The sequence below is a fragment of the Grampus griseus genome (genome assembly GCF_964374135.1).
Source record: "Grampus griseus genome assembly, chromosome: 1".
NCBI classification, from domain to species: Eukaryota; Metazoa; Chordata; class Mammalia; order Artiodactyla; family Delphinidae; genus Grampus; species Grampus griseus.
The window spans coordinates 75,065,510-75,209,688 of NC_139017.1; the positions used below are offsets into that span (position 1 = coordinate 75,065,510).

Consider the following 144,179-nt stretch of genomic DNA (forward strand, 5'->3'; position numbering starts at 1 on the left):
GATCTCATAGAGAAAGCCAGGGCGTTGCAACAAAAACCCAAAGCAGCTAAACAAACAAATAAATAAATAAATATATTTAAAAAAAAAAAAAGATGAAGTACTTACCCATCTTTAGAGACATTCCCACATGTGCATAAGGAGACACACAGAAGAATGCATTGCAGAATTATTTGAAAGAGGAAAAGAACCTAGAACAATCTAAATGTACAGCAAGAGAAAAATGGATGAATATATTGTGAAACAGATATGCTACGGAATATCATACAGCTGTGAAAACAAATAAGCCACAGCAAAAATTTCCACGTGGAATGGAAGTGAAAAACTGACTTTTGGCTGTGAAAAGTCCTAATAATGTATACTTTATTTATCTTGAAAAGTTAAAAAAAAAAGAAATTAAAAAAAACGAAAAGACTTGTTTATCCTCTAGTCTACAGGAAGTAAGTTGACAAGTACTTTTGATATGATTTGTCTTGGCCACACTAGCTGCTGAAGGAGACTAATTATGATTTTGTAAATCTTTCATCTATTAAAAACAAAAATGTAAAAAAAAAAGAATTATACTAAGTTTCAGGGATTAAATGGATATAAAAGTATTTCAATATTTAATTCTATCTGTATGGGGACCAGATTAAGTGACACATGAACCTATGTCTTGAAAAATACCTTAATGCCCTTTCTGAGGTTCTGGAACCTAAAATTTTGCTATCACCAAAAGAGGAGATTGAAACTCTTTATAATGATTCCCGAGCAGTATCAATTCTAAAAGAACTTAGCTGGCTAATAATAAATCAGCACAACTGGTTTTGCCATTTTTCACAGAACGTCTATTGAGCATCTGTTATTACCACTAGAAAGAGTTCACATTTATTGAATGCTTACCATGTGTCAGGCGCTACTTTATTTCTTGCTGTGCAAAAATTATTTATTTTTGTGTGTCAGTATTTATTACCATGTGGTAAGCAGTGTATTTAAAGCTACCAGGATGAAACAAATTAGTAAGACATGGCCCTGACTTCTATGAATGTTATAGACTAGTGACAGGCATATAAACAACTGATATCAATATTATTAATAATATCAACCATAATAAAATAAACATGAATTATGGAAGCTCAGGAATGAGTCATTCTTAATCGATTTTAGATGTGGTTTCATTGAAAACAGCTTTGAAAAATCTCAGTGAGCAGAGAAGATTAGGGATTGGAGTGGATGAGGGATTGGAGAGATTTGGGTTGGGGGTGAGGAGTAGGGTTAGAGGAGGGAGGGCGGCATATCAGGCTGAAGGATCTGGGTGAGCAAAGGCACCAAGAAAGCTGTGTGTGTGAATGGTAAGAGCTGCAGTGGCTCTAAATATAGGGTGCACATTCATATACATGGTAGAGCTGAGGACAGAAAGTAGGTTGGAGGTGAGTCCTGGAAGGCCTTGAAAGCCTCTCATGTCCCTAGAAGTTCATATTTTATTTTATAGACACTCAGGCATTTAGTGGGCATCAAATATTTTTTAGTAGGAGAAAGACACTATCAGATCTATATTTTAGCAGTATTCCTCTGGCAGTGGTGTAAAGAACAAATAACAGATGAAGAACAAAATGGAGATGCAAGAAATTGGAAAATCAACATTTAGGAGACACTGCACATACTCTATTTCTTCTCAAAGAAAGAATACTTAATGGAAGAATGACTCCTGAACTTTTTTGAAGCTTGGGTATGGGTTTGGCAGATTGGGAGCTGTAAAATGGCATTCAGACACAAAGAACAGTATACTGAAATGTATAGGCATGAGAGACCACATTCGATAATCTGCAAGTAGTTTTTGTTGAGCTTTGTAAAGACCAAAGACAAGCTTGAGAGATGTCTGACTTCCAACTAGGCAAATTTACACATTTCTATTATTTTGATTTCTTTTTTTTTGTCTTTCTGCCTAAAGAACATCCCTTAGAACTTCCTTTTGTATGGGTATGTGGGCAACAAATTTATTTCATTCCTGTATGTATTTGGGTTTATTTCTAGATTTTCTATTCTGGTACATCAATATGCATATCTATCCTTGGCCAGTATCACACATTTATAATGTTTTAATATCTAGTCAGGTTAGTCTTCCCCTTATTACTCTCTTTTTTTAGATTTTTTTCCTGAAGATTCTTGCTTTTTATTTTTTCCATGTGATCTATTGAATTAGCTTGTCAAGTTGTCTAAAATTCTGCTGGTATTTTTATTTGGATGACATTAAATTTATATCTCTAATTAGGGAAAATTGACCTCTTTATACTATTGAACCTTCCTATCTAAGAATAAGAGGTGCCTTTATATTTTGTCAAGTATTCTTTTGTGCCCTTCTTATAGATATTGCCCATTTCTTGCTAACCTCTTTTCTAGGGAGTTTATCTTTTATTTTTGCAGTTTAAATGGGGTCTTTTCCAATATAATTTTTAATTGGATGTATATTTGAAAGCTATTGATTTCTATTATATTAGTTTTTGTACTCAGCTACCTTACCTTGAATTCTCTTTTGGTTTATACATTTTTCAGTTGATTCTTTTGATTTTTTTTTTTTGAGTATGTAAGCATATCATCCACAGAGGTAAATTTTACCATTTTCTTTCTCATTTTTACCTCTAATTTCTTTCTTGTCTGTTTGCATTATGTAATATCTCCAAATGATGCTAAGTGATAGAATTGATAGGTCTTGACTTAGAAATATGATTATTTTTATAGATGCATGAAATTCCCTTATAAAAATGTATATAATTTATTTAATTAAACTCCAGTAAATGAACATCTATATTGTTTCCAGTGTTCTCAGTTACAAATTATACTGTAATTAATGATTGATATTTTGACACAAAGAAGTTTTAAAATTACTGTAAATCAAATCTGTTATTACATATTTCTTTCATAATAACAACATTAGCTAACATTTATTGAGCTTAACTATGCAGCCCATACTGTGTTAAATGCTTTACATATCCTTATTATTGCCATTTTACAGATATCGAATAGCTTCCCCAAGGTAACCTAGCTAGTAAGAGGCTGAGCCAGGAAGCAGACCAAGTCTTTTTTGTTTCTCTCTCTCCTTTTATATATTTTATTTTTTATTTTTATTTTTAACTTGGTTATAGAATATTTTAAACATATATATGAAAGGTGAGAGAGAGTAGTAGAGTGAGGCGCCATGTACCCATCATCCAGTGTTAACAATTATCAACATTTTCCAGTCTTGTTTCATCTATCCCGCCTCATTTTTTTTTCAGTATTTTAAAGCAAATCCTGGATACTACTTTACTCATATAATGAGGGATTATGTGTAATCCCTCATTATACATCTCTGAGTCAGAAATTTTTTAATATAACCACCATGCCATTAGCACATCCAACAAAATTAATAATTATTTCTCAATATCATTTAATATTTAGTCCATTTAAAAGCCTCTCCAATTGTTTAAGGTGTCTTTTTACTGTTCATTTACTCAAATTAGTATCCAAACAGTTTTACACACTGCATTTAGTTGTTAAGTCTACTGTATTCTTTGACAGTCACCTCCTCACCCTACACTCCCCCCAGACACACATACTTTTTTTTCCCTTGTAATTGATTTTATGGAGAAGCCAGGTCATTTGTCCAGTAGACTCTCTCATGCTCTGGATTTGGCCAATTGCTTGCTCTTTCTGAATCCAAGGTCCTAGTGCTCTTAGCTACCACAATATACTCTATTTCTCATTATCCTTCATAGATGTTGTGAGGAGTAAATGAAAACTTACAAGTGACAGCCCAGTAACTTTTTTAAATTTAATTTTATTTGTTTAGTTTTGGCTGCTTTTGGTCTTCCTTGCTGCGCGTGGGCTTTCTCTAGTTGTGGTGTGCGGGCTTCTCATTGCAGTGGCTTCTCTTGTTGCAGAGCATGGGCTCTAGGCACACGGGCTTCAGTAGTTGTGGCATGTGGGCTCAGTAGTTGTGGCTTTTAGGCTCTAGAGCGCAGGCTCAGTAGTTGTGGTGTACGGGCTTAGTTGCTCTGCATCACGTGGGATCTTCCCGGACCAGAGATTGAACCCGTGTCCCCTGCACTGGCAGGCGGATTCTTAAGTACTGCACCACCAGGGAAGTCCAGCCCATTAACTTTTAGTGGCACAGGTATTATAATACTCCTGGGAAATTTTATTTTTTTACAGTACATATCCTTTTTGCTGAACCTTTAGGCTCTAATGCCATTGAAAAGCCTTTATGAGTCAATGACAGCCTTCATAATACTTACAAACTAAGTTTGTCCACGGACTTCAAGAATCTAATTCTTCACCTCTGGACACTTATAGCCTAAGGTCTTCTTTCCTGTGTCGACTTAAAGAAAAACACACAAGGTAAAAGTTGTGAGTTAAGTTAAGCAGTAAAGAGGCTATTAAGTCATTTATATAGGGCAGTTCTTCGGGGTCTTTGTCTTCCTTCTGGCCAATCCTGTCCCCCCTGGCTTATTTGTTTCAGGACCCTCCCCCTAGGTGCACACATACCTCTCAGCCTAGATGGATCTCGATGAAAAGGCATCTGGGAGAAGCAAGACTCATTATGGCCTGGCATTGTCCCCGGACTTTTGACCCCCGAAGGAGCCTTTCTGCGCATGTATAGTGTCTCCCTTGCCCCAACGAGAGGGGGGGAAGCTGAGACTCTTGATCCTTTACTCAAACGAGGTTTTGCCCCTCTTTGTTAGTGCCATGACTGTTATCTTAAGGTGTCCACAAGAGACAAAGCCTGGCTATTTACCCTGTTTCTGTTGTTACTTCCATTTTGGAGGGCAAACAGGAGGCTGATTGTAAATGCCTAACCTGGAGCCCACCTACCTCCTGTCTCAGGAAATGCAAACAGGAGGCTAGTTGTGAGTGTCCGACCTGAAGCTCGTCTTTTTCTCGCCCCAAGAAATATAAATAGGCGGCCAGTTGTAAATGTCTAACCTGGAGCCCATCTATCTCCTGCCTCATGGGGATATAATGTACAGGATAACAACTATAGTTAATAATACTGTATTGCATATTTGGAAGTTGCTAAGAAAGTAGATCTTAAAAGTTTTCATCACTAGAAAAAAAAATTATGTAACTGTGTATGGTGATGGATGTGAACTAGATTTATTGTGGTGATTATTTTGCAATCCATACAGATGTTGAATCATGACGTTGTACACCTGAAACTAATGTAATGTTGTATGTCAATTATACCTCAATTAAAAAAAGAAGAAAGAAAAAAAGAAGTGCAAAACTTATACTCTGAAAACTACAAAACACTGTTGGAAAGAAATTCAGAAGACCTAAAAAAATGGAAAGACATTGCATGTTCATGGACTACAAGATAATATTAAGATGTCAATACTCTGCAAAATTGATTGATCTATAGGTCCAAAACAATCCCTATCAAAATCCTAGCTGGCTTCGCTCTCGTGGTTCCTCTGGGGAAATAAAGATGAAGCAGGGAGCGGGGCGATTGCACAGGGGGCGGATCCAGCCATGGCTTCTGCCACCTGCGCCACCACCATCTCTGTGCTCGTGGCGTGGGAAGGGAGATGTGAATCCCGGGCGCGAGACGGCGGCTGCGCTGCTGCTGCAGGGTCGGCGGCCGGAAGGCGATGGCGGATACAGATAAACTCAACATCGACAGCATCATCCAACGGCCGCTGAAAGTGAGAGGGTCCAAGCCTGGTAAGAATATGTAGCTACAGGAGAATGAAATCAGAGGACTGTGCTTAAAGTCTGGAGAGGTCTTTCTCAGTCAGCCTATCCTACTAGAACTTGAAGCACCACTCAAAATATGTGGTGATATCCATGGGCAATACTATGAGTTGCTTCACCTTTTTGAGTATGGTGGTTTCCCTCCAGAAAGCAATTACCTGTTTCTTGGGGACTATGTGGACAGGGGAAAGTCTCATTGGAGACTATCTGCCTCTTACTGGCTTACAAAATCAAATATTCCGAGAATTTTTTCTTCTTAGAGGAAACCGTGAATGTGCCAGCATCAATAGAATTTATGGATTTTATGATGAATGTAGAAGAAGATATAACATTAAACTATGGAAAACTTTCACAGTCTGCTTTAACTGTTTATGGATAGCAGCCTTGGTGCATGAGAAAATATTCTGCTGTCATGGAGGTTTATCACCAGATCTTCAATCTATGGAGCAGATTCAGAGAATTATTCGACCAACTGATGTACCAGATCAAGGTCTTCCTTGTGATCTTTTGTGGTCTGATGCCAATAAAGGTGTCTTAGGCTGGGGTGAAAATGACAGAGGAGTGTTCTTCACATTTGGTGCAGAAGTGGTTGCAAAATTTCTCCATAAGCATGATTTAGATCTTACATGTAGAGCCCATTTGGTGGTTGAAGATGGATATGAATTTTATTTTGCAAAGAGGCAGTTGGTCACTCTGCTTTCTGCACCCAATTATTGTGGAGAGTTTGACGATGTGGGTGCCATGATGAGTGTGGTTGAAACACTAATGTGTTCTTTTCAGATTTTAAAGCCTGCAGAGAAGAAGAAGCCAGATGCCACGAGAACCCGTAACACCTCCAAGAGGTATGATCACAAAGCAAGCAAAGAAATAGATGTCATTTTGACACTCTTTGTTGGGACTTATAATATACAGTATATAACCTTCATTTTTAAAACTGTAATGTGTGTTGGTCAGCTTGCTCAAATAGTGTTTGTGGCCCTGCCCCCTTCCATTTTTGACTTAATAAATGGTATTTGCTGGTTATAATAGCAAATGACTCTCCACTCCCAAGGAAAAATGTTTTGTTTTGTTTAGTTCTTTGTTCCTTTTGCAAACAACTTTAATGAAGGTGTTAAAGCTGTACACCCCAGGACAGTTTATCCTGTCTAAGGGGTGAGTGTACAACTGATCTTTTTTTAATTCAGTACAGCCCATGAATAATGTAAATGCTCATTTTCTTTAGGATATAAAGAGAGCCCTAGGGTGCCCAATCTGTTCCTGTTATTGTCATAAAATGCATACTATTGGATAAAAAAAAAATCCTAGCTGGCTTCTTTGTAGAAATTGACATGCTGACCCTAAAATTCATATGAACATTAAAGGGATCCAGAATAGCCAAAACAATCTTGAAAAAGAATAGAGTTGAAAGAATAAATTTCTTGAAAAAGAATATACTTCCCAGTTTCTAAACTTACTACAAACCAACAGTAGTAACCAAGACCATGTATTACTGGCATAAGGGTAGATTTATAGATCAATGGAATAGAATTAAGAATACAGAAATAAACTCTTTTATTTATGTTCAGTTAAGTTTCAGCAAGGGTGCCAAGACAATTTGACAGGGAAAGGAATAGTCTTTTCAACAAATGGCGCTGGGACAACTGGATGACAACATGTAAAAGAATGAAGTTGGAGTGGTACCTCACACCATATATAAAAATTAATTCCAAATGGTTTAAAAAAACTAAATATAAGAGCTAAAACTATAAAACTCTTAGGAAAAAACATAGGGTCTTCCTGACCTTGTCTTAGACATGACACCACAAGTACAAGCAGCAACAAAATAAATTGGACTTCATCAAAATTTAGAACTTTTGTGCATTAAAGTGTCTCAAGTGAGACACTTAAAGTGACTCAAGAGAGTCAAAAGACAACCCACGAAATAAGAGAAAATGTCTGTAAATCATATATCTGACTTTAAAAGTAATATCCGGAATATATAAAGAGCTACAACTCAAAAAACCCAATGCAAAAATGGGCAAAGGATTTGAACAGACTTTTCTCCAAAGATGGACAAATAGTCAATAAGCACGTGAAACTATGCTCATCACTAGCCTTTAGAGAAATGCAAATCAAAACCACGATGAGATATTACTTCACACCCATTATGGTGGCTATTACAAGAAAAGCAAACAATAGCAAGTGTGGGAAGGATGTGGAAAAATTGGAACTCTGGTACATTGCTGGTGGGAAGATAAAGTGGTGCAACTGTTGTGGTTTTGAAGCTTCCCCCCAAAGTTAAACATAGAATTACCTTTTTTTTTTTTGCCATGCTGCTGGGCTTGTGGGATCCAATTCTCCAACGAGGGATCGAACCCCGGTCTTTGGCAGGAGAGCATGGAGTCCTAACCATTGGACCGCCAGGGAATTCCCTATAAAATTACAATACTGATCTAGCAATTTCACTCCTAGATATACATCCAAAAGAATTGAAAACATGGACTTAGACAGATACTTGTACACCAGTGTTCTTAGCAGCATAATTCACAATAGCCAAAAGGTAGAAACAAAGTGTTCATCACCAGATGAATGGATTAACAAAATGTGGTATATACACACAATGGAATATTATTCAGCCTTAAAAAGGAATGAAGTGTTGATACATACTACAACATGTAAGAACAGTGCAAACATAAGTGAAATAAGCCAAACACAAAAGGACAAATGATTCTACTTACATGAAGCATTTAAAATAGACTAATTCATAGAGACAGAAAGTAGAATAGACTAGAGGTATTACCAGGGGCTTCAGGGGGGGGCAAAATAGGGAGTTATTTCTTAAAGGGTGTAAATTTTCTGTTTGGAATGATGAACAATTTCTAAATGAGGGAGGTTATGAGTATGTGGGGTCGAGGAGTATATTGGAACTCTTTGTACTTTCAGCTCAATTTTGCTGTGAACCTAGAACTATTCTAAAAAATAAAGTCTATTTTTTTTTTAAAAAAAGTTCTGGAAATAGACTGTGGCAATAATTATACAATATTGTGAATGTACTTAATGCCACTTAATTGTATACTTAAAAATAGCTAAAATGGTAAATTTTATGTTATGTATTTTTTACTACAATAAAAAAAAGAACCAAAGAGAGAAGTTCTAGTAACTAGTTAAAGCTTTATTATCTAGCCATGTGATTTTGAATTAAACATTGCTGCATGTTTAATAACAACTGTTTTGTTGTTATTCCTGTCTTTTCCGCTTCTCTTACAATCCATATTAGAAAATTCCGTCCCTCTGTCTTCAAAATATAATATGAATCTGGCCACGACTTTACATCCACCACAACCCACACCCTCCAGTTTAAGTCCCCGTCACTTCTCCCCTAGATTCTGTGGTAGGACTACTAACTTCCCTACTTCCACACTACACTTCCTCTACTGTAGGCACACTACAGTCTATTCTCTGGACAGCAAGCAGGTCATATCACTCCCCTGTGCAAAGCCCTTCCATCATACTTTCATTTATTTAACATGCTAGACTGTTCTGGGACAGTGACAAAAATCCATGACCTCATGGAGCTTAGTGAATTTAGAATATAATACAAAATTCTTAAGCGACCTACAAGTATGATCTGGTTCCAGCTTACCTCTCTGACTTCATTTTAGCCCATGGCCCTGTGGAGAGCATTTCTCTAAACAAGATTAGAATTCTGTTGGAAAGGAAGTAAGGGGTGAATGGTTGTTAAAAAATGTTCATACCTACATTAAAAAGTGCTTACCAAAGTTCCCTCCCCAGTGAGACAACCCAGGGCCTTATCTGGTTACTGTGTTCAGCTCCAAGACCAGAATTTTTGGCTGATGTATATAGTCTTCCTCGTCAAGTTTGGATATGGCCCCTTGAGGCCTGGCAACCTAAAACTTAAGTTATCTATATCTAAGCTATCTTAAAAATGATGGAGAAGAAGAAATAGTATAACTACAGTGAAAGTCTAATTCTGGAAAGGGGAGAATGGATGAAAAAATAGTTCACAGTTATCATTGATCCATAGCATACCTTATACCAACTAGGCAGGAATACGGAAGACTCCCTCCCTGGGGGTGGAGTGAGTTTTTTGGCCAGCCAATTGGGAACCTCCAAATTTGTTCTCTGTGGGAATCTTCCTTACTGCCACCATGGCCCCTGTTTTTTCCTGCTAGATAGATGGTCTTGCTTGTCCTTATTCTCCATGGCTATACCAGAGGTGGGCATGGAGTAAATGCCTTTTCTGGAGATGGACTACTCAACTTTAGCTGTGGTACAAGTTGGGAGCCTAGAAAGGCAATAGACTGTTAGGCTTAGGGATTCTTTGGCACTAGTTTCTGTGACAGCTCAGTAGCCTTTGGTTCAATTCCTTCTGCTAGTTCCCACAGCCAAAGATTTTTTTTCCTAGTCACTGTAGCCAGAAGGATACAAAGCTCTGATGGGCTAGCCTTGGGACCTACACGTACCACTGGAACTAGGGGAGAATGTTGCTTCTCTCTTAATCCCGTGAGTGTGTGGGGGGGGGAGTTCCCCATTTTAAAATCAGGATGCTATTGCCACAAGAAGAGGAAATGGAGGCTAGGTGGCAAATAATATACACTTAAAGACATGCTTTAGCTCAAGTGTTCTCCACCTCTATAGAGAAGACTGATATTCACATTTGTGACACATTTCCATGGATACACTCACAAAATAATGTCAGTCTCTGGTAGCTATCTATAAACCCCCCTATCCTCTCCCAGAAAGCATATTGAAGTGTACTTATATCAAAGTGATGTTATTACAGAGATAACCTTAATCTACTCTAATTTTTAAATGTGTCACTTGCAAATTTTGACACTTTATCATTACTAACAAATTTCTTGTGACTTACCTTGTGTTACCTTGTGACACAAGTGTGTCACAATTGTTATACATTTGTTGGGGGAAGGGTCTTATCTGTGGCACCCCAGTACTCCTGAGTTATGTCTTGTTTTGATCTCTTAATAAAATTAACCTTCCTTCTTTGAGCACACATTGCCACGTGACAGAGAGAGGCACCCAGGATAATGGGGGATGTCTATTGGGATCAAATATCTCCAGAATAATGCACCAAGCAGATAATCTATACAGAAAGTATTAGAAATACCGTATGTTTTCAATTAAAACATTCCTATCTTTCCCAATGATTCAAGAATCCTATTTTCTTTCTTCAGAAAATATAAACTAGATAATTAATTAATTTTCTAGTCTCCTATACTCTATTAAGGGTGTTCTTCATCTCACATTTGTGTACTTCTTGGGCAAAAGGGTCAGTAACAAGCGAGCTATCTTAACTATAAAAATAATGTACGTTATTAAATTCCTAGCATAAAGTTAGTCACTTGGGTAAATTAACAGAGAGTAAAACTAACATCAGCCTCATCCTAAAATTCAGAGTCCTTTTCTTTAAGACCAAGTAAGATAGTTCCTCAAAGAAACTTGAAGCAGCTAACTTTCAGGGTCCATAAGCCTGAGAGATGGTGACTTTAAACCCTGGAGAAGGGGGATTTCCCTGGTGGTGCAGTGGTTAAGAATCTGCCTGCCAGTGCAAGGGACACAGGTTCAAGCCCTGGCCCAGGAAGATCCTACATGCTGCGTGCGGAGTAACTAAGCCCGTTAGCCACAACTACTGAGCCCACATGCCACAACTACTGAAGCCCACACACCTAGAGCCCATGTCCCAACAAGGGAAGCCACCGTAATGAGAAGCCCGCACACCGCAAGGAAGAGTAGCCCCTGCTCGCCGTAACCAAAGAAAGCCCTAGCACAGCAATGAAGACCCAATGCAGCCAAAAATAAAAATAAATAATTAAATTAATTAATTAAAAAAAAAAACCTGGAGAAGGCACTAGGCTTCCTTATTTGGCTTTCATTTTCCTTTTTGATATCATTCAGGAAATGTTTCCTCATCTGTGATGGAAGGGAGGCAGCATTCTAGAGAAGATTAAGTACTGTACTACTGCAGATTTCCTCTCTTTAAAAAAAAAAATCTCTAGTTAAATTTGCAACAGCAAGTTTGCCCCATTTCAAAGGAAACTAATGTGCAAAAATCCAATTTACAGGTTTAGAATGTTGCAGAATGAGTTTTAATTTTATGAAATGCACTAAGTGTACCTGAGGATAGACTATATAATGATGTGTTCCCCTAATGTTTTTAAATACTGTAGTATGATTGTTTACAGACTTTTATATACGAAGAGGAGAGCAAAAGAAGCAGAGAAACCTAAGGCTAAAAGCCTTAGAAGCCATGGCCGAATGGGTGATGAATCAGAAGTGAAGATAAAACATGTAGAAGATTATAATTAGAAAATTAATCCAATAAATATTTATTTGTTTTTGCCTAAACATGTATTAAACAGAATACAAAGATAAGTAAGACAGGATCCTGTATTCTCAAGTCAGCTGGTGAGATGAAACCATCTTATGTGATGCAAACAGAGAATAAGTTCAAAACTGCATGGTACAATTTGTTTCTTAAAAGTATATAGAATATATGGGCTTCCCTGGTGGTGCAGTGGTTGAGAGTCTGCCTGCCGATGCAGGGGACGCGGGTTCGTGCCCTGGTCCGGGAAGATCCCACATGCCGCGGAGCGGCTGGGCCCGTGAGCCATGGCCGCTGAGCCTGTGCGTCCGGAGCCTGTGCTCCGCAACAGGAGAGGCCACAACAGTGAGAGGCCCGCATACCTCAAAAAAAAAAAAGTATATAGAATATATGTGTATGTATAACTGAATCACTTTGCTGTACACCTGAAACTAACACAACACTGTAAATCAAATATACTCTAATATAAAATAAAAATTAAATTTTAAAAAAGTATATAGAAATGGAAGATGGTGAGGTAGTCAGAGAAGACTGGGAAAGGCGATACTTGAAGTAGAACTTGCAAAGTAGAGAGGCCAAGGAATAGAGAGAGTCATTTCAGAAAGACACGAATGACCGTGCAATGTGGGGGCCCATGAGACCAGCTTGACTACAACAGAGGGTGAAAGTTTAAAAAAATCTACTCTAAATTGAATTAAGTGCCTAAGGATGGGCCAGATTATGGGGAAATGCAGCAGGCAACAGAGAGCGTTTGTAGAAAATAGCTTGATTAAATGTGGTGTTTTTTATTTTATTTATTTATTTATTTATTTTTGGCTGCATTGGGTCTTCGTTGCTGTGCACTAGTTGCTGCAGGTGGGGTCTACTCTTTGTTGCGGTGTGCGGGCTTCTCATTGAGTGGCTTCTCTTTGTTGCAGAGCATGGGCTCTAGGCGCGTGGGCTTCAGTAGTTGTGGCACATGGGCTCAGTAGTTGTGGCTTGCAGGCTCTAGAGCGCAGGCTCAGTAGTTGTGGCGTACAGGCTTAATTGCTCTGAAGCATGTGGGATCTTCCCGGACCAGGGCTTGAACCTGTGTCCTCTGAATTAGCAGGCGGATTCTTAACCACTGCGCCACCAGCGAAGTCCCTAAAAATGTGTTTTAAGAGAACAATTTGGCAGTGATGTACAGAATGAGATTGCAAGGTAGATTGGATTGAAGATTGTTGAAATAATTTAAATCTTGTCAGTAAATATTTATTGAGTGCCTACTAACTATATCATTGCATTCTATACTGTGAAGGATACAAAGAAGAGTAAGATATACATAACTCCTGTACTGAAGGGGCCAACAGGTAGACTTGTATGACAAAGACATAAATTAAGTAGAGAATTAAGAGGATGATTTTTCTGGTCTCAGAATCTTTGAGTTTGCCATAAGAGAGCCTCAAAGTACTGTAGAGGCTCAAAAAGAGACATTAAGTTGGGGATAAAGAAAGGTTTTTTTGAAAGAGGTATCTTTTGAGATGGGCCATGAAGGAGGAGCAGGATCTCAAGAGGCAGAGATGAGGGAAGGAAATTCCAGACAGTGGGAAGCAAAATGATTCTGTTGGGAAAGTACTACTTTAAAACTGGGTTCAATCCCAGGTCAGCAACCAGTTCTGTCCTCTTGAAGAAACTATACAGCCTCTCAGAACTTTAATTTCCCCTCTGTAAAATGAGGATAATATTTGTCCTACCTCACAGTGTTGTAAAGATTAAATAATAATATATGAAGAGTATAGCATGCTCACTGGCATATAATTGGCGCATCCAACAAATGTTAGCTAGGACTGTTATAATAATAAAGTGAGTAAAGAGTGCAGAGGATAATAAGCATAAATGTCCTGGAAACATGAAGAAAACTACCTGCTTTGAGTGTAAGATTTATGTGAGGATAGTTGTCTTGGTCTGTTTGGACTTCTATAACAAAATACCGTAAACTGGGTGGCTTATAAATGACAGAAATTTATTTCTCACAGTTGTGGAGGCTGGGAAGTCTAAGATCAAGACACTGGCAGATTCAATGTCTGGTGAGGCCCTCTTCCCGGTTCACAGATGGCTGTCTTTTCGCTGTGTCCTCACATGATGGAAAGGCAAAGGGAGCTCTCTAGGCCGGAACTGTTCAACATAAGCCTGCAATGGGTTGTCATGTTAGAAAGAAAAGAATCTATTAAAGAGCACTAATCTCATGCCAAACACAGAGACTCAGGATTCAGAAGCCAATTTGAATGTTTTCACTGACCAAAGATGGGACAATATGAATATCAATAAGGATAAAACTGCATTGAATTGAAGCGCATAAAATTTGGTTAAATCCATGAATTCATAATGATACAAGAAAAACTCAATGGTTTTGCAATGTATGGACCTTATTTGGATCGCAATTCAAACAAACCATTTTTTAAAATGTATAAGATAGGGAAATGTAAATACTGGCATGTTTGAGGACATTAAGAAATTATTGTTAATTTATTTTAGATGTAATCATGGTATTGGGGTTTCATTTATTTCAGAGTCTTTATGTTTTAGAGATACACACTGGAATATTTACATCTGAAAGAATCTGATATCTAGTATTTGGTTCAAAATAATCTGGGTAGTGGGAGGGTAAATAAAGCAAGACTGGCCACGTATTGATAATTTTTGAAACAGGATAATGGTCTCACGGGTGTTCATTTTGCTATTACTGCTCCCATTTACCATCACAACAAAAAGAATAAAATACCTAGGAATAAACCTACCTAAGAAGACAAAAGACCTGTATGCAGAAAACTATAAGACACTGATGAAAGAAATTAAAGATGATACCAACAGGTGGAGAGATATACCATGTTCCTGGATTGGAAGAAGCAACATTGTGAAAATGACTATACTACCAAAGCAATCTAAAGATTCAATGCAATCCCTGTCAAACTACCAATGGCACTTTTCACAGAACTAGAACAAAAATTTTTACAATTTGTATGGAAACACAAAAGACCCCGAATAGCCAAAGCAATCTTGAGAAAGAAAAACGGAGCTGGAGGAATCAGACTCCCTGACTTCAGACTATACTACAAAGCCACAGTAATCAAGACAATATGGTACTGGCACAAAAACAGAAATATAGATCAATGGAACAGGATAGAAAACCCAGAGATAAACCCACGCACATATGGTCACCTTATCTTTGAAAGGAGGCAAGAATATACAATGGAGAAAAGACAACCTCTTCAATAAGTGGTGCTGGGAAAACTGGACAGCTACATGTAGAAATTAGAACACTTCCTAACACCATACACAAAAATAAACTCAAAATGGATTAAAGACCTAAATGTAAGGCCAGACACTATAAAACTATTAGAGGAAAACATAGGTAGAACACTCTATGACATAAATCACAGCAAGATCCTTTTTGACCCACCTCCTAGAGAAATGGAAATAAAAACAAACAAATGGGACCTAATGAAACTTCAAAGCTTTTGCACAGCAAAGGAAACCATAAACAAGATGAAAAAGCAACCCTCAGAATGGGAGAAAATATTTGCAAATGAAGCAACTGACAAAGGATTAATCTCCAAAATATACAAGCAGCTCATGGAGCTCAATATCAAAAAAAACAAACAACTCAATCAAAAAATTGGTGCAAGACCTAAGTAGACTTTTCTCCAAAGAAATATACGGATTGCCAACAAACACATGAAAAGATGCTCAACATCACTAATCATTAGAGAAATGCAAATCAAAACCACAATGAGGTATCACCTCACACCAGTCAGAATGGCCATCATCAAAAAATCTACAAACAATAAATGCTGGAGAGGGTATGGAGAAAAGGGAACCTTCTTGCGCTGTTGGTGGGAATGTAAATTGATACAGCCACTATGGAGAACAGTATGGAGATTCCTTAAAGAACTAAAAATAGAACTACCATATGACCCAGCAATCCCACTACTGGGCATACACCCTGAGAAAACCATAATTCAAAAAGAGACATGTACCCCAGTGTTCATTGCAGCACTATTTACAATAGCCAGGACATGGTGCCAACCTAAATGTCCATCGACAGATGAATGGATATAGAAGATGTGGCACATATATACAATGGAATTTTACTCAGCCATAAGAAGAAATGAAATTGAGTTATTTGTAGTGAGGTGGATGGACCTAGAGTCTGTCATACAGAGTGAAGTAAGTCAGAAAGAGAAAAACAAATACCGTATGCTAACACATATATATGGAATCTAAAAAAAAAATGGTTCTGCTAAACCTAGGGGCAGGACAGGAATAAAGACGTAGATGTAGAGAATGGACTTGAGGACACGGGGAGTGGGAAGGGTAAGCTGGGATGAAGTGAGAGCGTGGCATGGACATATATACACTACCAAATGTAAAATAGATAGCTACTTGGAAGCAGCCGCAGAGCACCGGGAGATCAGCTCGATGCTTTGTGACCACCTAGAGGGGTGGGAGGGAGACGCAAGAGGGAGGGGATATGGGGATATATGTATACATATAGCTGATTCACTTTGTTATACAGCAGAAGCTAACACAACATTGTAAAGTAATTATACTCCAATAAAGATGTTAAAAAAATTGTTTTCCATAATAAAAATCTTTTTAAAAAAAAAACTAGATGGGGGACTTCCCTGGTGGTCCAGTGGGTAAGACTCCATGCTCCCAATGCAGGGGACCTGGGTTTAATCCTTGGTCAGGGAACTAGATCCCACATGCATGCCACAACTTAGTTCGCATGTTGCAACTAAGAGTCCGCATGCCTCAACTAAGAGTCCACATGCCGCAATGAAGATCCCGCGCGCCGCAACTAAGACCCAGTGCAGCCAAAATAAATAAATAAATAAATAAAAATCTTTTTAAAAAATGAATAAATAAAAATTTAAAAAGCTAGATGGCTACAAACATGAAAATGTCTGCTACAGGTAAGAATATTCAACATTGTAATGATACTGAGTCTCCACAAATTTATCTATATGTATGTGTATTAAACTTTATTTATAATACATATAGTAATTTAATATAAATATATCAATTTAAATAAAAACTCAGAATTTTTCAGGAAGCTTGATAAACTGATTTTTAAAACTCATATGGAAAAGTTAACAGGCACAAAATGTTAAGACAACTTTGAAAAAGAAGAACAAACATAGGAGTGGCAGGGGTAACTTACCCTATTAGACATCGAGACATATTCAAAGCTATTTTAATTAAAACTGTATTGAAGGGACAATAGATTAAAAAAACAGATCGGTGGGCTCAGAAACTGACCCATGTATAAATGGGAATTCTCACCTGGGTGAGAATTAGACAACAGTAGATCATGGATGAGTTGTGTTAAAAAGAATAAGGTGGATTTTCCTAGGAAATCATGGAGGAAGCTGGGATTTCAGGAACTTAATCCTAATCTCTTCATAGCTAAAGTTTTCCATCTGAAAATTGTTGTTTCTAGGTAAAGTGAATAATCAAAATGATGAAAAATTAAAGGGTAAACATGTACTGGTGTTATTTTGCTGAGCTTTTTCTACTGATCTCCTCTACTGGGGGCTCTTTTTGATGGTTTTCTGCACCTGCTTTATCTCCAAAACTGCAGCAAGAGAGCCAGATGTAGCAAATCTAGTTAGATTTTAAATGAAACTGAAATGAAAGTTCACTTCCTCATTGTGGATACCTCATGTGACAAGTTCCAATTTCTTTTTAAAGTCACTTTAACTGAAGTCTCTTGCTGCCTTTGAAATCTTTGGAGAGAGCCCACCATCAAGCATTCTTAGTATGGGAGCACCTGCTGGTTCTATCATGTACGTACTTTCTGTTCTTTTTCTCCTACTTGGTCCTTAAATCCTTCATTTGTGTTTTTAGCTTACTCTGCCTGCCAGGTTTTACATCGTTTGTTACAGGAAGTAAACTACAAAAATCATTGTTGCTCAATTTGCCTCTTCTTTTTTTGACTAAAAAGAGTCTATTTTTGAAAAGTTAATGTCTGCTTAAACATCTAAAGCCTGAGGCGGACACATAGCTTTCTTTGGAATATAATTTGAAAAGTTACATGGTTAAAAATCCAGCTGTTTTGAATTTTAAAAAGTGGAAAAGAAAGTAGAATCCAGTTTGAGGGAGTTAGTCACTGAATTTCTGTTGAAGTCTCTTTGTATTAAATATACAAGTGGTGTTTTCAAAAGCAGTTAACCTCTTCTTTTGAAATAGATATTTTGATTTTTAGGGGAAAAGAAAGGTTAAAAGGTAAAAATGATCCAAGTATGGGAAAGCAATACACAGGAGTTGTCTTTTAACTATCTCTGAAGGTTGTGGATAGACCAGTTAAGAGGAGCTTGTGTATTCAAAAATTATGAAGATAAACTGATTTTTCAAAGGTATGCCTTCTTCTTAAGGATTTTTTTTTTTTCTGGAAAGGAGGAAAGAGGATTTCCCTTGGTTAGATTTGTTGTCAAATCCTGTCAAGTCCCTGCTTCCTCATCTCCACATCCCCCCAAACTTAGATGTAAATTTGGCTTACCAGATATCAGGAAACTTTTTGAAAATCACTTTTAAAGTGCTACTAAGAATTGGAAGTGGTATTTCAGACAAAAATCTGCATTACTCCCTGTCACTGTATAATCCAGAAAGTTTCCTGCATAATTCTGCTTTGTAATATTCTGTCCCCTTGACAGACTCTGCATTCCTACTTTTTGTTGTGAAAAAAATATGGTCACAATAGATGCAGCTAACAGCTACTCTTCCTATGTTACCTTTCCTTTAACAGAATGAAATGGCTGGTGTGGGTGCTCCTGCTGTGCTCCTCTGTGATGGCACAACAGCACAGAGATTCCACTCTGGATCATCACTGGGATCTCTGGAAGAAAACCTATGGGAAACAATACAAGGAACAGGTAGATGGGCTGCCACTTGAGCAATTTGCTTTTACTCAAGTACCCTACATATTGTGACAAGCAGTGTTTTCAATAAATGTTACACACTCCTCTCTTGCCAGATTCTGTTCTTGGTACTAGAGATACAACAGGAAACAAAATAAAGTTCCTATTGTTTTTTTTAAAAAGTAAATTTATTTCTTTTTGGCTGCGTTGGGGCTTTGTTGCTGTGCACGGGCTTTCTCTAGTTGTGGTGAGTGGGGGCTACCCTTTGTTGCGTTGCGTGGGCTTCTCATTGCGGTGGCTTCTCTTGTTGCAGAGCACGGCTTCTAGGTGCGCAGGCTTCAGTAGTTGTGGCATGTGGGGTCAGTAGTTGTGCCTCACAGGCTCTAGAGCTCAGGCTCAGTAGTTGTGGCGCACGGGCTTAGTTGCTCCGCAGCATGTGGGATCTCTCTGGACCAGTGCTCGAACCTGTGACCCCTGCATTGGCAGGCAGATTCTTAACCACTGCGCCACCAGGGAAGTCCCAAAGTTCCTGTTTTTATGGAGCTTATATCCTAAAAGGAGAGACAGGAAAGAAGTAGAGAAAAATAAAGCAAGGCATGGGGGAGTTGGAAGGGTCCTGTGTGATGGCTGTGAGGGGTTGGGAGTGATTATTTTATACATATGATAGAATGGTCAGGGAAGGCTTCACATATAAGGTGACATTTGAGCAGAGAATGGATAGAAGCCAGGGAGCAAGCAAAGTAGAAAACTGGAGTGAGAGTCCCAGGCCAAGAGGGAAGGAGTGCATGTCTGAGAAGCAAAAAAGGCCTCTTTCAGTCCCTGGCATAGAGAAGCACTGGCAGATATTATTTCTTGACTCTCACTTCCCAGTTTTTACTTTTATTTTTATTTCAAAACATACTTCTTGATTGATTTTAAGATTTTAACCCTGGTGCTTCAAATAACTAAGTCCTATAACTGTATAATATTTCTGAGTTTGTAAGCAAGGATTATATATTTACTTATTTGATGTATGGTTTTTGTATAAAAATGGTCTGAGTTGTTTTCTTAGTACTGATGAATTTCACCCTCACCCACTCCCCTTTAGGACCAGACCTCTAATTTCAGCGTTGACTAGAGTTAGATGTGCAGTTAGCACTACTATTTGGTTAAATGAATATTATCTCACTTTTTAATGATTCTAGTCCATCAGGAGGAATGAAAATGACTTTTGATTAGTATCCTACCATTAAAATGTATCTCAAAGTTCTCTTCTTTTTTTTCTTTCCTATACTTCATTAGATTTATTTTTTCTTTATTTCATTTTTTCCCTCTAGTGGTTTGGAAGTATATCTGTACATGTCCATTACTGGGGTAACAGTAAAATCTTGCTCCAAGACAGAGTGACTGCATCCAGACTTACTACCTAGAGCCAGGGCCTAGGCCTGGGTTCTAATACTCAATGAAATGAGGCAGAAAAGAGTTATTGCTGACTGCTCATTGGGCTACGGCTTGTCGTAAACTCCGGCCTTGGGGGTGGAGGTGAGGGTCGGCGATTCTAGGAGGCACCATGTACATTGCATTCTATGTAAATGAAGCTCCTGGAGGGCAAAAAATCAACAGTCTGAATATGAATTCACTCTGGATAAAATTAGGATAATAGGACCAAAATTATTTTTAAAACTATGTATAATGGAATAACATCTGCATGAATGAACAAGAAATTGTGAAATGTATTAGAAATCCAATTAGAAATCTCAGAAATGAAAAAAATATAGTCATTGAAATAAGAACTCAATTAAAGGGATAAACTCCAGACTGGAAAGAGCTGGATAGAATCAGCAATCTGAAAGATAGTACTGAGGCATTCATCAAGAAGGCAGCACACAAAAATAAAAACGAAAAACTATGAAAATGCAGGTAAAGAGATGAAAGAGAGTTTGTGGCTCCATCTGATGGAATAGTGGAGAAGCAATATTTGAAGAGATACTGGTTGAGAATTTTCCAGATATGAAAAAACATGTTCCTGAGTCCTCCAGTCAAAAGTGCTTTCTGGGCATCCCTGGTGGCACAGTGGTTGAGAGTCCGCCTGCCGATGCAGGGGACACGGGTTCGTGCCCTGGACTGGGAAGATCCGACATGCCACGGAGCAGCTGGGCCCGTGAGCCATGACCGCTGAGCCTGCACGTCCGGAGCCTGTGCTCCACAAGGCCCGCAACAGTGAGAGGCCTGCGTACTGCAAAAAAAAAAAAAAAAAAAAAAAAAGAGCTAGGAATTTATAATCAGCTAAACTATTTTTCAAGAGTGAGGGTAAAAGAGAAAATATATATATATATTTTTTTATTTTTATTTTTTTTGCGGTATGCAGGCCTCTCACTGTTGTGGCCTCTCCCGTTGCGGAGCAACAGGCTCCGGATGCGCAGGCTCAGCGGCCATGGCTCACGGGCCCAGCCGCTCCGCAGCATGTGGGATCTTCCCGGACTGGGGCGCGAACCCGTGTCCCCTGCATCGACAGGCGGACTCTCAACCACTGTGCCACCAGGGAAGCCCAAGAAAATGTTTTTAAAAAACCTATAATCATTAAGTGAGTTTACCACTTACAAAGGATATACTCCAACAAACTGCAACTTCTAAAAAAAACTTTTTAGCAAATTGAGGAAGTTCATTGTGTATATCTAAAATGATATTAATCACCATCAGAGCAATTAAGAGGAAGAGTTAAGATTACTGTGCAATTTTACCAGTTATATTGGATATATTCATTTATTTGTATGCTCCCAAACAGATCCACACTTAATAGAATGGTTCATAATATGTTTATTTTCATTATTGAACACATTTTTGAAGGATTCAGTATAACTATGTTCTTCTTCCTTATATTTTAGAATGAGGAAGTAGCACGGCGTCTCATCTGGGAAAAGAATCTAAAAACTGTGATGCTTCACAATCTAGAGCATTCTATGGGAATGCATTCATATGATCTAGGCATGAACCACCTGGGAGACATGGTAGGTAAATTATAAATAATCCTATTTTCATCTCTGGATAAACAGGATTTCTGTCTCCCCAAAGGCAATTTGAAGGCAAACAACAAAGGAGTGTTTTCTGTATGTGTATAAAATTAGAAAACAGAATTCAAGGACATAAGAATTTGTACAGATTGCTTCTTTGGTCCTACTGTGATCACTTTCCTTAACAAATCCCTTCTTTAAAGGAGTATTTTTAACTCGCAGACCACTGTTACTTTTATTTTTAGTAATTCTAGAAAGCATTGCCTAAAGGCTACTCAAAATATTTTAGAATAAGTTAACATAGTTATGTAAGTCTAAATTTATAATTTAATATGGTCCACTTGCTTTCTTAATGGGGGAGTGTGGGTATTTAATATCACAAATCATCTCCCATTAGTTATTAGATTCTGTTCTACCCTACAAAACTTTTTCACTGTGGCCAAAATTAAGAATCATAGTACCCCTTGGAAAGGAACACCCTAAGTAGATTAAATGCAGGAATCTCTTTTATAATTCTTTCTCACAAGGAAAACCAGTTTAGTCCACTTTTTAGACAACGCTTTTATAAAATTCTGCCTTGCTTTGAACCAAAAATCTGCCTCTCTGTAACCTAGTTTTTATCATTTTCTTCTTCTCCTTCCCAATGCCTAACTGTGATGCCAATGGCAAAGTGTAAGACTAAAGAGACCCAGATAATTCACCTACCAGATAGTTACCTATGTTAGTCACAGCTACCACTTGTTTCTCTCAGTTGTTAAATATATTCACAGTTACAGTTATCAGGATATTGAAAAGAAGGGTATAAGTGAAAGGAGCTATGTATATATCTTTGTAGACCAGTGAAGAAGTGATATCTTTGATGAGTTCCCTGAGAGTTCCCAGCCAATGGCAGAGAAATGTCACTTTCAAGTCAAACCCTAATCAGAAATTGCCTGATTCTCTGGACTGGAGAGAGAAGGGGTGTGTTACTGAAGTGAAATACCAGGTGAGTATTGTCATCCCAGGCCTCTGTACCCCAGATAGAGATCTCTCTTCCTTAAATACTGAGTCTAGCTACATAATCTGGCAGTGAATCTCATAGTCCCTTAGGTTCCTTTCTAAGTATGTTTGCTATTCTTGTCTTCCCAACTACATTGTGAGCTCCTGAAGGGCCAGGACCACATATGATACTTTTTGTATTCCCCACAGTGCTGAGAACATCAAAGGTTAGAGCCATCAATATTAGACTAAGCAAAAAACTGTGAATTAAGCAAGTAGGTCTTTAAGACAGACCTTTAGCGTTCATGCTATCCATCAACTGCACTGGACCCTCCACCAAGCCGATTACTTGAGAAATAGTATCATGTGTGTGAGAGAATTTCAATCAGGAAGTTTACTCCTCCAACTCACTTATGAATTTCAGGGTTGAAGGAGAGGAAAAACTAGAGCTAAGGGTGGCCTGTAAATTGTAGTGGTCAAGTTAATTCATGACTAGGCTTATGTTGTTAGAATAAGAAATATGGACTTTATAAATTTGTTCCTATGTTTTTGTATTTCCTTTAATTTGCTGTAAAAAAAAAAAAAGAAAGAAAGCTACAAAATCCTAAATTAGTTAGGGATATCTAAGGATAAAACACATGTATCACCTTAGAGGTCAGGATAAGGGAAAAGAATCAGTGTCCTGAGCAGCTGCCCCAGCTTGTGACCAAAGAAGAATAGAAAAATTAAGAAGTGAATGATACTGCTAATCTCTTATTCTTTTCCACCTAGATATTTTTCTTTCAACTAGTTTTGGGTTTCTTACTGGAGCTTCCCTAAAACAAAAGTATAAGAAGACCCAATAAACTACATATCTAAGTGTTAACTATAAATAATTTAATGAGATCCTTTCTCTGGGTGCTTGCATTTTAGGGGGTGATTTTGCTTTGACCAAAGGCAAATTGAATTTGCTTCCTTCCACTAGAGAGCAGAGTGGGATGAGGTGGAGAGAGAGAGAACAATTATGATGTGGCTTAGAACACTCTGCACCTTTTTAAACTAAAGCAACTTTGTGTTTTTCTGTTTGTTTATGCTTCCCTGTAAAATATCTTATGACCAAAAAAATTCTATAGCTAAAAATGTCTGGAAAATGCTAACCTTATGTTTCAGGCATTATTTGGCAGAAGGAAGAGTATTTTAGGTCAAGGGAATCATCCCAGTTCCTCTCAAAAATCACTTTACTATTAGCATTTATCTCCCTTACTATGGGGTGAAAATAGCTGGGATTTGGTACATGCTCAGTAAGTACTGTTTCTTAATATATTTGAATATGGCAATTATGCTCTGAGCTCAGCCATTCGTAAATATTTATTAAGGTTAGACCTTGCCCAGAGAACAATCAAGTATTTGGTCTTCATTGCCATGGCCTAAGGGAAGAGGAAACTGTAGTGGGGGGAGCTCTTCCTGGATCTGCTGAAAGTGCTGTCATGTTGGGAGTTGCCCAGTTTGTGTTATGGAGGTCATCCTTACTGACTCTGTGATTGCCCTTGTGACTTTGTCTCTGTTTTAGGGCGCTTGTGGTGCTTGTTGGGCTTTCAGTGCTGTGGGAGCCCTGGAAGCACAAGTGAAGCTGAAAACAGGAAAGCTGGTGTCCCTGAGTGCACAGAACCTGGTGGATTGCTCAACTGAAAAATATGGGAATAAAGGCTGCAATGGTGGCTTCATGACAGAGGCTTTCCAATATATCATTGATAACAACGGCATCGATTCAGAAGCTTCCTATCCCTACAAAGCCATGGTGTGCCACAAACAAACTTTTTGTGCCGCCCCTTGACCTCATGCTATCCCTCCAACTCACTGTACTAAACTTATCACCAAGCCAATTGCTTGAGAAGCAGTGCTGCTTGGTGTGTGTGTGTGTGTGTGTGTGTGTGTGTGTGTGTGTGTGTGTGTGTGTGTGTGTGTGTGTGTGTGTGTGTGTGTGTGTGTGTGTGTGTATGAGAGAGAGAGAGAGAGAGAGAGAGAGAGAGAGAGACTGAACCTCCATCAAGAATTCCTAAATTCTCAAGAGTTCTCTTTCTTATGCAGCAGCCTACTTAATTTATCAGTGGCACAATGATTTTTAAACAAGCAAGCAGAGTTCATGATTAAAAATAGATTTTCAGGGACTTCCATGGTCTAGTGGTTGAGAATCCGCCTGCCGATGCAGGGGACACGGGTTCGTGCCCCGGTCCGGGAAGATCCCACATGCCGCGGAGCGGCTGGGCCCGTGAGCCATGGCCACAGAGCCCGCGCGTCCAGAGCCTGTGCTCCGCAACGGGAGAGGCCACAACAGTGAGAGGCCCGCGTACCCCCCAAAAAAAATTTAAAAAAAAAGATCTTAAAGCTCTAGTCTCGAGTCTTGATGTAGTATGCCCCTAACAATCCCCTTAGAGTCTGAGAGACATTACCCTGGCAAATTTGCACATATGAAGATGTATACAATTTAAAGCAATAGAACGGTTCTGTATTTCCTCTTTTATTGGTGAAACATAGAACTATTAGGGTTTGGAAGATTTTATGTTTCTTTCTTTAAAAGGAAGAAGGATCCTTAGACACTTGAAAAGACTAAATGAGGAAAGAAAGCATATTTGAAATCCAGACTTAGGATACTGTCGATTTATAAAGGAAGTTGAAGTATACTTCTTTATCTGATTTATCCTTTTCCCACAGGATGAAAAGTGCCAGTATGATGCAAAAAATCGAGCTGCCACATGTTCAAGGTATATTGAACTTCCCTTCGGCAGTGAAGATGCCTTAAAAGAAGCTGTGGCCATCAAAGGACCTGTGTCTGTTGCTGTAGATGCACGCCATTCTTCTTTCTTCCTCTACAGAAGTGGTAAAAATCCAGACATGTTATCCTCATGCTCTATACTGCCCTTGCACCATAAGAAAGAATATTCTTCTTCCCCATCACTATGTCTCTGGATGCTTAGATTAGGTTAAATGGAATCCTCCACCTCATATCATTTCATATACATATTTTTATACCCAGTTCTAATTAGTAAAGTAACAGTTGTCAAAATTTACTAAGAGTACAGGCCAGGTACTATGCTAAATTCTTTCTGTGCATTATCTCATTTAATCCTTACAATAGCCCTATTTTACAGATGAAAAAATTAAGTCTTAGGTTAACTTGCCTAAAGTCATACAGTCTGCAAGCGGTCAGTTGGAATTAGAAACCGTGCTGCCTGACTCCAGAGCCTGAGCTCCTAGCTGCTGTAGCCGCTGTGGAGTGTAGGTACAACACAGTAGTGTACAAGGAGGGCGCCCACTAAGGGTAGAGAATTGTATTAGACAAACTAGAAGGTTATCATCTTTTTTTTTTTTTTTAAACCTCACCTTAAAGATCATTTAATTTAGTAAAGGATGACAATGTATAGAACAAACAATTTAGGAATATATACATAGAAATACAACAATATAAGTTAAAAAATAATCAGGAAAAGGTGGCAGTTCATCAAAGAAGATTTCTGAGGGAGCTGTGATTAGACTGATGCCAAACTTGGCTAAACAAACAAACAGACAAACAAAGCAACAACAACAAAAAAACCCTGACAAATACAGCATTGATGGCAAAGAATCATGAACTCTAAATAGTTTAAATGTGAGAGTATATGTTCCTGACATATACCCAAAACAGTCTAATAAAATAGCATTTTCAAATGTCCTTCATTGCCACACATCACTTACTCTTGTTCTCTACCCATATTTTATTCTCAGGTGTCTACTATGACCCCTTGTGTACTCAGACTGTGAATCATGGTGTACTGGTGATTGGATATGGTAACCTTAACGGGAAAGACTACTGGCTTGTGAAAAACAGGTACTCACACTTTAATGTATATTTAAGTAAAATCAGGAATTTGAGGGAACCTCAACCAATGCTTTCTTGTGATTATGATGATCATCATCATGATACTGAAAATGGTGAATATTTATAGCTTCTTATAAAGTGACATTTTAAATTACTCAGAATTCTTCACTTCCTATTCTGCAGTCAGCTCTTGGTTTTCATGATTTATCTTCTACAATACTTCTCTGATCATTCCTTGTTGGTCTCCTTTATGAATACCCATTCCTCTGCTTAGCCCCCAGTTGTTGGTCTTTCCTCCAGGGCTCCATCCTCTGCCCATTACTCTTCTTATTCTACATCTTTCTTGGATACAATCATTCCATTCTTATGATTTCAGCTATAACTATATGCTGATGGCTTTCAAATCTCTAGCTCTAGCTCTGACCTCTGCCCTGAACTTCAGACTTATTTATCTGGACACTTGCACTTCCACGTATCTTAGTTTCTCCAAACTCAGCATGTCCAGGGAACCCAGTGCCCTCCCTACCATTTCGTTCCTTCTCAGAACTTCCCATCTCACTAAAAAGCAACACCACACAACATAGTTACCCAATTAGGTACTATGGATTTGTCTTAGATCCTCCAGATCCAATCAAGCAACAAGTCAAACTAATTTTACCTCATATCTGTCCTTGATTCTGCCCCCTCTCCATTTCTTCTATTATTGCTCTAGTTGAGACATCTCTTGCCTGGACTCTCCCTGTAGCCATCTAACTGGTCTCCTTTACTCTTTCTTTTTCTTTTTAATTAAAAAAATATTTCATTATTTTACACAATTTTTAAAGGTTACTTTCCATTTACAGTTATTACAAAATATTGGCTATATTCCCTGGCTTGTACAATACACCCTTGAGCCTATCTTACACCCAATACTTAGTACTGCCCACTCCCCCACCCTGCCACTGGTAACCACTACTTTGTTCTCTATATCTATGAGTCTGCTTCTTTTATGTTATACTCACTAGTTTATTGTATTTTTTAGATTCTACATATAAGCCATATCATACAGTATTTATTTTTCTGTCTGCCTTATTTCATTTAGCATAATGTCCTCCAAGTCCATCCACGTTGCTGCAAATGGCATAATTTTCATTCTTTTTTATGGCTGAGTGGTATTCCATTATATATATACCACATCTTCTTTATCCATTCATCTGTTGATGGACACTTACGTTGTTTCCATATCTTGGCTGTTATAAATAATGCTGCTATGAACATTCGGGTGCATGTATCTTTTTGAATTAGTGTTTTGGTTTTGGTTTTGGATATATACCCAGGTCTCCTTTACTCTTTGTTTGTTTTTTTTTTACGGTACGCGGGCCTCTCACTGTTGTAGCCTCTCCTGTTGTGGAGCACAGGCTCCGGACGCGCAGGCTCAGCGGCCATGGTTCACGGGCCCAGCCGCTCCGTGGCATGTGGGATCTTCCCGGACCGGGGCACAAACCCGTGTCCCCTGCATCGGCAGGCGGTCTCTCAACCACTGCGCCACCAGGGAAGCCCTCCTTTACTCTTAAATCTGTCTTTTATACTGCTTCCAATCTGGTTTGTCTAAAATATAAGTCTGGGCTTATACCTCTTATACTTAGTACCATTCATTGTGAGATGAATGTTCCCTAGTAGAAAAGATGAGTCGCCTATGTCTGGTCCCTACCTGTCTTGCCAGCCTCAATTCCTGGCACTTGTCTCACATTTTTCATTCTAGTTATATTGAAACATACACAGTTATAGTTCCCATACATATCATTTTACCTTTAATATCTTCATATCTTGGTTATGCTGGCCCCTCTGCCTGAAACATCCTTTCTCCTCACTTGGTTTATTCCTCCTTTCCCTTCAAAACCAGCTCAGGCATTATCTATACCAGAAAGTTTTCCCTAAATTCTTGGGCTAGGCAAAATGTCTTTTTTTCTATGCTCCTAAAATATCCTATGCATACTGGAATATTTTACACATTATATTTAAATTGTATGTTCACCTAACTGTCACTCCACTATTCTGTATGTGCCTTTGGGGCAGAGATTATGTCTTGTCTTTGAATCCTCAGCACAGTATGTGGCACCTAACAGCCCCTCAATACATGAATTAGCTGACATCCATAAAACCCACAAACAAAAGTAATGTAGCTTTCAGAGGGAAAAAAAGAGGGAATGTGAAGAGTTGAGAATTAAACGTGTCTCCTTGTATTAGTTTCCAAGTTTCTCCTTGTATTAGTTTTCCAGGGCTCCCATAACAAAATATCACAAACTGAGTGGCTTAAACAACAGAAATTTATTGTCTCACAGCTCTAGAGGCTAGAAGTCAGAAGGGCTGTGACTTTCCTCTAGCTTCTGAAGTTTTGCTGGCAATCTTTGGCTTTCCTTGGCTTGTAGAAGCATCACCTGATCTCTGCCTTCATTTCCACATGACATTCTCCCTGGTGCATGTGTATTTCTGTCCAATGTTCTCTTTTTATAAGACTGGTCATATTGGATTAGGGCCCACCCTAATGACCTGTTCTTGGCTAATTATATCTGCAATGCTTCTATTTCCAAATAAGGTCACATTCTGAAGTACTGGGGGTTAGGGTTCCAACATATTAATTTGGAAGGGACATAATTCAACCCATAACCCCCCTCAAATCTTTACTGGAAGTACCTAGTCTACAAATCATAAATAAACAAACAAAAAGGTACTTTCTTATCTTTTTCATGTTGTGGCCCACAAAGATTATAATATTTGCATGGCCCATTGGGAACGTAGTTGAGGTGATTAATATCTTGGTTCATTTATAACCCATTCACAGTACTGATCAGCTTGGGTCTAGACCGGTGATAACTTTTTAAAATGGAGCAATACTTTCACTTATATATATATATCTTGTTTACTCCCTACAGTAGGTATTGTAAATCCTCTTCTCTATTGAAGTTTCTTCTTGAAGATTATATATCTTTTAGGGTTTTAATTCAAAACCTCTTCTTAGCACTTACTAATTTAACAAGCATTTTCTAAGCATCTACAATGTGACAGACATTATCTAGTCCTTGGAAATACAAAAATTAATGAGAAATCATCCTATCCTGTAAGGGCTCACAGTCCACTTGGGAATTAGATATCTTTAAGCAATAAAATACAACACATCATGGTATAATATGTCTAAATGGCTATGGGGCCATAGAGGAGATGCCTAACTGCCTAAAGCTCCAGAGAGAAGGCACTACTTGCACCAAGTTTTCAGATGAATGGAACTGCTCATGTGTTGGAGGAGGGAAGTAAGTTGCCCAATGAACCAAAAAGGATATGCAATGGCACAGAAATGTGAGAGACTTCTCTGCTTTATAAACTCTCTACTGCATTTAGTTCTATGATATCTATGACATATCACTTTCCTGGCTTGTTTTGCTATATCAGCTTTAGCCTCATTTCTTAGGTTATTTTCTTCCACCTGTCCCTTACACTCTAGCTCTAGCCATGCCAAAGCAAACTCCTCTGATCCTTGAGCTTCATCTATCACCATTATGTGCATTATACCCAGTTCACAATTTCTAAAAATTACCTTTCTACTAAGCAACAGACTTCTATGTCCAACTTCCAACTTTAGCTCTTCTTTAAAAATCAAAATTCCCCACCCACCTGCCCTACTTCCACTTACAACACACACACACTCACACACACACACACACACACACATTCTCTCTCTGTCTCACTCAACAAATCTAAAATCAAATTCCCCCTCTCTGTATCCCAACTTGCCCTAAATCCCCCATCCACAAAAATGATTTCAGAGTAAGTTCAAGGAAAAATTATTCTCTATTTTGAGTAATACATCATCATCTTCAGATCATCAAAGCCTTGGTATCATCTTGGGCTCTTCCTTCTCTCCCTAAACCCACACAGCCCTGTCCTTTAGGCCTCTGAATCATACTTTATATGTATTTTCTCTTTTCCATTCCTAATGACATTAATTCAGATTCTCTTCTCACCCAGCTATGGAAGTATCTTCTTAAAATATGTATCATCCAAACCCAAGGTCAAAATTCTAAACAGTCTACCATTTTCATCAAAATAAAGTCCAAACTCCTGGCCAGGCATTCAAGGGTCTCCACTAGGTAGCTTCCAACGTAGCCGTTTACACTTTTCGTCCACTGTATTCTCATGTACCCATACTCACACTCTGGCCACAGCAAACTACTTTCTCATCATTCTTTAAGTTTAGAGACACTTAGCTATTTCTTTTTTCTTCTATTTTTTTCTAATGATATTTTATTTAATTAATTAATTAATTTTTGGCTGCATTGGGTCTTCGTTGCTGTGCATGGGCTTTCTCTAGTTGCGGCGAGCGGGGGCTGCTCTTTGTGTGGTGCACGGGCTTCTCACTGTGGTGGCTTCTCTTGTTGTGGAGCATGGACTCTAGGTGCAGGCTTCAGTAGTTGTGGCACAAGGGCTCAGTAGTTGTGGCTCGTGGGCTCTAGAGCACAGGTTCAGTAATTGTGGCGCACGGGCTTAGTTGCTCCAAGGCATGTGGGATCTTCCCAGACCAGGGCTCGAACCCGTGTCCCCTGCATTGACAGGCATTTCACCACCAGGAAAGCCCTACTTAGCTATTTCTAATTTGTTACTTGTGCCGTTTCATCTTTCTGAAATGCCCTTAAAGCCCATTGCTGCCTACAGAAACCCCACTGTCTGTGATGAAATGGGCACCCTTATACATTCTGGTGGAAGAGTAAAGTTTTACAATCCTTCTTGAAAGCAGTTTGATAATATGAATCAAGAACTTTTTAAGTGTTCATATTCTTCATCCAATTATTTCCATTTCTTGGAATCTATATGAAGAAAATAATCCTAATTTGGGGCAATCTTCACACCTGACTTATGTAAATTGTATAGCATTCTTCTCCTTTAATAGTGAAAACTAGTAAGCAACCAAAAATGCCTAACAATAGAAATAGTGTTAAATAAATTATGACATAATCATTCCATGTGTTAGAAATTGTATTTATTCAGACCATTATTAATAACCTAATAAAATACTTGGAATATATGTTTAAATGAAAAAATACATATAAATACAACATTTATATACAGTATAAGTATTAAGTTTAAAATAGTATACATCATTTCTCTGATATATGTTATACTAAAGGACCAGAAGGAATTATACCAAATGTTAATAATGGTTGTCTTTGGGACCTCCCTGTTAGTCCAGTGGTTAAGACTCCGCACTTCCACTGCAGGGGGCATGGGTTTGATCCCTGGTCAGGGAACTAAGATCCCACATGCCACAGCTTGGCCAAAAAAAAAAAAAATCTAGGATCCCACCTGCCCCGCGGCACAGCAAGAAAAAACAAAACAAAAAAACAAAGGTTGTCTTTGTCTGCCTATACGTATTTTCAAAATTGTCTTTAACAAACCACTTATTACTTTTAAAATGAAAAAAACCTTAAAAATCCTTAAAATATCATTAAAATCCTATTCATTCTTCAAAAAAATACCTACCTCAAATGCTGTCTCTTCCATACCCCATTCATTTACTCAGAATTGTTTCTCTAACTTCTAAGCTTTAGCAATGCTTTATAAATTCTATTATAGCATTTAACAAATTGTACCTTCTGTTATAGCTATTTCTATAAATCATGTTCCATTCACTAAAATATAAACTCCTCAAAGGTAGAACAGTCTCTTTTGTATCTTTGTTCATACACTGATTCAACAAACATATATTAGTACCTACCATGTGCCAAGCACAGTGCTAGGCAATGAAAAATACAGCCTTCCTATCATCCTTCAAGATACTCACAGTTTAGTACATAGAGTCAAGGAAACAGGTGTGTGCATGTACAGACAATTGCAATAGAATGTAATAAATGCTAAGATGGAGGTATGCATCCATTGCAGTGGAAGCACAGAATAAGAGTACCTGGCATAGCCTGGGGAGTCTGGGAGAGCCTTTTAGCCAGATTATTTGATTGAATCTTGAAGGATGAGAAAGAAATAACCAGACGAAAAAGGGCAATCAGAACAGAGGAAGGTAAATGTGACAAAGTCTAGAACTGAGAGAAAGTAAATGAGTTAAGGGAACTGCATGTTCTTTTATAAAGGTAGTAGTATAAGAAGCCTATTAGAGAGAGACGTGGGTTAGGAAGGGAACAAATTATGAACGACCACAGCGATCCTGGCACTAAATCCCAGCAAGGACAGGTTGGATATGGTCATGAATTCCAGGCTCCACAGAGGTTGACTCAAGCAAAACCCTCTTATATTATCAAACTTGTTCTTAATGATCTCTTAAAAGGTTAGATTCTATGTCATTCCAGTGCTACCAAGTTAACCTTAAGTAAAAGAATGTGGAGTCTTCCTCTATTTGGCCTCTTCTTTTTTATCTTCCTTTTGTTTACACTTAATCTTTTTGGTATATATATAACAATGATCCAATGTCCCTGAATTTTTCTCCCTTTCTGGACATGGGTATTTAGCTTCTTTTTATAATACAGTATAGCATAGCAAGTAAAAGCATTTACTTTGAAGCCAGGCAGAACTTGCTTAGAATCCTAGCTCCTTTACTGTCCATGTGACCTTAGGCAAGTTATTTAATATCTTTAACTTTCAATTTTCCCATTTGTAAAATGGGAATAATAGTTTCAATATTACTATAAGGATTTAACAAGATAATGTATGTAAAACACTTAGCACATAGTGTCTGGCACATAATATGTCCAATAAATCATAGTTATTATTTTTATTATTATTCCTCCTTTGAAGCTGTATAAAGAGAATACAATCTAATGCAGAAAACTATGCCCTTAGTAATATCCCAACAATAAGTGCAGCTAGAAGTTTTACAGAATGCTTTCAGAATGTCTAGCACATAGGCAAATGATTTAATACCAAGCATAACTGAGTAAAAATTATTTTATGGGGACCAAAATAATGCAAAATACCTTATTATACAACCCTCTGATGGTTTGACTTAATTCAGGAATAAAACTAGAGCATCTAAGTGAGGAACGATGAACTACATATTTTTCAGGGACATCTCCCTAAATATTAGGCAGTAGAGATTTTGAGGTTAAACTATCTGAGAAGATCCTTAAGTATTTGGATAGTCTATGTTTCACTGATGAGCAGATCTATAAATTTAGAAAGCTAGCTGAGCTAGAGATACAACTGCTATGTACTTAGAAAAGTTTAGGAGCCTAAACTTGGTCAGAAGGCTACCCCAGTCTAAGGAACTGCCCACAAGATGGGCCAAGATTGTCTTTGCAAAAAAAAGGGAGGAGTTTAATTTAACATACAGATCAATGAGTAATGAAGGTTCCACAGTTACTGGGCATGAGACAACTTTGGCCTGAGGAAAAAATATTAAAGGTATTAACTATGTGCCCATTAGAACCTTAAACTCACACACACACACACACACACACATGCATGCAAACACAAATACACATTCATGCATGCAAACACACACACCAAAAAACTAAGTAAGCACCCAGGACACCTTTAAGCAATATCTGGTGAACTCTCTAAAATAAACAGTTGCAAAATAGATGGGCCTCTAGGTCATGCGGTAAGTTGATGGATTGAGTTGGGGGTGGGTACAGAAATGACTCTTCTTCATCCATAAGTGGCATTAAGTTATTAAAATATAAGTTAGAAGAAAGAACATATTCCATTTTCCTTCACTGAAAACTGTTGAATGATCTTTCAAGAGAGCCTGATTTTTTTTTTTTTTTTTTGGCTGTGTTGGGTCTTTGTTGCTGCACGCGGCCTTTTCTCTAGTTGTGGCGAGCGGGGGCTACTCTTCGCTGGGGTGAGCGGGCTTCTCATTGCAGTGGCTTCTCTTGTTGCGGAGCACGGGCTCTATGTGCGCAGGCTTCAGTAGTTGCGGCACGTGGGCTCAGTAGTTGTGGTTCACAGGCTCTAGAGCGCAGGCTCAGTAGTTGTGGCGCACGGGCTTAGTTGCTCGGCGGCATGTGGGATCTTCCCAGACCAGGGCTGGAACCTGTGTCCCCTGCATTGGCAGGTGGATTCTTTTTTTTTCTTAATTTTTAAATTTAATTGTATTTATTTTTTTATACAGCAGGTTCTTATTAGTCATCAGTTTTATACACATCAGTGTATACATGTCAATCCAAATCGCCCAATTCATCACACCACCACCACCACCCCCTGCCGCTTTCCCCCTTTGGTGTCCATATGTTTGTTCTCTACATCTGTGTCTCAACTTCTGCCCTGCAAACCAGTTCATCTGTACCATTTTCCTTGGTTACACATACATGTGTTAATATACGGTATTTGTTTTTCTCTTTCTGACTTACTTCACTCTGTATGACAGTCTCTAGATCCATCCACGTCTAAACAAATGACTCAATTTCGTTCCTTTTTATGGCTGAGTAGTATTCCATTGTATATATGTACCACATCTTCTTTATCCATGCATCTGTTGATGGGCATCTAGGTTGCTTCCATGACCTGGCTATTGTAAACAGTGCTGCAATGAACATTGGGGTGCATGTGTCTTTTTGAATTATGGTTTTCTCTGGGTATATGCCCAGTAGTGGGATTGCTGGATCATATGATAATTCTATTTTTAGTTTTTTAAGGAACCTCCATGCTGTTCTCCAGAGTGGCTGTATCAATTTACATCCCCACCAACAGTGCAAGAGGGTTCCCTTTTCTCCACACCCTCTCCAGCATTTGTTGTTTGTAGATTTTCTGATGATGCCCATTCTAACTGGTGTGAGGTGATACCTCATTGTAGTTTTGATTTGAATTTCTCTAATAATTAGTGATGTTGAGCAGCTTTTCATGTGCTTCTTGGCCATCTGTATGTCTTCTTTGGTGAAATGTCTATTTAGCTCTTCTGCCCATTTTTGGATTGGGTTGTTTGTTTTTTAATATTGAGCTGCACAAACTGTTTATATATTTTGGAGATAAATGCTTTGTCCGTTGATTCGTTTGCAAATATTTTCTCCCATTCTGAGGGTTGTCTTTCGTCTTGTTTATGGTTTCCTTTGCTGTGCAAAAGCTTTTTTTCTTTTCTTTTTTTTTAAAGTGAATCACGCTGTATGGACACAGCAGGGTTTTTTTGTTTCTTTTGTTGTTGTTTTTTTTAAGAAGATGTTGTGGGTAGGAGTTTATTAATTTATTTATTTATATTTGCTGTGTTCAGTCTTCATTTCTGTGCGAGGGCTTTCTCTAGTTGTGGCAAGTGGGGGCCACTCTTCATCGCGGTGCGCGGGCCTCCCACTATCGCAGCCTCTCTTGTTGCAGAGCACAGGCTCCTGACGCGCAGGCTCAGTAGTTGTGGCTCACGGGCCTAGTTGCTCCGCGGCATGTGGGATCCTCCCAGACCAGGGCTCGAACCCATGTCCCCTGCATTAGCAGGCAGACTCTCACCCACTGTGCCACGAGGGAAGCCCCAGTGCAAAAGCTTTTAAGTTTCATTAGGTCCCACTTGTTTATTTTTGTTTTTATTTCCATTACTCTAGGAGGTGGACCAAAAAAAGATCTTGCTGTGTTTTATGTCAAAGAATGTTCTTCCTATGTTTTCCTCTAAGAGTTTTATAGTGTCTGGTCTTACATTTATATCTTAATCCATTTTGAGTTTATTTTTGTGTATGGTGTTAGGGAGTGTCCTAATTTCATTCTTTACATGTAGCTGTCCAGTTTTCCCAGCACCACTTATTGAAGAGACTGTCTTTTCTCCATTGTATATCCTTGCCTCCTTTGTCATAGATTAATTGACCATAGGTGCATGGGTTTATCTCTGGGCTTTCTATCTTGTTCCATTGATATATGTTTCTGTTTTTGTGCCAATACCATATTGTCTTGATTACTGTAGCTTTGTAGTATAGTCTGAAGTCAGGGAGTCTGATTCCTCCAGCTCCATTTTTCTTTCTCAAGATTGCTTTGGCTATTCGGGGTCTTTTGTGTCTCCATACAAATTTTAAGATTTTTTGTTCTAGTTCCGTAAAAAATGCCATTGGTAATTTGATAGGGATTGCATTGAATCTGTAGATTGCTTTGGGTAATATAGTCATTTTCACAATATTGATTCTTCCAATCCAAGAACATGGTATATATCTCTCCATCTGTTGGTATCATCTTTAATTTCTTTCGTCAGTGTCTTATAGTTTTCTGCATAGAGGTCTTTTGTCTCCCTAGCTAGGTTTATTCCTAGGTATTTTATTCTTATTGTTGCAATGGTAAATAGGAGTGTTTCCTTAATTTCTCTTTCAGAGTTTTCATCATTAGTGTATAGGAATGCAAGAGATTTCTGTGCATTAATTTTGCATCCTGCAACTTTACCAAATTCATTGATTAGCTCTAGTAGTTTTCTGGTGGCATCTTAAGGATTCGCTATGTATAGTATCATATCATCTGCAAACAGTGACAGTTTTACTTCTTCTTTTCCAAGTTGTATTCCTTTTGTTTCTTTTTCTTCTGTGATTGCTGTGGCTAGGACTTCCAAAACTATGTTGAATAATAGTGGTGAGAGTGGACATCCTTGTCTCATTCCTGATCTTAGAGGAAATGCTTTCAGTTTTTCACCATTGAGAATGATGTTTGCTGTGGGTTTGTCGTATATGCCCTTTATTATGTTGGGGTAGGTTCCCTCTATGCCCACTTTCTGGAGAGTTTTCTTCATAAATCAGTGTTGAATTTTGTCAAAAGCTTTTTCTGCATCTATTGAGATGATCATATGTTGTTTTTTTTTTTTTTGCGGTACACGGGCCTCTCACTGTTGCGGCCTCTCCTGTTGCGGAGCACAGGCTCCGGACGCGCAGACTCAGCGGCCATGGCTCACGGGCCCAGCCGCTCTGCAGCATGTGGGATCTTCCCGGACCGGGGCAGAACCCGTGTCCCCAGCATGAGCAGGCAGACTCTCAACCACTGCACCACCAGGGAAGCCCGATCATATGGTTTTTATTCTTCAATTTGTTAATATGGGGTATCACATTGATTGATTTGTGTATATTGAAGAATCCTTGCATCCCTGGGATAAATCCCACTTGATCATGGTGTATGATCCTTTCAATGTGTTGTTGGATTCTGTTTGCTAGTATTTTGTTGAGGATTTTTGCATCTATATTCATCAGTGATATTGGTCTGTAATTTTCTTTTTTTGTAGTATCTTTGTCTGCTTTTGGTATCAGGGTGATGGTGGCCTCATAGAATGTGTTTGGGAGTGTGCCTTCCTCTGCAATTTTTTGGAAGAGTTTGAGAAGGATGGGTGTTAGCTCTTCTCTAAATGTTTGATAGAATTCACCTGTGAAACCATCTAGTCCTGGACTTTTCTTTGTTGGAAGATTTTTAATCACAGTTTCAATTTCATTACTTGTGATTGGTCTGTTCATATTTTCTGTTTCTTCTGGTTCAGTCTAGGAAGGTTATACCTTTCTAAGAATTTGTCCATTTCTTTCAGGTTGTCCATTTTATTGGCATAGAGTTGCTTGTAGTAGTCTCTTAGGATGCTTTGTATTTCTGTGGTGTCTGTTGTAATTTCTCCTTTTTCATTTCTAACTTTATTGATTTGAGTCCTCTCCCTCTTTTCTTGATGAGTCTGGCTAATAGTTTATCAATTTTGTTTATCTTTTCAAAGAACCAGCTTTTAGTTTTATTGATCTTTGCTATTGCGTTCTTTGTTTCTATTTCATTTATTTCTGCTCTGATCTTTATGATTTCTTTCCTTCTGCTAACTTTGGGTTTTGTTTGTTCTTCTCTCTCTAGTTCCTTTAGGTGTAAGGTTAGATTGTTTATTTGAGGTTTTTCTTGTTTCTTGAGGTAGGCTTGTATAGCTATAAATTTTCCTCTTAGAACTGCTCTTGCCACATCCCATAGGTTTTGGATCATCGTGTTTTCATTGTCAGTTGTCTCTAGGTATTTTTTGATTTCCTCTTTGATTTCTTCAGTGATCTCTTGGTTATTTAGTAACGTATTGTTTAGCCTCTATGTGTTTGTGTTTTTTTACATTTTTCTCCCTGTAATTCATGTCTAATCTCATAGTGTTGTGGTCAGAAAAGATGCTTGATATGATTTCAATTTTCTTAAATTTACTGAGGCTTGATTTGTGACCCAAGATGTGATCTCTCCTGGAGAATGTTCCATGCACACTTGAGAAGAAAGTGTAATCTGCTGTTTTTGAATGGAATGTCCTATAAATATCAATTAAATCTACCTGGTCTATTGTGTCATTTAAAGCTTCTGTTTCCTTATTTATTTTCATTTTGGATGATCTGTCCATTGGTGTAAGTGAGGTGTTAAAGTCCCCCACTATTATTGTGTTACTGTTGATTTCCTCTTTTAGAGCTGTTAGCAGTTGCCTTATGTATTGAGGTGCTCCTATGTTGGGTGCATATATATTTATCATTGTTATATCTTGTTCTTGGATTGATCCCTTGATCACTATGTAGTGTCCTTCCTTGTCTCTTGTAACATTCATTATTTTAAAGTCTATGTTATCTGATATGAGTATTGCTACTCTAGCTTTCTTTTGATTTCCATTTGCATGGAATATCTTTTTCCATCCCTTCACTTTCAGTCTGTATGTGTCCCTAGGTCTGAAGTGGGTCTCTTGTAGACAGTATATAGATGGGTCTTGTTTTTGTATCCATTCAGCAAGCCTGTGTCTTTTGGTTTGAGCATTTAATCCATTCACGTTTAAGGTAATTATTGATAGGTATGTTCCTATGACCATTTTCTTAATTGTTTTGGGTTTGTTTTTGTAGGTCTTTTTCTTTTCTTGTGTTTCCCACTTAGAGAAGTTCCTTTAGCATTTGTTATAGAGCTGGTTTGGTGGCGCTGAATTCTCTTAGCTTTTGCTTGTCTGTGAAGATTTTGATTTCTCCATCAAATCTGAATAAGATCCTTGACAGGTAGAGTAATCTTGGTTGTAGTTTCTTCCCTTTCATCACTTTAAATATGTCATGCCACTCCCTTCTGGCTTGTAGAGTTTCTGCTGAGAAATCAGCTGTTAACCTTATGGGAGTTTCCTTGTATGTTATTTGTCATTTTTCCCTTGCTGCTTTCAATAATTTTTCTTTGTCTTTAATTTTTGCTAATTTGATTACTATGTGTCTCGGTGTGTTTCTCCTTGGGTTTATCCTGTATGGGACTCACTGCGCTTCCTGGACTTGGGTGGCTATTTCCTTTCCCATGTTAGGGAAGTTTTTGACTATAATCTCTTCAAATATTTTCTTGGGTCCTTTCTCTCTCTCTTCTCCTTCTGGGACCCCTATAATGTGAATGTTGTTGCAATTAATGTTGTCCCAGAGGTCTCTTAGGCTGTCTTCATTTCTTTTCATTCTTTTTTCTTTATTCTGTTCTGCAGCAGTGAATTCCACCATTCTGTCTTCCAGGTCACTTATCCGTTCTTCTGCCTCAGTTATTCTGCTATTGATACCTTCTAGTGTAGTTTTCATTTCAGTTATTGCATTGTTCATCTCTGTTTGTTTGTTCTTTAATTCTTCTAGGTCTTTGTTAAACATTTCTTGCATCTTCTCGATCTTTGCCTCCATTCTGTTTCCAAGGTCCTGGATCATCTTCACTATCATTGTTCTGAATTCTTTTTCTGGAAGGTTTCCTATCTCCACTTCATTTAGTTGTTTTTCTGGGGTTTTATCTTGTTCCTTCATCTGGTACATAGCCTTCTGCCTTTTCATCTTGTCTATCTTTCTGTGAATGTGGTTTTTGTTCCACAGGCTGCAGGATTGTAGTTCTTCTTGCTTCTTCTCGCCCTGTAGTCTACTAGTGTTGGAGGGTCTCCTGCAGAGGCAGGGGGTGGCTGTGGCTCACCGCAGGGACAAGGACACTGGCAGCAGAAGTTCTGGGAAGTACTCCTTGGCGTGAGCCCTCCCAGAGTCTGGCAGGTGGATTCTTAACCACTGTGCCACCAGGGAAGCCTGAGCCTGATCCTAAAGTAGAGTTAGGGTAAATGTTTTATACTAAACATTGTAGGAATTTATATTAAATTAATACATACTGCCTCTTCTCCATGGAATCTAAGGCTGAAAAAATGATGTAAAAAGAAAAAAGTTATAGCCTAGTGGTTTTCCTTAGAGATTTCTCTATAAAGAGATTAAGAATGTGCATATTGGTTTATAACTCAGAACAGGTATTTATTACACCACTTCACTGAAATCACTCTTGCCTAGATTGCCACTCACTTCCATCTTGCCTCATTAAACAGTTTTCAAAGTCTCACCTTACCTGTCCTCTTAACATTTGATATATAATTACTCTCTCCTTTCGGAAACACTCTTTATTCGACTTTCAGGGGACCACATTTTCCTGGTTTTCTTCCTGCTCTACTTACTTCTCAGTCTCCTGAGTTCCTTAGTTCCTTTTATTACTTCTTGCTTATAAATATTAGACTTCCCCAGGCCTCAGTTCCCCCTCTCTCTAGGCTCACTCCTTAAGTAATCTCATTTAGTCTCATGGTTTTAAACACCAGGTATGTGCTGATGACTCTCACCTTTGTATCTTTAGCCCTAATCTCTCCCCTGAGCTCCAGATTCCATGTCCAGCAGTCTACCAGCTGTGTGTCTATAGGTCTCTTTAACTTAACATGTTCAAAATAGAACTCTTGACTCCCTGCTACTGCCCCAATTTTCCCCATCTTAGTAAATGCCAACAGCACTTACCCCAGGCCAAAAAACATTGGAGCCATCTCTTCTTTCTTCATATGATACCCTACATCTAAACCATCAGCAAATCCTGTCATTTCTACCATCATTAAATTATCCCAAACCTTATCACTTCTCAGTATCTCTACTGTTACCACTCTAGTTCAGGCCACTGTCCATCTCTCTTTGTCTATTGCAGTATATCTCCCAACTGATAATCACTTTCCCTCTTGTTTGCCTGTAGTCAATCCTCTACACTGTAGCCAGAATGAGCTTTTTTAAATCAGAAAGCAGATGTTATTACTCTCCTACTCCAAACCCTCTAATGGCTTTCCTTCACACTCAGAATAAGACCCACATGTGTTAAAAGTGGGACATTATCTGGTTTCAGCCTGCCTCTCCAACCACCTCTCCAATTGCTTTCCCCTCTCTCACTGATATCTAGGTACACTAGCCTTGTTGTTGTTTCCCAGACACACCAAGCTGATTCCCAACTCTTTTCCCAGATTTTTGCATCACTTGCATCTTCAGTTTACTTAGGTCTTTGCTCAAGTATTTCCTCAGATAAGCATCCCCTGACTACATCATCTAAAATGTAGCCCTGGGGACTTCCCTGGCGGTCCAGTGGTTTGAACTCTGCGCTTTCACTGCTGGGCCCTGGTTCGATCCCTGGTTGGGGAACTAAGATCCTGCAAGCCACACGGCATTGGCCAAATAATAAAATAAAATAAAATAAATAAATAAATTTTTAAAAATGTAGCCCGGATTCCCAACACTCTGTATCCCTTACTCTTTATTTTTCTTTATAGTACTTATCATATCATATCATATCATATCATATTACGTATTTCTTTGTTTATTATATGTTTCCCATATAGAATGCATAGGCTTCAAAAAGACTTTGTCTACCTTGTTTACTTCCATAATCCTAACGCCTAGAATAGTGTCTGGCACAGCCTAAGAAGTTCAAGGCTGCAATTTATTACAAAGGAAATTGGCATATATTTTAGAAGGAATATCTAATAAGTTAGTAGTCTATAATATGCAGGGAGAAGGTAGGGGGACAAACCGTCTTGCTTTGTCACTGACTAAGGGGTTTCCCAGGCCATAGGACTTTATTTTTAAAACCAGGACAATCCTAGGGAAAGTGGAACTGTTGGTCACCCTAGAAAAACACTACATACTTTTAAAGGGGATGGACTCTACTTGAGTCAAATCAGATGGACTTATACTCGGATAAGAACAAAAATAGCTACCTCTACTTGTTGAGCATTTACTACAGACACTGTGCAAGCACTTTAAATACATTTTCTCATTTAATTTTTAAGGTAATCTATGAGATAGCATTTTATCCCCATAACACAGAATAGGAAACTCCTGATACTGAGAGAGTTAAGAAACTTGCCCAGAATTGAACAGTTTGAGTGAAAGGGCTATAGAGTTGATAAAAATAAACAACTTGGTAAGGACTGGAATGAGCATTTGGAACTGACCTTGAACAGTTCTGAAGACAAGAATTTGTCCTCAAATATTTTTTTAGCTTGAGATTTTTAATCAGCTGTATTTTTAAAAGGAGGGTTAGCAGTACTCCGCCAAAAAAGAAGTCTGGGATCTACAAAGTTTGGGACAGTTGATCTTGTCCAGATACAGAGTGGGATCTAGGACTCCTAGCTCTCACTGACTGAGTTCATATTACTACTCCTAAGAGCCTCAATTCAACTTTCATTACCAGAACTTAAGTCTAAACTCAGCTTATCTAAAATTTTTTACCTTGTTTTTAGGCAGTGAAATAACTATATAGTAAGATATAGCAATATACTAATTATATAAGATCCTGGATGTTCTAGTTTGAATTTCATTCCCCATACTACCTCTCTCACAGGAAGAGAGTATAAAAGTTAGAGTAGGCTTTGGAATAAAACAACTCTAGATTTGAACCCTTGATTCACAATTAACCATCTGTGTGACTTTGGGCAAGCCACTTTACCTCTGCCAGTTTTTCTCTTTAGTAAAAAGAAGATAATACCTACCTCACAGGATGATGATTAAATGAGATAATATATGTTAAGCTGCTTAGCACAGAGTAAGTGCTCAATAAGTGGTGGCTATTGATATTAATAATAATAGCTTAGCCAGAATTTATTATTGCTTTTGCTTATCAAACTGGATACTAAAAAAGCACTGCACATCCATTGATGAGAGGTGACAGCGGAGTTTGGATTTGATTCTCAAGGTGTTGGTGAGGCATTAAAGGATTTTGAGCAGGGGAGTGGCAATAAATGAAAGGAATCAAAAAAAGGAGCCCAGGGAATTCCCTGGAGGTCCAGTGGTTAGGACTTGGCACTTTCACTGCTGAGGGCCCTGGTTCAATTGCTGGTCAATCCCATAAGACGCTTGGTGCGGCCAAAAAAAGAAAAAGAAGGGAGCCCATAAGAGAGTTTAAGAAAGAGTGACCATAGAGAGAAGAGAAAATCAGGACACAGTAGTATCTTAAAGCCAAGAGAGAAGTGAGGTGAGAGTAGACAACTGTGTTAAATGGTACAAGAGAGAGACAAATAAGACCAGAAGAGTCCAGTGAATGGCTGATACATAGAACATTTAAGGCCTATTGAAGCACAGTTATTTTAAATTATGCCACTTGTCTTCTTCCAATAGTCCAGCATTTCTTAGTTTCTCCACTGCATGCAAAAACACAACCTTCCTTTGAGTCCTGAGCAAAAGTTTGCAATGGCTTCCCTCTGCCTATGGACTTAAACAAGTTCCTCAGTCTGCTGTTCTAAGCTCCGCACAATACGGCCCCAAACCAACTTTCTATCTTCTTTTCACACTACTCCCCTAAAGATGTTGTTTTCCCTTCAGCTAAATTTCCTGTTGCTCTCCAAATACCAACACAGTATTTCATGCTTTTATCTGTATACTAGTTATAGCACAATTCATACAGAATATGAATTCTGCCTCATATTATTATTTGTATACCTACAATTATAAAATCTCAGAATCATAAAAAACTTCACAAGTCATTTCTCTTACAAGAATTTTGTCAATTTTTTCACTAGTATGTGAAAAAGGGAGAAAAAAGAATATTTTGGTAAATCTTTCATAAATCTAAATTTATTTGTCTCAAAGGATTATACTTAAATTAGAGGTTATGTCCTCTTAAGTTTTGTTTTTGGTGTTAACATGTCCTTTCTTTTACAATTTGATGGTGATAATAAAGGGTTTTGGTTTTTTTAATGTCTGTACTTGCTAACTTAAAAACTGGTAACTTGATGTCAATCTGCAAAATTTTTTGAAATTCTCAAAGTCCATGAAATGAAAAAGTGAGGAACCACTGATCTCCTCTAACCCTTATCTGACCCATGAATTCCCCCTGCAACATCTCTGACAAATTATGTACATCTCTAATTGAACACTTCCAGTGCCACGGAGCTCATCTTTTCCCAAGGTAGCATATTCCATTTTTTACAGCTTTAACTATGAGCAAGTCTTACCTTATCTCAGCTCCACTTCCAGGTCAAAAAGGTGTTTGAGGGCTTCCCTGGTGGCGCAGTGGTTGAGAATCCGCCTGCAGATGCAGGGGACATGGGTTCGTGCCCTCGTCCGGGAAGATCCCACATGCTGCAGAGCGGCTGGGCCCGGCCGCTGAGCTTGCGCGTCCGGAGCCTGTGGGAGAGGCCACAACAGGGAGAGGCCCGCGTACCGCAAAAAAAAAAAAAAAAAAAAAAAAAAAAGGTGTTTGAGAGCTCTCTTTTTGAGAATCCCCTGCCCTGCGCCTTTTCCATAGTGGTCTCTCAAAAATCTTTCTTAATTGACACTCTCTAAAGAAATTGAAGTTTGACAGGGAATCATCACCTATGATCCTATTATGCAAAAACACTTAAAGATGGGGTCTTGGAAAGGATAATAAAACTCTTTCCCTGCAGAAGTAGGAGGATTTAAAGGTTTAGGATGGAGCTTATATTGTTTTCCTTAGGTATTAAATCTATTCATTAATATAGCATTAAAACCTACCAAACCATCCTTTGAAAATTGCCTAAAAGCCCTGGGGAAATTATTATATTATTTTGTTCTAACTTTGTTTTACAGCTTTTCATATATAATCTCTTTAGGAGAAAAGCAATCTAAGAGATAAAAGTTGATAATGTGATTTGATTATATTCATTTGTAATTTTGTGTTACTTCTTTTTCTAAAGCTGGGGCCTCAACTTTGGTGACCAAGGATATATACGGATGGCAAGAAATAGTGGAAATCACTGTGGGATTGCTAGTTATCCCTCTTACCCGGAAATCTAGAGGACCTCTTTGTTTTATAACAATTCGAGAAAGAAGAAACACTTTCTCACAATTTAATTTTACCTGCTGTAACCAGTAGAAATGTGTGTCATGATCAATGTATATTTACTGTACTAACAGAAAATATAGTTTGATTCATCTACTTTTTTAACTTTGCAGATCTTGGGGAAAAGTTTGCTAAGTAAATTAATAATGTACTATAGATATAACTGTATGAAAATTGGTCAACCTGAGATAATCTGTCATGTTTTTCATTGTCTTATTTTATTTGTCCTTTTAAGTCCCCTGATATCCTGCTGAACCTCGATGGCATATTGATGCTTAATAAATAACTGCCTTTTCAACTTTGTATCATTACCATGAGGCAGGAGACAGATGGGCCCCCAGGGCATGGGAATAACAGGACAATTGAGAGAGGAGTCTGGGCCCTGCCCAGATAGAAGATAAGAGACCACATATTTCTCATTCCTGAAGTCAGGAGAACCCCCCCCCCCACTACACATGCGCAGAAAGGCTCCTTGGAGGTCAAAAGGAGAGTGATGCCAAGTGGCCAAATCTACCCATAGGCCTCTTCGGTAGAATCCATCTTGGCTAAGAGATGTGCATGCACACATGGGAAAATCCTGAGCTATACCAAATTCAGACTTTGAATCAGGCAAATCAAAATGATTGGCCTAAGGAAACCTGGAAAAAATGCCCCATATAAGTGATTTAAACTGCCACCAGGGCACGACTCTTTCTGAGCCCGCTCGTGTGTCTATCCACACGTACTGCACTTTTTTCTGCAAATAAATACTTGTTTCACTACTTTCCATCTTTGTGGGAATTCCTTTTCTGCAACGGCGCAGGGCCCGGGCCTTTCACTGACCACTGATCTAGTGCCTAGGATTCAGTGCTCTCACCACCGCGACCCGACCTCAATCACAGGCCTGGAACCAAAACCCTGCATCAAGCTGCTGCAGGCCGAGGCCACCCAAGATCAACCACGTACCATTCTTTTCTTATTCGTAGGTAACTATTATAATCTATCATGAGAATATAAATTGTAGTATGCTGGTGATATGCTATGACAACTTTTTTTCTTTTAATAGATCTTTAACGGAGTATAATTGCTTCACAATACTGTGTTAGTTTCTGTTGTACACCAAAATGAATCAGCCATATGCATACATATGTCCCCATATTCCCACTCTCTTGAACCTCCCTCCCACCCTCTCTATCCCACTCCTCTAGGACATTGCAAAGCACTGAGCTGATCTCCCTGTGCTATGCTGCTTCTTCCCACTAGCTAACTATTTTACATTTGGTAGTGCATATATGTCAATGCTACTCTCACTTCGCCCCAGCTTCCCCCTCCCACCCCGTGTCCTCAAGTCCATTATCAATGTCTACATCTTTATTCCTGCCCTGCAACTAGGTTCATCAGTACCTTTTTTTTTTATATTCCATATATATGCATTAGCATATGGTATTTGTTTTTCTCTTTCTGACTTACTTCACTCTGTATGACAGACTCTAGGTCCATCCACCTCACTACAAATAACTCAATTTCATTTCTTTTTATGGCTGAGTAATATTCCATTGTATATATGCACCACATCTTCTTTATCCATTCATCTGTTGATGGACATTTAGGTTAGTTCCATGTCCTGGCTATTGTAAATAGTGCTGCAATGAACATCGGGGTGCATGTCTCTTTTTGAATTATGGTTTTCTCTGGGTATATGCCCAGTAGTGGGATTGCTGGGTCATATGGTAGTTCTATTTTTAGTTTTTAAAGGAAGCTCCATACTGTTTTCCATAGCAGTTGTATCAATTTACATTCTCACAAACAGTGCAGGAGGATTCCCTTTTCACCACACCCTTTCCAGCATTTATTGTTTCTAGATTTTTTTATAATGGCCATCTGACCGGCGTGAGGTGATACCTCATTGCAGGTTTGAATTGCACTTCTCTAATAATTAGTGATGCTGAGCATCTTTTCATGTGCCTCTTGGCCATCTGTATGTCTTCCTTGGTGAAATGTCTATTTAGGACTTCCACCCATTTTTTAATTGGATTGTTTGTTTTTTTGATATTGAGCTCCATGAGCTGTTTGTATATTTTGGAGATTAATCCTTTGTCTGTTGTTTCATTTGCAAATATATTCTCCCATTCTGAGGGTTGTCTTTTGTCTTGTTTATGGTTTCCTTTGCTGTGCAAAAGCTTTTAAGTTTCATGAGGTCCCATTCGTTTATTTTTTGTTTTTATTTCCATTACTCTAGGAGGTGGGTCAAAAAAGATCTTGCTGTGATTTATGTCAAAGAGTGTTTTTTCTATGTTTTCCTCTAAGTTTTATAGTGTCCAGTCTTACATTTAGGCCTTTAATCCATTTTGAGTTTATTTTTGTGTATGGTGTTAGGAAGTGTTCTAATTTCATTCTTTTACATGTAGCTGTCCCGTTTTCCCAGCACCACTTATTGAAGAGGCTATCTTTTCTCCATTGTATGTTCGTGCCTCCTTTGTCGTAAATTAGGTGACCATATGTGCATGGGTTTATCTCTGGACATTCTATCCTGTACCATTGATCTATATTTCTGTTTCTGTACCAGTACCATACTGTCTTGATTACTGTAGCTTTGTGGTCTAGTTTGAAGTTGGGGAGCCTGATTCCTCCAATTCTGTTTTTCTTTCTCAAGATTGCTTTGGCTATTCGGGGTCTTTTGTGTTTCCATACAAATTGTAAAATTTTTTGTTCTAATTCTATGAAGAATACTAAAGAATTCTGTGAAGCATGCCATGGTTTGATAGGGATTGCATTGGGTAGTATAGTCATTTTCACAATACTGACTCTTCCAATCCAAGAACATGGTATATTTCTCCATCCGTTTAGGTCATCTTTGATTTCTTTCATCAGTGTTTTATAGTTTTCTGAGAACAAGTCTTTCACTTCCTTAGGTGGGTTTATTCCTAGGTATTTTATTCTTTTTGTTGCGATGGTAAATGGGATTGTTTCCTTAATTTCTCTTTCAGATTTTTCATCATTAGTGTATAGGAATACAAGAGATTTCTGTGCATTAATTTCGTATCATGAAACCTTACCAAATTCATTGATTAGCTCTAGTAGTTTTCTGGTGGCATCTTTAGGATTTTCTACGTATAGTAGCATGTCATCTGCAACCAGTGACAGTTTTATTTCTTTTCCAATTTGTATTCCTTTTATTTCTTTTTCTTCTCTGATTGCCGTGGCTAGGACTTCCAAAACTCTGCTGAATAAGAGTGGCGAGAGTGGACATCCTTGTCTTGTTCCTGATCTTAGTGGAAATGCTTTCAGTTTTTCACCATTGAGTATGATGCTTGCTGTGGGTTTGTCATATATGGCCTTTATTATGTTGAGGTAGGTTCCCTCTATGCCCATTTTCTGGAGAGTTTTTATCATAAATGCGTGTTGAATTTTGTCACAAGCTTTTTCTGCCTCTATTGAGATGATCATATGGTTTCTATTCCTTAATTTGTTAGTGTGGTGTATCATATTGATTGATTTGCATATATTGAAGAATCCTTGCATCCCTGGGATAAATCCCACTTGATCATGGTGTATGATCCTTTTAATGTGTTGTTGGATTCTGTTTGTTAGTATTTTGTTGAGGATTTTTGCATCTATATTCATGAGTGATATCAGTCTTCCCTCCACAGCCTCCTCCAGGCCGCATGGGTCCTGGGGGCATAAGAGAGAGGCTGAGGAGATCAGGAGAGGCAGGCAGAAGGGGCCCTTTGGGAGGAGCAGGAGAGGAGTAGATGGTGTTTGCCGCGCCCACTCGAGCCCAGGAAGGCTGCTGGGCTCCCAGGTGAGGTTCCTCCACCCTCTGAGACCAGGGGTGGGGGGTATACCTGGGCCCCTTCTGTTCCTGTTGAGCCTATGCCCTATCCCCCACAGCCCCCAGCGCCTTTTCCAGCCTTGTGGATCCCAAGCATAGGCCCCACCCACCACCCAAACCTCACCCTTGCTTAGGCCCTGCCCTCCACAGCCAAGCCTTCCCCCCACCTTTTTTTTTTTTCCCCTCCTCCTCTTTTTTACTATTGTGGTACTGTTTTACCTTCTGGTTTTTGATTCATCTATATTTTTATTTTTATATTGTTTCTAACATATCTGTTAGTTTCCTAGTCTAATTTTATTTTTTACTTTGGTACTGTTCTCTTTTTTTTTTTTTTGCTGCCCCACATGGCTTGCAGGATCTTGGTTCATGAGCTGGGGGTGGGGCCGAAGCTCCTGTGGTGGGAGCTCTGTGTCCGAAACACTGGACTAACAGAGAACTTCAGATCCCAGGGACTATTCATCAGAGTGAGGTCTCATGGAGGTCCTCACCTCAGCACCAAGACCCAGCTCTACCCAACAGCTTACAAACTCCAATGTTGGAAGCCTCAGGCCAAACAACCAGGAAGAAAGGAACACAATCCCACTCATAAAAGAAAAAAAAAAGAAAGAAAGAAAAATGAGAGAGCAAAAAAAAATATATGTTACAGATGAAGGAGCAAGGTAAAAACCTACAAGACCAAATAAATGAAGAGGAAGTAGGCAATCTACCTGAAAAAGAATTCAGAGTAATGATAGTAAAGATGACCCAGAATCTCGGAAATAAAATGGAGGCACAGATTGAGAAAATACAAGAAATGTTTAACAAACATCTAGAAGAACTAAAGAACAAACAAACTGAGATGAACAACACAATAACTGAAACAAAAAATACACTAGAAGGAATCAATAATAGAATAACTGAGGCAGAAGAATGAATAAGTGAGCTGAAAGACAAAATGGAGGAAATAACTGCTGAGGAGCAAAATAAAGAAAAAATAATGAAAAGAATTGAAGACAATCTCAGAGACCTCTGGGACAATACTAAACGCACCAACATTTGAATTATAGAGGTCCCAGAAGAAGAAGAGAAAAAGAAAGGGTCTGAAAAATATTTCAAGAGATTATAGGCAAAAACTTCCCTAACCTGGGAAAGGAAATAGTTACCCAAGTCCAGGAAGCACAGAGAATCCCATACAGGATAAACCCTAGGAAAAACACACCAAGACACACATTAATCAAACTAATAAAAATTAAATTCAAAAAAAAATATTAAAAGCAGCAAGGATAGGGGCTTCCCTGGTGGCGCAGTGAGAGTCCACCTGCCAATGCAGGGGACATGGGTTCGTGTCCCAGTCCGGGAAGATCCCACATGCCGCGGAGCAGCTAGGCCCGTGAGCCATGGCCGCTGAGCCTGCGTGTCCGGAGCCTGTGCTCCGCAACGGGAGAGGCCACAACAGTGAGAGGCCCATGTACCCCTCTCCCCGCAAAAAAAAAAAGAAAAGAAATCACAGCTGACACTGCAGAAATACGAAGGATTATAAGAGACTACTACAAACAACTATATGCCAATAAAATGGACAACCATGAAGAAATGGACAAATTCTCGGAAAGGTACAGTTTTCCAAGACTGAACCAGGAAAAATTAGAAAATATAAACAGGGCTTCCCTGGTGGTGCAGTAGTTAAGAGTCCGCCTGCTAATGCAGGGGACACAGGTTTGAGCCCTGGTCCGGGAAGATCCCACATGCCGCGGAGCGGCTAGGCCTGTGCACCACAACTACTGAGCCTGCGTGACACAACTACTGAGGCCCATGTGCCTGGAGCCTGTGCTCCGCAAAGGGGGAGGCCACTGCAATGGGGGGCCCACCCACCGCAGGGAGGAATGGCCCCCGCTCGCCACAACTGGGGAGGGCCTGCGCGCAACAACAAAGAGCCAATGCAGCCAAATAAATAAATAAAAGAAATTTTTTAAAACTAGAAAAGCATTAAAAATATACATATATCTTAAAATATATATATATATATATATATATATATATATATATATAAAAACAGACCTATCACAAGTAACGAAATTGAAACTGTGATTAAAAATCTTCCAACAAACAAAATTCCAGGACCAGATGGCTTCACAGGCGAATTCTACCAAACATTTAGAGAAGAGCTAACACTGATCCTTCTCAAACTCTTCCAAAAAATTGCAGAGGGAGAAACACTCCCAAAGTCATTCTACAAAGCCACCATCACCCTGATACCAAAACCAGAAAAAGACGTCACAAAAAAAGAAAATTATAGACCAGTATAACTGATGAACACAGATGCAAAAATCCTGAACAAAATACTAGCAAACAGAATCCAAGGACACATTAAAAGGATCATATACCATGATCAAGTGAGATTTATCCCAGGGATGCAAGGATTCTTCAATATACACAAATCAATCAATGCGATACATCACATGCTATGGCAACTTTTTTAAAAAAATACATTTATTTATTTATTTTTGACTGCATTGGGTCTTCATTGCTGCACGCGGGCTTTCTCTAGTTTTGGCAAGCGGGGGCTACTCTTCATTGCAGTGCGTGGGCTTCCCATTGCGGTGACTTCTCTTTGTTGCAGAGCATGGGCTGTAGGCACATAGGCTCAGTAGTTGTGGCACACGGGCTTAGTTGCTCCGTGGCACGTGGGATCTTCCCATCCCAGGGCTTGAACCCATGTCCCCTGCATTGGCAGGTGGATTCTTAACCACTGCGCACTATGGCAAGTTTAATGGAAGAAACTATTAGGTTCTTCATGTCCTGAGATTGTATCTTTTCACATAAAAGGATTCAGTAAATGTTTTTAAATAAATAATGTCAAAGTAGACACATGCTAAAGAGACAATCTATTTTCAAGCGTTTTGTAATAATTATTTTAATGATCAACAGTAATTATACTAATTCAAATTATTTTTACCTAGTCATTAGCAATGGGCCAGTATCTTTTGGGGACAAATTATTAGTCATCCTGAAAAAATAACCAAACTGCATTTCTTTAAAAATATTCCATTACTCACATTTTTATGAGTAATTAGATTGCTGCTCTAGATTAGTAGACAGGTTCTGAAGAGGTAGCAGGAATTTTAAATTTTATAAGTTCATGTCTATGACATGAAAAATGTATGGGATGATGTCATTAATATATACTAAACTGAACCTAAACTAATTTTACTATCTTTGGTTCCCTTTCCACAAAGTACATTTTAAAGAACAAGAATTGCTCACTATAAAAACATGGTAATAATATATGAATATTATCAAAAGTGTAGAGAAATATTGTAGTTAAAAAGTATTTAGTTGGACTTCCCTGGTGGCACAGTGGTTTAGAATCTGCCTGCCAACGCAGAGCACACAGGTTCGATCCCTGGTCTGGGAAGATCCCACATGCCCAGAGCAACCAAGCCTGTGTGCCACAACTACTGAGGCCATGTGCCGCAACTACTGAAGCTCGTGCACCTACAGCCCATGCCCCACAACAAGAGAAGCCACTGCAATGAGAAGCCCACACACCACAACGAAGAATAGCCTCCACTAGCCACAACTAGAGAAAGCCCGTGCACTGCAGCGAAGACCCAATGCAGACAAAATAAATAAATAAAATTAAAATAAAAAGTGTTTAGTTGATTATTCTTTAATTTTTATTTTGCCCACAATTTTTCAAGCACTGTAAATGGAACAAAAACATAGGTTCTTAACCTTTGTCAGTCTCATTAAGCCTATGGACACCTTCTCAGAATAATGTTTTTAAATCCATAAAATAAAATACATAGAATTACAAAGGATGCTGATTATATTGAAATACAGTTATTAAAAATTTTAAATATAACTTTGTGCTATAGTAATAAACATGTTTCTTTTTTTTTTCAAGAATGCTTTCACCTTGATTTTTCTTGATATACTCAAGATATAGACATTTCATACAAACAGGGTTAAGTGACGTGTGTGTGTTTTACATAAACCGGAGGCACAACCATGGCTAAAATAACACTTGGCTCAGCAACTTACATCACTGAGAAGGATCCTAGGAAGTTCACCATAAACATGCTTCTTTAAAAATGCATTAAATAACAAGAGTTAATAACTATCTTAAATTTAAAAGAGTGACAAGTATAAATGATATTTGAAGATACCTGAAAAAACTGTAATGTGATACAAAAATATCTGAGTTTTCTTTGGGTGATAGAATTACAAGTATTGCTAATATTACTGTGTTTTATGAACTATGTTCAGAATTGAAGGAAATGCTTTCAGTTAGAGGTTGATGAAAATAAAGATGTTATTGTTTTCCCCATAAAAATCCACAGATTTTCTGAATTCTATCCATGGATCCTTTAGGAATCCGTGGATCCCAGGTGAAGAACCTCTGAACTAGTAAGTAGAATAATGAAATATTTAACAAAAATCTTTATTGTATGTGTAATATAAGGAGAAATTTTTAGCCGTAAGTAATTTCAAACTTACAGAAATAAAAAGCCTTTTTTTAAAAATAAAATAGTTTACACAAAAAATAAAATAAAATAAAAATGTTAAATCAAAAAAGAAATTAAAAAAAGTCTTACTCTGGAAACTGTATATAGGATGATTTGAAGAAAATAAAAAGAATACTAGCTTGAAGGTACTACATCAAGTATATGTGTGGCACTAAAACTCTGGACAAAATTTGTAACTGTGAATAAAGGAAAAAAATTACAAACAAATCAAAAACAAAGAGCAAGTCTGGGAGACACCATAGAAGTTGACAAAACTTTTAACTGGATAAAAAAAAAGGTAAAGAAACAAGAGGACTTAAACATTCCAGAACTAGGAGTCCACTGGACAATGCCATTAAAAATATATACGACTCTTTGGGGCTATTCAGACCCCGAATAGCCAAAGCAGTCTCGAGGGAAAAAAAAGGAGCTGGAGGAATCAGACTCCCTGACTTCAGACTATACTACAAAGCTACAGTAACCAAGGCAATATGGTACTGGCACAAAAACAGAAATATAGATCAATGGAACAGGATAGAAAGCCCAGAGATAAACCCATGCACCTATGGTCAACTAATCTATGACAAAGGAGGCAAGGATACACAATGGAGAAAAGACAGTCTCTTCAATAAGTGGTGCTGGGGAAACTGGACAGCTACATGTAAAAGAATGAAATTAGGACACTCCCTAACACCATACACAAAAATAAACTCAAAATGGATTAAGATGTAAATGTAAGACCAGACACTATAAAACTCTTAGAGGAAAACATAGGAAGAACACTCTTTGACATAAATCACAGCAAGATCTTTTTTGATCCACCTCCTAGAATAATGGAAATAAAAACAAAAATAAACAAATGGGACCTAATGAAACTTAAAAGCTTTTGCAAAGCAAAGGAAACTACAAACAAGAGGAAAAGACAACCCTCAGAATGGGAGAAAATATTTGCAAACGAATAAACAAAGGATTAATCTCCAAAATATATAAACAGTTCGTGCAGCTCAATATTAAAAAAACAGACAACCCAGTCCAAAAATGGGCAGAAGAGTTAAATAGACATTTCTCCAAAGAAGACATACAGATGTCCAGTAAGCACATGAAAAACTGCTCAACATCAGTAATTATTAGAGAAATGCAAATCAGAACTAAATGAGGTATCACCTCACACCAGTTAGAATGGGCATCATCAGAAAATCTACAAACAACAAATGCTGGAGAGGGTGTGGAGAAAAGGGAACCCTCTTGCACTGTTGGTGGGAATGTAAATTGATACAGCCACTGTGGAGAACAGTATGGAGGTCCCTTAAAAAACTAAAAACAGAACTACCATGTGACCCAGCAATCCCACTACTGGGCATATGCCCAGAGAAAACCATAATTCAAAAAGACACATGCACCCCAATGTTCATTGCAGCACTATTTACAATAGCCAGGTCATGGAAGCAACATAAATGCCCATCAACAGACGAACGGATAAAGAAGATGTGGTACATATATACAATAGAATATTACTCAGCCATAAAAAGGAATGAAATTGGGTCATTTGTAGAGACTGTCATGCAGAGTGAAGTAAATCAGAAAGAGAAAAACAAATATCATATATTAACACATATATGTGGAACCTAGAAAAATGGTACAGATAACCGGTTTGCAGGGCAGAAATTGAGACACAGATGTAGAGAACAAATGTATGGACTCCAAGGGGGGAAAGCCATGGGGCATGGGAGTGGGGGTGTGATAAATTGGGAGATTGGGATTGACATGTATACACTGATGTGTATAAAATTGATGACTAATAGGGACCTGCTGTACAAAAAAAATAAATAAAATTAAAATTTTAAAAAACCTGCTGTATAAAAAAATAAATAAAATTAAATTAAAAAAAAAAACCAAACATATGAGACTCCCTCTTGCGAGAACACCAGAATCACAACTAACGCTGAACAGTCATCCACAGGAAGACACTGGAACTCACCAAAAAAGATCCCCACATCCAAAGACAAAGGAGAAGCCACAATGAAACGGTAGGAGGGACGCAATCACAATAAAATCAAATCCCATAACCACTGGGTGGGTGACTCACTAACTGGAGAACAATTAGACCACAGAAGCCCACCCACTGGAGTGAAGGTTCTGAGCCCCACGTCAGGCTTCCCAACCTGGGGGTCCGGCAACGGGAGGAGGAATTCCTAAAGAATCAGACTTTGAAGCCTAGTGGGATTTGACTGCAGGACTTGGACAAGACTGGGGGAAACAGAGACTCCACTCTTGGAGGGCACACACAAAGTAGTGTGTGCATCAGGACCCGGGGGAAGGAGCAGTGACCCCATAGGAGACTGAACCATACCTACCTGCTAGTGTTGGGGGTTGTCCTGCAGAGGCAGAGGGTGGCTGTGGCTCACCATGGGGACAAGGACACTGGCAGCAGAAGTCCTGGGAAGTACTCTTTGGAGTCCTTCCTATTGGACTCTGCTCCCTCTCAGGGCATGAGAACTCCCCATTCTGATCTCCCAACTCTATTTAATTGAGGTTTCTGTTTAATTATTTACAAAACTTTAAGTGTAAGGGAAATATGAAGCAAAATAAATAGACCAGGGGATTTTCACTATTTTTGACCCTGAAAACAGGGTTCTGGTCTTCATTCCTCTCCTAATTGACTCTGGGAAAATCTTTTCATATCTGGGGTGGCTGTTTTCTAACTGGTAATGCAGACATACCAAAGTTTATGAGAAATTAATATATATATACACTACTAACACAACTTATTTGCATATATAACAATCTGCAAACTAAGAAGTTTGTATTACTAAACATTCTCCAACTACCTACCAGCTCTGAGTTTTATTTTGCTTCTAAATGAGACATTAATTACAGTAAAGCTAACACTGTCCCCACAGATATAGCACAGTGGAAACATCTAGGTAGGAGACTGCTAGGGCAGCTGGTTTCCTGAAGACACAGGAACTGTAAAGCGTGAATGCAGTATGTGGTAGATCCAATAACAAAATCAAAAGTTAGAAAACAATCAGAAATTAATTTGACTAATTAAATGGCCGTTGAGAACACCTTGGTCACTGTAAGACGGCTATGTATATCGGGAATTCTTCGCACATGCTGTTAACCTTCCCCCGCTGACGTGCGGCTTTTCTGGCTGAGAGGAGTCCTTCAGGCTCTTGGTGTTCCCAGCGCACCTTGCGCTGCTCTTGGCGGGAAAGGTGACCCCGACCAAAGGTCAAAAGCCTACTGAATCGCCTCTGCCGGCTACCGTAGAAGGAAGGCGCAAGCGCATCGGGCAAAGCGCATGCCACGTCGTGCCTCTCGCCTGGTCGCTGCCGCCGGACCCTCAGACCTTACGTAATACATGTTTGTTTCGTTTTTGTTTTCTTTGTTTCCTTTCTTTCCCTTTTCTTTTATTCTTTTACTTTTTAATGTCTTTTCCTGTTACCTCCCACCTCCCACCTCCCACGGGAGAGGCCACAACGGTGAGAGGCCCGCGTACCACACACACACAAAAGAGGTCTCTTAAAGAGCTTTCTTTTTTTTTTTGCAGTACGCGGGCATTTCACTGTTGTGGCCTCTCCGTTGCGGAGCACAGGCTCCGGACGTGCAGGCTTAGTGGTCATGGCTCACGGGCCCAGCCGCTCCACGGCATGTGGGATCTTCGCGGGCCGGGACCCGAACCCGTGTCCCCTGCATTGGCAGGCGGACTCTCAACCACTGTGCCACCAGGGAAGCTCTAAAGAGCTTTATTAATAACTCTTTTATGTGAGGGTTGCTAGTCAAATGGTTTAAAATTAGCACTTTACTCAAAAGAGTTCTATAGAAAAATGAATATGTTTTCGAAGATTCTAAGTTAAAAAAAATCCTGTCATTTAGTCACATAAAATTCTTTCTGACTTTACATATAGTAAACCAAATTAGTGATAAAAATAAGATCTGAAGTTAAAGCTTGTATTTGTGTCACAAGGTTGAATGAAAGAAAATACTTTATCAGAGGATGGCCACTGCACAATTGCACAGAACCTCCATGGTATGATTTCTTGTATTTTTTTTATGATCTTGTATTTTAATATATTTTAATTTAGCTAATTTTATTGTTTCTTGAAGTCTCACCTATTTTTATGTTAGAAAGTTAGAGTCACCTCTTTGAGGGTTTAGTGATATCAGTAAACTCAATGTTTTAAGAATGAAGATATTTGCTAAACTAAGTTGAATTAATGGAGAATTCTGTTGGATGCTTGATGCATTGTATTAAATTGCTGGTTCAAATTCAGTTCACATTAGGTATCAATGAATGCTATTAGGTTCCTTTGATGAAATTATCACTAATAGCAGTCCGCTTCTAGAAAATGAATTTTTATGCCCCACAAAGATAAAATTGTTTACCCTTCACAGATCTTGCATTACAGTTACCTGTGTTAAACCCAGTCAGTGACTAAAGAGAAAAATCAGTGTTATCTATCCATGTATTATGCAGTTACAGACAGTTAATGTGCAAGGGATTTCTAACACGATTCTTAAGCACTTTTTGCATGTTACCTTTAGGCTGCTACCCTGCAAACACCCTCACATTTTAGAAGCCACTCTGATTTTGGGGGGATTACTAACTGCTATGGTTAAGAATTCTTTGGGAAAGTACCATGCTTGTGCAAAAAATTAGATCTACTTTTAAGTTCTGGAAGACTGTATTTTTAGTAAATCTAAATAAAATGTTTTAATTTCCCTTGAATTTAGAGTACGTTTGTACTTCCCAGTAAGATATCAACTGAGCAGCAGTCTTTAGTGTTAGTGAAGAGGCTTCTAGCAGTTTCAATATCCTGCATCACGTATTTGAGAGGAATATTCCCAGAATGTGCTTATGGAACAAGATATCTATATGGTAATATAATGTTTATTTAAAGACTTTCTTTAAAGATGTTATTTTTATTTTGGCTTGCTCTAAAATGATAATTTTTGACTTAGAGATTTTGTTTTTATAATGACAGCTTTATTGAGATATGATTTGCATATCTAACAATTCACTCATTTAAAGTGCACAATTCATTGATTTTGGGTATATTCACCACAGTCAGTTATAGAACATTTCATCACCTTAAAAGGAAACCCCATACCCATTAAGTCACTCTCCACTTCCGCCACTTCCCAGTCCTAGGCAACCACTGATCTGCTTTCTGTCTTTATGGATTTGCCTATTCTAGCCATTTCAAATAAATGAAATCATACAATATGTGGTCCTTTGTGACTGGCTTCTTTCACTTGGCATAATGTTTTTAAGGTTCATCCATTTTGTAGCATGGATTAGTACTTCATTTTTTATGGCCAAATAATATTCCATTATATGAATATACCACATTTTATTTATCCACTCATCAGTTGATGAACATTGGGTTGTTTCCACTTTTTGGCTATTATAAATAATGCCACATTCCTGTACAAGTTTTTGTGTGGACATCTAAGTGATTTTTTTTAAAGTATATTCAATACCTTTGAAAGCACTTAATCATAAAAATTTCCCTTAATCTCTCAAGTATAATATCACCTGACATTATTCTTATAATGATGAAGTAAATAGCAAAAACATCCTATTTATAGCCTCGTACAGTGGTAGTGTATGTTCTTGTGTTATTTTAAAGAAGTAAAATAGAGCCAGTTTATACTATAATAATAACTTATTGCCTAGCACATAATGTATACCTAACATTGTACACCAACTCTGTGGGCAATATGTTAAGCACCATGTTATGTATGATATCTTGTTAGTTCACATTACAGACCTATGAGTTAGATATTACTCCTATTTTTCTGATAAGGAACCTGAGACTGAGAGACCTCATCCTTTCCACTATATTACTTATTGCTTCCTTACAGGGCTCTATCTGATAGCCTGTTAACTTCTTGGCCTTTTACAAGTATTTTACTGGGATAAGAGTCCATAGCAAATATGCTAAGACTCTTGGATGACAATGGCATGAAAGTGTTATATCTAAGTTTCTATAGCTTTGAAAATGGAAAAATTTTTCTACCCATCAACATACATCCTAATCATTATGATGCAATTTTATAAAAGGGATAAAAAGATTATTTGTTTCCATGTAAACTTTCTTCCTTTAATTATATTAACATCAATCATCTGGAAGTTAATTACCATTAATAATAAACCTGTAATACACAGCTGAAGAAAATAATCTTCATTTAAATTTCTATTTGTTTGCTAATCTTAAGTAGCTCTATATTTATATCATTATTTTTGCATTTAGATATGTGTGTCAGAATTCTGAGAGAACAGAAGGATTGTCCAGGATCTACACAGTTATTGAAGTGGTAAGTGAAATACCTAATGAAAGAAAATTATTTTTTCTTAAATCACATTTTTTTGTGCCTTGGATACCTTTAAGTGTTTAACCCAGTTTTAGTGATTCCCTCTTTAACTCTGTATACCATTTTTGCAGGTCTTTGGATTTTTGCATTAAAATTTTACTTTATTTCATGCTCCATGTGAGCAGGCTTCACTTTCCTATTATTGTTCCTCACAAATAGCTGCCAGATATTTTCTATCTTCCTTTCCTTCCATCCACTATTGACATTTTATATATCTGCCACATTGTTTTGTTTTATTATTTTAAGCTAGTTAATAAGAAGGAAGCTTTAATAATAAAACCGTGTATTATTTAGTAATGAGATAATATGGAGACTTATTAAAAGAACTATTTTCTGGAAGTGCATTCAGTCTAAAAATGAATCCTTGATTATTTTTTAGGATGTCCGGATGCTATGATGCTTTAGAGAAAAAATATGTAAGTCGGTATCTCTTTATCCTTTTTTTCTACAGTTTATATTCTACAAATGTAACAGCCGTTACATGTAGTAAAAGATTAACTTAAACTAACTTGGGCATAGGCCAGACCAAAGCTGAAAATTTGAGTATTTTAAAGACTGATTTTCAACTCATTTAAAGCAAACAGAATTAGTACTTAACGAATTTTGCCAAGTTTTGGTTGATAACACTCATTTGTATTAATAACACATATTAACTTACAAAAACTTAATGAATTAAAAAGTCTTTTAAAATAGTTTATTCATTAGTTTCACATGCCTTCTATTATCATGTTTATACTAATAATTTAATAAGTTATTTCTTCATGAGAGTTCAGAAATAAATTTACATGTAGTCTAGGTTAAATTGTGACAAGCCTTTTTGTATAGTTACTTAGCTTATGTTTGTATCAATATATACAAAGAAGTCCAACTCTAAAAAAAATTATGAAAAAGATAAAATTTTATCCATGGTCACCAACCTCCCTCATTAAGACATAATGTATTTAATATTCATTAAATATTGAGTGCCTCCTCTTAGGAGCTGGGTAAGCTAACAGTGGTCAACAAGACGAAGAGGGTCCCTTCTATAATGGGAAAATAGTCAATAAAACAAGGAAATTAGATAACATCCAATAGTGTTAACTGCCATTAACATTTTAAGAAAAAGTATGTGGCAAATGGAGAGATGGGGTAACTTTAGATAGGGTAGTCTGAGGAGCTTCTCTGAGGGGGTGATATTTAAGCTGAGACTTGAATTAGAAGAAACCAGCTAGGCACTGATTTTGGGAGAATATTCCTGACAGAGCAGCAAATGCAAAGAGTTGGAGGGGAGTTTGGAGAGTTCAAGGAACAAACAGAAGGCCAGAATGATTAGAGTGTGGTGAGCAGTGCAAGAGAGCAGCAGGAGATGAACCTGTGGAGATGGACAGGGCCAGAGCATTCAGAGCTGTGTAGGTAAAGAGTTTGGATTTTGGGACTTCCCTGGAGGTCCAGTGGTTGTGGTTAAGACTTCGCTTTCCAATGCAGCGGGTGCGGGTTCAATCCCTGATCAGGGAGCTAAGATCCCACGTGCCTCAGGGCCAAAAAACCAAAACATAAAACAGAAGCAATATTGTAACAAATTCAATAAAGAGTTTAAAAATGGTCCACATCAAAAAAAGAAAAAAAAAGTCTTTAAAAAAAAAAGAGTTTGGATTTTATTTTAGGTGTAAATAAAAGCCATTTGAAGGTTTTGAGTAGAAATGTAACATCATTTGATTTATATTCTAAATTAAAAGAAAAATCACTCTGAACTGCTATTTAGAGAATGTACTGTAGAAGGAGAATAAGATTGGAATTAAGGAGAATGACACTTAATCCATTACTACAGTACTGATAAAAAATAATGGTGGCTTAGACCAGGATGGCAAAGGAGAAAAATGAGAAGATTCAGGATATATCTGGCAGAACTGAGTGGACTTGTTGACGATTGGTTCTGGAATATAAGGAAAAGATCCAAATCAAGGATGACTCAGATTTTGGCAGATTACTTGAGTGAATGATTTCCTGTGATTCTCTTTTCCTGTAGTCTCCAAAGCCTCTTCCCTTTACTAAATGAGCAGGGCTCTGAACTCTCTTTTTCTCTTTTCAGAATCAGTTCTCATATTGGTAATATTTAATGTGTTATTTCACAATACATATTTTCCTTGTAACTGGCAGTAATGCCCGTTTGCTTAAGTTAGCGATATGAATTTCAACTTTCAGTAAGTCAACTAGAAATAGATATTTTGGGGAATAGAGAAAGATATCTGAGGTATTGCTTTACATGCATCATATGAAGTCTATTTAATGTAAGATTATTTTTATTAGGAATAAATGTTGAAAAAGGACAAAGAATTCTTATGGTCCATCATGCACAAATATTTCATAGAATAAAAATAAGATTTTTATAAACTACTATGTATAAAATAAATAAGCTGTAAGGATATATTGTATAGCACAGGGAATATAACCAATATTTTATAATAACTATAAATGGAGTATAACCTTTAAAAATTGTGAGTCACTATGTTGTACACCTGAAACATATAATATTTAAACTATGAAAATAAAAATTTAATTAATTAAAAAAAATAAGATTTTTGTTCTTTGTTTTGTTTCAGCTAAGGTTGGTTGTTCTAGCTGTAAGTATTTTTAAATTGTATATTCTTTTTTAAAGACTGTCAAATTCAGCCTTGCTTAATTAAATAACATTAAAACCACCTATTGATCATGTCACTTGATACAAACTACTGATCTATTTAATGGAAAAGTAGCTAATATTTTGAGGGGGTCGTTTTGTATTTTGTTTTACTGAATTCATTTAATATTTTAGTCTAAACATCCAATTTAGTTCTCCTTGAATACTTAGCCTCTACAATTTACTAAATTGTAAATTATTTTTAAATAGGTATATAGTAATCCAGAAGACCCTCAGGTAAGTATGCTTAAGTTATTAAAAAAAAATAATGCCAAAAAACCCCCATAATGCTTCTAATATCTATAAGTAACATAAAAATATAATAATATCCAGTGCTTTTAACTGTGCTTTTATCAATGCACTTTCACATATATTTTCAAAATTTGAACCTCATAAAGACTTTTTTGAGGTAAGACAGGGCTTGTATTGTTATATTTAAACAGATTAATACACTTACTACAAGAGAGATTACGTGACTGAGCCTAGGCCACAAAGACAAACCACTAGAAATAACCTAAATCTCCTGACTTCTGGTTCTTTGCAATATTTTTTAATTATATTCTTGTTTTAGAATTATAAAATGTTTGAGTTTGAGAAAAATAAGATACTCATCCTTAATCTTTGAATATTCACTCCAATCCAGTCACATCTACCTGTTCATCTGACAGTTAAAGGAAAGAAAGGGTTATAATAAATGAAAGGGAAAACCAGAAGACAAGAAACAAAGGGGAAAGATCTACTGAGTGCTTACTATTCCTAGGCTCTGTTCTTTGGGGTTTCATGTGCATTATCTCATTTATTCATTATAACCATCATGAGGTAATATATCATTATCATCTCCACTCTATAGATGAGGAAACCTAGACACAAGGTTTCTTGTGTAAGGTCATAGTGGCAGAACCAGAATTTGGACCTAAGAAGGCCAGTTCATGATCTGAGTGCTTACCCATTACACTATAGCTGTTACAATATCGTGTTTCCTTCACTCATGGAGAAGCAGATTTTTAAAAAAGAAAGAGAAAGCTAACCCCATCCCTAAGTGAGCAATGGAATATAAAGAAAGCAATAAAAGTATTAGAGCTTCAAGAGAGCTAGGAATGTCTTTTCTTTGATACTACAAATTAAGCCTACAATTAATGCTTAATATATGCCCATGGTGACGAAATCATATGGGCAAAGGCTATGAATTATTTGATTGCACAGAAACTGTTCAGAAAATGTACAGAAAATGTACATCTGAAGATGTTTTATAGTTGCACATTTTTTCTTTCAGTAAAAGAGCAACATTGCTGATGCACTAATATTTATTGAATGCTTAGTGTGCCAGATACTTTATTAAGGGCTCTATATAAATTATCCCATTTGATAAATATTCATAGGCACCAATGAGATAGGTACTATTTTCAACCCCTTTTATTAGCTGGGGAAACTGAGACTTAGTGGGCTTAAATGACTTGCTTGTGGTTACCAAGGATTGAAGCCCTGTGCTTAGTCATTCTGTTAGAGGAAGAGATGTGCTGCCTCCCTCACCTGCCTGCTAAGGAGTTCCTTCCCTCTGGTATGTAAAACATACATTGCAATGACCGAGGGAATAACTATCTCTCCAACACTGAAGCCCCGGATCCCAGACCCTGGGAATTGACTATTAGGACTGGAAAGTTTCAATGGACGAATAGGGATTAACATGCAGAAGAAATTATTAAATAAATGGTGAGTCATACAAAAGCTATATATAGCTACTTGGCCACCAGTACTGTATATCAGATTCATAACTGCAGTATTTTCTATTTAAGACAATTTCAGAATGTTACCAGTTTAAATTCAAGTACACCAGTAATGGACCAATCATGGACTTCATAAGGTATTGTTCTATAGTTTTCTTTTTGTATTACAGATTACCACTTATTAATACTATATAGCTAAACTTCAGGAATAATTCTGAAACTTCTCAAACATCCCCAATTAACCATCAAGGATACAAAATATTCTTGGAGTGGCTGCAAGCCAGAATTCTGTGGCTAATTATATACTGTTTTGATTGTGAAACAGAGCCAAAGAGTAGGAAAGCCACTGTATGCTTAAGTTATTAGAAATACAGTAAAGGGCTTCCCTGGTGGCGCAGTGCTTAAGAATCCACTTGACAATGCAGGGGACACAGGTTTGATCCCTGGTCCAGGAAGATCCCACGTGCCACGGAGCAACTAAGCCCGTGCGCCACAACTACTGAGCCTGCTTTCTAGAGCCTGTGGGCAACAACTACTGAGCCCGCGTGCCACAACTACTGAAGCCTGCATGCCTAGAGCCCGTGTTCCACAAGAGAACCCACCGCAATGAGAAGCCCACGCACCGCAACGAAGAGTAGCCCCCTGCTCGCTGCAACCAGAGAAAAGCCCGTGCACAGCAATTAAGACCCAGTGCAGCCAAAAATAAAATAAATAAAATAAAATAAATTTTTAAAAATTAAAATAAAAGAAATACAATAAAAGTCCATCATTCGTTTCCTTTAAACATCTTGTATAAAATGCATATTAATTTAATATATGTAAATTAGTTTATAATAATAATATTAACAGTGATATTAATTTTTATAATAGTGGCATTAAAACACATTATATCACAATTTTTAACTTAACAACTTAATGCTTTAATGGGAATAAGAATCTCAAGTAGTAAAATGTGAAGTTATGTTATTAGAAGCTATGGGTGCTATAAAAGAAATTAATGTGTGATTCTCTTCCAGTAAAAACCAAAGCAGTGAATCTAGTATGTCATCTGCTGACACCAAGAAAGCAAGTATTCTTCTCATTCGCAAGATTTATGTTCTAATGCAAAATCTGGGACCTTTACCTAATGATGTTTGTTTGACCATGAAACTTTTTTACTACGATGAAGGTACTATTTCCAGTTCATCCTGTTTCAGTTGATATCTGTATATTTTCTTGTCATCGAAACAGTTTCCATCCCAAATGTTTGTAAGCACCTAAATTGTTATATATTTTTTGAAATTATAAAATTTATATTTAATATCAGTATTTGAAAAAATACACACAACTTCTCCAGTGGTCTGAACATGTCCATGTGAAGTTCAACCTCATTCATAACTAAGGAAGTGAAGCAATGAGATACCATTTTTCAGTTATCAGATCAGTAAAACTTGTAAAATCATTGTTGGCAAGGGTGTGGGAGTAAGCAGGTACTTTTGTATACTCTTGAGGGAATGTATATAGGTGCCATGTAACATTTTAAGAGGACAGTTTGGCAGTATCAAAATTTGGCACATTCTCTTTAATCCAGAAATTCTGTAGCTAGAAGAGTATCTTGCGAATATACTTAGACAACCTTGCAAGGTTATAGGTTTATGAGGATTTTCATAATGTATTGGTTAAACCAGGAACAACCTTGAGTTGTTTATTGGAGGACTGAGTAAATAAATTATGGTGCATCTATATAGTAGTGCTGTGCAAGCTATTTAAAAGAATGTGCTGATAAATTGTTATCCAAAAAATATTAAAAACAGATTAAAAGGTGATGTTAAAGGGCTTCCCTGGTGGCGCAGTGGTTAAGAATCCGCCTGCCAATGCAGGGGACACAGGTTTGAGCCCTGGCCCACATGCCGCGGAGCAACTAAGCCCATGCGCTACAACTACTGAAGCCCACGTGCCGTGCTCCACAATAAGAGAAGCCACTGCAATGAGAAGCCCACGCACTGCAACGAAGACCCAACGCAGCCAAAAATAAAAATAAATTAAATAAATTTTTTAAAAAAAGGTGATGTTAAAAACAGCTAGGTACAGAAGAGTATGACCTCATTTGTGTTTTTTAAAGAGATATACATGTATTTATTATATAATTTAAATATTATATATTATATTTATTATATAAATATATAAAATATATACTTTACATGCATCGTATCTTCTAGAAGAACATAAAGCATCAACAATAACTAACATTTATTGAATACTTAACTCTGTGCCAGTTCTGTTCTGAGCATTTTACAGACTTTAATACCACAGTGACCCTATGAGGTAGGTACTAGTATTTACCCCACTTGATGGATGAGGAAACCAAATCAAGGATGACAAGTAGTTTCCTCAAGGTCACATAGTCAGTCAAGTGTAGGGAAAAAAGTTTACCTTTAAGGAATAAAATAGGAACTTGGAGATAGTAGGAGAGTGATTTTTACTTTTTATTATATGTTCTTCTATACTGTTTGAAATTTCTTTAATCTGCATATATTTTATAATAATAAAAATTAATGTATTTTCTTCAGTTTCATGAACAGCACAGTTTATACTTACTTTTCTGCAGTTACACCCCCAGGTTACCAGCCTCCTGGTTTTAAGGATGGTAATTGTGAAGGAGTGATATTTGAAGGGGAGCCTATGTACTTAAATGTGGGAGAAATCCCAACACCTTTTCACACCTTCAAAGTAAAAGTGACCACTGACAAAGAACGAATAGAAAATATTGATTCATCTGTATTAACACCAAAACAATTAAGAACACCACTTCAAAAAATTCTTATGGACAAAGATGATTTCAAAGATGAACAGGAGCATTACATAAGTGTAAGTATATTCAAAGAGTTATGAAGAACAAGAGTAATGAATGTTTGATTCAATTCTGAGGACTTTAATAGCTATAAATATTTATTACAATCATAAACTCAAGTTTGGAAGGGACCTTAAAGAAGGTTAAGGTTTTTGGTTTTAAAACTTTTTACCTGGATGCAAACAACATTATTCTCAGAAATTTAAAAGCACAACTACTGTGAATGAAGTAGGGAATGGTCCTGGAGGCCGAGCCACTCACCACATCACCTACCCTCATAGTGGACTCTGAGGAAACCCCTTGGTCTGGAGTGTAATTTGAAAATCACAGAATTCCCTAGTGCTGCAGTGTTTAGGACTCAGCGCTTTCACTGCCAGGGCCTGGGTTCAGTCCCTGGTTGGGGAGCTAAGATCCTGCGGCGCGGCCAAAAAGAAAAGAAGACCACTGAACTACTCTAATTCCCCAACGAATGCTGGAATCTTTTCTACCATACAACACCCCTACTAAGTGCTCATGCTTGAATTTCTTCAGGGCCTGGAAATTCAGTGTCCTGAAGCAGCCTGGAAGTTCCTGGAAGGCAGGAAAAGTGTCTTATCTTTTTAATCCTCCTGTCCCTAACACTTAGATTTACGGAATGCATTCTCAGTATTGGTTGAATGAATGGATGAATTGAAGTATAAAAAAAGCTTTTTTTGTTATAGCCTCACTCCCAGAAAATCTTTCATCATTAATATAATTGTTCTTAAAAAAATATATATATATAATTGTTCTTTAATCTCATCTTTGTTGTCTTCTCTTGTCTCATTTTATTCTAAATTATGACCACAGTTCTTATGTATAGAGATTGACTATTCTGATTTAGGTTCTGTGGCCACATCCTTACAAGTAGAAAATTCAGTTTTTAACCATTTCAGTCAAAGAATAAGGAATTTTCTTCCTAAAACCTAAATCCCAGTCTTGCCTTATAAACAAATATGGCTGGGATTTATGAAGCGTTCTTTAAAATATTTAAAGCTCTTTGACAAATGTCACAAAAGGAATAATAATTATAGACATTAAACCTTTGCTATTTCTACCATACCATAACTGTGCTTATCCTTCCCCAACTCCCTGAAGAGGGTTGGGTCATATTCAGAGTCTATGCTAATATCTATACAGAAATTCCAGAGCTACAGAAGGAGTAGCTTGTTGTGTGACCATGTCTAATTCAGTGTTCTCAAACAATAGTAAGATCTAAGTGTTCTTAGAACCATCATACATTTTTGAGAAAGTTGTATATTTTTATCATCTGCCTTAAAGCAACCCTGCAAAGTAAAAAAAAAAAAATAGGATTTTATACTTTGGATAAATAAGTTGCCTTATTATAGTAATTATAGGGCCACTTTATTTCTAGCAAGTGTAAGGTCATTGTAGTGTTATGTTATATTTAACCTTCACATAAAACAAATTTGTTCATAAATATTCTACCCAGTTGTTTTAGTTTCTTTTTGAAATATGTCCATTTTTTCCTTCATGTAATTATGTAGAATGATTTTGACATTGAAACTAAAATGGAAGAGCAGAAAAAAAACCCTGGATCTTCTGAACTTGGAGGTAAGAAGTTAATGAAAATGTAAATTAATTCACTTCCAATTCAATTTTATACCATTTTAGCTATTTTTTTTTAACAGAACCAGGTGTAGTTTGTGAAGAAGATGAAGCTATGAGGTCTAAAGAAAGTCCAGATCTTTCAATTTCTCATTCTCAGGTATAAATTTGACAGTTCTATCTCACTTCTAATTTTATTTTTTTCAAAAGACAGGTGCTTATATGCTTATTTAGTTATTTCTCAGATTTTCTTATATTCTAGGTCTTTTAGAAGAAAATTAGGTATTAAGAATGCTTATTAATAAAATTCGAGAATTATACGTTGAAAAGTTTTAAGTATTTTATTGGTTGATTTGTTTAGTAATGAACCTAAATACTGTTCAGAGAATCTCAGAATTTCAGAGCTAAATAAAATCTTAAGCAATTATTAACTCCACAACCCTTTGTATTTACAAATGGACTATATAATACATTTTTGTTGCCTTGGAGCAGAACATGTTTAATTTTGTTTTCTACACACAGTAAAATCCTGAAATAACATTTAGATAAAATCAACATGAAAGTAATGGGACTGATGATTGTCTGCCTTCCTTTGCGCAGCCTTTCTTCAATGGGGGTGGGCTGAAGTTCTTATCTTCTGGAAGAGTGGTGCCTAGTGATAATTTGGGACTTTCTGAATTCAGTGAATGGTCAATTGTGTACAGTGTCAGTTTCACTATCTTTACCTTTGTACTTTTTATGACAGAACCAACACAAAATTATTGGTTTTCATTAACCCAAAATAGCAAGACCCTAAATTTTATGTGATTGAATTTTTGACCCCCATTATTGTTACGAAAAACTTTTATTATATTATTTTATGTGGTTTTGTGTAATTATTTTCTTTTCTAGGTTGAGCAGTTAGTCAGTAAAACATCTGAACTTGATGTGTCTCAAAGCAAAACAAGAAGTGGAAAAATCTTTCAGAATAAAATGGTAAAAGCATCTCTTTAGATTTGTTTTCCATTCTAACCTTGTAATTTCCCCCCATATTTGAGTTTATTTTGCTTTTAATACTTCATTTATTGGACCAACGTTTGGTAAGCACATACTATGTTTCAGGTACTTTACTAGGTGCTGGAGGTATAACTTGTTCTTAGATGAAAATGTAGTAATTGGAGGTCAACAAGCAGTGATACAGGGCCATAATAACAGTCTGAATAGGCTACATAGAGGCACAAAGGAAAGAATGGTTAATTTTACTGAAGGTACAGTAGAGAGGGGAGGGACTTCCCTGGTGGCGCAGTGGCTAAGAATCCGCCTGCCAATGCAGGGGACACAGGTTCAAGCCCTGGTCCAGGAAGATCCCACATGCCCTGGAGCAGCTAAGCCCGTGCACCACAACTACTGAGCCTATGCTCTACAGCCCACGAGCCACAACTACAGAGCCTACGTGCCACAGCTACTGAAGCCCGTGCGCCTAGAACCCGTGCTCTGCAACAAGAGAAGCCACCCTAATGAAAAGCCTGCGTGTCGCAACGAAGAGTAGCCCCCTCTTGCCCCAACTAGAGAAAGCCCGCGTGCAGCAATGAAGACCCAACACAGCCAAAAATAAATAAATTTATTTTAAAAAAATAGGGGAATCCAGGAAAGGCTTTGAGAAGTGATGCTATCATCCAGACTCCCAAGGAAATTTCCTAGAACACCAAACTGTTCCCATGTTCTATCTTGTAAATGGACTATCGTGTTAATAAGACATTAAAAAATGACTGTTTTATGAGTTGTACTGAATAGAAATTTGTATTTTGTTTAGACCCTTAAGTTACTCTCAAAGGTTCAGAGGTGAAGAAAAAGCATTCTGTAAAATGTAAGGAAACAAATAGCACACTCTAACAGTGGTACGCTGGAGCATTTGTTTCCAACTCTTTATTCAGTGACATCATGTTGACAGCTTGAAACTGGACATGATGAGAGTATTCATAGCATGGAAATCAGCAAATGCCTCAACTCAGGATTTCTTTCTCCCAGAGAACTGGTTGTTAAACATTTACCAGAACACCATTGATGATAGTGCCATTTTTAGGTATCCTTTTTTTCCACATTCTCGATGGGAAGTTAAGAACTGGTAGAAGGCAGCGTTCAAACTAGTGTGCTGAGAAAAGCAAGAGATAAAAGAATTTCAAAAATTACTACCCCTAGCAGCAAAATGTTCTTCCTAGGCAGCTTCTGTTTAGGATGAGTATTCTTTACTATCCTTTACTCCACCAAAGTACTCCTGTATTTGAGAATAATGACTGAATTATGGTTAGAAAAGCGCAGGAAATGAAAATATTTAATAATATATATACTAAGGAAGTTATCATTGAGAAGGACATTGCAAGCATCAGAAAATAAGTATGTACTTTTAGAGAATAATACTATAGCAGCTAATAATTTGTCACCATCCAATATTCATTTTAAAAACCGCATATGTAGCATTATTCACAATAGGCAAAAGGTGGGGAAAAAAACCTAAATGTAACAGATGAATGGATAAACAAAATGTGGTATTCTTTTTTTTTTTTTTTTTTTCTGTACGCGGGCCTCTCACTGTTGTGGCCTCTCCCGTTGTGGAGCACAGGCTCCAGACGCCCAGGCTCTGTGGCCATGGCTCACGGGCCCAGCCGCTCCGTGGCATGTGGGATCTTCCCAGACCGGGGCACGAACCCGTGTCCCCTGCATCGGCAGGCGGACTCTCAACCACTGCGCCACCAGGGAAGCCCCAAAATGTGGTATTCATACAGTAGACTATTATTATTCAGCCATAAAAAGGAATGAAGTACCAGTACGTTTCTTTAAGTGAAAGAACCCAGTCACACACACACACTATATATATATATATATATATATATATATATATATATATATATATATATATATATATATATATAATATGGTTCCCTTTATATGAAAGCCCAGAATAGGGATTTGTATAGAAACAGAAAGTCTTAATGCTGGCGGGAGGATGGGGGAATAGGGGAGTGATAGCTATAAGGGTACAGGATTTCTTTTTGGAGGATGAAAGTGCTGTAAAATTGACTGTGGTGATGGTTGCACAACTCTGTGAATATACTTAAAATCACTTAATTTTGTACACTTTTAAATGGATGAATTGTATGGTATCTGAATTATATCGCAGTAAAGTTGTTCTTTTAAAAACCGCATATAGCTGCCTGCGGTTGAAAAAGCATGTTTGTTGTTCTTTGAGAAATAACCAATTAGTAATTATTCTATCTTTGTGGAGGCTAATGGAAATCAACAAGTAAAATCTTCTAAGGAAAATCGGAAGAGAAGTCAGCTTGAATCTGCGAAAACAGTAAGTCTTATATATAGGCTGAATAAAATAGCAAGTATCAGAATATCATTACTATAGATTAAATTTAATGATAAATATGATTATATTCCTGGATATACCTCAGAGCTCTGGTATCTAAATCTTGTTTAAATATATTTGATTCTAAAAAATGAGGTGATTTTAAAATAAAATATGCTATGTGGTTTATTAATTTTTCCATGTAAACATTTACTGTCTTATTCCATGAATGATCTGAAATAGTTGGAGGAATTTATAAAATAAAAATCAACATCAGGGAACTTCCCTGGTGCACAGTGGTTAAGAATCCGCCTGCCAATGCAAGGGACACAGGTTTGATCCCTGGTCCAGGAAGATCCCACATGCCGCGGACCAACTAGGTCTGTGCACCACAACTACTGAGCCTGCACTCTAGAGCCCGTGTGCCACAACTACTGAAGCCCGCGCGCCTAGAGCCCATGCTCTGCAACAAGAGAAGCCACTGCAGTGAGAAGCCCGCACACCGCAACTAGAGAAAGCCTACGCGCAGCAACAAAGACCCAATGCAGCCAAAAATAAATAAAAATAAAATAAAAATTTAAAAGATCTATGTCAGGAAAAATATGAATAGAATGAGAAAATGAGAGTACAAGAATATTCAGGCCATTTTATTTATATAGAATTAGAATTGGGCCACAGGTTTGATCTGAGCTTTCTAGAGAAAGTAGAAACAAGGTAAGTTACCAAATCCACATGTTCTCTAAAAATATAGCATCTCCTCCTAGTACCTTAGAAGAAAGAAAATTTTCCTGACCTAAATCTTGTAACAGTTGTCTTATATTTGGAACCTTATTTTACCAAATCAGATAATGTATTTGTCATTTCTGAGATAAATATTTATACTTTTTCAACCAGAATTTTTATTATTAGTAGTAGGTTAAAATTAGATAACTGAAAACTTAAGATTCTTTTTAGAAATCAAGTGTTAAAGGGGTAATCTCAAAAATATACTAGTTGGTTAATACTGTTTTCAATTTATATATCTTAAGAAGGGAATGGAATAACCTGATATATTAGGTTCTTTAATTTTTTCCCCAGTGTATTAAGCCTTGATTTTTTCTGCAAAATCATAATCCAATTTGTATCATTAGTGAGTTTTACCAGAAAAATAAAAGTTTGATAACTCAGAATCTTGTTAGCAATTTTCCTGTTCACCCTCCCATTCATTCAAGGGTGCAATGAATTTCTAAAATCTATCGGGCACTGCTAAGCACCATATACAAAAACAAAACATGATTTAAATCTTACATGATGCCAAAGTGGAATGTTTCTCTATTTGCAGCTCATTTTTTAATCTCTCCCCCCTCATTCCCCTCAAAATATTTTACTATTTTGAGAACATAATGTCAAATCTATCTTTCTAACTACTCCAACATCCCTAATGAAAACCTTATATTTTGTAAGGCTATACTTTCAGCAGCCATCAGGATATATAAATATGTCAATAATAAAATTTACCTACTTTTAGAGAACCCAGCTATCCTATCTTAGGAAATGGTATGTTAGTTACAAATGTTTAAAAGAAGAAAGGAAAGAAGGAAGGAAGGAAGGGACCTCAGAGACATGAAAAAGCTCAAAACTTAAAGACATTTAAACTGGAAAGTATCTATTCTTAGTCGTTGTTTTCTTTTGACAGGTCCTTCATCACCTTGATTCTTCTAGTCAAGAGTCAGTGCCAAAAAGAAGAAAGCTTAGTGAACCAAAGAAAAATACATAAAAAAATTTATTTCTGGGCTTCCCTGGTGGCGCAGTGGTTGAGAGTCCGCCTGCCGATGCAGGGGACACGGGTTCGTGCCCCGGTCCTGGAGGATCCCACATGCCGCGGAGCGGCTGGGCCCGTGAGCCATGGCCGCTGAGCCTGCGCGTCCGGAGCCTGTGCTCCGCAACGGGAGAGGCCACGGCAGTGAGAGGCCCACGCACAGCAAAAAAACAAACAAAAAAAAATTTATTTCTGCATGTTTGCAAAGTTCTTCACAACATTTAAAGGACATTATATTACTGTTTTAAGGTGTGTTTGCCCTACCTCTGAAAACTTACATGTAGTCTTAAGAAGTTAGTACACTAAAATTAATCCTTAGCTGACTATCATATTGTGATCCTTAATCTTATCTGAGACAAACTCAGGAGAACTTTTGAATTAAAAGTACCAGTGTCATAATTTGTTATGTTAATTATCTACTCAATATTGATCTATCTTCCATTTTGGTGGACACTTTCTTTTAACATATATTAACGTTTAAGGTCCTCTAAAGCCATTTTTTGAAGTAAATAATGTTTATTTTGGTATTAAATTTTGATAGTAATTCACTTTTTACTTGTGTTAAAACTATACAATTTAACTGGCTATGTCTGTCATGTTATTAAAACAATGTTCTTCAGTACTTTGATATAGTGTATTAACATGATAATATATAATGTACAATTAAAAATCGGTGCTTTAACTTTTAACATTTTTTACTACAAGAGAAAATGATTTTAAAGTCTGCCATTTTTGGCAGCATAAATAAAATGTTGTTCAGCATCTAGACTCTTTCATGGCTTCTAATTTTTATTTAAATAGAAAATTTTTAGGCACTAATTTTGAGATCATTTCAGTAGATGTTACTTTGCAAGAGTTGAGCACGCTTTCTAGAACTTTTGAGTGGTAGTGAAAGATACTGTGCTTTTAGTGAGAAACCTGGGACCCGGTTCCAGACTTGACTGTTTTCTGTGCTCTAGAAAAGAAAAGCTTAAAACTTGGTCTGTTTGCCTCTTGCATTTTCAGCAGCCATATTCTAAAAACATATTATTATCCGTGGGCTTGCCAGTAACAAGCACTAATAGCGAATGTTAGAATGAATGCTATGGTAGAAATGTGCCTATTCTGTTTAATGTAAACCAAGTAAACGTCCACAAACTGACCCAGATCGGTTTTTTCTGGAACAGGAAAGTTAGGGATAAGCTAACTGTCGAAAACAACCAATTTTTAAATGTTTATGTATTCTTAGCTTTATTGGATCCCAACCCATCTCACCTAATTGTCACAGTACAGTATACACTGCTACAGTAACACACCTGCTACACTGAGGTTGACCAACAGAAACCTTTGTAGATCGGCAGCTGGTGATAGCTCACCGAACGCTTTGATTGGCCGGTTTAATGGAGGGTGGGGAGCGCAGCCCTCTTTCCTTTCTCTACCAAGGTTCCTTCATTGGATTGACCAGCTGTCAGGTTGAGCCCAAACCTGCCTCCTTTTGGTGGTGTTTGTCTGGATCGCAACGCAGTAGCCGGGCGGGGGGAAAGCCTCCCCTCGTAAGCTCCGATTGGCTGAACTCAACCTTGGAGGTTTCTGATTGGTCCAATGAAGAAACCAAGGTAGGTTGCTTAGTGATCCTGAGGAAGCTGATGTGTTATTCCTTCTGTGCATCGAAGGATCAGGAAGTTTGTTCTCTCTGCGTGGCTGAGAAGTTTTTCACCTACTCGGTCGGGGGTGGGGGGGTGGGGGTGGGGACAGGTGTCCCCCTGAAATAGAGCGCAAGCTGCAGCCTGAGTTTGGCCGTAACCCAGGAAATAACGTCAGGTAAGCAACGGGGGAAATATCAATACATTTTCTAACGTCGAAAAAAAAAAACCTCCAAATTTTTCATTTTGTGGGGAGAGGGAGGTTTTTATTTATTTAATTTTGGGGCCCTTGGGTTTTTTTTTCAAATAGGGTCTTTAACTAGTAAATGTCCAAGGGCGATTAATTTTTCAAAGAAAATGCCCCATTATTTTTTTGCCCTGAAGATTTAAAGTTTCTTGGATTGGGTTAGGATATGAGCTCTATTCACCGTGCCAGATAGGGTTAGTGCCTTTAAGCATTTATTTCATGCTTCTCTTCCTCTTTCACTCTTCTTCCCACCTCCCGCCAAGAATTATTTGAAATATAGCCTTGTACAAAGAATCTTTTGTAAGTCACTTCATTTGTATTTCTTTTTTAAACGTTTACATGCATTTCTGAGTATTCATTTTAATCAGTATATATTTATCGAGCAGTTACAACGTTAAAGACATTGTGCTAGTTTCTATGGAGAATATAAAAACCCAAGAAGACAATATCCCTGCCCTTAAGAAGTTTACAGTTGAGAGACAGCCATACCAAAAGAAAGACTATAATAAATACTTTAAAGGAAGTAAGTATAAATAAAGTTGTGTGAACGTACAGCTGAGGAGAGACCTATTCTGGCTATGGGACATAGGGGTAATGGAGAAGCAGATTCACTGAAGGCTTTACAGTGGGTCCTCAATAGGACTTTGAAGAATGTGTAGAATTTAGAAAGGAAGGGAAAAGGGAGAGAACTCCAGCCTGTACAAAGGAGAGAGGTGGAAGGCATGGACATGTTTGAGAAATGGTTTAACAGTACATAATTGGGAGTAATGGAAGATATTACTAGAAGATAGAATGGGATCCAGTCTCTTGAATGCATTCTTTTGATCTTGAAAAAGCTATTTTCAGTAATTGCTGATTTAAAATATTTATTGTATTTCATCTTAAAAATGACATTTAGATATATCTAAAGTATGCTAACTTTAAACTTTATCACACATGGTAGTGCAATTTCTCTTGACTGTAGATTTTAAAAAAACTATAGTGCATGGTATAAAAGGGCTTGTGCTCTGATTTTTTTTGTACTTGAGAAAGAATCTGCTAATCTTTTAACATTCTCTTGCCAGTGCTTTCTGTTGTCAGCTGTTTGTGTATTTGCAAGGTGGCTAGCCTAGGGATAGAGATGAAAGTTACTACACATGATCTGAGTGTTATTCTGTAGACTGGTAATCTCCAAAGTGAATGCATGAAATGAGTCATTAGGGTTTGGGAAGGAAATATTAGAACATATATTTCTATTTAGTTTTTCTTAATTTTTTTTCACTATTTTTTTGTATGTTTTATAATGAACTGTTGAATATTTATAGAAATTGCACATAAATTACTGTATGCTCTTCGGAGCTGGATGCTCACAATTTTTTGCTGTTCCATATTATTTAACTTGGGGAGAATCCATTTTGTGAAAGGAATCACAATGATTATGTGATTAGGTTATGCACAAGAAATCAGCACGCTTAAAAGTCGGTCCTGGGCTTCCCTTGTGGTGCAGTGGTTGAGAGTCCACTTGCCGATGCAGGGGACACGGGTTCGTGCCCCGGTCCGGGAAGATCCCACATGCCGCGGAGCGGCTGGGCCCGTGAGCCATGGCCGCTGAGCCTGTGCGTCCGGAGCCTGTGCTCCGCAATGGGAGAGGCCACAACAGTGAGAGGCCCGCGTACCACAAAAAAAGAAAAAAAAAAGTCGGTCCTTTCTACTGGTCTTTAGAATTAATGATTTGATTTCTTGTCAATGCCTCCAGTGGAGTTCAACCTATTTTACTTTGGAAAAGATATTGTTATCCACCTAATTTTTTCTGGTCATTACTCTTTCCTTTCTTTATTTAAGTTTGTAAATATTTCTTACCTATATATATTTTTAGTATGCATTTATGAATATCTAGATGTTTATTTACATAAGCACACATATAGATATTTTTTCATCACCCCCTCCAGAGACAGTTAAGAATGACCACTTTAACTCACCGGGCCCGTCGTACAGAAGGAGGGAAGAACTCTGAAAAGAAGGTGGAAAGTGAGGAAGACACTAATCAAGACAGAAGTCAAGACAATGAGGACACTGAAGACTCTAAGGATATCCGCCTCACGCTTATGGAAGAAGTATTGCTCCTGGGACTAAAAGATAAAGAGGTAATGCAATTGGATTTGCTATGCTGTCTCAAAGACTTAAATATTGGAATGTTTTTAGGAAGTAATCTGATAAAATATTTTCATGAATACTAAATTGGCCTTAGAATTGTGCTTCAGCCATCTGGGGGATGGGGGAGTTTGGGAGGATGGTTGATACTTGGAGGGTAAAATCCAGAAGTATAATTCTTGAAGTATAATTTAATTACAAAATTACTCCAGAATTTTAGAAGATGTAACACAGTATAAAGTGTTTGTACTTGTAGTTTCCCAAGTGAGATTGATGGTGAAATAACCTCTTATTAAACTAAGAAAGAGGGCTCACACATTGAAGTCTTCTTGAGCTTTGGGGAGAAAAGTCTTTTAAATGAGAAGACAAGGAACATGTATGATTAGCTGTCTTACAAAAATAAACAGGGGTTGGTTTCTTATAATACAGAAGAATAACTCTTATTCTATTCTGTGTATCTTTATTTTTATTAGTGGTTTTGGACAAGCAGAGCAGCTATTTTTTTAAAAAATATTTATTTATTTATTTGGCCGCGCCGGGTCTTAGCTGCAGCATGTGGGATCTTTGTTGCCGCGTGCAGGATCTTTAGTTGATGGCACGTGGGATCTTTAATTGCAGCATGAAAACCTTAGTTGTGGCCTGTGGGATCTAGTTCCCTGACCAGGAACCTGGACCCCTTGCACTGGGAGCGAGGAGTCTTAACCACTGGACCACCAGGGAAGTCCCTCTATTCTGTGGATTTTTAGAAGTTAAATATCAACAATTGATGATGATTATTTTAGAAAATGTTTTAAAATTAATTACAGCTTTCCCTTTTTTCTAATTTTTCCCTTATTAACAGAACATCTATTTTATAATGAAATTAGTCGAGATAGCAAATCTTGTGATACAACCAAATATTTTCTTGGCTTTTCTATTAGTAGTATACATTATCCTTCACTTGTAATTTAACTTTTTATTGTGTTTTCCCATCACTTTCTTCGCTAATGAAGAGGTTATAAAAATATACAAATAGGGGCTTCCCTGGTGGTCCAGTGGTTAAGACTCCGCGCTTCCAAAGTAGGGGGCGAAGGTTTGATCCCTGGTTGGGGAACTAAGATCTCACATGCTGTGCAGTGCAGCCAAAAAAAAAGGATATACAAATAATATTTTAAATAATCTACTTCCTTGTTAAGAAGACTTTGGTGAGTACAAAAAGAGACATATTTATTATTGGCCTCAGTTTTGAAAACTTATCAAATTAAAATGTTACTTTATATTAAAAAAATACTAAATGTGGCTTTGATTGTTATTCTTAGAAATGAATTGGTTACATACATCCAGTAATATCTGTTCTTTTCTACATTGACTCCTCAACTTGAGAATACCCTTATTTTAGTTTAGTTTAGTTTTTCTTTACCATTTTTCCCTTCTCTGATTTTTGTCATGTTAAATTACCAACTTGAACAGAAATTAAAAGACTTGTTATAGCCTGTGTATTATTAAAACTAACGTTAGAGACATTCCCATGTGTACTTGGCCAAGATGCAAATATATCATAAAATCTTACCCGGAAGAATATATTCCTGTTTGCTGAGAAAGTTGGTGAGGGTCTAGTTTTATAAAAGTCAAATAAATGAAAAAGCAAAACTGACTCTCTAACAGAAAGTCAGAGTAGGTCTGAAGATTAGGTGGTATAAATACTATTTTGAGATGTTTACACGGTGCCTAGGAAACATTCAATCACTAAAACAGAAGAGCATATTAGATCTAAAATGCTGTTTTGTTTGTTTCAGTTTTGAATAGGAATGATTAATTTCCTGCTGAACCTAGGTACTAGAATTTTTGCTTCTGTTCTGTAGCAAAACTGCCTTTGGACTTGTCTTTGTGTTCCTAAATTTATAATAGTTAATATAAACTTAAGGAAATAAGATAAAAAAATAAAGGAGCTTGTTTAGAGCTATGATCGTAGTGCGTATTCAACATGTTGGTGAAATACTGTATAAAGATGGGCAGATAATATCCACCTTTTGAATTGTTTGAATTTTATTTTTGGAGATAGCTGATAAATTAAGTTTTTAGCTTTCAGTTGGCTCAGAAAGAATGAGAAATGATAAATCCTTAGGCGTACATAAATAGGAGAGGTCAAACCTTCTGATTTATTAAAGTAGTAATAGTTGTTCCAAAATGCCAGTTACATAACTTTCTCTAAAAAATACTACATTGATTTCCAGCTCAACTTATTTTCTTCTTATCTCTCAAACCACTTGTTGATTTATTTAATCAATGTTTAATGTGCTTAGCATTATACAAATACTAAGGTAAATATAAAATAGTATAATATTTTATACTATAAAACAAATAATATGTCTATATATACTATAAAACAAATAATACGTCTTTTTAAAAATTAAGTAACCCCCCAAAAAAAAAATTAAGTAACCCAAAGCTCCATCAACAGAAGAGTGGATAAAAATGAATCGTTCATTTATTTAAATGAGTATAAATATATTTTTATATAGAATGAAAATGAACATTGTTACAAAACATGTATGATTCTCATATATGTTCAACAAAGGAAGCCAGACACAAAAGAATACATATTGTATGATTATGTGTATATAAAATTCAAAAAACTAAACTATGGTATCTGGGATTGCATATTTAGGTGGTAAAACATACAGAAAAGCAAGAAGGGGATTACCATAGTTGTTAGGGTAGTGAGGAGCAGGGGAGGAGGGGAGTTTTAGTGATTAGACAAGAGCATGAAGGGGTTTCTGGGTGCTAACAGTTTTCTATTTCTCTACTTGGGGAACGTTTCATGGATATGCACTTGGGGATAAATCATTGAACTTTTCACTTTTGTGTACTCTTCTGTGTGTGCATTACATTTCACAATTCAAAAGATTTTTAAAGAAGTAAACGACAACTAAAAAACAGCAAGTGTTTCCAAGTTAGAACAGTAAGAGCAGAGGAAGTTGGAGGAAGGAGAGATCATCATAAGTGGAAATAATCTGGGGAAGAACAGAAGGCAGTAAAACCAGCTGGGCCTGTAAGAATGGATAGGATTTACATAAATGGAAGAAGGGAAGGGAACACATTCTGGATGAGTGAGCAGAGGTTTCATGAGCTTGATGAATTTGGGAGATAATTGAGTACCAGTATGACTGAAGTAGATGGTGTTTTTAGAAAACCATGAGATTCAGAATTGACAAATTAGACTCAGATCAGAGTAGGAATGATTTTAAGTGCCAGGCGAGACTTAGACTCTTTCCTTTAAGTAAAAGAGAATCAGCCTGATGAAAACAGCAACGTCCATTTCATTTTTGTATACAATTGAAGGATATTTTTGCTCTGTGTTCTTTGTGAGTATATGTTTTGGTATATATGTAATTTCTTGTTTTTTCATGGTTTATTTGTGACATGTCAAAAAAAAATTGCCAAATGTTAAACTTTGCATCCCAATGTCTCAAAGTTCACTTTTGCTGAAGAGTTTCATAAAGTTTAAAGTATAGAACCTAATGCTATAATTTTTTAAATTATGTTTTAAAAAGCCTATATGTAGAAAATAACATAATGAGACTAATATTTCAAGAATTGTAGGCCTAGAAAAAAATGACAGCAGGTCATATAGTCAGATTGCTCGTGAAATATTACTGTCATCCTTTCTTAAGAGTCTTCTGAGTAGTAGCTGCCACAGACTAGTTTAAAATATTAAGCTTCATTGTCTTGTGAAATAATCAAGAAATTTTTATGTTGAAGAGTCTAACCTTTCAAATATGTTTAAAATTAGATGTTACCTCAGTTCAGTAACACTGACCTCAACTGAGAAAATTAAACTTGAGCACCAGCCTGACCAAAATAAAATAGATTTATTTCCTGTTGAAATCAAGATCCTGTTTATTTGTCATTATTGCCTTTGTTAAGAGTTTTGATATAGATATTTGTATTGATTCACGGACAGTTAATGCTTTAATTAAATTACTAATATATTTAAAACTTCTTTATGAAAATCTTTATAATTAAGTTACCTGTAAGAGGAGTGAACCTACTAATGCTTTTGACTTTTGGCTATAATCTTTTAAATTTGGATAGTGTTTTTTAGCCCTCTTCCCTTCCTTGCAAAGCTCTTGCTTAATAATGCCATTTATTGAGTGCTTACTAAGCACTGTGACATAAAAGCTTTTCACCATATTTCTCATGTCACTGGAGTAAAAATCGACAAGAAGTATTGTTCATTGGTATTAGGGAAATATATTTTCATTCATTTGTTTAGTCACCAAAAATTTATTGAATGCCTCATATATGTCAAGTGCTGAATATTAGAAGAGAACAAAAACAATAGTCCCTGCTTTTGAGATTACTTATAGTCTAGTGGCCTGGGAATGGCTGGAGAAGTTAGGAGGGGGTCAGGAAAGTCAGTGGACTGTTGGAGTACAGTGCGATATATGCATAACTATGTTCTGAGTACTGTGGAAAGTAGTAGGTGGGAGAGGGAAGGAGAAGATATACTGGGAAAGACTTCTGGGAGGGGATAACTCTTAACCTGAATTCTGAAGATAAGCAAGAGTTAGTCTGTGAAGAGAGACAGTTTCTAGGAAAAAAGAACATGAGCTGGATGTTTGTAATAATTTCAGTGATTTGCAGCTAGAAAAATCACAAATATTTGAAAAAATCCCATCTCCTTTAAATGAACTCAGATGTTTTGAAACAAGTACCAGAGCTGGACATCCAGTTGTGTGTTTTATTGTTTAACTTTTCAAAAATTGTGAAATATAGCACATTCCAAAAAGTGTATAAAATACATATGTAAAATTTAACAAGCAATTTTAAAGCAAACACTCATGTAACCACCATCGATAGAACATTATCAGAATCTTGGAGGCATCATCTTGTGCCCTTCCCTAATCACATGCTGTCCTACCTCCCTGTAGTTTTAACATGTGTATATATCCCTAAACAATATATTTTAGTTTTGCCTGTTTTTAAACTTTATGTTTTGAGATTAATACTGTCATGTAGTCTTTTGTCCAATATGTTTGAAATTCATCCATGTTGTTGCATATAATTTAATTCAGTTTATTGCAAGATAGTATTTCATTATATGGATATATGACCATTCATTCTACTGGTAGATGGACATTCAGGAGTCCATTATGAATAGTGCTGCTAACAATATTCTTGTACTTACTAATTATGTTCTTTCAAACAATGTCACTCTTCATATGTATATAAAAATGATAAATCAAACTGAATAAAACTTTCATTTTAAATTATAAAATATGTTAATGCTAAGCTTTTCAAGCTTACTAATGATCCTTCATCAGTTATAATTTACTCATTGTAATTTATTAGCGATGGGAGATTGGAAGTGCAAACATTTTTAAAGCTGGTAAAAAAATCTCAGTGAACAATCAGTAAGTTAAAAAAAATCAGTCACAATAAGTCAGTAAACAACTTGTGGATGAATGGCTATAGAGGGAGAAAATTGCTCCTCTTTGAAAGTTGCTCAGTTCTAAAACATTTTATTAAAATCAAAAGATTAAAAGTGTAATTTATAATTTAGGTCACGACCTGGTCTTTTAGTTTCCTGATAGCACAAAATGAACAATAAATCTCTTGTCACTAGTATTGCCATTGTGAATAGGGCAAGTGTATCAGAAAGACTCGTTTGTCAGGTTTTGTGGTTTTTATTAACACAGGCTGTTATTAAAAAAGAAAAACTTTTGTTTTGCTTTTTAAAAATTATATCTAGTCATATAACCACAAAGAATTATTTACTATTGGTACAAAAGGAAATAAACTGGGAGACCAATGTCCTATTTTAACAGTAGGAAAATATAGTTTAAGCTGTTTTCATTGAGAGCCTGCCTCTCTGTATGCTCCCCCAACCACCAGTGGCACACTGTTGTCTTCTAAAATATCTGGTATTGATATTAAGACAAAACCCACCCACTTAAATTTGGACTTCTGGCAGTAACCACTGACTCTGTAAACTTGATGGGAGCCATTTCATCTCTTTTGTCTCCCTCTTCATATTTTATTGGTATAACATAAAGTTTTCAAAACATTTTGCACTTTCTCTTGCTTGATCCTGTAAGGCAAATATTGTCCTCTCTTTATGGGAGTCAAAGTTAAACTGGTCAACAAATTGTGGAATTTATGTTCAAACCAAACATAAATATACTGAAATGTTTTAATTCTCTTCTCATTTCCTTTTCTATATATTCTGTAACTATTTTCTTTGTTGTTGCCATGGGGACTACATTTAACATCCTAAAGTTATAACACTTTAATTTGAATTTATACCAACTTAACTTGAATAAAATAGGAAAACTCTGCTTCTGTATAGCTCTATCCCACCCCTTTTCGTTCTTGATGTTACAGAATTACATCTTTATACATTTTGTGCCCCGAAAGTTAAACTAATTATGATGCATTAGTCTCTTAAATTATGTACAAAACAGAATGTAGAGTAACAAACCAAAGTTATACTAATACTCATTTTTAGACTAATGTTTTAAAGTGTATTAGTCTCAAAAAAAAGAAAGTATATATCTCATTGGGAAAAAAAATAATAAAGTGTATTAGTCTCTTAAATCATGTAGAAAACAAAAAATGGAGTTACAAACCATTTTTACTATAATACTAGCTTTTGTAATTGCCCATATGTTTATCTTTACTGACATCTTTATTTCTTCATACTTCTTTGGGTTACTGTCCAGTGTCCTTTCATTTCTGCCTGTAGGACTCTATTTAGCGTTTCTTGCAGGACAGGCCTAGTGGTAAAGACTCCCTGAGCTTTTGTTTATCTGGGAATGTCTTAATTTCTCCTTCACTTTTGAAAGATAGTTTTGCCAGATATAGAATTCTTGGTTGACAGGTTTGTTGTTTTTTTTTCTTTTAGCACTTTGAATATATCAGCTCATTGTCTTCTGGCCTCCAACGTTTCTGATGAGAAATTTGTTGATAATCTTATTGAGCATCTCTTGTATGGGACAAGTGGCTTATCTTCTGTTGCTTTCAAGGTCTCTCTTTGTCTTTGACTTTCAACAGTTTGATTTTAATGTGACTCAGTGTGTGTCTCTTTGAGTTCATCCTATTTGGAGTTCATTGAGCTTTTGGATATTTATATGTATATCTTTCATCAAACTTGGGAAGTTTTTGGCCATTATTTCTTCAAATAATCTCTCTGCCCCTTTTGCTTTCTCTTCTGGAAGGCCCAAAATGTATACGTTGGTTCACTTTTGTTGATATCCCACAGTTCCCTAGGATCTGTGCATCATTCTTCAATCTTTTTTCTTTCTGTTCCTCAGACTCACTAATTTCAATTTGTCCTGTCTCCAAGTTTGTTAATTCTTTTGTCTGCTCAAATCTGCCTTTGAATCCCTCTAGTAAATTTTTTAATTTCAGTTATTATACTTTCAGCTCTAGAATTCCTTTTTGATTTCTAAGTTTTCAACCTCTTTACTGATATTTCCATTTTGTTCATACATCATTTTCCTGACTTTCTCCACATCTTCCTTTAGTTCTTTGGGAATCTTTAAGATAGTTGTTTTAAAGTCTTTGTCTACTAGGTCTGCCATCTGGTCTTTCTGGGACAGTTTCTGTCTTTTTTTTTTTTCCTTTGAGTCAGCATACTGAACTGTTTATATGTCTTATGATTTTTTTTTTTTTTGCGGTACACGGGCCTCTCACCACTGTGGCCTCTCCTGTTGCGGAGCACAGGCCCCGGACACGCAGGCCCAGTGGCCGTGGCTCACAGGCCCAGCCGCTCCGTGGCATGCAGGATCCTCCCGAACCGGGGCACAAACCCGCGTCCTCTGCATCGGCAGGGGGGCTCTCAACCACTGCACCACCAGGGAAGCCCATCTTATGATTTTTTGGACTGAAAATTAGACATTTGAATCTAATGATATGGTAACTCTGGAAATCAGATTATGTCCCTTACCCAGAGTTTGCTGGGTTTTTTTTTTTTCAGATTTATTTAGGTATAACTGACAAAATTATAAAATATTTAAAGTATACAACATGATGATTTGATATATGTGTACACTGCGATAAGATTCCCCCCATCATGTTAATTAACACATCCATCACCTAACATATATTTACCTTTGTGTGTGTGTGAGAGAGAACATTTATCATCTATTCTCTTAGTAGATTTCAATTGTACAATACAGTGTTATCAGATACACATCACCATATATAAAATAAACAAGTATTTACTGTAACAGTGCAGGGAACTATATTCAGCATCTGTAATAACCTATAATAGGAAAGAATCAGAAAAAAAGAATATATCTATCTATATCTATATCAATCTATCTATCTAACTGAATCACTTTGTTGTATACCTGAAACTAACACAATATTGTAAATCAACTCTACTTAAAAAAAAAAAAGTAGGTAGCAATACAGTGTTATCAACTATAGTCACCACGTTGTACATTAGACCCTCAAACCTTATTCATCGTGTAACTGAAAGTTTGTACCCTTTTACCAACCTCTCCCTATTTCCCCCCACCCCCCAGTCCCTGGCAAACATTTTTCTACTTTCTGTTTCTAGGAGCTCAGTTTTTTTAGATTTTACATTAAGTGATACTATGCAATGTTTGTCTTTCTTTCTGACTTATTTCACCTCCAGGTGAAATATCTCCAGTGCATAATGCCCTCCAGATTCTTCCATGTTGTCACAAATGACAGGATTTCTGTCTTAAAAAGACTGAGTAACATTTTTTTTCCTTGATCCATTTATCTATTGATGGATACTTATATTGTTTCTATACTTTGGCTACTGTGAAAAATGCTGCAATAAACATGACAATACAGATATCTCTTTGAAATAATGATTTTTTTCCTTTGGATGTACACCCAGAAACGGGGTTGTTAGATCATATGGTAGTTCTATTTTTAATTTCTTGAGAAACCTCCATATTGTTTTCCATAGTGGCTATACCACTTTACATTCCCACCAAGTGTACAAAGTTTCCCTTTTATCCACATTCTTGCTAGCATTTGTTATCTCTTATCTTTTTGATAATACCATCCTAACAGGTATGAAGCATTATCTTATTGTGGTTTTGATTTGTATTTCCCTGATGATTAGCGATGTTGAGCACCTTGTCCTATACCTGTTGGTCACTTATATGTTTTCTTTGGAAAAATGTCTGTTCCGGTCCTTTGCCCATTTTTAAATTGGGTATTTGGTTTTTTGCTGTTGAGTTATTAATATGTGTGTTCCTTGTGTATTTTAGATATTAATCACTTATTGGATATGTGGTTTGTAAATATTTTCTCCCATTCCATGTGTTGCTTTTTCATTTTATTGATGGTTTCCTTTGCTGTGCAGAAGCTTTTTAGTTTGATGTAGTTCTACTTGTTGATTTTTTTGCTTTTGTTGCTTGTACTTTTGGTGTCAAGTCCAAAAAAAACATTGCCAAGACCAATGTCAAGGAGCTTACCCTCTGTTTTCTTCTTGTAGTTTTACTGTTTCAGAAGTTACGGTCAAGTCTTTAATCCATTTTGAGTTGATTTTTGTGTATGGTGTAATGCTTTTTTTTTTTTAATTGTTGTAGGCTATTTTTGTGCTGAGGATCAGCCTAAAGTGTAAAATTAAGGTCTTCTCAAGTCTTTTCTGAGCCTGTGCCTTTCCTTGGGCATTTACAATAACCTTCTAATTTCCCCTGTGTATGTAGTTACTTTTGAATGTCCTAGTCTTTGGTATCTGGCTCCAAAAAGAGGGGAAAGGAAAATGAAGAGGAGGGAAAAGACATAAGCCCTTTAAATCACCTGGAAGTCACCAGAAGGGGAAAGGCTTGCAGCAAACCAGGGAGGTTATAATAATGGCCTCTGTGTCTGCACCTCCATGATCAGAATGCAGATCCCTGATATCTGATATTTGGAGGACAGGGTCCTTATTGCCCACCCTAGCTCCTAGTAAGGGGCATGTAAGCTGCTCTAAGAACACATGCATGGCTGCCTGCCATGGGGTGAGGGAATGGGAGATGGGTAGCCTCTGCTAAACTAAGATTTGAAATTGACTGGAATTAACTGTAATTTATGATCCACGTCTTCCCCTGGAAGTTGCAAGCCTTCAATAGCCTCCAGAGTTCCAAAATAGTTATGTCAGACAGATTCTACTGATACAGTTGTTGTCTAGGTGGGAAGACAAATTTCTGGTGCTTCCTACTCTGCAACTTCCCAGAATCCCCACATTTGTTTTTTATATATTCCTACCATGTTACCGTCCCCATAATTTGTTTTAATTTAAATTCTACATTTCCTTTCAAAGCCTATCACAAATCAAACAGTGATCTTTGCATTCTCTAAATTCCCTTGCATTTATCATACATCTCAATGTGCTTAGTTACTGCATTTTCTAATTTTCTTATAGGCAGTGTTTAAAGACACAGGCTTTGGGGGCTTCCCTGGTGGTGCAGTGGTTAAGAATCCGCCTGCCAGTGCAGGGGACATGGGTTCGAGCCCTGGTCCGGGAAGATCCCACATGCCGTGGGGCAACTAAACCCATGCGCTACAACTACTGAGCCTGTGCTCTAGAGCCCACGAGCCACAACTACTGAGCCCACACACCACAACTACTGAGCCCGCATGCCTGGAGCCCGTGCTCCACAACAAGAGAAGCAACTGCAATGAGAAGCCCACGCACCACAACGAAGAGTAGTAGCCCCCACTCGCTGCAACTAGAGAAAGCCTGCATGCAGCAACGAAGACCCAATGTGGCCAAAAATAAATAAATAAATTTATTAAAAAAAAAAAAACACACAGGCTTTGGAAGCAGACATAGCTACATTAAAATGCAAAGTCTACCACTTACTAAATATTTGACTTGGCCTCGGTTTCCACATTATTTCCTTATACTCATTTTATAGAGATAATAATATTGACTTCATAGTGCTATTGTAAGAATTAAATGACTTCTATAAAATGTTTAAATCAGCCTGACACATATAAATACTCAATAAATAATAACCAAACTGAATTGAAATAAGTCAGTCAAAAGATACTGTATGATCTCACTTATATGAAGAATTAAAAAAAACAACACATAGACACATAGCACAGATTGATGGTTGCCAGAGGTAGGGATTGGGGGTGGGTAGGTGAAATGAGTGAAGGTAATCAAAAAGGTACAAACTTCCAGTTATAAAATAAATAAGTCCTGGAGATGTAATCTTTGGCATGATACCTATAGTTAATAATACTGTATTGTATATATTAAAGTTGCTGAGAGAGTAGATATTAAAAGTTCTCATCACAAGAAAAAATTTGTAATTAACTATGTTTGATGATGGATGTTAAGTAGATTTATTGTGAGGATCATTTCACAATATATACATATATAGAATCATGTTGTACACCTGAAACTAATATAAAGTTATATGTCAATTATATCAATAAAAAATAATAATAGCCATATAAATTTATAATTTAAAAATTGGGAAGTAAAGGAATAAAGATGGGAGAAAGCATAGGAGAAATATTAACTTTTATTTTTTATAGTGAGAAGTCAATTAGATGTGTCTAATATTGAAACATTTACTTTAAACAAAAAACTCAACCTCTTAAATCTATTTTCTTAACCTTAGAAATGAGTCTTTTAGGAAAATCTCATGTAATAAGGAAATGTTTGAAGTTCAGTAATTCCTTCAGTTTCAGTTCATTTTCTTTTTATGTTAAATTTAAGTAAAATTATATTTATTACATTTTACTTTAAAAATAGCACATGTAGGGCTTCCCTGGTGGCGCTGTGGTAGGGAGTCCGCCTGCCGATGCAGGGGACGCGGGTTCCTGCCCCGGTGCGGGAGGATCCCACGTGCCTCGGAGTGGCTGGGCCCGTGAGCCATGGCCGCTGAGCCTGTGCGTCTGGAGCCTGTGCTCTGCAACGGGAGAAGCCACAACAGTGAGATGCCTGCGTACCGCAAAAAAAAAAAAAAAAAAAAAATAGCACATGTAGTATGATTTACTCCATTTTTAAAAAATGTTGAGTGTAATGTTACTTGAATTTGACAGAAAAGGGAAATTGAGGTTAAACTGAATATTGCTTTTCTTCAAAACAAGATATCATTTACTAAAAGGCCCCACTAAGGTTAAAAAAGAGCTTATGAAAAAAATAAGACTATGTGTGGACCTTGTTTGGCTCCTAGTTCAAACAAACCAGGTATTCTAAAAATGCATTAAATAATTGATGGAATTTGAATGCTTACTGAATACTTGATAATATTAAGGAATTTTTTTTTTTTTTTTTTTTTTTTTTTTGGCGGTACATGGGCCTCTCACTGTTGTGGCCTCTCCCATTGCGGAGCACAGGCCCCAGACGCGCAGGCTCAGCGGCCATGGCTCACGGGCCCAGCCGCTCCGCGGCATGTGGGATCTTCCCGGACCGGGGCACAAACCCGTGTCCCCTGCATCGGCAGGCGGACTCTCAACCACTGCGCCACCAGGGAAGGCCCTATTAATTTTTTTTAGGTGTGAAGTATTGCATTTTTTTCCCTTCATCTCTTGGGGAAAGTATTGTAATATTTTATGGATGATATGTTACAGCAGCTGGGATTTGCACTGAAATAATCTGGAGTTGGGGTGAGAGGTATAGATGAAAGATTGTACTGGTAGCTATTGAAGCTAGATGATGGATACATAGAGGTTAATAATCTCTATAGTTTGTGTATGTTTGGAAATGTTAAACCAAAATTGTGTTTAGAAAATGGTGTTGGGGTCATGTTTTCTTAAACAACATGATTCCAATTTAGGCAATATCCTATTGACTCCCTGTTATGAAAGATTAAGAAATTACCTCTCTCACAGTTTCTTTTACTTCTACTTCCCAATATTTTATGAAAATTTATAATGTATATGTTCTGTTCCATAATTTACACAAAGCTGTTCTATGAAGGGAAGCCCCACAACTGGGGTGGGGGGAGAAGCAGATGGGAAAATTGGTGGGTATGAGAGAAGATATGTGTATTGCATATATAAAGAAAAATCTGGTTTTACATACACCAAAATGATAATAGGATGATAGAATTATGAGCAATTTTTATTTTATTTTTTATGATTCTTTTTTTCTTTCCATATTTTCTAAAATATATGTATATTACTTTTTAATCAGGGAGAAAAGATCTATTTGAAGACAAAAGATATATCTGCATTTACCTAGCTTGGCTCTTCTGAGGTTTGAACATACCATAAATGCCTTTATGTGTTTCTAAATCTATTTTAAATCATTTGAGGAGTTGTAGGGAAGTAGATTTAGCACCTTAGACACATTTTCAGATTTTTTACTCCCCCTTTTCAACTTTCTTTGGATGGTGTGTAGCAATGAAAATTCCATTTTCTCATAAGTAACAGATTGTGGGAAAAGAAAGGCATGTAAGTTACTGTTACTGTTTTTGGTGCTAACAATCATTTAAACATTTTTTAGAATAAAAAATTGAGGACAGTTTTACTGGCCAAAATGAGATTTAAAGCTTATGTAGGAATATTCAAAGATTACCAGTTGCTTTCCTTTATTTTGTATTTCCTTTTCACTGACAAGGCATTTCCATGTTGTTTTTATTTTCTGAACTTTTGATAGTGGTTTTTATTTTAAAAAGGGTGCAGGGAGAGTTCCCTGATGGCCTAGTGATTAGGATTCCTGGCTTTCGCGGCTTGAGAAATTGTATCCATTTGTCTAGGTTTGTAATCCATTCTTCCCAATCATGCTGAAATCATCTGTTAAACCAGAATAACATCCAGGTCACAGTTCCTTATTCCCCATTATGATTAAGCAGAGTGAGCTTTTATTAATGCTTAATCTCTTTTCTAAAATGTCTCTTTTGACATGGATGGACCTAGTGACTGTCATACACAGTGAAGTAAGGCAGAAAGAGAAAAACAAATATCATATATTAATGCATGTATTTGGAATCTGAAAAAATTGGTATAGATGATCTTATTTACAAAGCAGAAATAGAGACACAGACCTAGAGAACAAATGTATGGATACCAAGGTGGAAGGTGGGGGGATGAATTGGGAGATTGGGATTGACATATAGTGTAGCACAGGGAACTCTACTCAGTGCTCTGTGGTGACCTAAATGAGAAGGAAATCCAAAAAAAAAGAGGGGATATATGTATACGTATAGCTGATTCACTTTGCTGAACAGTATAAGCTAATACAATATTGCAAAGCAACTATACTCCAATAAAAATAAATAAATAAAATGTCTCTTTTGGCTCTGTGGACATAGAAATATTAATTGGAGTTAGAATGAATCACATTAATTTATAAAAAAGGAATTTAGATCAAATCCTGGAAGCCACTCTTTTTAGAGAGCACTTCAAAGGAAAATAGTAAATTAACTCTTCTTAAAGGAATTTTTTAGAGGAAAAAAATGAAATAAAATTTGTTTTGCTTGTAAAACTTTTTTTTTCGTGTATAATTTTTGATAACACTGGAGATCATCATGCAGACATTGGGCTTTGGAACTGGGCATATAGAAAAGGCTTCAAGAAGACACAGTAAAATTCTTTCTCTCATGGAAAGTGAAGCAATTTTTATGTTGAATCTTCAGATTTGGTCGGGGAGAAAGAGTTTTTTTTCAGTGTAGATAATTTGGAAAAATTAGAAAACCACTTTTTTGGTTGGTTTGTAGACATTATTTTACGTAATTATGATAATCCTGAATATACAATTATGTATTTGCCTGTTTTTCATTCAAATTTATCATAAGGATTTTCGAACTATATTTTTAAAAACTCCTTTTAATGATGCTTTAAGTTTCTTTGCTTTCTTTCCTCTTTTTACCCCAAGCAGGCAATTTTAAGATCTTTAACCTTCATTGTTGTTTTAAGGTGTGTCTATAAAGAGGTTTGAATACTTCACTAGGCAGAAATTCAGTGCAAAGTGTTGACTGTCTGAATTTATTGAAATCTTATTGTCCAACCTTTTACAAGAATAAAATAGCATTATCAAAAATTTCTATGTGTATAATCTTTGACTCAAAAATTTCTTCTAGGAATTTATTCAACAGAAATATACATACAAATGAATTTCTTTATAGCATTTTTTTATAATGGCAAAAAATTGTAAACAACCGATACATACATCAGTAAGGACTTGGGTAGATAAACTATAGTGCATTTAGGGGCTTCCCTCGTGGAGCAGTTTTTGAGAATCTGCCTGCCAATGCAGGGGACACAGTTTCGAGCCATGGTCCAGGAAGATCCCACATACCATGGAGCAACTAAGCCCGTGCGCCACAACTGCTGAGCCTGCGCTCTAGAGCCTGCGGGCCACAACTGCTGAAGTCCGTGCGCCTTGAGCCCGTGCTCCGCAACAGGAGAAGCCACCACAATGAGAAGCCCACGCACTGCAACGAAGAGTAGCCCCCGCTCACCGCAACTAGAGAAAGCCCAGAGGCAGCAACAAAGACCCAACGCAGCCAAAAATAAATAAATAAATTTACTAACAAAAACAAAAAACTATAGTGCATCTAAAATGCAGTACTGGGCTTCCCTGGTGGCGCAGTGAGAGAGTCCACCTGCCGATGCAGGGGACATAGGTTCATGCCCTGGTCTGGGAAGATCCCACACGCCGCGGAGCGGCTGGGCCCGTGAGCCATGGCCGCTGAGCCTGCGCGTCCGGAGCCTGTGCTCCGCAGCGGGAGAGGCCACAACAGTGAGAGGCCCGCGTACCGCAAAAAAAATTTAAGTTAAAAAAAATAAAAATTAAAATGCAATACTGTGCAGTCATAACAATGATTGAGGTAGCTCTGTGTTTAGTGATGTGGAAAGATATCCAAAATAATGGCTAAGTGGAAAAGTTGCCACTCAATATGATCTTATTTCTGTATGTAATATTAACAAATATATAATAGACTATGTATGTAAAATCTAGAAGATATCCACTAAACTGTTATGTGGAGGTGATAAGATTATAGGAGACTTTTACTTTCTAAATTATACATTTCTAAAATATGATCTTTTCTTTTTTTTTTTTGACAATCATCTATTACGTTTATAATCAAGACAAAAAATCTACTATCCAAAGATCTCATTCTGCCAATCCTCCAATAGTCTCTGTTGGTCATGAAGTAGTGTGCAATTTTGGTATTTTTAGTAGATCCTAAAATTTTTTTTTCTCTTTTCCCTCATGTATATAGCCTTTGGTAATTAAATCTAATGACTGAATGGTGAATTTCAGTATACATGTGCTAGATCATCCTGCATACTAAAGCAGTGGCCCTTTAACACAGCATCTTTATTATAGATGGTTTGAGAATTTACCAAGACAGCTCCATGTATTTAGAGCAAAATGGACTTACAGTTATAATCATTTTTAAAACTCTTCATGTGTATTTTTATACTTTTTTCTATTATGGCATATGATTCAATAAAAAGAAAGTTAAAAAACATTTGAAGAGTTTTATATAATATGAGATACTATTATGGGAAAGGGTGTTATTGAAAAACATACAGTTTATACATCCTGGTCTCCATTGCTTCTTTTTTTTTTTTTTTTTAATTCATTTTTGGCTGCCTTGGGTCTTCACTGCTGCGCACGGGCTTTCTCTAGTTGCAGCAGGTGGGGGCTACTCTTCCTAGCAGTGCGCCGGCTTCTCATTGTGGTGGCTTCTCTTGTTGCAGAGCACAGGCTCTAGGCCTGCGGGCTTCAGTAGTTGTGGCACGCAGGCTCAGGGATTCTCATTTATGGTTCTGTTGACAATCTGACATCACTGTTACTGAAACAGAAGTTATATGGTCAGGCAGAAATGAAAAAACAAGAAAAACTTTCCTCTAATTGCTTTAATACTGGCTGAAATGTTTGCACACCTGTTGAGATTCATAAAGTCATCAGGATTATATAAAAGTTATGCCTAAGTATGTTATATATTATAAAGTAAAGTTATAGTTTAACCTTAGTGAGGCAGCTAACTTGTATAAACCAAGTATTAATTGGGAAATAAAAGGCTTACTCCCTCCTTAAAGAGGAGTTACAAGTATTACTCCTGAAGTAGCCACGAGGCGGGCAGTGGAGAGAATTAATCCCAGGTTTTAGTCTAAGATCAGGCCCTCAGGAAATTTGGATATGTCTAGGGATGCTTATGATTCAAGCTGACCTTTTGCCAGGTTAACATATTTACTCTCAATCATAAATTTATGCTTTCAAAAAACATTTATTGAGAAATACTGTATATCAGTCATATACTCTCTCCCTAAGGAATTTATAGTCTACTGAGGACAAGCAGTTGGTTGCAGTGTGATATAATAAATGATAGGGGAGAAGTAGACACACACACACACATACACCCAGGTGAGGAATCTAACCCAAAGGATGGAGTGGAGGGAAAGATAATGTTGGAGAAGGTGACGTGGAAGATGTGACCCTTGTACTCAATCCTTAAGAACAAGGAGGAGTTGAGTAAAGAAGAGTATTGGTTCTTCTAGACAGAGAGAACTGTGTGTGCAAAGACCAGTAGGCAAAAATGATGCATTAAGAGTACTTAAAATGGTTCCAGAAAGCTGGGGCATAGTGTTCTAGGGGAAAGAAGCCAGAGAGAGACTAGTAAGCAGCCTCCTGATTTAAGAGCTATTACTAAAAAATTTGGATTTGACTGGGAGGAGCATTTGAAAGATTTTTAAGCAGAAGGGAAGGGAGTTATATGATTAGCTTTGAGCTTAAAGATCATCCTGGCTGTGGGAAAAATGGAATTAGAAGACCTCTACTTCTGGCAGTATAGTGGTAAGACTTAATTTTTAATGTATTGTTGGGCCTTTGGAATGGAAAGGAAATCCTCAGAGCCCCCAAACAAACACCAAAATTAAAATCCTAGACTTGAGCAAAAAACAAACATGAAAACCAGATTGCTCTGGGGCAAATTACCAGATCAGTACAGAGATTCAGGAATTAGGTGGTCAGGAATAAACTTTTGGGTTGAAATAAAATGTAGAAGCTAGGTTTAAATGTGGTCCCTGTTGTGTGGCAGTCTCCCAGTCCACCATGCCTTACTCTCAGCAGAAGCAAGTGCAGATCTTCCTCTCTAGAGGAAAATATCCTCAATTTAGGCCTCCAGAATCTCGTAGATTCAAAAAAAATTAAATATGGACCTCTTAATCAAATATCATCCAACATACAAAGAAAAATACACGTGAGAAAGAATCAGCAGAAATAACAAATAATAGGTCATTCAAGGACCTTAGATATTAAAATGATCAACCAATATGAAGTATCTATGATATTTTTAAAGAAATATAAGAATCACAAAATGAACAAGAAGAAATGATCGCAAATGACCAGGCAAATGTGAAAAATAACTAAATAAAACTTTTAGAGATGAAAAATAGTTGAAATCAAAATCTCAGGGATAGTTTAACATATTAAATATAAATGGAGAGAGTAAATTGGAAGCCAGATATGAACTAACTCTTGTGAAATCAATTTAGAGACAAAGGAAATGGAAAATATAAAGGAGAGATTAAAAGACATGGAGGTTAGAATAAGAAAGATTGAAAGAAAGAAAAAAGGAAATGAAGGAAAGCCAAAATTCTTAGAGATAAGAATTGAGAATTTTTGAGAAGTAAAAAATGAACGTAGAGGGCTTCCCTGGTGGCGCAGTGGTTGAGAGTCCGCCTGCCGATGCAGGGGACACGGGTTCGTGCCCCGGTCCGGGAGGATCCCACATGCCGCGGAGCGGCTGGGCCCGTGAGCCATGGCCGCTAGGCCTGCGCATCCGGAGCCTGTGCTCCGCAACGGGAGAGGCCACAACAGTGAGAGGCCCGCGTACCGCAAAAAAAAAAAATGAACGTACAGACACAGGAAGCATGTTACCAAATAGGATGCGTAAGTTCACACACAGTCTTGTTGTAGTCAAACTGCAAAACACCAAGAGAGAAGACCTTAAAGGACCAAAGAAAAAAGTCAAATCGCCTACCACAATCAATAAGAGTGATAGATTTCTCACTGTAACAGTGGAAGTTAGGAGGGCATAATATCTTCAATGTGATAAAGAGAAAACTATCAACCTAGAATTTTATGTCCAGAGAAGCAGTATTTTAAAAACAATGGTAAAATAAAGACATTTCATATAAACAAAATAGAGTTTGCCTCCAACAGACTTTCATTTAAGGAAATTCTACTTTAGGAGGAAGGAAAATGGTACCAGAAAGGAGGTCTGAGATGCATGAAGGAATGGTCAGCAAAGAATTTGGTAAGCAACCGAGTAAATCTAAACAAGGGCTACCTGTATAAAATAACGATGATGCTAATAATGATGTCTAATTTGTGAGGTTAAAAAAAAGATAAAATATTGGCAAACTAGGAGAGTGATTAATATATTGATTTGTTTTAAAAATAAATTCGATCTTGTATGAATTTTAAATGATCATCCATGTTAAAATTTCAAAAATAACTTCCTAAAGAAAAGTGAATGTACAACTTCCAAATCAATAAAGTGGAAAACTGGAATTTTTAAAAGATGTTTTTTAATTCTTTGCCACCACTTAGCTTTGTGACCTCTATCATATTACATAACCTCCATAAGCCTTAATTTCCTCATCTTTAAAATGTGGATAATAGTAATAACCTCCCTTATAAGATTGTTGTGAAGATGTAATCATATAATGCATGCAAAAAGCTTAGCACAAATCTACTGCATAATAAGTGTTCAATAAATATTAGACATTACTGTTATTACTAGTGACTTAGTCTTGGTGATGCTTTAAAGCCATGCTAGAATCTGCCAACATCACACCCACCTTCTCTCCAGTGAGAGGGAACGCTACGCACAAAGATAGCTAAAGAGTGTTAAACAGTTCTGATAACACTGATGGGTCTTCCTTGTGTTAATCATAGCTCCTTGTTCAGAAACTTCAGAATTTAATATTGCCTTTCAATAAAAAGTTCAGAGCATCAAGGCTTTCCACAGCCTAGCCCAACCAACTTGATCTCATGAGTTCTCTTTAAATTCTTGAGTTAAATCTGTAAACATATTTGAGGTCTCCTTCCTTGACACTTTTACTTGGAACGCCCTTTTGAAGAATAGGTAAAATTTGGATGACTTCCTTCATCTGGAAAATCCACCTTCTCTGCTAAATTCAACCTATTCTTCAAACCCCAGCTCAAGTCCCATAAGAGTTTCTGACTACTCTAGCCCAAAAGTGATTTATAATTTGAAAAACTATCATCTAAACCAAACTTCCGGGACTTCCCTGGTGGTGCAGCGGTTAAGAATCCACCTGCCAGTGCAGGGGACACGGGTTCGAGCCCTGGTCAGGGAAGATTCCACATGCTTTGGAGCAACTAAACCCGTGCGCCACAACTACTGAGTCTGCACTCTAGAGCCTGCAAGCCACAACTACTGAGTCTGCATTCTAGAGCCCACAAGCCACAACTACTGAGCCTGCGTGCCGCAACTACTGAAGCCCACATGCCTAGAGCCCGTGCTTCACAGCAAGAGAAGCCACTGCAATGAGAAGCCCACACACCACAACGAAGAGCAGCCCCCGCTTGCTGCAACTAGAGAAAGCCTGCGCGCAGCAACGAAGACCCAATGCCACCAATAAATAAATAAATAGATTGATTAATTAAAAATAAATAAACAAACAAGCTAAATTTCCTATAGTGATTTATGCCTGTCTCTTCTACTCCATTTTCGGTTGAGCTTTTATTTAAATTTTATATTATCACAGAAAATTTTCCTGGAGTTTGCATGGTCTTTCCAGCTACATTTTCAGCTCCTTAAGACAGTGGCTATTAACTATATACCTTTGTATTCCCTATAGTTCCTAGGGAAGAGAAACTAACATTTAAGTGCCTATGATATGCCAGGTACCATACTAAATGTTTTCTTATATATATCTCACTTATTCCTCACAATAAACTTATGAAGATAGATATCAGTGCCCCCATTTTACAGATGAGGACATTGCACTTGAGAAAGGCTAAGTAACATACCCACGGCATTTAACTAGTCAGTGGCAGAGCTGACTACACCACCCATCAAAATAGCTTGCAAATAATACATGTCTTGGAGGCGTAAAAGGCTCAAATGATTTATACATTTTTCTACTTGACCTATTTGTATCCCACTCTGAAATTTAGAGTGTCATGGAAACAGATATCAAAGAAACCAAAAGTCTTCTCAAAAATTAAAATTTGGCATGCCAATTGTTAACTAACAGCCAAACCACAGGAATTCACGAAGACCTTGAAGTTAGACAGAAAGTCATACTTTGGGGTAGGGGGGTTAGATTAAGGGACTTAAAGAGATTTTTTTCATTTATTTTATACGTTGCCTTGAGTTCATGTAATGTGAAGTGAAATGAATCACACAACAAAGTGGACCATTCTTTGGGTGCTTACCGCAAGTCCATATCCCTTTCAGAACATTCTTTCTCTTCTCTTTTCCCCTTTCCTAGGGTTACACATCTTTCTGGAATGACTGCATATCATCTGGCCTGCGAGGGGGCATCCTGATAGAGCTGGCCATGCGAGGTCGAATCTATCTAGAACCCCCCACCATGCGTAAGAAGCGACTACTAGACAGAAAGGTAGAGCGTCCTCTGCGAACATCCTCTTATGAAAGGGCAGATATCAACAGTCCATTTTGGATGAATAGGAAGATTTGAGTAGTGAGACAATATAAATATTACTTATTCAGTTGTCCCATTGTCTAGCAGGTTTAATTATCCTGTAGCAGGGAAAGAAATCCAAGTATCCATGGTCAAAAGAGTTATAAGAAATTCATGATTTTGTCTTCCATTTTTATGCAGAAAAATCACATTAGGATGGTGTTGATTATTTTTCTCTATATATCTGTACCTATAATATTATGAAATAGAGTATTGTATATGAAGAGGCAAACGTGGGTCAAGTGCAGTCTTTACTTAACTCTGATCATCCTCAGATAACCATTCAATTTCCCTCCTTCCAAGTATTTTGCAAGTTCTCTCTAGCCTATGAGGTATACCGCTCTCTCCATTTTCTTACTACTCATTTTTCCACTCACAACTTCACTGTCATACTCAGCAGTCTACTGAAACTACATTCTTAGGTGTCACCAGCTAATTTTCAGGCTTCAATTTATTTTTCTCTTTTAACCTATATGTGGTGTTCAACACTTCTGACTACCTCTTACTTGAAACTTTCTGTTCTTTTAAAAAATTATTTATTTATTTATTTGTTTGTTTTTATTTGGCTGCGTCGGGTCTTAGTTGCAGCATGCGGGATCCTCATTGCACCATGCGGGCTTCTCTAGTTGTGGCGCATGGGCTTCTCTCTAGTTGTGGCATGTGGGCTCAGTAGTTGCAGTGCACGGGCTTAATTGCGCCACAGCATGTGGGATCTTAGTTCCACGACCAGGGATCAAACCTGCATCCCCTGCATTGGAAGGTAGATTCTTAACCACTGGACCGCTAGGAAAGTCCCATCTGTTTTTGACCTTTGTTATATTACATCTTCTTGCTTCTCTGGCTGTACCCTATTTCCTTTACTTTTCCATTCCTTAACATCTAAGTCTCAGTTTGTATCACTTTGTATAACTTTTGGAGATATCATTTACTTTTACAGCTTCATCTATCACCCCCATGATATATTAACTCCCAAATTTCTAGGCCTGTCTTCTTTTTCCACCCCCAGGAACATAGTTAAGTATTGTCCAGACATTTCAACTTGGCTTTCCCGTATCAGTTAAAACCAAACTTCATCAACTTTTCCTGACTTTCCTATCTTTACTAATTGTTTCACAAGTTGGTTTTCCAGGCTCAAAGAGTTATTGAATCTTTTCTCCATTATCATTTATATCCAGTTTGTCATTGGGGCCCACTTCAAATGTTTTTTTATCTCCCTATTATCACCCCATACTAGATTTTAAATTTCTGAGGACAGAGAAAATATGTTATGCTGCTTTGCATTTCCTTTGACTTAGCCAATAATATATGTATAGCATATTGAATAACTTTAACTTGAATGAAGTATATCAACCAGGGTCTCTTGTTTCTTCTTTTCTGAAAGGTACTACTAAAGTCAGACAGCCCAACGGGTGATGTTTTACTGGATGAAACTCTCAAACACATCAAAGCAACTGAACCCACAGAAACTGTCCAAACATGGATAGAGCTACTCACTGGTAAGATGACTCAGAATGATTTAAAAATCCCACATTTTATAATTTTTATCCTACTCTTAAGGTTGGGAGAAGAAGTATAGAAGGTCAGGGTGCTGCGTAAGATATATATGGTTCACTGTTTAACTGTACTAATGAGGGACAAAAAAGACATGATTAATCAGTACGTAAAGTTTTCCAGAGCTTCATCTTACCTCTTTCCACCTCATAAGCTCACAAGAAATTTTTTAACAACCATGTTGATGTATAATTCACATCCCATACAGATGACCCATTTAAAGTATACAATTAAATGGATTTTAGTATATTCACACAATTGTGCAACCATCATCACAACCTAAGTTTAGAACATTTTCATCATCCCCAAAATAAACCCCATACTCATTAGCAGTTTTCCCCACATTTCTCCAACCCTCCTGCCCAGCTACAGGCAACCACTAATCTACGTTCTATCTCTGTAGATTTGCCTATTCTGGATATTCCATATAAATGAAATCATACAACTTATGGTTTTTTGTGACTAACTTCTGAGGATAATATTTTCAAGGTTCATCCATGTTGTGGCATGTATTAGCACTTCATTCCTTTTTTTCTCAAGGGCAAGTTCAAAAACTTTAATATGAATAATCAAGCCTAAGGCATAATATTTTAGGAGAATATTCCACAGGGCACTTTGAGATCCCAGCCAGTGTCACCTTCTGGAACAATTTTTTTTTTTTTTTTTTTTGCGGGCCTCTCACTGCCACGGCCTCTCCCGTTGCAGAGCACAGGCTCCAGACGCGCAGGCTCAGTGGCCATGGCTCACAGGCCCAGCCGCTCCGCGGCATGTGGGATCTTCCCGGACCGGGGCACGAACCCGTGTCCCCTGCATCAGCAGGCGGACTCTCAACCACTGCGCCACCAGGGAAGACCTGGAACAATTTTTTTAACTGAAGGTTTTATTGAGACATTTGTATATTCACATGCAGTTGCAAGAAATAATACAGAAAGATCCCTTTATATGCTTTGTCCAGAATCCCCCACTGGTAACATTTCTCAAAATTTTAAAATATGACAACCAGGATACTGAAATTGATACAATCCACCAATCTTATTAGAATTTCCCCCGCTTTTTTTTTTTTGGCCACACTGCATAGCATGCAGAATCTTAGTTCCCCAACCAAGGATCAAACTTGTGCCCCCTGCAATGGAAGTGCAGAGTCTTAACCACCGGACCACCAGGGAAGTCCCAAGAATTTCCCGTTTTAATTTGACTCCTTTTTATTGCCAAATAATATTTCATTGTATGGTTATACAACTTTAATTACTTATTCATCAGTTGATGGACATTTGAGTTATTTCCACTTTTTGGCTATTATGAATAGTGCTGCTATGAACATTCATAGACAAGTTTTTGTGTGGACATGTTTTAACTTTGGGGGGGTATATAGTTAACTTTTTATTGTGGTAAAATATACATATTTATTATCTTAATCATAAGTGTACAATTCAGTGACATTAAATACAGGCACAGTGTTATATAACCATCACTTCTCTCTACACTCAAAGCTTTCACATCATTGCAAACACCCCTCTTCCTCCCTCCCCTCATTCCATCTACTTTCTGTCTCTATGAATTTGCCTGTACTAAGTAACTCATATAAGGGGAATCATATAATATTCTCCTTCTATGTCTGGCTTATTTCACTAAGCATGTTTTCAAGATCCATTCATTTTGTAGCATACATCAAAATCTCATTCCTTTTTATGGTTGAATAATATTCTACTGTATGTGTATACCACATTTTGTTCATTTCATCTGTTGATGTACACTTGGGTGTTTCCATCTTTTGGCTATTGTGGATAATGCTCCTGGGAACATTTTTGTACATATATCTGTTCAAGTCACTGCTTTCCATTCTTTTGGATGTATATCTTGGAGTAGAATTACTGGGTATGTGATAGTTCAATGTTTTGAGAAACCACCAAACTGTTTTCTACAGAGGCTGCACTCTTTTACATTCTTACCAGCCAAGTGTGAAGGTTGCAGTTTCTCCACATCCTCATCAGCACTTTTTATATTCTAATTTTTGTTTTGTTTTGTTTTGTTTTTAATTATAGCCATCCTAGTAGGTGTGAAGTGGTATTTCACTGTGGTTTTGATTTGCATTTCCCTAATGATTAATGATGTTGAGCATCTTTTCATGGACCATTTATATATCTTCTTTGGAGAAATGTCTATTCAAGTACTTTGCCCATTTTTGAATTGGCTTCTGTTGTTGTTGTTGAGTTTTAGAAGCTCTTTCTATATTCTAGATAGTAATCCCTTATCAGATATATGATTTGCAAATATTTTCTCTCATTCTGTTATTTCTTCATTTTATTGATAATAACTCTTGATGTACAAAAGTTCTTAATTTTGATGAAGTCCAACTTATCTACTTGTTGCCTGTACTTTTGGTGTCATATCCATGAAATCTTTGCCAAATCTAATGTCATAAAGATTTTCCCCAGTGCTTTATTCTAAGAGTTTTATAGTTTTAGTTCTTAAATTTGGTTCTTTGATCCATTTTTACTTAATTTTTGTATATGATATAAGGTAAAGGTTCAGCTTCATTCTTTTGCATGTGGATATGAAGTTTCTCAGAACCATTTGTTAAAAATACTATTCTTTCCCCCTTGAATGGTGTTGGCAGCCTTGTTGAAAAATCAGTTGACCATATCTGTGAGGGTTTATTTCTGGGCTCTCTATTCTATTGCGTTAATCTGTATGTTTGTCCTTATGCCAGTACCATACTGTTTTACTTACTGTAGCTTGGTAGTAAGTTTTGAAGTTGGGAAAGTATGAGTCCACTAACTTTATTCTTCTTTTTCAAGTTATTTTGGCTGTTCTGGGTCCCTTGCAATTCCATATGAATTTGAGGATCAGCTTTTCCACTTCTGTGGAAAAGGCTGTTAGAATTTGATAGGGATTGTGTTGAACCTGTAGATCTCTTCGGGTGGTATTGCCATTTTAACAGTGTTAAGTCTTCCTGTCCATTAAAAGAAGCTCAGTCTGTCTTTCCATTATTTATGTGTTCTTTAATTTCTTTAAGCAGTGTTTTATAGTTTTCAGTGTACAAATCTTCCACCTCCCTGGTTAGACTTATTCCTAAATATTTAATTTTCTTAGACACTATTATAAATGAGATTGCTTTCTTAATTTCATTTTCAGATTATTCATTTCTGATATATAGAAACAACTGATTTTTTGTGTGTTCATCTTGTACCCTGCAACTTAGCTGTGTTTATTAGCTCTAGTAGCTTTTTGTGTACTTTGGGGGATTTTCTATCTGCAAACAGAGATAGTTTTAGTTTTTCCTTTACAATTTAGATGCCTTTAATTTTTTCTTTCTTGTCTACTAGCTCTGGCCAGAACTTCCAGTAAATTGTTGAATAGCAGTGGTGAAAGCAGGCATCCTTGTCTTTCTTGTTCCTTGACCTTTGGGGGATCTTTTACAATTAGCTTTGAGGTTTTCATAAATACTCTTTATCATGTTGAGGAATTTTTCTTTTACTCCTAGTTTCCTAGAAGTTTTTATCATGAAATGGTGTTTGTTTTTCTCAAGTTGCTTTTCTGAGTCAAGTTAGATGATCATGTGGGGTTTTTTTTCATTCTGTTAAATGATGTATTACATTGTTTGACTTTTTATTGAGTTAAAATTGGCATAAACATTATATTAATTTCAGGTGTACATCATATTGATTCAATATTTGTACATATTATGAAATGATCACCACAATAATTCTAGTTAGTATCCATCATCACACATAGGTAGTTTTTTTTTCTTGTGTGAGAACTTTTTAAAAAAAATATTTATTTCTTTGGCTGCACTGGGTCTTAGTTGCAGCACATGGGATCTTCATTGCTGCATGCAGGATCTTCATTGCGGCATACGGGACCTTTTAGTTGTGGCAAGTAGGATCTTTAGTTGTGGCATGTGAGCTCTTCGTTGTGGCATGTGGGATCTAGTTCTCCAACCAGGGATCGAACGTGGGCCCCCTGTGTTGGAAGCATGGAGTCTTAACCACTGGACCACCAGGGAAGTCCTGAGAACTTTTAAGATCTGTTTTCTTGGAACTTTCAAATATATAATACAGTGTTATTAACTATAATCACCATGCTGTACATTACATCCCCAGGATTTATTTATTTTAAAACTAGAATTTTGTATCTTTTGATCTCCTTCACCCATTCTGTCATTCTCCCCCTCCCTGCCCCTAGCAACTACCAATCTGTTCTCTGTATCTATGATTTTGGAATTTTTTGTTTTTGTTTTACATTCCACATACAAGTGAGATCATAATAGTATTTGTCTTTCTCTGTCTGACTTTTTTTTTTTTATAGATTTATGTGGGCATTCAGCCTCACTTATTTATTTTATTTTATTTTATTTTTTAAAAAATATTTATTTATTTATTTGGTTGTGCTGGGTCTTTGTTGCAGCAGGCAGGCTCCTTAGTTGCAGCTCGCAGCCTCCTTAGTTGCAGCAGGAGGACTCCTTAGTTGCGGCTCGCAGGCTCATTAGTTGCGGCAGGCAGGCTCCTTAGTTGCAGCTCAAGGGCTCCTTAGTTGCAGCATGTAACTCTTAGTTGTGGCATGCATGTGGGATCTAGTTCCCTGACCAGGGATTGAACCCAGGCCCCCTGCATTGGGAGCATGGAGTCTTCACCACTGTACCACCAGGGAAGTCCCTCTGTCTGACTTACTTCACTTAGCATAATGCCCTCAAGGTCCGTCCAGGTTGTCATGAATGGCAAGATTTCCTGTTTTTTATGGTTGAATAATATTCTGTTATATGTATATGTGTTCATATATGTATGTGTGTGGTGTGTGTATATACATATACCACATTTTCTTTATCCATTCATCCATAATTGATATTTAAGTTGCTTCCATGTCTTGGCTATTATAAATAATGCTGCAGTGAACATGGGGTGCATATATCTTTTCAATTCTACTCAGAAGTAGAATTACTAGATTATATGGTAGTTGTAATTTTAAGTTTTTGAGAAACCTCTATACTGTTTTCTTTTTTTGTAATTAAAAAAATTTTTTTTAATTTAATTTATTTTTTTGGCTACATTGGGTCTTCATTGCTGCACGTGGGCTTTCTCTAGTTGCGGTGAGTGGGGGCTACTTTTCATTGCAGTGCGTGGACTTCTCATTGCAGTGGCTTTTCTTGTGGAGCATGGGCTCTAGGCGCGCAGGCTTCAGTAGTTGTGGCATGCGGGCTCAGTAATTGTGGCTCATGGGCTGTAGAGCACAGGCTCAGTAGTTGTGGCGCACGGGCTTAGGTGCTCCGCGGCATGTGGGATTTTCCCAGACCAGGGATTAAACCATGTCCCCTGCATTGGCAGGTGGATTCTCAACCACTGCACCACCAGGGAAGTCCTATACTGTTTTCTGTAGTGACTGGGCCAATTTACATGTTCACTAACAGTACACAAGGGTTCCCTTTTCTCTATATCCTCACCAACAGTTGTTATTCTTGGTCTTTTTAATATTAGCCATCTTAACAAATGTGGAATGATATCACACTATGGTTTTGATTTGCATTTCCTTGATGATTAGTGATGTTGAGCGCATTTTCATGTGTCTTTTGGCCATTTGTGTGTCTTCTTTAGAAAAATATCTATTCAGGTCCTCAGCCCATTTGATTTTCTGTTACATTCCTGGGATAAATTTTACTTGATCAAGGTGAATAATCATTTTATTATGCTGTTGGATTCAATTTGCTAATATTTTATTAAGAATTTTGCATCTATATTCATAGGACTTATTAGTCTGTAACTTTCTTTTCTTGTGATGTATTTTTTTAATTTATTAATTTATTATTATTTTTTGGCTGCATTGGATCTTTGTTGCTGCGCGTGGGCTTTCTCTAGTTATGTCGAGTCGGGGCTACTCTTCATTGCGATTCACAGGCTTCTCATTGCGGTGCCTTCTCTTGTTGTGGAGCACAGGCTCTAGGCGCACAGGCTTCAGTAGTTGTGGCACACAGACTCGGTAGTTGTGGCTCACGAGCTAGGCTTAGTTGCTCCGCCGCATGTGGAATCTTCCCAGACCAGGACTCAAACCCATGTCCCCCTGCATTGACAGGCAGATTCCTAACCACTGTGCCACCAGTGAAGTCCTCTTGTGATGTCTTTATCTGGCTTTAGTATCAGGATAATCCTTGCCTCACAGAATGAGTTAGGAGGCGTTCCCTCTTCAGTTTTTTGGAAGACTTTGAGAAGGATTTGTGTTAATTCTTGTTTAAATGTTAGGTAGAATTCACTGATGAAGCCATCTGGTCCAGGACTTTTCTTTTTGGGGAGGTTTTTGATTACTGATTTCATCTTTTTTTTTTTTTTTTTTGCGGTACGTGGGCCTCTCACTGTTGTGGCCTCTCCCGTTACGGAGCACAGGCTTCGGACGCTCAGGCTCAGCGGCCATGGCTCATGGGCCTAGCCGCTCCATGGCACGTGGGATCTTCCCGGACCGGGGCACGAACCCATGTCCCCTGCATCAGCAGGCGAACTCTCAACCACTGCGCCACCAGGGAAGCCCTGATTTCATCTTTTTACTTGCTATAAATCTGTTGAAATTTTCTATTTCTTCATCAGTCAGTTTAGATAATTTGAGTGTTTCAGGGACTTTGTCCATTTCTTCTAGGTTATATAATTTATTGGCTTACCATTATTCATAGTATTCTCTTATAATCCTTTTTTTAATCTTTGCAAGGTTAGTTGTAATGTCCCCACTTTAATTTCTCATTTTAGTTGTTTGTATCTTTTCTCTTTTTCTTTGGCAGTCTACCTAAAAGTTTGTGAATTTTGTTGATCTTTTCAAAAAACCAACTCTTTGTTTCTTTGGTCTTCTTTGTTGTTTTTCTGATCTCTCTTTTTGTTCATCTCTTCTCTAATCTTTATTTCATTCCTTCTGTTAGCTTTGGGTTTACTTTGCTCTTCTTTTTCTAGTCCATTAAAGTGTAAAGTTAGGTGATTGATTTGAGACTTACTTTTTTAATTTAGGCATTTACAGCTATAAATTTCCCTCTGAGCACTGCTTTCACTATATCCCATACATTTTAGTGCATTGTGTTTTCATCCATTTCTAAGTATTTTCTAATTTCCCTTGTAATTTCTTCTTTGACCCATTGGTTGTTTAAACTTGTTTAATTTACACATATAGGCAAATTTTCATTTTCCTTCTTTTACTTATTTCTAATTTCATCCCATTGTTGTCAGAGAAGGTACTTTGTATGTATCTTTTGAAATCTATTGAGATTTATTTTATGGCCTAACAAGTGGTCTGTCCTGGAGAATGTGCCATGTACACTTGAGAAGAATATGTATTCTGCTGTTAGGTGGAGTGTTCTGTATATGTCTGTTAGGCTTAATGAGTTTATTATGTTGTTGAATCTTCTATTTTTTAATTATTTTCAGTCTACTTGATCTAAGTCTCATTGAAAATGGGGTGTTATAAAACTGTCTACTTCTGACTGTTCTGCCCATTTTGCTTCATATATTTTGAGCCTGTTCTTAGGAGTGTAAATATTTATACTTGTTATATCTTCTTGTACTGAACGTTTTATTAATATATAATGTCTTTCTCTGTCTGTCTTACCTTACATAATTTTAAATCTATTTTGTCCAAAATTAGTATAGCCACCCCTGCTGTCTTTTGGTTACTATTTGAATGGAATATCTTTTTCTATCCATTCACTTTCAGCCTATCTGTGTCCTTTGATCTAAAGTGAATCTCTCATAGACAGCATATAATTGGATTATGTTTTTTAACCCATTCTGCCAATTTTTTCGTACTATTAAGTAGTTTAATCCATTTATATTTAAAGTAATTACTGATAAGGAGACAGTCAATTCTGCCATTTTGCTGTTTGTTTTCTTTTTTAAATTAAAAAAATTTTTTAATTAATTTTTTTATTTATTTTATTTTTGGCTGCATTTGGTCTTCATTGCTGCACACAGGCTTTCTTTAGTTGTGGAGTGGGGGCTACTCTTCGTTGTGGCACACGAGCTTCTCATTGCAGTGGCTTCTCTTGTGGAGCATGGGCTCTAGGCCCACGGGCTTCAATAGTTGTGGCACACGGGCTCAGTAGTTGTGGCTCGCAGGCTGTAGAGTGCAGGCTCAGTAGTTGCGGCACACGGGCTTAGTTGCTCCACAGCATGTGGGATTTTCCCAGACCAGGGCATGAACCTGTGTCCCCTGCATTGGCAGGCGGATTCTTAACCACTGCACCACCAGGGAAGTCCCATTTTTTTTGTTTTTTGTTTGTTTTTTCCTTCAGCCTCGCCACACAGCTTTCAGAATCTTAGTTCCCTGACCAGGGATTGAACCCACACCCTTGGCAGTGAAAGCACAGAGTCCTAACCACTGGAACACCAGGAAATTCCCTACATAGTGTTTATTATATGTTGCTAGATTTGCTTGCTAGTATTTTGTTGAGCATTTTTGTACCTATATTCATAAGGGGTATTGGTCTATAGTTTTCTTGTGAAGTCTGTCTCCAGTGAATAAACTGGGTGAACCAACACACACCCAATAAATAAACATTTTCTCTCATTTCTTGGTTTACTTCCATCTAGTGTGCTTTTGCATTAGCAGGAATATCTAAGTGAGAGTAATCAGAAATTACTCTGATTTCCTTATCAGAGTAATACTGTGTAGACTAAGGAAGTGTTCCCTCCTCTTCCTCTTCTTTTTTTTTAAGCATTTGTGAAGGATTGGCATTAATTCTTCATTAATGTTTGGTAGAATTACCAGTAAAGCCATCTTGACCACACTTTTCTTTGTGGGAAGTTTTAAAGTTACTATTCAATCTATTTACTTGTTATATATTCAAACTCTCTCTTTCTTGTTGAGTTGGTTTAGGTAATTTCTGTATTTCAAAGAATTTGTCCATTCTTCTAGGTTGTCTAATTTGTTGGCATCCTGTTTTTCATAGTATTTCCTTATAATTCTTTTTATTTTTGTAAGGTCAGTAGTGATGTCTCCTCTTTCATTCCTAATTTTAGTAATTTTGAGTCTTCTCTCTTTTTTCCTTGGTCACTCTAGGTTTGTCCTTTTTTTTATCTTTTCATTGAACCAAGTTTTGATTTGATTTTCTCTGTTTCCTCTCTAATCTTTATTATTTCCTTTCTCCTGCTTGCTTTGGGTTTAGTATGATCTTCTTTTTCTAGTTTTTTAAGATAGAATGTTAGGTTATTGATTTGACATCTCCTTTTCTAATATAGCATTTGGATCATAAATTTCCCTCTTCGTACTGCTTTAAGCTGCATCCCATAAGTTTTGGTATGTTGTGGGGTTTCTTTCATTCAACTCAAAAGTATTTTTTAAATTTTCCTTGTGATTTCTTCTTTGACTCATTGGTTATTTCAGATTGTGTTGTGTAATTTCCACATATTTTTTAATTTCCCAGATTTCCTTCTGTTATTAATTTCTAGTTTAATTCCATTGTGATTGGATAGCATACTTTGTATGTTTTCAGTCCTTTTAAATTTATTAAGGTTTGTTTTATGGCCTGGCATATGGTCTATCCTGGAGAATGTTTCATGTGCACTTAAGAAGAATGTACATTCTACTGTTATAGGGTAGAATATTCTATAGATGTCTTCTTAGGTCTAGTTAGTTTATAATGTTGTTCAAGCCTTCTATTTATTTTTCCCATAGGTGAGACCTGGAACCCTTTCAAATTACAGTACCAGCTGAGAAATGTAAGAGAGAGAATTGCAAAGAACCTAGTAGAGAAGGGTATTCTAACCACTGAGAAGCAGAATTTCCTCCTATTTGACATGACTACTCACCCAGTGACCAATACAACAGAGAAGCAGCGACTAGTGAAAAAGCTTCAAGACAGTGTCCTAGAGCGGTGGGTAAATGACCCTCAGCGTATGGACAAGCGAACACTAGCACTACTGGTGCTAGCCCACTCCTCTGACGTGCTAGAGAATGTCTTCTCCTCTCTGACAGATGACAAGTATGATGTGGCAATGAATCGGGCCAAGGACCTAGTGGAACTGGACCCTGAGGTAGAGGGGACAAAGCACAGTGCCACAGAGATGATCTGGGCTGTGCTGGCAGCCTTCAATAAATCCTAAAGCCAGCAGGTGGGTTTCTCCTTTTCCCTTACTGGCCAGTGACTGTCAGAGACACCATCAGCAAGCTTTGTGTGATGAGATGTTTTCCATCATGTTTTTTCCTTCTCTTGAATCAAACTCGTTATTTGGGGAGAGCAACTTCAAGGCTCCTGTATAGACCTTGACTATTATAAGCAGACTTTATTTTTCCCTATACTTCCACTCCAGAGGTGAATAAACTGGGTGAACCAACACACACCCAATAAATATTTTCTCTCATTTCTTGGTTTACTTCCATCTAGTGTGCTTTTGCATTAGCAGGAATATCTAAGTGAGATTTGGATTTCTCTAGCCACAGAATGTGAATGAGATGTAGAGCAAACCATTTATCATATATTTAAAATTTTATTTTCCATTTTAAATATATGTTTTCAGTCTGTCTCTCAGGCTCTGCTAAGTAATGTAGCTTGTTGAAGTAACCATCTCTTTGAATAAGGGGCAATGGAAACAAAACTAATTTTCGGAGCATATGGTCTCTGGGATATAAACGCGTGTCCCGCTAGTGGTTTTCTCATTTTTCCTTTTCTAACCTAATGAGAATATTCCAAATGTGATTACCTGGTTCTCACAGTCCTAGAACCAGAAATATATTCTCTACTCTCTCTCAGCATTATCCTACTCCATCATTCATTAGAACAGAAGTCTAAATGAAAAAAATGTATCTCTCAACCACCTCCTTCAAGCAGTCAGCAATACAATTTGCAAAGGGAGGTGGCATCAGAATTTCCTCTCTTTAGCACATGACTATCCTGATTCCTCCTGACTACTTTAAATGTCCCTGCTCTGATTGAATTTAGGGAGTTGTAAATTTCAATTGCAGAAGGCAGCATCCTGAGTCCAGACAATATATCTAAACTCTAGATCTTCTTGTTCCCTATTTTGGCTTCCTACATAAATTGATAGATTCTGTCTATATTTAAGGGTTCTGGAGGTACTTTTATCTATATTTAATCCACAGATACCCTTCTAGTCATTAGTCTTGTCTCAACACAACCATCTGTCTAACCAAATCGCTAAAACATTTTTTAATTCAGTAGTGAATGCAAACAGAAGCTTAGTAAGAAAAATCCTGTTTAGAAGGGCAATTTGTTCTTAAAAGCATCCTGATATAAAGTCCAGTATTTGGGAATATAAAGAGGACAGGCACCAAACTGTGCTAATGTCAAGCATTTGTTATGCTGATACTTTTAATGGATCTTGCCTCTTGACAGCTACAGAGAAACGGGCTATCAAAGGGCTAATACAGATGATCCAGACCTGACATCAAATCTTCCTAATCAGAAGTAATTAAATGAATGATTGTAACTTCATCTTCTCCCCTAAACCTGTCTAGCTCCACAAAATTCCCAACTCAATTAACTTTCTTTTTTCACTTTTAGGTATCACTTAGGTGACTAGAGATATAAATTTTAAAGTGAAACAAATTCTTAAATGTGAAGCTGAGTAGAGCTTCAGTCTGGCTCTCTAAAAGTATAAAAACCAGTCCCTGGTTGCCTCTACCTGACTTAGTTTTTTCTTTCCATATGAAAACAATTCAGCATGAATTGAAACCAGGTTTTCCTGTGGAAAGTTTCAGCTTGATTGGGAGAGTAGAAGTTGAGTTCTTTCTAGCAACTCTTGGTCAGTGTTTATTTTTATATTGTATCTCGATAAGATGAAGATGCCTTCAGTTTGAATCTGCATAATGTTCATTGCAAAACACCTTTTCATTTAATGCATATGGCCTTCACATTTCTGTATAATAAAGATTATTGTCTCTGGTATCTCTGTGCAGTTTTACAACTTCAGTTATTTTAACTGGAAATGAGAACTTTTCACACAAGGCCAGTAACACTCCCGGTTTACACTAGGATACTAGCCTCTGTTTCATCCTGTGTGGAAAATTAGGCATACACAAATATTACAATTGTAACATATATATACTGGAGGGCAGGGCATGTTAAGTCTAACCCGAACACCAGCTAATGTAAAGTCTGAATAGACATCTCAAGCAAAATAAGTTACCCAATTACACCATTATTACCATGAAAATAATGAGTATATTCTATCCTATTAATAACTACTTGCACGTGACACGTGAACTTACTGAAGAGCTGAAAGTCTTAGGTTGCAAGTGTAGGTAACATACCTAACTATAACAGAGTTAACAATGTGTGAAAAGAAAGATAATTGAGCTTGTAATTGGCTTCTTGTTCTTCACTTTTATAATGTCTACAGCATAAAGGACAATAAGAAATGTATTTACTAGGATTGTTTATACTTGTTATTTTTATTTCAGAAAAAGTATATTGTTTTCCCATAAGTCATCCTTTGTAACAATGTTTCTCAAAATGTGGTGCATCAAAATAACCTTTGTGGGAGTGAGTACTTTGCCAAAATACAGGTTCCTAGTAAATCAGTCTCTGGGGTTGGGGGCTTAGGAAGCTGCATTTTAAACATAGTCTTACACCTTAAAATAAGCTTACACGTTAAAATTTGGGAACACTGCTTTATATTTTATTGCCTATAATTCATTCATCCAAAAAAATATTGAGTACTTACAAATTAAATGGCACTTGCTAGGTGTGACAATAAAAAATTGTGTAGGACACAATTTCGGCCCCCAAGAACTCACATTTAAGTGGGCAAATAAGATACTTTGTGATAAATGCTCATGTGGAAGTAGAAACTTAATTTTTTTTTTTTTTTTTTTTTTTTTTTTGCGGTACACAGGCCTCTCACTGTTGTGGCCTCTCCCGTTGCGGAGCACATGCTCCGGACGCGCAGGCTCAGGGGCCATGGCTCACGGGCCCAGCCACTCCACGGCATGTGGGATCTTCCCAGACCGGGGCACGAACCTGTGTCCCCTGCATCAGCAGGCGGACTCTCAACCACTGCGCTACCAGGGAAGCCCAAACTTAACTTTTAGAAGCACAAAGAAGTAGCATTCTTCCTGGGAACACTAGGAAAGACTTAGAAGAGGTTATTTATTATAGTGGCTTTCATGTATTGAGTACTTTTCTTGTGAGGTACTATTCTAACCACTTCATATATTTTCTCATTTAGTCCTCAACACTAAAAAACCATAGAAGATTATTTTAAAGAAAATTCAGAGAGGTAGTGAGGCTTGCCTAAGGACACTGTGCAGAGCTTGAGTTCAAACACAGGCTTTTAACCACTACTCTCTCCTGCCTTCATTTAAGCTCAATCTTGAAGAATCTTCTCAGGTTGAAAAGGAAGAGCCAAGGCTATGCTGGGCTAGGGAAACAAAATACAGAATGTACAAAGTAATTTGTTATGCGCTAGAATTTCATGAATATGTGTGCTTTTCACATATCTATCTCTCAAAAGAGATTGTTCTAAGAGAGTATATTCAAGTTGTAGACTAAAGAAGGGTTTTTGGAACTAGCAAATTATCTGTTTTTGTTTACCTTCATTTATTCCTTCTCTGATGCTTTTCTTACATAAAACTTTTCTGGCATATCATTTTCCTTCTCCCTTAACTTCTTTTAACACTTCTTACAGGGCAAGTGTGCTGGACATAAATTCCCTCAGTTTTTATCTGAGAAAGTATTTATCCTTCGCTTTTGAAGGATAATTTTACTGGATATAGAATTCTAGATTGCTGGGTGTTTTTTTGTTTTTGTTTTACAATACTATTTTATTTTTTTAAATATGTATTTATTTATTTGGCTCTGCCGGGTGTTCATTGTAGCATGCCAGATGAGGGATTTTTAGTTGCGGCATGCAGAATCTAGTTCCCTGACCAGGGATCGAACCCAGGCCTCCTGCATTGGGAGAGCAGAATCTTAACCACTGGACCACCAGGGAAGTCCCCAACACTTTAAATATTTCACTGTACTCACTTCTTGCATGAGGGTTTTCTGATATCAAATTTTAACAAAACTGGGCTTCCCTGGTGGCACAGTGGTTGAGAATCTGCCTGCCAATGCAGGGGACACGGGTTCGAGCCCTGGTCTTGGAAGATCCCACATGCCGCGGAGCAACTAGGCCTGTGAGCAACAACTACTGAGCCTGCGCGTCTGGAGCCTGTGCTCTGCAACAAGAGAGGCTGCGATAGTGAGAGGCCCGCACACCGCAATGAAGAGTGGCCCCCGTTTGCCCCAACTAGAGAAAGCCCTCGCACAGAAACGAAGACCCAACACAGCCAAAAATAAATTAATTTTAAAAATTTTTAACAAAACTATAAAGAGAATTCTAATTGAAAGATGTTTTAAATGTTCTTTACCTTTTCCATACAGCTAAAATGCACAGATTATATATTCATATAATTTCTAAGAATGTGTTTTACTCCCTAAAGAATAAAAATAATTGCTTTAATGCTGAAATAAGTTAAGTAGAATGGATTTTTTATATTTTCCTATCACCTATTACATGTGTACATGAATCTTTGTTCCTGTGTCCCCAGTTCTTCTCAAGGCCTTGGTCTGCCTTCCTTTTCTCCTCAGTGAGTTCCAGGTGTGTACATAATTTGGAAAGAGACAGACTAGACATGACTTCTTATTGATAAGTGAGAAAGGGAGCCATCCCTCCCAGAAAGCAATAAAATTCTACGGAATGCAAGTCAGAAAAGCAAGGGTCACTTCCTGGCAGAAATCTTTTTCTAGCAGCCCCACTCACTGCTGTTAGTTTTTCTTTACATTCCAGATTGTAAAAAAGTAGATTCAATTTGGGTGGAAGGTGGGGAACAAATACTCCATAAGAACTCTTCAAATAGATGTGTTTTGTGTAGATTTTTGTTCCCTGAATATCAGTACTCTGCCCACCACTTTTTTTTTCTCAACTAAGTGAACATTCCCAAGAATAATAGCATATTTTATCTGAACTTACTTTAGAAACTCAGCTAGGAATCTAGAGGCTTCTGCCCCATCAGAAGGACTGCTTGACCAAATCGCCATGTTTCTGCCCCATATGCAAGCCCAATAGATGTATGTTATTCTCCTGATTTGATGGGAAAAAATTCAAAGCCAAAGTTTTTCTCATATATTTCAGAGATGCTGAGATCCCACTCCCAATCTAAAGATGAGTACTTCTTCAAAGATTTCTGGACATTTAAAGCCATAATACAACACCTCAAAATACTTATGGGTTAGCCTTAATAATAATTTTTCAAAAAAACTTTTTCCCCTAGCTCTGTCACCCCAGCCTTTCTTGAACTCCTAAGTGGAGGCCAGAAGGGTCTTAGATAACTTAGTTTAAACTGATTTATATTAAACTAAATTGGATTCCTATCATTTGAGAGCAGGGAGGAAGAGATGTTTATGATCAAAGAGGGGAAGACTAGAGAAGGTAACAGAATAGTTGACTAGATTCTTAACATTATGAACATTTAAAAGACTGAACAAACACTTTTTATTTTAAAATGTTCATGTTTTAAAAATTAGATGACCTAATTCAGTCTTTCATTTCTCTCCTCCATCTTACTCTTCACATTTAGATACCTTTTAAAACTTTTTATGGAATCATAACCAGAGAAAATTGCTTAAATCAAAATAAATAAAAATGTATGAATGACTCAGTAATGAATAGTGAGCATTCCTATGTAACTAGCACCCAAGTCAAGAAACAAAACATTACCAGCTCGCCAAAAGCCCTCTTCATGCCCTCTCCCAGTCACTATATCCCTCCTTCAAGCTAACTACAATCCTGACTTTTAATACAATAGATTGGTTTTGCTTTTGAACGTTATATAAATGAAATCATCCAATATGTATTTTTTGTGACGGTTGATTATTTTATTTTGAACATTTGGGTGGTTCTAGTTTGGAGCAATTATAAATAGAGCTGCTGTGAATACTTGTTTTGGTGAACATGAGAATGCATTTCAGTTGGATATATGTACCTAGGAGTGGAATTGTTGGACTATAGGGTTTCAATTACATTTAGCTTTAGTATATAGTGCCACCAGTTTTCCCAAGTATGGTTGTACCAATTTACACTCCCACCAACCATACTACAGAGCTTTTAAATTGTCAAATCATAAATTTGGGGCACATAACTGAACACAAATCTGAATAAATGAAGGTCACTGTAAATTCCTGTGACAATGCTTTAATTTATGGAAACAACTTCTCTGGTGGGCTTCAGTGGGTCTCTGTACACCCTGAAAATATGTACAATATTTTTGCATGTATGCATGTGTCTATACATGCACTTTGAGGAGAGAAGAAACACAGCTTGTATTAGATTCTCAAAGATCAGATTTTCCATACTTTGGAAAACTGGTGGCTGTGTATACTAAAGCTAATCATAATCCAGTCCTTCACACACACACACACACACACACACACACACACACACACACACACACACACACACACACACACACACACACACACACACACACACACACACACACACACACACACACACACACACACACACACACACACACACACACACACACACACACACGTTAAGAATGATTGCTTTATGGGAGCCCAGCAATCAAGAAGCTATTTGCGGGCTTCCCTAGTGGCGCAGTGGTTCAGAGTCCGCCTGCCGATGCAGGGGACACGGGTTCGTGCCCCGGTCCGGGAAGATCCCACATGCCGTGGAGCGGCTGGGCCCGTGAGCCATGGCCGCTGAGCCTGCGCGTCCGGAGCCTGTGCTCCGCAACGGGAGAGGCCACAACAGTGAGAGGCCCGCGTACCGCAAAAAAAAAAAAAAAGAAGAAGCTATTTGCTTGCTATTAGCAAACTGTTCTACGTTGGTTATGGTGCATTGACATAGACAGTCTGAATAGGCAGGTTTCCTGTGGTTAACAGAGAAGGATTAGCACCCTTGACCACTTAATTTTCCTTTTATTTTTAGCAGGTTAAAATCCTTTATTAAAATAGCTTCATAATGTTTTGATAACTACATATTTTGAAAAGTTTTTTTTTTTTTTTTTTTTTTTTTGCGGTACTTGGGCCTCTTACTGTTGCGGCCTCTCCCATTGCGGAGCACAGGCCCCGGACGCGCAGGCTCAGTGGCCATGGCTCACGGGCCCCGTCGCTCCGCGGCATGTGGGATCTTCCCGGACCGGGGCACGAACCCGTGTCCCCTGCGTCGGCAGGCGGACTCTCAACCACTGTGCCACCAGGGAAGCCCCTGATAACTATTTTTATAACAGCTTTATTGATATAAAATGCACATACCATATAACATACCTACTTAAAGTGAATAATTTGATGGTTTTTTAGTATATTCACAGCATCATGCTATCACCACAATCAATTTTAGAACATGTCATCACCCTAGAAAAAAACACATACCCATTAGCAGTCATTCCCCATTTCCCTCAGTCCTAGGCAAACACTAATGTACTTTCTGTCTCTGCAGATTTGCCTATTCTGGACATTTCATATAAATGGAATCATACAATATGTGTCTTTTGTGACTGCTTCTTTCACTTAGCATAATGTTTTCAAGGTTCATCCATGTTGTAGTATGTATCAGTGCTTCATTTATTTTTATTGGCAAATAATATTACACTGTATAGAAATACCACATTTTTGGACTTCCCTGGTGGTCCAGTGGTTGAGACTCCATGCTTCCACTGCAGGGGGCATGGGTTCAATCCCTGGTCGGGGAAGTTCCACAGTCCGTGTGATGCCTCCAAAACAAAAGTGCTCTCCTCACCAGTGTGTCAAAAAATAAATAAATAAAGCAATGTGGATATTAAAAAAAAAAAAAACTCTTAAAAAAAAAGAAATACCATATTTTAAATGATGTCTTTAGAGAATATAATGTGTCCAAAACAAAATCTATATTTCTTCTCCTAAACCTCCTCCTTTCATATTTCCCCATATTAGTAAATGGTGCCATCATTCACCTAGCTGCTCAGGCCAAAAGCTTTGAAGTTATCCTGGATTCTCATAACAGTAAATTCTGTTGGTTGTACCTTCAAAACTCCACATCCAGCCATTTTCAACCTTCTCTGTAGCTACTACCTCCTAGTCCAAACCACTGTCATCTCTCCTAATTGGTGTCCTGCTGCTGCTTCCACTTCAATGCAGTGTACGGCAGAGGTGAGATATTTATGATGAGAGGCTTTTCTGTTCTCAGGGGGGAAATCATTTTTAAAACTTTGAAATGGGAAAAAACATTATTGGGTATTGTCTAGAGGAGTCTTTGGCATAATCGATCTATGGCTTTCATTGTCTTTGAACTACTTTACAATTTGTAAATTGAGAAAACTGATGGCAGTGCAAATGATTCTTATACATAGAGAGACAAATGAATTTTGGCCAGTGAGATACAATTTCCACCCTGTGAAAAAGATAACTCCAAACATAATATTTTATGCCCTGTAGATATTGGCCAATTTTATATCTATTAGCAATTTCAGCATTCTTAATTGCCTATATATGTGTCTGTCTTCAGATTCTCTTTTGAACCAGTTTAACATCTTACTAGTTCCCTCATTTGTATGAGTTATGATTTTACTTTTTTGAAAATTATCTTTAACACTGTGTTATTCTGATCATTTAGCTACTTTTCTTAGGCTACACTTAAGGCCAGCCCTAAGAGTATACATTTCTAAAAGAGACAAGGAGAGGATTGAGCTTGGTTAATTCCCTGGTATTCTAAGTCTGGCCCATCAGAGAGTGCTAATGGCATGTGTCTTAAACCCAGATATTTCTGCAGTTTTCTGGCCACGCTGTGCGGCATGTGGGATCTTAGTTCCCCAACCAGGGATCGACGAGGGATGGAACCCATGCCCCTGCATTGGAAGCATGGAGTCTTATCCAGTGGACCACCAGGGAAGTCCCCAGTTTCACTTTTTATATTCTTTTTATATTCCATTCTTCTGTAGAACCTTGCTTAAGCACTGATGAATTTTACAGTGTTATTCCAAGATATCTCATCTCTCATACTCTGAAAAGATTTAGGTCTTCCCCTGAAAAATTCAAACATAAACAAGAAAAAAGACCAACAGACTAGGAATAAACAAGAAGTTCAGGTCCTCTTCTCTCCTCACTTTCCCCCCTCCAATCTGCTCTTCTCCCTGTATTTGCTTTTTGGTAAATGGCACCACCATTTACTCAGCAATTTGGGATTCATCCTTAATTCTCCGTCACCTTCATTCCCTACATCCAATATCATTTGTCTCTTCAGCTTCTCTTCATTCACACGGCCCTGCCTTTGATCAGGCCTTTCAAGTCTTGCCTGGATTACTGCAATCCTGGAGTCTCCCTCTCCATTTCAATCCAATCTCCACATGGCTACTGTTGTCAAAAAACCTTGGCTCTCTGTGCACCGATGCTGAAAAGAAATACGGAGATAGAGATTTTGAAGGATAAGGCTTTGAAGGCTTTATTCCTCTGCCATGCAAAGGGAAGACAGATCAGGCTAGCGCCTCAAGAACTGTGCCCCCCTCCCTGGGGAACTGAGAGAGGTTATATAGGCAGGGCTCATAGTCTATGGTAGGTGATAAGGCTCTAGTAATGAAGCTCTTGTATACTTCTTCCTGAGTTAGTTCAAAACAGTCACAGCTGGCTCAGGCAAGCCCGGTAATTGGGTCCGTTTGTCTCTGGGTTATCTGCCTGCAACCTTCTTTCTGAAATGCAACTGCTACAAGGAGTGATTTGCTACAGGGGAGTGCAGGGTGTAATTCACATAGTGTTAAGGAGTGATAGGTTAGCTTCATGAAGTACAAATCTAGTTACAGACACTATAGATTAGTAACAGTTAAAATAAAACTAGGAGTGATTGACTCAGGCCAGTTTGTTTCTTCTCTAGCCTGTTCACTGTTCCCTTGTTTTCTTTTTTTTAATTAATTAATTAATTAATCTGGCTGCATCGGGTCTTAGTTACGGCGCACGGGCTCTTTGTTGTGGCACGCAGGCCCCAGAGCAAGCAGGCTCAGTAGTTGCGGCACACAGGCTTAGTTGCTCCGCGGCATGTGGGATCTTAGTTCCTGGGCCAGGGATCGAACCCGCGTCCCCTGCACTGGAAGGCAGATTCTCAACCACTGGACCACCAGGAAAGTCCCCTCTTGTTTTCTTTGTTTATCAGAAAAGTCTCATTTCTCTTCTTGCTGCAACACTACCACAGTTATATCTTTCCAAACCCCAAGTCTAACAATACCATTTCCCTGCTTGAAATCAGAGGTTCCCCCTTTGGCTTCATGAAACCCCAACACTTTAGCATGACTTACAAGTCTCCCCAGGACCCCAGCAACCTGAACAGTGTCATGTCTTGCTGCTCCACAGGGGTTCCAAATCAGCCTTATTTGCAGTCTCTCCTTAGGGAGCTTTTTAAAAGTATAGCTTTCCAGGCCCCAGCCCAGAGATGCTGATTCAACTGGGGTGAAAGAGGGCTGAGGAAATCTGTATTTTTATAAAGTTCTCTGGGAACTTCTAATCGACCGAGTCTGAGAACCAAGGATCCAGAACATGGAGTTTCTTATGGCTCTATGTCTTTTCACATGAGGCTCCTTCTGCTTGAAAAGGTCTTCTCCACACTCTCTTTTTTTTTACCTTGAGTATTCCTATACTTCCTTAAATGTCATCTCCTCCAAGAAACTGCTTTTAATAGTCTTTGCCGGTGTAAACCGTCTTCATCTCTTATCTTCTTAGTCATCTGTGAACAGCTTGAAGGCAGGGACTGACCTTTATCTTTGCATCCATCCATGGTGCCTGAAATCGAGCAGGAACTTGCAGGGCCTTCTCAGGGACAGATCTCACTGTGTCCCTCACCTCTTGTTTATAGAAAAGCTTTAGCCTCCTAGGCCTTCCCCAAGTTCCAAAGAGCAAATTTAATCAAGAAAAGTGAGAAATGCAGAAACAAAGGAAATCAGTCAAGCAAGACAAAATAATAGTTTAGCCATAAAGTCAAGGACCTTTAGTTCCTCCTCAAGGGCTGTAGATAATATCCTGAGCCATATCCTTGAGTTATTTTTCAGATATTAAAATCCCCACCAGGCAGAGAAAGTTAACTGCATGCTGACCACCAGCACACAGACCCCAGACCAGTTGGAACCAGAAGGTTGATGACTGAGATTCACAAAACATCACCATGTTACCTCACCATCACCAATTAGAGAATTGTGTAGGAGCTGATCACACAACCTATGACCCTCTCCCTCACACTGGCATTAAAACTCTTCTCTGAAAGCCATGGGGGGTAGGGAGGTTTGGGTCCTTTGAACACTAACTACACATTCTCCTGTGTGGTGCCCTGCAATAAACACTGTACTTTTCTTCATCACAACCCAGTGTCAGTATATAGGCTTTGCTGTGCATCCCGAGCACAGCAGACCCAAGTTTTGTTCGGTAACATGCCCAGCACAATACATAACACGTAATGAGTGCTCAATGAAATTTGTTGGATGAAAGAGGAGTCTTGCTGGGCTAGCAGGATCTCACTCCCTCTAGAAACTCTTGCTATAGATACTTTCTCCTCAGTCAGGGGTCAGTCACCCTCTAAACTTTTATAAGATAGGGTGGTCCTCTAAACTGTCTTCCTTTCCTCCTCCCTCCTGCTAATCTCCAATTTTCCTACTCATCCTCATAGTCCCAGTTTAGGTTCTCTAACATCTAAAACATTCCTTGACCAGCTCAGCCAGAAATTATCTTTGAAACACTTATAAATACAACTCATTTGGTAAGTGTCATACATTACCTAATATTATAGTTACTTCCACAGAGTGTGGTACCTTATATACTTAAATACACGTGTTGGTGACCTATAGCTCATTCCAACATATGGGTCACAGACACCCTGTCCTAACCACCTTCCCTATCATGCTCTGGAACTTCAAATTTTGTGACTTCACATTTGCTTGATTGTATCAACAGTGACTACTATAGCCATATCTGGCACCAATTATAATTATTATAGGCTAGAGCTCACCATAACCTACAATGTCTCCACCTTCCCAGATACAAACTGAAATTTCCCTCTCACTGCAACTTCCTATTCATCTGCCTCTCAGTCATTCCCACCAAATCTGAGCTTCATCTGTCTCATAACCAGTTCTTCAACTCTTTTCTACTCCTCCCAGTTCATCAATCTCATTCTGTCTTTCCTAAAGAGCCTAGATGCCACAGTCAGCTATTTCAACAAACTGGCAAACCATTCTAGACTTCCTCATTGTCCTCCCTCCACTGTTCCTTCTTTACCAGTCCTTCGTCCTGGTTAATTAACTCAGGCTGTCTGTTTTCTCCATCCCAAGGCAGCCAGGAATTACTGACCAAAGTCACAAAGCCATGCTGATTAGGACTACTACACATTCACTCTTATCTAATCTCAGGTAGATCTTTCTTGCTGTTTTACATCATTGCCATTTTCTATGGCACATTTTCTACCCCATTTTTCCTAGATCCTCTATCGCATGCATCATCCTTTTTATTCTCAAAAGATTAACCTCAGAAAAGCAAGTCCATTCAATATGACTTCTCTAAATGTTTAGCCACCTCAGAATCTCTCTGTACATTTCCCTTCCCATTCTTCCTTTTCAGTGGCCAAAGCCAACCTGTCTGCCTCTCTCTCTCTCCTGATCTAATGATCTCCTCTGAGACTTTAACTTTTTTTTAAATTGAAGTATAGTTGATTTACCATGTTGTGTTAGTTTCAGGTATACAGCAGTGATTCAGTTATGCATATGTGGTGTGTGTGTGTGTGTGTGTGTGTGTGTGTGTGTGTGTGTGTGTATATATATATATTCTTTTTCAGATTCTTTTCCCTTATAGGTTATTACAAACTATTGAGTATAGTTCCCTGTGCTATACAGTAGGTCCTTGTTGGTTATCTATTTTGTACATAGTAGTGTGTATATGTTAGTCCCAAACTCCTAATTTATCCCTCCCCCCTCTTTCCTCTTTGGTAACCGTAAGTTTGTTTTCTATGAGACTTTAATTATTTATCTCTTCTTTAAAGTAGTTAATTATATTTTTAGTTTTTCTCTCAATTAGCCCTTCCCCTTTTCTAAAACTTGCTTAAATCTTTCCTACTCTCCAAAAAAAGAGAGTTCTCTGCTGCTTCCTCTTCTGTTCATTGTCCTCATTCCTTTCTTTGCTTTATTGTTAAATATTGCTACCACCTCTTCACTCTTTAACCACTTGCAATTAGCTTTTGCCCCCTTCAACTTTAACTTCTCTGTTACTTCTCTCTTCTTATCACTCTGATCATTTGTCTCTGTGTCCCTTGCCAACTTTTCCCCAGGTTTCTGTCTTGGGACTTCTTTTTTTTTTTCTACTTTCTCCTTTGTTGATCCCATCTAATTCCACAACTTTACTTATAATTATGTGAAGAAGTCCAAATTTCATTCATATTTGGCTACTACTTTTATTCCAAACTCCAGATCTATATTTCCTAGAACGCTAAAATTTCAGCTATGGAGATCTCAGAGGTCATTTAACCTAAGTCTTCATTGCCTGGATATCTCCACCAAATGGCTCACTGGCTTTTAAAAAGTCAATGATTTCAAAACTGAACACCTCATTTTCTGTCTGCTTCCAATTCCATTTCCAAATCAACTCCTCTTCTTGAATTTGTTTCTACAAGTAGTCACCTTGAGTCACATGGTCTCCTCATTCCCTATATTCAGTCAGCTGCTAATCTAGTAGATTACATTGCCACAGACTCAATTACGTTCACTGTTTTCCATTCTAAACTATCATGTTTCTAGTTTAAATCCTAATTATCTCCTACCCAGAGTATTGCAGTGGACTCCTGGCTAGACTGTCCACCCCCACTATCTTTCTGCTTGGAATTCTGAATGATTTTTATTCATTACCACTAGATTAATCTTCCTAATGAACAGTTCTGATCTGCCACTCTCTGGCCTTAAAACCCTTAAATGTCTCCCCTGGATAACTAAATTATTCACTAGTTCCTTATCCTGGCATTCAGAGTCCTCCATGTTCTGGACTCAGTTCTATTTTTCTAGCCTTCATGCTGACCCCATCACCTAGAATACCCTTCCTTCACCTTTACCTGGCAAACTCCTAAATTCTTTAAAGCTGATTTCAAATACCCACCTCCATCACAAAGTCTATTTTTGTGGGGGGGACCCTAAACTGAATATGAACCTTCATTTGAACCCCTATACCACTTTATTAACACTTTTACTTCAATGCTGACCAGATTTTCCCTCGTATGATAATAATCTGTGTATTCTATGCTTCTCAAACTTTTCCATTAGAAGTGTACCTAATTATACAGGAAAATGAACAGCCCCAAGGCTATCTGTCACAACAGGCTGCCTGGAAAATTAAAATTTAATATGAATTTTTCAGTGTTATTAGTATTAGACTGTTTTAATATAAAAATGTAGTGCTTTTTGACTAACACTCTAGGAAGACGTGTCTATTTAATCTTGAGGATTTAAGGTACACCTGGCACACTGTGAAAACCCTCCCCACAAGCCCACTAAACTTTACAAGCCCACTAAACTTTCTATGGCAGAGACTGCCTTACTACATATGTATCCCCTGTAAAACTAAAACAGTACCGTCTTCAAATAGACGCTCAAAAAATATTGTTGAACTGTGACTCAGGATACGTTAGCAAGTATTTACTAAATGTTTACCAGGTACCTAGACCTGTACTGTTTCAAAGTGATCAAGTCTCCATGGGATGACTGTGAACAAGTAAAAAACTGTACATGAGTTAAATCATGAAACGTAAGCCATTTGTGTTCCGCAAGATGACTCAGTCTCTCCATTCCAGACCCCAAGTGACACATTGGAATAGTGTGTCTGACCTCTTAATTATTTTCTGGTGATTGATAATTTTCTGCTAACACTGCGCAAAGCTTAATCCTCTTCACCTGGAAATAAAAGGTTTCCATCATATCGCTCTCCAATTTGAAGCTCAGCAAAGCCTCCTGGGCGCGGGGCGGTGGAGCCGAAGGAAGTCTGACCCCATCAAAGGAGCAAAAATGCCAGAGCTACCAGCACCACCCCCTCACATCCCCCAAGGGCTTCCAATTGGTCCTTGTGGGTCACTCTCTTTCCGGGTTGGCCTTCCAGCTTGCCCGTCGCCTCCATAGAACCCACATTTAGCCAGCAACTATTGGTAGGTCGTTACGTCATTGCCCTATCTACCCCGCTCCCATTGGCTCCCATAGGAAGGGGCGGCCGCAACGTCACAGGCAAGAGCCGCCATTTTGACTGAGCAACCCTAGTGACAGGAGCTGAAGAAGCAGCGCAGGTTGTCCCGTTTCCCCTCCCCCTTCCCTTCTCCGGGTGACTTCCTGGGTCCCCTACACTCCACAGTCCCGGTCCCGCCATGTCCCAGAAACAAGAGGACGAGAACCCTGCGGAGGAGACTGGCGAGGAGAAGCAGGTGAAATGGAGGGGGTGCGGTGGGCGAGCTGGGGGCGACCGCGATGGGGCGGGAGACGGTCTCCCACCAGTGCGGATTGGTCGCCATGGTCTCGGGCTCTGCAGGGGTTGGCCACTTCTTGCGTCATGCAGGGTGAGCTTCAGTACGGATTGCTGCTTTGGCGCTGGTTAGCTGGATGGATTGTCAATCAATGCGGTTCTCTTCTTGATTGGCCAGTAGACCTACCGTTCAACTCATTGAAGTTGTGCTATAATTGGCCGAGCCTGGGCGCGGGGCGGGTGTTTAGAAAGACTGGGTGAATGAAAGGGGTTGGTGGTCCCGGGATGAGATGTGTGTTACTGGTTAGTAGGGGTAAAATGACCCAACCGCTAGGCTGGGGCTTGCATTCTAAATCCCCAGAAAGATACAAGTAGAGGTAAAGACGTTTAAAAAGGACCAGCACTGGGGGAAGGGAGAAGAGTAATTATTATCATGGCTAGTTTAAGGCGGCAACTTTCTCAAAGAGACCTGTTTTGACCGCTGGAGATGGTCTGTTGCCCACCTTCAAAGAGGACCTTACAAAATTGAAGAGGACTAGAGTTCCAAACAGAATAATGGAGGTTAAACCTAGAAAAGACGCCGACAGAGTCGTGACAAGAAAGACGCCACCATATTCCCCCCAGACTTCCAAGGTAGTGGGACTTAGTTAACCTGCAATTCTGTGATGAAAACACGCCACCCTCTTTGGGGGTTTGTATTTGACTTATAACATTTAGTACTGGATTCGGGTTCATGAAATACACCCGGTGTTATGTCTGTGCCAGGTTTTCAAGGGAAGGGAATGTAATTCCACTAAAAAGAGCCACAGATTGGCTTCATGTCCTTTTTTAAAAAGTCAGTAAAGAAAAGTGCAGCAGGGCCTACAAAAAGCAGGCAGGGAGTAACAGCAACAGTAAGAGCCCCCGCAAGCTAATTGAGCTCTTGGCATGTTCCCCAAACTTCCGTCACTAGGGAAGGTGTTGATTTTTTGGCAAAGCTGGTAGCTAAATACTAGTGAACCTACTGTACCTTAATTTTCTTGAGGTTAAAAAGTGTCATTTTAATCTCTGTTTACCTGTCACCTTCCTACTACAGTGTTTATGGAAGCAATGCTGTCCCATTACTAAGGTGGAGATGTCTGGAGATGGCTACATAGCTAGCCTCCTCCGTAGAGAGACTTATCTGCTGACTAGCTTAGGAGGGAACATCTCAGCAGTTATCCCCCTTGATTTCCCATTTGACCTGTACTGTGTTTTAGGGACAGCTAGGAAACTTTCATACTAATTTTGTATCACCAGAAGCCCTGTTGGCTCTTTTCTCTGTCTTTCCTAGCTTCTGTTCTGAGTGAGATATCGCTTGCTCTTTGAGTGAAGTATTGTGTTTAGGTTTAGGTATAGGTCACTCACAGGTCACTGGGGTGGTTCCCTGGGTTTCGTGTGAGAAGCAAGTTATCTTTTCTTCTCACAGTACAGTCATCTTGAGCTTTAGGGATCTGAACAAAGGTCTAGCTTTATTTAAGAACAGAGTGGAAATAGCATGTTTACTAATGGGTAGACCTCCAGGAAAAGGTAATAGTATAAAAGTTATCAGATATTAGAAGCAGTTGCTTCTTAGTGTTTAATTTTGTTGGCCCGTTTGTTTCCTCCAGGACACACAGGAGAAAGAAGGTATGCTCCCTGAGAGAGCCGAGGAGGCAAAGCTGAAGGCCAAATATCCAAGCCTAGGACAAAAGCCTGGAGGCTCCGACTTCCTCATGAAGAGACTCCAGAAAGGGGTACGGGGCACAATCTCTTACCCTCTTACTTCGGAGCCAAAGGGGGCCTTAGGGATGAGATCTGTGGAAGTTCTACTGAACACCAATATGAAGGTTTTGTTGTGGGGCAGTAGTAGAGAGAAATTAGAAACTTGTAAAAAGCAAGGCAAATATTGTAAATCCCTGAAATGGTATCGGTTATCTTCTGATTTCCCACGTAGGATATTAAGGCTTAATGTAGGGGCATTTGGGTATGGGGTTGGGGGAGTGAGGGAAGGATGTTAGAGTCTGGAATGCTGACAGCCTCCAGACATTTGCCTGTTTGGATGGTGGGAGTTTTAGGATTGCACATTTAGGATTAGAGCTAAATTTTGGGGTGTGTCATTTCAGAAAAAGATCAGCCCATCTGTCCTACAGATTTCCTCAACTTGAAATGAATAGTAGGTGTCTTTAGACCCTTGAAGTTAGCACCAACTACTAACTATGCTCCCTGAAGAGACTTATTTTTCCTGTCCAGAATGGTCCTTCTCCCAAGGCAGAGTCTTACCTTCATAGCCATCTAGCTCCTGATCAGGTTTCTCAGTCCTCAGAGGTACTGAAAGCTGACTGAGGGATTGTATGTCATTAACCTGGAGTGTGTTTCTCTATGTGGATGAAATGGAGAGGGAAGCAGATTCCTGTGGAGAATCCCGGTTACTGAGTCTTAGTCACAGATGATGATGTGATGCTGATTTGCAGTTTACCTTGCTGTAAGCAAGGCAGGCGTGGGCAGGCTGTCAGAGCCATGGAACGTGTGTGGGAGTGCTTGCAGTCAGAGGAAAGTACATTCTCATGAACAAGCCCAGTTTCTATTCATAGTCTGAGAGAATAATTTTTAATTTTGAGGTTGTTAGCTTGAGGTTGATCTCCTGCTGATAGCCCCAGATCGACCCTTCTATGTATCTTATTCATTTCTGTTTCCCCAGCACCAAGCCCATTGGAGGCTAATAGGTCCTTATAAGCCTTAGTGAATAAAGTCAGTAATTTGGTTGAACCATCCTGTACTCATGGGGCTACAAAAGATGTGGGTACAGAGGATGTAGGAGCTATCTCTTAACTCCAAAAATAACACCCTAATTGGGAAACTGCTTCCATACCTGAAAAAGTCAGAACACACTGGGGAGAAGACGTAAGTAAATGTAATTAATGCTAAGCTCTGTATGCATGAGACTAATCCAAAAGAGACTTGAAAGGTCTGAGCGTGGATGCAGGTTTATAGTGGATGTGAGTCTCCTTGTTTTTGAGGAAGACCAGAGCTCCTCACTCACCTAAACCTCCCTCTTATCTCTTAGCAAAAGTACTTTGACTCAGGAGACTACAACATGGCCAAAGCCAAGATGAAGAATAAGCAGCTGCCAAGTGCAGGACCAGACAAGAACCTGGTGACTGGTGACCACATCCCCACCCCACAGGATCTGCCCCAGAGAAAGTCCTCACTCGTCACCAGCAAGCTTGCGGGGTAACCGGGGCCCCTTTCTGCTCCCCTTCCTCACCCACTGGACTTTTGTATATCATAGGCAGGGATGGAATGGGCACCTAGTTATATCTTCTCAGCTTGCTAGCCAGAAATGACTGTGATTCTCCTGGGGGCTGCTGAGAAGGTAATGTGGGCTGAAGAGAGGCTCTGAGTTCATTTCTTTGGATAAGTTGAGATTTCCACACCCTCATGTAGCCCAGGTAGGGGCTCAGAAATAGGAGACTAGGATTGGATAATGCTGCAAACTCTTTTTCTTTTGTACAAAAAACTGGGGAGATGTGACTTCTACTTTTGGAAGAGAATATCCCAAAATTGGTTAGGCTAGGCCTTGGGAATAATATGACAGGTTTAACATCCCAAGGCTAACCTGACATGGTTGGTAAAGATAGATTGAATGGGATCTGTTTTCTGTGCTTTAAATGTTTTGTCCCTTGGGCTGCTACTGCTTCATGTTTCCATTATGGCAGGTGTAGAGAAGCCTCAAAAGGAAAAACTGATTTGCTTGCCTAAAACTATAATGCCCACTTAACCTCCTTTACTCAGTCAGTGTCTTTTACAGTTTGCCCTGGTTCTTAAATAATGTAAAGATTGGAAGATATAATTCACATAAAATGGGCACCTTCTCTCTCTCTTCCAGCATGTTGCTTTTTGAAAGTATCGTGGGATAGTGGAAAGAACACTGGGTTAAGAGTCAAGGTATCTGGGTTCTAGTCCCACTCAGTCTAGGCAGAATTGACATGTAACCTTGGTCAAGGCATTTAACCTCTCTGGATTTCTATTTCCGCCTCTGTAAAACAGTTGAATATAGATAAGATTGATTCTGATTCTAAAATCCTGAAAAAAACTGCTGTTCATTGTAAAGCCAAAAGTGAGGAAGGCCCATAGGTGAGCCTACAGAGGGGAACTATTTGAAGACTACACAGGGAGAGAAGTTGAGGTTTGGGGGTTATAAATTCAGGCAAGAGGGCCTCATAAGTATCATGGTCTTGAGGCTCAAGAAAAAAAATTCTAAGAAGCTAGCCATGAAAGCTCTTGCCTCTGCCCTCACCTGCTTTCCTACAATCTGGGCCCTTGCTGCTGAAAAGCTGCTCTGGCAGCCAAGCTGTGGGCCTAAAGAAACATGCTCAGTCATGCACATTTGGAGTCCCATATTTCAGATGTTATCAGCTGCCAGGTGTATTGTTAGGGAGACAAGAAGAAAAGGGATGAACTGAGCGAGCCTCCAGGGCTTAGTGCTACTGCAGGGCTGGAGCAGCAGGTTCTCAGGAGATGAATCACCTTGGAGGAAGCTGGGGAAGGTGGCTAGGGAGAAGGAGCACTGAGAAATCTCTGCCTTCCTAGAGCCCAGTAACCCAGCTCCCGTGCTCTGAGAAGTAGCAATGCTGATCGTGAACCAGGTGGGGGAAAGGGGCTGCAGGTGGCCAGCATCATCAGTCTAGTTATCACTGGCTTGGCCTGAATGTTACTGAATGCAGCCTGCTAGTTATCACAGAGAGAGCAGGGTGCGAACTAGCTGTTCAGGAGGGGAAGATTCTATAATCCTCTCTTGCCCTCTCAGCTCACCAGTTCTGATGTACCACACATCTGGCCTGATGAGGATGACTGATGAACTTGCTAATGCACGTGGGGGGGCGGTTAGGGTGTGTCTCTACTTCTTTCCTGACCAGCCATTCACTTTTCAGGCCATCATTCAGATTGGATAGGAAAAAGTTGGTGAGGAGGGAATGGAGAGAGCAGGATCCTGTGATTCCCTGGCCCCCAAACTCCTTGGCTGTCACTTGTAATTGTATATAATTTTTGTGTTTCTTGCTCCATTTCCTCATGCTGTCTTCCTTAGTCTAAAGTCCATGTGGGAAGGGGAAAATGCTGAACATCCTTGTATAGTTTCCTCAACTGTCCCAGACATGTTGTACATAGATATGTCATGTTATTATATATATAAATATATATATAATTTTGTACGTTTTCTTCACCTCCGATCTTCTCAAATTTTGTATTTTCTGTCTGAGCTGCTTTCTCTGTCGGTCAGTATGACTCCTCAAGACTGAGGCCACAGTGAGTCTGGTTTTTAGGAAGGAATAGAAGAAATAGGGAAATCAGAAAAACTGTTGGTCTCTCTCTCCACCTGGTCATCTTCAAGGCTAAGAAAACAAAGAAGCAAGCTACGTTCTGTATATGCCACCTGTTTCCACAGCGTGAAGTACATAGCTTCCATGGCAAAGAAGGGTCATTTCAAAATCCAAATCCAAATTGCTTTGATTAAACCTAGATTATTAAGTCCACTCAGAACAACATGTGTGCTGTCTGGCCCTGACCTCCGTGCAGTTACCACCTGATCACTGTGTGCCCCCAGTCCGTCTCCACTGCTGCAAGTGGCTCTGGCCATGCCTCTGAAACCAAGCCTGCTCTGAGCCAGGCAGCTTACACCCCTGAAAACCTCCAGTTGTTTTGATCTTGTCTAAAGAATTTGTTTTTGTTTTCATGGGTATCTCCAAAAAGACAGAGAACATTTTGTTTTGAAGACAGGAAAAGACTGAAATTCTTTTTTTTTTTTTAAACAACTCGCTGGATAGGATTGAGACATGTGCCAGGTAGCCCTAATGATTGTTAAGTGTGGAAGAGTGATGGGGTAGAGACTGGGGTGGGACTTAGGGTTCTTTCCCTTACTGCTTGACAGTGTTTTCTTTTTCTTCTGTGTTCGTCCGCAGTGGCCAAGTTGAATGATGCTGCCCGGGGCTCCGCCAGATCCTGAGACGCTGCCCCCCTGGGTCCTGTGCTGGCTCCTGCCCCTCCCTGCTTTTGCAGCCAGGGGTCAGGAGGTGGCTCGGGCGCGGGCTGGAGAGGCAGAAGCCCCTGCCCGTCGGTGTCCCAGCGCATGGAGCCCCTTGGGCTGAGCACCAAGACCTTGAACCTTTTTTGTTTTTCCTTTTTCTCCAAATAATTGTTGGGAGACATCTCAGTGAAATCCTGGGGGTGGGGTGGGGGGTTGGGAGGGTGGAGTGGGAGATTTGGGGGAATATGAATTAGGGCTTGGAGTTGATAAAAACATTCTTGGCTATCCTCCTTAACCATGTGGCTGGTGGGTGGGTGTGAGGAGGAGGAAGTAAAATGGACAAAAGATGAGAGGCTCTAATTCAGCTCTGTAGAAGAATGCCTTGCTTGCTTGGATGTGGCTGGGGACCTGGTGTCAGATAAAAGAAACTGACCGTCTAAATATGAAAGATGCAGACAGCTCCTCTGGTTCTGCAGAATAAGCTGAGAACTCAGTTATGCATTAAAAAAAAAAAGTGCTGTCCTTGAAATAGATTTGCTGCGGGAAGAAGGGCAGTGAGCGTGGGAGAAGGGGGCCATGAGCGTGGGGAGCCCCACAGAGCCCAGGGAACTTTTTCAGTTTGAAATAAAAAACAAAAGAAGACCCACCAAAAAAACCCAACCCAGAAATACTCTGAAGCAGTTGGTGTGTTTTATTGGGGTTTGGGGAAAGGGAAGAAAACAATACTGAAGACACCATTCAAGGGGAGAAGCCAGTGTGGGGCCTAAGTTTCTAAGGAACAGGGGCCCTTCATGTGGGATGTGTCTGGGTTCCCCGTTTCCCTAATTTACGGAGAGGGAGCAGGGACGTTGGCATTAGACCAGGACTTTTCCTGACTCCTGTCCAAGCTACTGTTTCCGTAGCTAATGCAGAAGATGCAGCCACCTCAGGTTTTGACTCACAAAATAAGGGGTTTGCGGTATTTGATCTAAATGGTTTATTGACACCTAAAGCTCAGTACAGGCTAAGCAAAAAAGGAAGCCTGCTTTTCCTTTTCCCTTTCAGTCTTCCATTCCTTCACAAGCTCTCATGTCTGTGAAGGAGAAATGTGACCTCTAGTAATAAGCCAAAAGGAACGCAAGCCTTTCTGCTAGTGGCCAGTAGGGGGCAGAGTCACTTCTTTCCTCATGATGTCCTAACCACTGGAATCCTGCCACTGAAAAAAGTTTAAAACTACTTGTGAGTGTAATATACAAAAGAAATGTTACCCAAGGAGAAACAAACTCACTTGTCTCCTCTCACACCAATCTACCATGTGTGAAGATTGAAACTTGCCCATTTGCCCAAGTTTGATTAGGAGAATTTATCATGGTGTTTTCCCAAATGTGATTGGCTTCTCAAATGAGTGTGCATCAAGGAAGATAAACAGGGTCCAGGAGACATAGATATTCCAGAGAAATCTCTATCATATTGAGGGGGAGGAGTACTTCTAAACTAGAGAAGGAATGTTGTTCTCAGTATCTAACCCATTCTTCTTAATCAGAAACTTTCCAAATAAGTTTTCAGCTACTCAGGATGTTATACTGACTTGCTCTCTCGTGATTTAGCCAGCGGATTGTGATGCCTCCTAACCATCAGCCTTTCTGAACAGCATGCTAGACACTAAGTGAGCCAGGTGGTTTGGAGAAATATATTAAAGGCATTCCCTACCTTTGTGGGGTTTATTGTCTAACTGGAAGAAAATATATGAAAAAGTTCATATACTTCAAAAGGTATAAACTTTATATCTTTTTTTTTATACAGAGAACATTTAAAATTTTTACTTAGCGATTAGAGCCATTTTTCTCTGGTCTCCACGTTTTGGGGTTGTTTTTAGATTCTTCTTCATTTCTTTCTTTTTTTTTTTTTTGGTCATGCGGCACATGGGATCTTAGTTCCCCGACCAGGGATCAAACCCACGCCCCCTGCATTGGAAACACGGAGTCTTAACCACTGGACTGCCAGGGACTTCCCTAAACTTTATATCTTAAAGCTAGGAGATATATGAATGTTTATTGTGGTGGGGTTTCTGAGCCTTCTCATCCTTATTCCCCTTAAACCAGTCCCATGACTTCTTTTTGAGCATGTTGTCCCTAGTTTTATGTTTGCCAGGTGGCTACAGCTGGGGAATGAGGCCAGCAAGTCTCAAGATGTGGAATCATCTAGGTAGTGCAGTTTCATTTAATATATAGGTAACGGAAGTTAATATACCGGTAACGGAAGTTAATATACAGGTAACGGAAGTTGACATACAGAAATAAGTTACTTACAAGGTGGCAGTGCTAGTTTACTGAAGAGCTTGAGTTAATATCTAGGTTTTATATGATTTTTCCATTATTCTTGGCTTCCCTGGCCCTTAGGTTTAAGCATAGCATTAGGGATCCTGGGGTGCCAAGAAATGTTTGTTCCTATTTCTGTTTCAGTTTAAAACGTGCCATTTTTTTTCCTTCACTCCCATACTATAGGGCTAGGCGGTCAGGGAAGACTGATTCTGCAGTGCTTCAAATAGCTGTTCCTGCCCATTATTTTAGCTTTTCTAAAATCTTTATTCCAGAGAATGGATTCAAGGGTTCTTCTACTCCTCCAACATGGTTGAGTGATAATTGTGCTGACAAGCCTCTCAGTTGAGCCATCTGATATGCAGGGTGGCAGGGATGAAGTCACCATTTTTATTGTCCAGCAGCATTTATTTTAAGCTGTTGTGGCCCTAGCATGGAAAACACAGGCAAAAGAAAAATAGCCCGGAGAATTGCCATTGACGATATCTACAGTCAGCCAGTGGCACCCACACTAGCAGCCCTTGTGTGTATAGTGCCCTCTACTGGGCCTTGAGGGAGGTTAACAAGGAAAGGGAAGATCTCTTCCCTTGGAAGCTAAGACCTGACAGTGGCATACAAATAAAAGCAAATTAATGTAAGATCCCGAGTGGCGGGAGTTTCCCTGGTGGCGCAGTAGATGAGACTCCGTGCTCCCAAGGCAGGGGGCCCAGGTTCGATCCCTGGTCAGGAAACTAGATCCCATATTGCATGCCGCAACTTACATGCCCACAATAAGAGTTTGCATTGCCGCAACTAAGGAGCCGGCGAGCCACAACTAAGGAGCCTGCCTCTGGCAACTAAGACCCGGTGCAACTAAATAAATAAGATCCCGCGTGGCATGCGGCATCTTAGTTCCCTGACCAAGGGTTGAACCCATGTCCCCTGCAGCGGAAGCAGAGTCTTAACCATTGGACCTCCAGGGAAGTCTCCAAATTAATGCAGTTCTAAGCAGAATTCCCACAAGCTAAGAGAAGGAGGGTCAGGAGATGAGTTGTTAGCTGAATTTTCTTAGAGATGGGTGACTTAATAATAAAGATAAGATGAGGCTGCTCATGCTTGGGCAGCAATATTTTAATTCACAAGTATTGGATTGGCCAAAAAGTTCGTTCGGGTTTTCCCATAAGCTCTTTTGGAAAAACCCAAACGAACTTTTTGGCCAACCCCAATAATTGTTGAACTCTAACTTTGCGATTGGAAATATTAGCAGTTGTTGGGCAGATAAACAGTATAAGAAATGGTGTCTGCCCTGAAAGAACTTGAAGCCTCATTGAGACAACACTTCTACATATAATACATGTCAGTGGTAAAAGAATTCTGAGAAGGGGAAATTCAGAGGGCTGGAATCATTAGGTAAATATTAGTGGAAGAAATGGAGATTGAACTGGGCCTTGAAAGATGGGTAGTATTAAATTGTCTAGTTCAATTATCAGTTAATAAGTGCCTGTAATATGCCAGGCATCGTGCTAAAATATAAATGATATGTGGGTGCTTCTTTCAAGGCGATTCCACTCTGGTGGGGGAACTACACATGAGGAAATCATATGCAGTGTTAAACTTGCAGCAGTAGAAGCCCAGCTACATGGAGGAATAGGAACAAGTATTTAATAGTAATTGCACCTAGCCCATTGCTAAGTACTCAATTGACATCATCTCATTTAGTCCTCACAACAATTCTACAAAGTAGGTAGTCTTAGTCTTGCCATTATACAAATGAGAAAACTAAATCAGTAACTTGGCCAAGTCACATAGCTTCCGAGAGTGGAGGCAGGATTCCACTGCCTGCAGTGGGATAGGGAAAAGAGTGATCAGGAAGCACTTCCACTGCCGGGCCGGTTCAATCCCTGGTCGGGGAACTAAGATCTCACAAGCTGCATAGTGCAGCCATAAAAACAAACAAAAAAAGAGTGATCTGGGGACTTCCCTGGTGGTCCAGTGGATGCAGGGGACATGGGTTCGATCCCTGGTCAGGGAACTAAGATCCCATATGCTGCGGAGCAACTAAGCCTGTGTGCCACAACCACTGAGCTCGCATGCCACAACTAGAGAGAAGCCGTCGCACCACAACGAAGAGCCCGCACACCACAACGAAGACCCGATGCAGCCAAAAATAAATAAATGAATTAATAAATCTTTTTAAAGAAAAAGTGATCAGGAAAGATTTCATGGAGCAAATTCTGAAGGAGGAACAGGATTTCTCCAGAAAGGTAAGGTGAGAAAGCGCATTTTTGTACAGGGACCAACACTTAGAGAAGGATGAAACTGTGGAATCTGTGGTGATGCTGCAGTAGCAGTATCAAGTGAGTCCTGGGGAGTCACTGGAGACCAGGCCAGGAAGGTAGACAAGGATATGGCTTGCAGGCAGCTATAGGAACCACTGAGGGGATTAGAAAGAAGAAATCTTGTCAGTTCTATGTTTTAGACAGGTCACTGCAAAATTGTGTGGAGAAGGGATTTAAAGGTAATAGATTTAGTGATGGACTGGTTCTAGTGTCAGGTTTCCTGGTTTTGATAATTTGGGACAAGTTTCTTAAACTCTCTTTGCTTCAGTTTACTTATTTTGTAAAATAGGAATGATGTAGTACCCACCACAAATGACTGTTGTGATGATTAAACAAGATAAAGCATGAAAAGCCCTTACTTCAGGGACTACAACAGTGCCTAAAATATGGTTCCTGCCCCCAGGGAGCTTAAAGACTACTGGGGGATATAATAAAGACAGGTAGACTGACAATTATTAGAATACAAGGATTCGGTGCTAAGATAGGGATAAGCACAAAATGCTCTGGAAGCACAGAATACACACCTAATTTGGGCAGGTGGGAGAAGAACAGTCAGGAAAAATCCCTTCACAGAAGGTAGCTTCTAAGCTGAAATATGAGGGAGTAGTAGGACTTAGGTAAAGGGATTAGATTGGGAAAGGTCTTCCAGGTGGAAGAAACAGTATGTGAAAAGATGTAGAGGTATTACATTCTGGAAACTTAAAATAATTGAGAGTAGCTGTAGCATAGCATGCAAGGAATGAGGCCAGATGTCGGTGGAGGGAAGCAAGGGTTAGATCACAAAGGGCCCTTTAGGCTTTATTCTGGAGGCAATGTGAAGCTGCTGAATAAAGGTTTTGAGCAAGGAAATGACATGATCAGATTGGCTCCTTAGAATAATCTTTCTGATTGCAGTGTCAGGAAGAGATCGGAGAGGGTATGATGGATGTGTTAGAGACGCTATTAATGGGATGGAAAAGTTGGGAAGGGTTAAGGCTATTGTGAAGAGGAAGATGATGAATTCAATTTGAGACATAAGTTTAAAGTAACAATGAAACATCTAAGTGGAGAATTCTGTACTACACTTAGTAAACTGTTACCATGGGTTAGTTGAGTTATGAGTGAGACAGACTGTATGTTGCTACAGTACTTTAGGTTAGATATGACTGGGAAATAAAGAAGGTAATGATAGTGAGGATGAAGAAGAGTGAACAGATTCAAGAGATATATGAGAAGTACAATCAACAGAACTTCATGGGGGTGGGACTCGGGAAGAGACAGGACTCCAATAAAAAATTCCGAGTTTTCTGGCCTGAGTTGCTGGGTAAATGAGAATACAGCTGGAAGAGCAAGTTTAGCAAGGAAGACAATGAGTTCAGTTTTGCCGAAGAGTTGATATGAGGTGCCTATAGAACATCCGAGAGTAGATGACTAGAAAGTTACTGGATTTATGAGTCTAGAGGTTGGATAAAAAGTCAGAATAGGAGATACAGATTCTGTAGACTTTAAGATGTACTAGTAAAGCCATGGCCGTGAAAATACAGAGAGCAGAAAGACTGAAGAACTGATCCTGATGAAGGCTGACATCTGAAAGGAATAGAGAAAAGGGCCCAGCAAAATAGGAGAATCAGGAAGATGTCGTGCCCAAGGACAGAGTTTAATGGAGAAACTCAATCAGTCAATAGTGTAAAATGCTATTAGAAGTTAAGTTTAAAAACGAGACTATCTCACCTATGTAATAAAAAGTGCCCCCAAATTTCAGGAAAGCAGTGTGCCAAAATCGTGAATAACTATTTGCCAGGATTATGGTCTAAGGTGTGTATGTGTGCGTGTCCACTATCTGTACTTTTCAGGGTTTTGGCAGTGAGCATGTAGTTGATCACTAGAGGTAATTTTAATTCTAATTTAATTCTAGAATAAAAATAAAATCACAAGAATAAAATCACAAAATGTTTCTTTTAAATGGACTAAAAGGGGCTTCCCTGGTGGTGCCGTGGTTAAGAATCCGCCTGCCAATGCAGGGGACACGGGTTCGAGCCCTGGTCCGGCAGGATCCCACATGCCACGGAGCAACTAAGCCCGTACGCCACAACTACTGAGCCCGTGTGCCGCAACTACTGAAGCCCGCACGCCTAGAGCCCATGCTCTGCAACAAGAGCATCCACCGCAATGAGAAGCCTGCGCGCAGCAACGAAGACCCAACACAGCCAAAAAAAAAAAAAAAAATCAACTAAAGGGTGTCCATTTGATTTGCCAGTTAGTAACCTTTTTGAAACCAGTTTCCATGGATTGGTAGAGGTAGAATCTTGCTTGTAAAACTGAGTGGTGTGCGAAGGTTTTGTTGCTTGCTGTTGTTGTTTTAGGATGGTAATGATAGGCATGTATATTTACCAAGTGAAAGGAACAAGTAAAAGTAGAAGCTCAATAGAGGATGATGATAACCAAAAAGCAGGGTTCCAAAAAGAAACGGGGAGTTGGGGGGGCAAGAAGGAGCTCAGGTGGATGTGGTTAATTAAACAATAGTTCAGCAAACATTTATTGAGCACTTACTATGTGCCAGCCACTGTACAAGGTGAGGTGCTGAGTTAGCAAGTCAGCTGAGTTAGGAACTGATCTAAAGCAGGAGGATATATACCTCATCCTGCATGAGACTCAAGGTGAAGATGTAACAAAGGGTAAACTCACAGCTGTTTGTGAATAGGGGTAGGTAATTGATGGGAGTCCTCATCTGACAGCTTCCTTGTTCTTTGTGGAATAGGATGTGAGGTTGATACTTGAGAGGGAAGTGGGAGTTAGGGGGCTTAAGAAGAGTGGCCATAGTGTTGGAGAGAGGATGAAAGGGAGGAGGATGAAAGAGCGATGCTAAAAAATACTAAGTATTTAGTATTATAAGAAGCCCGCGCACCACAACGAACAGTAGACCCCGCTCGCCGCATCCAGAGAAAAGCCTGCATGCAGTAACGAAGATACAACACAGCCAAAAGTAAAATAATTAAAAAAAGAAAAAACTATAAGAGTTAGGAAACAATGTTGAGGGTATAACAGAAACCATGAATGTGTCATCCTTGGAATGCATCATCCATTGGAATGGTATCAATCCATATATTTCTGCTGTCTTCTCTAGCAACACCCAGCTGCCTGGGTACAAGAGCAGAGAAGACATATTATTGTATAGATCCTGGATCATGATTTGTAGACAGATGAAGAGGATTGACAAAGGAACAAGGGGATTGAAGGTGCTGGTGAAAGATGGAAGCCACCCAATTCAGACTGGCGAGGTACGTTAAACTCTGGTCAAGAGAAGTCTTGATAAGGTCAAAGAGCAGACGATTTAGAAGTGAAAGTGGTAAAACTGGAAGCTCAGGCAGGACATGGTGTCAGAATGATGTTGGAGTTTAAGATTTCAGAGTTGGAACTCTTCCATATAATGCAAGGGCAATAGGAATGGGTGTTTTAAGTGGAGTAAAGATAAAGATCATTGGAGAGTTAAAGAACAAAGGGAGTTTCCATATCCAACTGCCAGGGTAGGTGGCTCATGTGTTTGAGATTTTGTACTGTTATCTCTTATTAGACCCAACTGTATTTTTTTTTAATAAAAGGAAAATGGAAGTGTCTAGTTTAGTAAATGACAACAGCAACAATAAAAGAATTATGGGCTTAGAGTGTTGGGTCAGTAAATCAAGGTGTTTAAATGAATCCAGAATTATGCAAGCCTGGGGAGGAGAAGATGAAGCCAGCTGCCAGTCCTGGTGTAGGAGTGACCAGGAATAGCAGAGAATATGAAGGAGAGTTTAGCTTGATGGGATGAACTCCAAAGCAGGAGGGGTAGCATGCAAATAATCTTGGAAAAATAAGGGCCTGAAAATGACATTAGGGAACGAGGAGTATCTCTGTTCCCCCACTTTCTGATATAGGAGGGAAAAACCCTCTAGGTCTGCAAATAAAGCTCTGTTTGGGGATAACCTCAGTGTAATTTGAATGAGTGGGTTGAGGGAAATTCTCTAAAGAGGAGTTTCTGTGTGAGGCATCAGAGAAATGAGGGGACCAGGGATGAAAGTATAAGTAGGAGAGATCTGTATTTGGGGCAGGGTCCAAAGATTATAGAGATGGGAACCACTTGTGCAGTGAATTAGCCTAAGGTTCCCAACTTTGGTTCAAAAGTTGTTTGGTACCAGTCTTGACTGAAGGCCCCACAGGGCTATGGAATCCAGTCTCCTCAGGCCTCCCTCTCAGGGTTCTGAGGGGAAGATTAAGCATTCCACCTCTGAGAAGACATTCTAGGAGAAAGAGAATGGAACAGTAGCTTGAACAATGATTACAAAGAGGAACAAGTAAGCTAGACTAAAGCGAACAACTGGAGGAGCGTCCTTCATTCACACCTTTATCAAGTATTTATTGAACTCCTACCAGGGCTTTGTCTTGTTCATTGCTATAGCCCCAGCATCAAGTGTTTGGCACATATGTGTTCAATAAGTATTTGTTGAAGGAATAAATTGTTCACTAACATGTTCAGATTAATCTATAAGTATTCAGAAAACAATAAAAAGAGTTTGACCTCTTTCAACAGTCTCTGAATGGCAGCAGTAGTGGATAAGCAGGGAAATGAGACTTGTAACTGAGAGAACAATGCTGGAAGGGTACTCCCCATACAAAGCTGGGTCTCTCTTTTGGAAAACTTCTAGATGAGCCACATGACTAAGAAAGAACAGGTAAAGGCCGAGTGCTCAGAAGGTCAACCAAGGATAGCTTTTCTGTAAAACACTAACTTATGACAGGAAGAGAGCACTAAATACTGATAACCACATTGTGGTAAAGGGGCCTCTTCAGGTAAAAGAAAAGTTCTGGTATAAACGGAAGTTTAGTGACAGAGGCACTTAGTGTTTTTAGATGGACTTTTTTTGAACCTTCTTTTGACATATATTTATCATGGGTGGATATTAGAGATTAATGCAAAATATGAACTCTTAGTTATTAAATATTATTAGATTGAAAAGATTGAACTGAATAGAATTTACACAGTACAAGAACTTTTCTCAAGTTATTCATATTAACTGCTAGAGCTACATACCCATCAAGAAGCATCATTCTTGATCAAGTGCCAGCCACCTACCTACCTTACAGTCCCAAACCCAATTAGTAACGTCAAACTGATACTTACGCTAAAATATTTACATTTTTAACTGCATATAAAACTCTCATGGTAGAAATTTGAACATAAGCAGACCTATGGGGGAAATTTGGGGGGGGGAGGTTGGGGGGCGGGTAGAGACAACTTAATCTATCTTCTTACCCAGTCTGAATCAGGTGGATTCCTTGAACTGTCTTTCACCAGCACCATTAATCACCCCACGTAGACACCACCTACTCAAATATGCAAAGGAAAGACCTGGAATCATTCAGCGATCATGAGTCCTGGTTTGACACTAAAGTCCAGGTCTGGGACTTCCCCAGTGGTGCAGTGGTTAAGAATCCACCTGCCAATGCAGGGGACATGGGTTCGAGTCCTGGTCCGGGAAGATCCCACATGCCACAGAGCAACTAAGCCCATGCACCACAACTACTAAGCATGCGCTCTAGAGCCCACAAGCCACAACTACTGAGCCCGCATGCTGCAACTACTGAAGCCTGCATGCCTAGAGCCCGTGCTCTGCAACAAGAGAAGCCACTGCAATGAGAGGCCCGCGCACTGCAACGAAGAGTAGCCCCCGCTCCCAGCAACTAGAGAAAGCCCGTGTGCAGCAACGAAGACCCAACGCAGCCAAAAATAGATTAAAAAAAAAAAAAACTGGTAAAGTCCATGTCTGAAGCAACTTTTATGATTAGGAAAGTCTGAGAACACCCTCAGACTTCCGTCCATTGCATTTCTGAGTCATTTCCTTGTCCATTGACCCAAATTGTGTACAGCTACATGCAAGAATTATCCAAAAGTACCGAGTTTAGAACTAAAGAAACATTTGAGATCATTGAGTTCAGTGAAACACTGGCCAAGAGATCATGCCTTTTGTCCAGTTGCACAGCCTCTGTCAGGCAGCTTTTCCGATACCCAAGGCCCTCTTCTCTAGAAGCTGACTTTACAGCAAATTTGGGACTCCAGCCTAAATTTGTTTTTGTTAGGAATAAACAAACAAAATACTTGAGTTGGAAGTTTGAGAGGAACTCAGGGCCCAGGGTAACAAGCTGGCATCCCATGGTATTCCCTTCAAGTAATTTGACCTATCACTGGTGCTCCTGCCATGGACCGAGGAGAGGACTCATGTAGGACCAGAATATTCTAACTTTCAACCTTGGGACTATTGACATTTTGAACTAGATATTTTGTTATGGGAGCTGTCCTGTGTATTTTAGGATGTTAACAGCATCTCTGTGCTCTACCCACTAGATGCTCAGTCAGGACAATCAAAAAAGTCCCCAGACATTGCCACATGTTCCCTGGGATCCCGTGGTTGGGAACCACTGTTCTGACTAAAGGAAGAGGTTCTTGTAACTCAAGCCTGGCGCTATGTAATCCTCTCAGCAGTGCCTATTCTTATTCCTACACCCTTTTGCCTGGTTTCTCTCCCTCACCTTTCCCTCTGGGGCCACCATGCCTTCATCAGATGGGATCCTCTGACCTCTCTCTACCCTCAGTGGCCCTGAAAGTGGCACCTGGGGTGAAAATGGGAAACAAAAGTTTC

The 144,179-nt window shown here is 38.4% G+C and overlaps 4 protein-coding genes, 1 long non-coding RNA gene and 1 pseudogene across 7 annotated transcripts; 5 read left to right on the plus strand and 1 right to left on the minus strand.

The window, feature by feature from the left end:
• The first annotated feature begins 5,534 nt into the window (after positions 1–5,534).
• On the plus strand, positions 5,535–8,860 carry LOC309825199 (serine/threonine-protein phosphatase PP1-gamma catalytic subunit-like; annotated as a pseudogene). The gene has a single exon. The product of its transcript is annotated as a serine/threonine-protein phosphatase PP1-gamma catalytic subunit-like (transcript).
• Positions 8,861–14,029: 5,169 nt separating this feature from the next.
• LOC309839349 lies at positions 14,030–56,462 on the minus strand. The gene is made up of 3 exons (XR_014298503.1): positions 56,358–56,462; positions 44,861–45,032; positions 14,030–14,197 (listed from the first exon to the last, which is right to left on the minus strand). It is a non-coding gene; the product is annotated as an uncharacterized lncRNA (long non-coding RNA).
• On the plus strand, positions 17,724–45,751 carry CTSS (cathepsin S). Its single transcript, XM_082681080.1, has 8 exons — positions 17,724–17,856; positions 18,816–18,942; positions 21,792–21,914; positions 22,753–22,902; positions 24,445–24,672; positions 25,587–25,752; positions 26,637–26,739; positions 45,563–45,751. The coding sequence occupies exons 1-8, from the start codon at positions 17,831–17,833 to the stop codon at positions 45,660–45,662; spliced, it is 1,023 nt and encodes a 340-aa protein (XP_082537206.1). The 5' UTR covers positions 17,724–17,830; the 3' UTR covers positions 45,663–45,751.
• A 1,487-nt stretch (positions 56,463–57,949) lies between the features above and the next one.
• HORMAD1 (HORMA domain containing 1) lies at positions 57,950–74,268 on the plus strand (the record flags this gene model as incomplete). Its single annotated transcript, XM_082662680.1, has 14 exons — positions 57,950–58,036; positions 58,741–58,885; positions 60,264–60,327; positions 60,764–60,800; positions 62,964–62,984; positions 63,251–63,277; positions 64,834–64,901; positions 65,781–65,932; positions 67,352–67,611; positions 69,121–69,187; positions 69,265–69,341; positions 70,073–70,156; positions 72,444–72,515; positions 74,188–74,268. Exons 1-14 carry the CDS (start codon positions 58,004–58,006, stop codon positions 74,266–74,268), a joined length of 1,188 nt encoding a protein of 395 aa, XP_082518806.1. The 5' UTR covers positions 57,950–58,003.
• A 1,703-nt stretch (positions 74,269–75,971) lies between these two features.
• Positions 75,972–113,335, plus strand: GOLPH3L (golgi phosphoprotein 3 like). The gene is made up of 5 exons (XM_082675569.1): positions 75,972–76,110; positions 78,108–78,302; positions 99,706–99,837; positions 101,300–101,414; positions 111,106–113,335. The coding sequence occupies exons 2-5, from the start codon at positions 78,120–78,122 to the stop codon at positions 111,531–111,533; spliced, it is 858 nt and encodes a 285-aa protein (XP_082531695.1). The 5' UTR covers positions 75,972–76,110; positions 78,108–78,119; the 3' UTR covers positions 111,534–113,335.
• A 13,337-nt stretch (positions 113,336–126,672) lies between these two features.
• Positions 126,673–133,569, plus strand: ENSA (endosulfine alpha; the record flags this gene model as incomplete). 2 transcript variants are annotated; one of them, XM_082648749.1, is made up of 4 exons in its annotated part: positions 126,673–126,851; positions 128,518–128,643; positions 129,954–130,120; positions 132,847–133,569. In XM_082648749.1, the coding sequence occupies exons 1-4, from the start codon at positions 126,795–126,797 to the stop codon at positions 132,860–132,862; spliced, it is 366 nt and encodes a 121-aa protein (XP_082504875.1). In that variant the 5' UTR covers positions 126,673–126,794. The 2 variants fall into 2 exon arrangements, with proteins under 2 accessions (XP_082504875.1, XP_082504876.1); XM_082648750.1 differs by lacking the exon at positions 132,847–133,569 and having other exon boundaries at positions 129,954–130,124.
• Between the last annotated feature and the right edge of the window lie 10,610 nt (positions 133,570–144,179).

Bases quoted from the DNA above. Each gene is read 5' to 3' on its own strand.
- CTSS (XM_082681080.1), top strand. From the start codon at position 17,831: ATGGGAGCACCTGCTGGTTCTATCAT. The intron at 17,857-18,815 runs GTACGTACTTTC...TTCCTTTAACAG, and splicing joins GCACCTGCTGGTTCTATCAT to AATGAAATGGCTGGTGTGGG. The intron at 25,753-26,636 runs GTAAAAATCCAG...TTTTATTCTCAG, and splicing joins TTTCTTCCTCTACAGAAGTG to GTGTCTACTATGACCCCTTG.
- GOLPH3L (XM_082675569.1), top strand. From the start codon at position 78,120: ATGACCACTTTAACTCACCGGGCCCGTCGTACAGAAGGAGGGAAGAAC. The intron at 78,303-99,705 runs GTAATGCAATTG...CCCCTTTCCTAG, and splicing joins TGGGACTAAAAGATAAAGAG to GGTTACACATCTTTCTGGAA. The intron at 101,415-111,105 runs GTAAGATGACTC...TTTTTCCCATAG, and splicing joins ATGGATAGAGCTACTCACTG to GTGAGACCTGGAACCCTTTC.